Source organism: Melospiza melodia, chromosome 24 (assembly GCF_035770615.1).
Source record: "Melospiza melodia melodia isolate bMelMel2 chromosome 24, bMelMel2.pri, whole genome shotgun sequence".
In the NCBI taxonomy this organism is placed as follows: Eukaryota; Metazoa; Chordata; class Aves; order Passeriformes; family Passerellidae; genus Melospiza; species Melospiza melodia.
In genome coordinates this window covers 1,898,081-2,019,976 of record NC_086217.1, presented here as the reverse complement: position 1 = coordinate 2,019,976, position 121,896 = coordinate 1,898,081, and the positions used below count along the sequence as shown (strand labels likewise).

The 121,896-nt window shown below is 49.1% G+C and overlaps 2 protein-coding genes across 6 annotated transcripts; one reads left to right on the top strand and one right to left on the bottom strand.

Annotated features, from left to right (window-relative positions):
* Window positions 1-707: 707 nt before the first annotated feature.
* On the top strand, window positions 708-26,869 carry NDEL1 (nudE neurodevelopment protein 1 like 1). 4 transcript variants are annotated; one of them, XM_063176030.1, is made up of 9 exons: window positions 708-787; window positions 10,599-10,696; window positions 12,044-12,197; window positions 13,385-13,533; window positions 15,190-15,326; window positions 17,325-17,498; window positions 18,378-18,469; window positions 20,463-20,614; window positions 25,390-26,869. In XM_063176030.1, exons 2-9 carry the CDS (start codon window positions 10,611-10,613, stop codon window positions 25,475-25,477), a joined length of 1,032 nt encoding a protein of 343 aa, XP_063032100.1. In that variant the 5' UTR covers window positions 708-787; window positions 10,599-10,610; the 3' UTR covers window positions 25,478-26,869. The 4 variants fall into 4 exon arrangements, with proteins under 4 accessions (XP_063032100.1, XP_063032101.1, XP_063032098.1 ...); XM_063176031.1 differs by lacking the exon at window positions 708-787 and adding an exon at window positions 5,231-5,830; XM_063176028.1 differs by lacking the exon at window positions 708-787 and adding an exon at window positions 6,290-6,346.
* Window positions 26,870-27,870: 1,001 nt separating this feature from the next.
* MYH10 (myosin heavy chain 10) lies at window positions 27,871-115,021 on the bottom strand. Of its 2 annotated transcripts, XM_063176026.1 has the most exons (43): window positions 114,983-115,021; window positions 112,117-112,494; window positions 101,221-101,377; window positions 86,532-86,559; window positions 77,467-77,569; window positions 73,009-73,038; window positions 69,406-69,498; window positions 66,523-66,586; window positions 64,657-64,755; window positions 63,147-63,290; window positions 62,756-62,851; window positions 58,302-58,420; window positions 57,472-57,624; window positions 56,908-57,081; window positions 55,471-55,644; window positions 54,622-54,736; window positions 53,551-53,613; window positions 50,959-51,152; window positions 48,912-49,033; window positions 48,445-48,514; window positions 48,187-48,347; window positions 47,497-47,605; window positions 47,280-47,411; window positions 46,114-46,320; window positions 45,016-45,153; window positions 44,420-44,543; window positions 42,170-42,341; window positions 41,221-41,433; window positions 40,976-41,120; window positions 39,526-39,732; window positions 38,538-38,642; window positions 37,408-37,560; window positions 36,868-37,116; window positions 36,156-36,368; window positions 34,993-35,205; window positions 33,858-34,019; window positions 33,109-33,237; window positions 32,341-32,429; window positions 31,929-32,052; window positions 31,248-31,456; window positions 30,390-30,498; window positions 29,957-30,129; window positions 27,871-29,436 (listed from the first exon to the last, which is right to left on the bottom strand). In XM_063176026.1, the coding sequence occupies exons 2-43, from the start codon at window positions 112,459-112,461 to the stop codon at window positions 29,292-29,294; spliced, it is 6,024 nt and encodes a 2,007-aa protein (XP_063032096.1). In that variant the 5' UTR covers window positions 112,462-112,494; window positions 114,983-115,021; the 3' UTR covers window positions 27,871-29,291. The 2 variants fall into 2 exon arrangements, with proteins under 2 accessions (XP_063032096.1, XP_063032097.1); XM_063176027.1 differs by lacking the exons at window positions 53,551-53,613; window positions 73,009-73,038; window positions 114,983-115,021 and adding an exon at window positions 112,935-112,953.
* Window positions 115,022-121,896: the final 6,875 nt, after the last annotated feature.

The window sequence follows — 121,896 nt, the reverse complement described above, 5'->3', positions numbered from 1 at the left end:
GATGATGTCCTGAGCCCCGGGGCAGGGACGGTGTCCATGCCCGTGCCTGGCTGAGCCCCTGCCGGGGTCACCGGCACCGAGCGGCGGAGGACGGGCAGGGGGCAGCTCCCGAAGGCCGCAAAGGGGGGAGGGCGGGACCATGTCACCCCGGGAACTGCCGGTGAGACGGGGGCGAGCGGGGCGGAGGGGATCCCCTCGCCAGCGGGACGGGGGCCGGGGGTTAAAGGGGCGAGCGGCTGTACCGGGAAGCGGCACTGGGGAGCGGCACCGGGGAGCGGCACCGGGAGCGGCACTGAGGAGCGGCCCCGGGGTGCGGCCCCGGGAGCGACACCGGGGACTGGCACCGGGAGCGACACCGGGGACTGGCACCGGGGAGCGACACCGGGAACCGGCACCAGGAGTGGCCCTGGGGAGTCGCCCCGGAGACCGACACCGGGGAGCGACACCGGAGACCGGCGCGGGGACTGGAACCGGGGGCCAGCACCGAGAGCGGCACTGGGGACTGGCACCGGACAGCGGCACCGGCACCGGCCCCGCACAGCGGCCCAGGACAGCGGCGCCGATGAGCGGCACCGGAGGCCGGTACCGGGGACCGGCTCCGGGAGCTGGCACCGGGGAGCGGCACCGCCCAGGACCCGGCCCCGCCCCTGGGCCCGCCCCTCATGTGACGACAGCGTCCCCGCCCCCGCCGGCTCTTGCATCACGCGCCGGCCTCGCCCCCCAGTCCCCGGATGAGGCGGCCCCGGCGGGCGCGCGCGGCGGCGGCTGTGACAGGGGATGCGCTCCGGTGAGCGGCGGGGCCGGGCCCGGCTCGGGGCTCCCCGGGTGACCCCAGCGAGCGGGGCCCGGCGCGGCGGGCGGGGGGCGCGGGCCGGGCGGGGAGGGGGCCGGGGGTGCTGCGGGCCCGCTCCGTGCCGCGATTGGCTGGAAATTGACAACGGGGCAAGGCCCTCCCCCGGGCCGCGCCATTGGCTGCGGGCGCGGCGGCGCCATCTCCCATTGGCCGCGGGCGGTGTCAGTCACGGCGCGGCCCCGCTCGGCCGCCCTGGCCGGACCCCGGTCCCTCCGCCGGGAGCGCGGCGGGAGCGCGGCGGGAGCGGGGCCGGGGATCGGGGCTCGGAGCTGCCTCGGGCCTGCCCGCCGGGGCTCGGAGCTCGGAGTTTCCCCGGGCCCTGCCCGCCGGGGCTCGGAGGTGTCCCGGGCCCTGGCGGGGCGTTTTCCCGTCACTGGCAGCGAGCTAGACGTGTGATTTGCGTCTATTCTCGTAAAATCCCTGATCGATCATATGCCCAGGGCGCCGCGTCTTTTTCAGGAACAAATTCCTCCCGGAATTGGTGCTGGGATGCTGGAGGGGAAGGGAGGAGGTGATGGAGTCTTCCCCCGGGGTGCTGAGGACAGGCGGTGGAGCTCTGTGCCCTGCTGGGTGACACGGCTGTTTGCTCCCAGGCTGGACCCACAGGTCATTCTGCGGTCTCGCTGGGTGTTTGTCCGTCATTCCGTCCGTCATTCCGCCAGCGTTCCTCTGCGGGGTTGGTATCCTCCCCGAGAGCCCCGTGTGCTGTGCCTGAACGTGCCCTCCCGGGTGATGAGCGTGACCCGAATTGCAGCAGACGGGCTGGAAGGATGCGCTGGGAGGAGAGCGGCGACATCCCCGAGCCGGCCCCGGGCTCCCACCGGCACAGAGCCCCGGGCTCCCGCTCACATCCCTGTCCTTCCCGGGGAGCAGAGCTGAGCTATCCCCCTGGCACAGCCCTGTGCCCAGAAGGAGCAGAGCTCTGTTCCCACCGGCACATCCCTGTCCCCAGGGGGAGCAGAGCAGAGCTGAGCTCTCCCACCCGCAGCCAGCTCTGCGCTGGGAGTGACTCAGGGCTTCTCTCTTCCCCCTGCCTTGACTTGCTCACAAGTGCAGGGGTTTGGCCGCCTGTGGCATTTGTTGCCTGAGAGGTGGTTAAATACAAGAAACTGCTGTAGGGGATAATACTGGATACTTCAGATACTTTTTTTCTTCCTTTGCATTTTTTTCCAACCCCTCCCAAGAAACAATTCCTTGTTGAGGAAGGAATTGTTCCTGCTGAGAGCTGGTGGCCTTTCCAAGGTCAGTGTTTTGTTGGAGATATCAGTAACTGTAAGAGGAAGAAGCTGTCCCAAGGCAGAAAAGAGTCTGGGAAGCTTTTAGATCTTTTGGAAAGGGCTGCCCAGGAAGGTGGTGGAGTCCCTATCCATCCCTGGAGGTGTTCATGGAGCTCCTGGATGAGGCACTCAGTGCTCTGCTCTGGTTGACAAAGTGGTGATTAGTCAGAGGTTGACTTGATGATCTCAGAGGTCTTTTCCAACCTCAGTGACTCTGTGCTTCTATATTTATTTATTTAAATGGCAGTTTGATGTGTTTGCAGTGTGACTGCACAGACAGGCTGGCTGATGATGCCAGTTAACTGTGGCTGCACAGGATGTGGGTAAAGAGTGTGGATCTGGGATTAATAGTGTTAGATCTGCTCTGTTTCCTGTCTGGGCTGTGCATTTCTGTATTGTTGTATACGTGGAGGCAGAGCCCTGGTGAGAAGGTTTAATAATTTAATTAAACTTGTCACTGAGAGTCCCAGAAGTGAAGGAAGAGGCAGTGTTTGACTCAGTGTTTGTCAGCCTTCCTTCCTCTTCAGGAGAAAACCCTCCCTTTTCTCCCCCTGACTCTTTAGAGTTTCCAGATACATAACATAATTCCTCATTTGGTGGAGAAGGACAGAGAAGGGAAAGGAAAATAAGAAAGTGGAGAGAAAGCACGAGACTGATGATGTCTGTGACCTTGGTGTCACAAGGAATCTTGTCTCTGCTGCTGGCAGCAGGCTGCCAAGAAGTACAGGAACAAAGCACAGTTTATGCCCTCAGCCCATTACATTGGTTTTTTGAGGTGCCAGGAAAGTCAGACTGCAGAAAGGAAATGGTATTTTTGCAGCTCTTGATGTTTGTGACACTGCAAACATCATCAGATAACCCAGGGAGTGTGTTCACAAAGTGCCTGCGCTGCTGTGCTGCCCTGACCCCAGGCAAAGCCAGGCCCATCAGAGCAGATTTTTCATGATGTGCTCATGTCCCTCCAGGGCTCTTCTGTCCCCACAGCTCAGTGGAAGGTTGTGCTGGTTCCTTCTCCTGATCAGCATAGAGTTTGGGGGGATACTTTTATTATTCTGTTTATTATTCTGTTTAATATTTTGTTAATATTCTGTTTATTATTCAGTTTAATATTCTGTTCAGAGACCCTCTCTGCTGGGAGCTGGTCTGGGATCCATTTTGGGGGTTATTTTTCAAATCCATTTTACCTCCTCCCAGCACTGGTAGAACTTCAAAGCTGTAAAAGCAACATGATGCATTTTGGCAGAAATCCTGCTGAGTGCTTTTCCCTTGGAATTCCTTGGTCACTGTGTGGTGTCCAGAGGCATGTCACCCTCTGGGCACTGCCTTCCAAGGAGACGTTGTCATCATGGTTTGGATTCTGGGGTGACAGGCAGGCCCAGGGGACCTGGAGCTGTCCCTGGTGCAGGCTGTGTGTGCCACAGCCTCCCAGATAAGCCATTGCTGCTGCCAGGGATGCCCTGGTGTTCCTCTGGTGTTCCTCAAGGTTGAAACTGAAAGCAGCAGAGCTTGAAGATGGAGGTGGCTAGGTGGTCTCAGAGGGGTTCAGATCCTGGCAGCCCGTGTCAGCTGCCAGCCTGCTGTGGGTGAGTGTCGGGATATCTAGCTTGTCAGAGTGACCCCAAGAAAAGTTGGAAGGTCTCTTTTCCCAGCCCAGTGCTTGAAGAATGAGTCAGGACTCTTCATTTCTTGGTCTCAAGGTTGTTAGTTTTACCTTATCTATAAAATTCTTTCTCCTGCCCTGCCGAGGTCCATCCAGCAGGACAGTTCCAGGCACTCTGCTTCCCCCCAGGGTGGTATTATGTCTTTATACTAAAAACTATGTGTACAATGTTTACAATTACTTCCCAATACCTATCACCTATGTTAGACAGTGAACTTCTACTCTAAACCAATCCAAAAGTGCCACCATCACAGCAGAAGATGGAGGCCAAGAAGAAGAAGAAGGGCTGGACACACCCAGACCTCTCCATCTTGCCCTCCTGAATCCCCATTCTAAAAACCCCAAAATCTACTTTTTAACCCCGTGATAAATTCACTATCATTCTATTTAATTTGTCGTGGCTTGCTGATCTTCATCCAAGGTTGGTAATTTGCCCCGCAGGTCATAATCAAACCCACAGGTGTTTTGGGCTCCGTGCCAGGGTCTCTGAGCCTCCTGGCAGGGGTCTGGGCTGTTCTGGACAGCCAGAGGGATGTTCTGGGTTCCAACAGGTGAGGATCAGAGCTCCTGGTGCCCACCACCCCTCACCTCAGCCTGCCCAGGAGGGGGGAGAGGCTGGGGCAGAGACAAGCAAATCCTTTCCTTTCCAGGCAGAATCTCCTGCTCAGTTTGCTGGATGCTCCTCTCTGTGTGGGTTCATCCCTCTGGAGTTCCTGGGTATGAAGCTGGGAGCAAATTATCCCTGTGCTCAGGCCAGGCTGTTCTGGGACAGGGACATCTTCAGGAGTCTTTCCTTCACCTCTGCAGTTGCTGAGCCTGCAGCAGAAGCACCAACCTCTCCTTTTTTAGTCACTTCTGTGAGGTTACTTGGGAAGAAGAAGAGGTCATATGTCTGAAACTTCCCATGTTTGTGAAAGCAATAAATATTTTTAATAGAAAATTCTGATACTTTTGGTAGTTGTAGGTTGATTTCTGAGAAGAGGCTTTTTGCATCAGTCCCTTTCTTCTGGTTTCAAGGCTTCTAACACAGTGCTGCCTCACTCTTCAAGGGTTTTCTTGTGACTGGATATCAAATATTCACCAGACAGATGAGTCCTGGCCATGTGGTGCAGAGCAGACATGTTATATTTGATTAATGAGGCTTGTTGAGATAACAAGGCTTTGCTGTGTGGTGCTTGGTTTATCTTAAAGGCTTTTCTGAGTTTGGCACCAAGTTCTGCAGGTAGGGTTGGTTATCTCCTGCCTCCTGTGCTGCCCAAATTGGAAATGCAGGATTTATTTATTATTGCAGCAGAGCGAGGAGCGTTGTGCTGATGCTGTGCTTGCTGACTTTCTTCTCTTGCTGACAGCTCCCGTGCTGCTGTTGTAAGAGAGAGGGAGGCATTTGTTGTGGTTCACTCGAGAACATTCAGTTCAGAAATAGAACTGCAGGGGAAGGTTCACTTCCCAGAGGTTCAGTTCCATCCCAGCCGTGGATACAGGCACACATCCAGGCACGGATGGAAATCCGCCGGCTCCTGTTCCAGCAGGGGCAGAACAAGCCCAAATTGATTGGTGACATCTGATCTCTGCCTTCTGTTTGTTTGTTTTCCATCTTCGAATAAGACAGTGCACGTTTGCTCTGAGTTTTGGCTGAAGGGCTCTGGTTGCCTTGCTGTGAGTCTTGGTTGGGTTTGCAGGGGGAAAATCAATATCTTCAGGAGCTGGAGGTTACCTGTTGGTCCTTGTGGTTTGAGAAGGTGAAGAATGATGGAAACAAGATTTCTTCTGCTTTTCTGCCCGTGAATCAGCAAAAAGGAGGAAGAGGAAGGAGAGCTGGCTGTGGACAGTCCTTGCTGCTGTGCTGGCAGCTCTGGGTGGTGCCAGCCCTCCGTGACAGCGTCATTGCCTCCGAGAGGGGGGACTGGCAGCCAGCAGGCACTTGGACACTTTGTGATAGCCAGAGTGGGCTGTTATCTCCAGAGCTGAAGGCCACATGTGAGCTTGGCAGAACTTCTTGGTCAGGTCCTGTTTGAGCTGGTTGCTTGTTTAATTCCAAAGGTCAGTGGGTATTTGTGGTGTCTTGAGGGGAGGGGGGATCAGCCAAGCATGGCTGGGGGAGTTCAGCCCTGTGGTTGGTCCTGTTTGAGTGGCCTTGCTTTGCTTCTGCTTGAATTTTCATGTTGGGTGTCTGAAAATCTTGGGCAAATGGGGTTGCGAGGAACAAAGCAGAAATTCATGAAGATCAAATAATATTAATTCTCTTTATAGGGCAGTATTTATGAGCTGGTTTTAAATGGGAGAGTGTGAGGCAATTAAAATCAGGAGGAATTCTTTCTGCAGCCACTTGAGATGCTGCAGGTACATCTGGGGTGAATTGCAGTGCTCAAAGTCATCCCTGCCATGACGTGTGAGGGACTGGGTGACTTTGAGAGCCGGGAGGAGTGGATTCCCCTCTGTGGGAAGGGGTGGGTCCCAGCTGAGAGCCGTGTTGGATTTCAGGCTGAGTGTTTTGGTCTTAGATTTCACCCCAAGCTTCGCTGCAGTCACATGGAGAGCCTGGGGAGCTTGTTTAAGGTATGTGTTACACTTCAAGCTGTGCTTGTGCTTTCATGGCTTAGCTGAAGGTGGCTCCAGAGAGGTTTGGGGTTGGCTTCGAATGCAAGATTGCTTAAATTACTTTGAAAATCCTGTCTGCATGTTAGTTTGGTTATTTCTGGTGCATTCTTGAGCCTCTGGCTCTCGTGATATCCGCAGGATACTGCTCCTCTCGTTTTAAGGATGCTTTCGAGGTGAGAAAACAGATTTGTCGTGTACAAACCCCTCTGGGTTTAGACAAGTTCTTAACCTCCACACTGTGTTTTTTTAGAGTCATTGCAGCGTGGAGAAGTTCTTTCCTTTTCTCAGTGCAGAGTTGCTGGGTCCTGCTGACTGTGTCGGGGGGGGGTTTGAGAGGAGCCCCGGTGGTTTGAGGGTAGTTCTTGTCTGGGAGCAGCTTTGCAGCTGGAACTGTGCCCACGGAGCCGTGTTTTCCCAGGGCACTGTGTGAATGCTAAGCTGTGTTGGAATGAATTTGAGGGGGCAGCAGCATAAGCCTGCTCTCATTTTCCCTGGAAGACGCTGCTGCATTGTCTTGTCTGCTCCCTGAAAGCCTCAGTGTTGTTTGTCAAAGGCTGGATTCTGCAAGTGCCACGTATGCAAAGAAGCCCTGAATAGGAAGGACTGGCCGTGCTGGTTCTCAGCTCCTGACAGAATTCCCAGGGCCAGGACAGCAGGCAGCAGGCTGAGGCAAAGCACTTTTTGTTAAACTCTTGGTATTCCGTGGGCCTCCGCTCTCCCACACATGAGATCTGCGGGGTTGTCTGGCTGGGCTCTGATAACTCCTGGGATTTGCTCTCTGCTTGCACAATCCATCTTTTTGTGGATCATTCTGAGGGAATGGGCAGAGGCTGGCAGAGTGAAGGATTTTCCCATGGCCACATATGTGCTGGGAGCAGGTCTGGAAGTGTCAGCATGCCCCAGCTCCCAGGTTGATATTTTGGTTTGCAGAGTGGCTGTGTGCTCTGATCCCTTTGTCCTGCCCCTTTGTGAGAATACAAAAAGCAGGATAAAATATAAATATAAACAAAAAAAGAAGAATACAAAAAGCAGGATAAAATAGAAATGAAATAATAAAGAATACAAAAAGCAGGATAAAATAGAAATAAAATAATAAAGAATACGAAAAGCAGGATAAAATAGAAATAAAATAATAAAGAATACGAAAAGCAGGATAAAATAGAAATAAAATAATAAAGAATACAAAAAGCAGGATAAAATAGAAATAAAATAATAAAGAATACAAAAAGCAGGATGTGAGTGCTGGAGCTCAGCAGTGCACACTGGTGTTGGCATCTGCAGCAGGGATTCATGTGCTGATCCCAAATCAGCAAATCCCAAATCCCTGCTGGTGGCATTAGGGATGGTGGGACACAGAGAGCAGGGCAATCATGACCTACCACACCCCTCACCAAGGCTGGGAAGGGAGAATTCCTGCCCAGAATTCCTGAGGCAGCTGAATCTCCTCCCGCAGGTGTGTGGAAGGAGAAGGTGCTGGACAAGGAGTCGGGGGCAAACACACCCCCTGTCCTTGGCAGCCCCAGGCAGCCCCTCCCGGCCTTGAACAAGCTGCTGTGCCCGCAGGGATCCCTCAGATGTTGATCTCCAAGGGTGTGCCCCGTGTGAGCAGACAGGAAGGAGTCTTGTGCCTTATCTCAGCTGCTTCTAGGAAATGATGTAAGACACTTCCTTGCACAAGCTTTTTTCTAGCCACATCCTGAATTTTACTGACAGCCCGCTTGGCTGCTCACCTTTTGAACCCAGCTCCTGAGCTGTGGGAGCTGAGCCTGTGCTGTGCTTTATCTGGTTTATTCTGGGGTGAATGTGCTCCCTGCTGCTCTGAGCCTCTCTGGTTTAGAGCTAGTCAGGGAAAGGTTGGAGGGGTTTGTGGAAGGGTTGGATCAGTGTTGATAAGTTCTGGGGACAGCACCAGCAGTGCCCTGTCCTGTCAGTGGGAATCTCTGCCCAGGAGCTGCTGGGCACACCTGAGCTGTGCCAGGTGTCTGCTCCCCCTGCCCAGGAGCTGCTGGGCACACCTGAGCTGTGCCAGGTGTCTGCTCCCCCTGCCCAGGAGCTGCTGGGCACACCTGAGCTGTGCCAGGTATCTGCTCCCCCTGCCCAGGAGCTGCTGAGCACACCTGAGCTGTGCCAGGTGTCTGCTCCCCCTGCCCAGGAGCTGCTGGGCACACCTGAGCTGTGCCAGGTGTCTCCTCTGTGCTCCCACTGTGGGACTGCTGCAGTCCAGGCAGGAATACTGAGCTCCACATCCACAGTTTCTGCACAGGGCTTGGGACCTGTCCCTGTGGAGTGACTGAGCTGCCTTGGTAACGGCTGATGCAAGTGCTCCCAAAGAAAATCCTGTCTGAAATTTGTCATGGGAATGGCTCCTCAGGTACCTCTCATTTTCTCAGTGCAGGAGAGGAAACCCCATCCCTTCTCCTGAGCCATGACACGTTTGCTTGTGCAGCGAAGCTGTGCCGTTAAATGAACCCAGTGTGAGGTTGGAGGTGGATTTGAGGTGCTTGGCACTCTGTGGATCATTTGCTCTTGGCTTGTGGCAGCTGCAGAGCCAATGTGCCACTTCTGCCTTGCTGTGCTTGGCCTGGCTGCCCTCTGGTGAAAGCAGGGGGTTGTTCTGGCCCACTTTGAGGTGTCAGGAATGTGGGTCACTGAGATACAGAACACATTAGTGTGACAGTTTTAGCCTGAGGGGACAGGCTTGGCTGGGAAGTGATGGCTGTTAGAGTCAGGACTTTTAGGTCAGCTCTCCTGATCGATGGGCTCGGTGCAGGCATTGTTCACAGCCTCTGCCTGGAGCTTGGGTTCACCCCCTTCTTTTTTGGGGTGGTGAGGACAGAATTTGAGGCTTGGCTTTGTAAGGAGAAAAAAATATGCCCTAAAGAGCTGTGGGATTGCCTGGGGAGGGCTCAGCAATGGTGCATCTCCTGGAGGGGTCTGAGCACTCTCTTGGTCCTGCTCTGCATTTTATCTCCTTCATCACCTCTGACACCTGGTGTGTGCTGAGGCCTCTGATGTGTCCTCTAGACCATATAAAACTATAAAACCACACCAGAGGTATGTTGGGTTGTGTTTCCTGTGCTGGCTGATAGCCTGGGCAGTCCAAGAAAGCAGGATCCTCATGGAGAGGGGATCTCCAGTGCCTTGATGTGGGAAGCTTCTCTGAACACTCCTCTTTGATGTGACCATGTCATTTCTGGGACAGGCTGATCTTCCTGTGGCTGGCTGAGGCAGCAGGACCACGTGGATAATTCCTGTAACCTGCATGTGACACAAGTGGGAATTAACCAGGACTTGCTGCAGGAAGAACGAGTTGAGTTTTGATGTGCACACAGAGCTGTTTGTGCTTACCTCACCTGGAGTGCTCATCCTCCTTCCCTGCTCACCTTGCAGCTCTGAAAGCAGCCTCAGTGCAGTTACTGTTTGGTGGCAGGAGGCAAAATCTCTTCAGAACATTTAGTGGGGTAAAGTGGAAACTGATAGCTGTGAATTTGAGTGTGTGACAGCTGTGGGCCTGAGAGGGCTTGTGGTGTGGGAATTCTTCATCACTCAGGGTCACTAATTGTGGTGATGTTCACAGGGGTTTTAGGATGAGAGAAGAGAGGAGGATCTGACTCCATGTTTCAGAAGGCTGATTTATTATTTTATGATATATATACTATTAAAACTATACTGAAATAATAGAAGAAAGGATTTCATCAGAAGGCTAGCTAAGAATAGAAAAAGGAATGATAACAAAGGCTTGTGACTGACTGAGACAGTTTGGACAGCTAGACTGTGATTGGCCATTAATTAGAAACAACCACATGAGACCAATCACAGATCTACTTGTTGTATTTTATAGCAGCAGATAATCATTGTTTAGATTTTGTCTTTGAGGTCTCTCAGCCTCTCAGGAGAAAAAATCCTAAGGAAAGGATTTTTCATAACACATGTCTGTGACATTGTGGCACCACTGGAATTTTGGTGGCAGCTACAAAATACAGCCAGCTCTTCTGCTCTTATTCCAGCTGCTCCAGGAGCCCTTTTAGAGGCTGGGTAAAGACAGCCCTGGGGCTCCTTGGGGCAGCTCTGAGTGCTGGGTGAGCCCTGCAGGCACTCCTGGCATCTGCCTGTGGGTGCCAATCCTGGTGCCTGGAAAGGACTGAGCAGAGATTTTGGAGTGATCTGCCTGGGTTTGTCCTGAGTGTATCCCTGTGTTTGTGTCCTGCAGGTCGTGTTGATCATGGACAGTGAAGAAATTCCTACTTTCTCGAGTCCAAAGGAGGAAACTGCATATTGGAAAGAACTTTCCTTGAAGTACAAGCAAAGGTATTGTGGATTTGCAAGCTGAATGTGGTTCTTAATGACCAGGATTTGGATCTTAATGATGGCTGTTTAATCTGTTCCTCTGCAAGGCCACACCAAGATGGTTATTAGATACTTCAGAGAAAACCTGTGAGAAGAAAATTCTCTGGAAAGGATTTCCACCTTTAAAATTTCCATCTCTGTGGGAGCTGAGTGTTCCTTGCCCAGTATCACCATGCCAAGAACTGCAGGCTATGTTTTGAGCATGTTTGAGCAAGAGCAGAGCCTTTCTATGATCTTGTGTGATTAAAGTGCTGCCTTGAGTGGTATCTTGGTGTTTTATCACAAGAAGGTGCCTTTGGGCTTGCCTTGTATCATTCCTGTTCCCTCAATCTTGTTGTAGTGGAGTTACTGGTATGAAAAGTGCCTGATTTGGTCTCTGCTGCATTTTATCCAAGTGTTCCATGGCTCCTGGTCCTGACTGTGCCCGTGGTTTGCATAATTTACAGAGCTTTGGCACCCAAAGTGCCAGGAGAAACTGCAGCTGCTCTCAGGAGCAGTGCTGTGCATCTGGAGAGACTGGGGCATGGGCTGAGGTTTATTTGGAGTTAAATCCCTCTCAAACCCACAGAGCCCAAGGTCCAAGTGGGGTTTCTTGTTCAGTTTGGGGTTTTTTGGGACTGTGTTGGGAATGTGGAGGGGCCTGTCTGTCTGGAGAACCCTGAGCTGTTCTTGTGGCTCAGGAATTCCATCTGAGGCACCCCTGGATGTGTTGTTGCCCAGAGCCTCGGTGGTTTTCTCTGCTGCTTGCTCAGGGCTCAGCCATTATGTGTGGTAAAGATGCAAATTTAATAAGGAAAGTATGTGGGGTGGCTACTTCTGGTATTCAGTAACTCACAGTGGAATGAGGTAGGCATGTCCTGCCCTCCTGACTCTGCAGGATTTTTACTGACTTTAATTTTCCATCTAGTGCAGAGATGCAGAAAATGTTGTTCTCTCTTCAGCTGCTGACCAAAATCTGGTTAAATGTTTGCTTAATTCATTGTTTGTTCCATAAAGTCTGCCAGCAGTGAGAGCTAGTGGAGCACAAAGTGCTGCTCAGGCTCCCTTGAATGCTGTAAATAGCTTTGATTCCACACAGGCATTCCAGGTGGCTGCTGGGTTTGATGTAAGAGAATTAATTTCCTTCAATAGCTTAGCTTAATGCAATTTCTCTATTTTCCCATTTTTCTTTTCCCCCTTAGAGGCCTATGGCTGACACTTAAGTGCTTTAAAACTCGTGTTTTTCAGCTTTTTCTTTGAGAAGAGCTGCAGTTTTGTTGTAACTTGGGAGATGCTGGCTTTGCCACTGATGCAATCCTCTCCTTGCAGCTTCCAGGAGGCTCGTGAAGAGCTGGCTGAGTTCCAGGAGGGAAGCAGGGAATTAGAGGCTGAGTTGGAGGCACAGCTAGTACAAGCTGAGCAGAGGAACAGAGATTTGCAAGCAGATAACCAAAGACTGAAATATGAAGTGGAAACATTAAAGGTAGGTTTTCTGTGTGGTAGTGCTGCTTTTCCTTTCAGCTCGTCTTGGATCTCTTCTTGGATTGTCTGGGCTGCTCTTGGACACTGAATATCCAAATTAAAAAGGAGATGTCTGGTTAAGATCCACACTGAAGCATGGCATGTACCCAAATAAGGCCAAGGACGTTTCTGGCGGAATTTTTCTCGTTCACGTCATGAAACTTGGTCCTGGAGTTTGTGCTGCTTTGAATTCCCCAGGCTGTGCCAAGGAAGAGCTTTATTTGTTCCACAGGGAACAGCAGCATAGCAACAGGGCACAGCACAGGGGGTTTGCCAGGCCACTGCCTTGTCACCTTTCCTTGCAAACCAGTCTTGGTGCCCTCAGGGTCTCCCTGGTTTCATGAGACCCCAAAGAAAGCAGGAATTGGGTGATTTGTGCGCATTTTCAGGGAGCCTCCAGTCCATTCACAGCTGTATCTGTGGAGCTAGGAATTGCTGAAGGATCCGCAAAAGGTGGCTCTCAATTGATGCCTCTGTGCTAACAGGTTCTTGCCTCTCTTGTAATCTTGAAAAATCATTTTGGGCAGTCTTGGCTTATTTAGTGAAGACAGAGGTTAGAAATTCACTCAGTGGAAGGAGGGTTTATAGGATTGCTTGGTATCTCCAGTCCCAGCTGCACTTGCAGGGTCAGGATGTGTTTTAGGAGCTCAGGAGTTTTTCCATAGGCCCTCAGAGGGTTTTTGGCAGTGAATTCTTCTGTGGGCCTGGAGGTTTTGTGACAATTTCAGTGGCCCATTTTTGCCAATGGACACATCAGAATTTCTGCATTTGGGGTGTGTGCTGCCAGGGCAGGGGCACAGAGGGGAGGCTGTCAGGGCAGGGACACAGAGAGATGGCAGGGTAGAGGCACAGAGGGGAGGCTGGCAGGGCACTTGGATGTCTCCCTGCCCTCCTGGAGCAGCTGTCAGTGCAGGCTGATGGCAGCAGATGCAGGGCTGCATTCCTGACAGGCAGCTGTGCCATTCTGCACTGGGGCCAGCTCTGAGGCTCACAGCCTGTTCCTTCTCCCTCTCCCGTTTCTGCTCTGAATTACCAGCACTCCCAAGCCAGCATGCTGCACACAGAGTGACACTTTTTTTGTCCCCTTTTTGTGCTGATGGCTTGGTCAGTGCCAGTAGCTGATATTTATCTCCCTGTGCTTTGTTTCAGGAGAAACTGGAGCACCAGTATGCCCAGAGTTACAAGCAGGTGTCGTTGTTGGAGGATGACCTGAGCCAGACAAGGGCCATCAAAGACCAGCTGCACAAGTATGTGAGGGAGCTAGAGCAGGCCAACGATGACCTGGAACGTGCCAAGAGGTGAAGGCTGCAAACCCTCTCTTCCCTTTGAATTTTCACCACAAAGGTCTTTTCTTTGCTACTCAGCTCGAGCATTTCATTGTTCCTTAAAGGGAAAATATCAGAAAAACCCCAAACAGTCCCAAGATTTGGGATTCTTTGAGCAGTGCAGTTGCCCCTCATCACCAGCTGGTTCCTGCTGCAGCAGGAGGGGAAGTGTGCTTTGTGCCCAGAGCCAGCCAGGCCCCTGCACTGCCCCCGATATTTGTGACTGGTATTTGTGGTGCTGCTGCCTCAGAGCCCCTTTGAAGTCAGAGTCTCCTGCTTTCCATAGTCCTGTTCAATCAGGCAGGCCAGAGGAGTGTCCTGGTGCCTTGCAGAGCAGCTGGAGGGAGCAGCCCTGCCCTGTCCTAGCGCTGCAATGAGCAGGCTGCAGCTGGCAACACCCACTTTGGGAGGAGGTCATGCTTCCCTTCTGCTCAGTGGGAATGCTGCCATTGATTCAGGGAGAGCAGCAATGAGCCTCTGGCCATCTGGAGAAAAGGTCTGAGAGCTGAGCCCTGTTTGCACAAGGCTCTTAAGCCCGTGACTAACTTTTGGCACTGGTTTTGGGAGGAATTGGGTCTGAGGTAATGTCCCAGTGCTCTGCTGCCCACCTGGCTGGGCTGGGCCTGTGCAGAGCCCTGAGAGCACAGCCCCACCTGAGCTGGGGTGTGCCAATTTTCCTCACTCAGGGTCACCAAATGTAGAGTTTGCAGGCAACCATGACATGGGAAGAGATGAGAATCTCGACTCCATGTTTCAGAAGGCTGATACATTATATTATGTTATGCTATATTGTTAATATAATATAATATAATATAATATAATATAATATAATATAATATAATATAATATAATATAATATAATATAATATAATATAATATAATATAATATAATATAATATAATATAATATAATATAATATAATATAATATAATATAATATTATATTATATTATATTATATTATATTATATTATATTATATTATATTATATTATATTATATTATATTATATTATATTATATTATATTATATTATATTATATTATATTATATATTAAAACTATACTAAAAGAACAGAAGAAAGAACTTCATCAGAAGGCTTGAAAGCAATAGAAAGGAAAAGAATGATAATAAAATCTTGTGACTTCTTAAAGCCTCGACACAGGTGGCTGTCACTGGTCATCAAGTAAAAACAATTCACATGCTGGGTAAACAATTCTCCAAATCACATTTCAAAGCAGCAAAACATGGGGAAGCTGAAGCTTCTCAGCTTCTCAGGACAAAAGATCCTAATGAAAGGATTTTTCAGAAAATATGTCTGTGACACTGGTGCACTGATTAATGCTCAGCTTTGGAACATGGCTGGGGGAAAAGGAGCTCTGGGCTGGGAGAAAGGAGCTCTGGGCTGGCTCTTTCCCACATCCCTGGTACCTCTCTGAGAGCCAGATGCTATCATGTTCTTCTCATCCTTTTCTCCTGTTTCTTTGATTACTCCTTCCTAAGCAGCATTTCCATGGCTTTCAGATGCTTCCCTTGAACATAGCCCTGCTAGCATTTTCCTTCTGTTATGCTTCTGAATAAGCTTTTATGCTGGCTGAGCTGAAGAACCTAATATTCTGGATTTTGTTTCTAGGGCAACAATAGTTTCATTGGAAGACTTTGAACAAAGGCTGAACCAAGCTATTGAGAGAAATGCATTTTTAGAAAGTGAACTGGATGACAAGGAGTCATTGCTGGTTTCTGTACAGAGATTAAAGGATGAAGCAAGAGGTATGGCTGGTTTGGTTGGTTCTGGCTCCTGGTGCAGGGCTGGGTTGCTAAAGGAGATGTGCAACAAGCAGAGCTCATGTTTCTAGAAAGCCTCACATGATGAGACTTGAACTGCATGCTTCAGGTTTTACTGACAGTGTGTTCTTTGTATGTCCAGTGTAGCCAAAAAGAAAAATTTCCTCATTTAGGGCAGAATTAACAATTGATGAATTCAGGATTTTTAACACAAAAATACTCTGTTCCACAGATGTAAGAGAATTGAGGAAGTTGCTTCACAAGTTTCTCTTGCTGTGGGTTTACAGGAAGGGAAAGCACAGGAAATGACAGGGAAATACACGACAAATGATCAAGTAACTCTTAAAAAAATCTCTCCTGTGTTCCTTCTAAGCCCCTTGGAAATTGCCTTGAATGTATTATTTAAGATGTTCTGGTAAAAGCTGTGTTTAAACCAGTGGGAAATATTTGGGATGGTGTCCTGGGATAAGATCAGGAGTTCCCCAGTGGATTTCACACTGAGGATTCTGGGGAAGCATTTTTACTGCTGCTATAAACTGATTTCTCTAACAGTGGAGGTTTCTGCTCATCAGCCTGTGTCAGCCAATAATGGCTTTAGAGATTGGTGGTTTGAAACTTTGTTCCCTAAATGAAGCTTTCTAAAATATTCCTCATTTAAGGCCTGGAGCTCAGTATAAGAACACACCTGACAGCAGGCTGGCATTTTTTGTTGTTTTTCTCCTCTATGAACCTTTTTGAAGCAAATCCGTGCTCCAGAAATTGTATTGGAAGCATAGGGATTTTGAAATAAATGTGAAGAAAGAAATTTTCTGAGGGAGTATATGTATTGTAATGTGATATTAGAGCAATAAAACTGGAAAAACCAGCAAAACCCAGGGGACTGTTTTCTAGAACACTGGAATAATCAGTAAAACAGACATCTTGTTTCTTAGATGAGTCATTTGGACATTTTTAGCATTTGTGAGTTATTCCCCCTGGCAGTAAGCAGGAACAATAGCCTCTAAAAGAACTGGTTCTGTCCAAATCAAATATGACAGTTCCGATTGAATAGCCTCAGATCCTAAAAGAACTGGTACTGTCCAATTCCAATGTGACATTTCTGATTGAACAGTCTCAGATCCTCTTCTGGGAGCCCAGGCAGATTTTCACTTCAGCTCTGCTGTTTTACCTAAAACCAGCTCTAAATATTTGTTACAGCTTTAAAGCTGTTATGTGCAGGTAATTTTGCTTTTGTACCAGATTGAGGCAAGGAATAGGAGTTCTGTGAAAGTGAAGTTACTCTGGCCCAAAAAGGAACAACTCACTTGGAATGTTTGTTTGCATCTTTCTGAGGATTTGAGAGATCCATTGCTGGGCTGGGCTGGGTGTTCCTGGTAGCAAAAAGCTGGGAAAGGGGAAGGGATAAGCTGCAGTCTGGGGAGGAAGTGAGAATAAAGCCAGGCTTTTCTAAGGCCCAGTCCTTTAGACTACCCTCCAGTCTGATCTTTGACTTGTCAGGGCATCAAGAAATAGGCTGCAACCCTTGGACTGCCTTTGGCTTGTGTGCATTATTAACTGGGAGGAGAATGCGGGGAAGGGGAAGCACAGGAACAGATCATTGCTCTGCTCTCCCAGGCTGGGTTTGAGGAGGAGCTGGGCCCAGCTCCTCTTTGTGTCCAGCTGCAGTTTTGGGAATGTGGAGCTCACACTGCAAATGGGGGAAAATCCTGATGTAAATCAGCTGCCCCCATGCCAGGGACAGGAGCTGTGTGGGGCAGGCAGGGATGGGGTGGGATGATGGGGTGGGATGGGATAATGGGGTGGGATAATGGGGCTGCTCTGAGCACTGTCTCCACTCCTGGGGGAAGCAGCAGCAGGCACCAACGCAGGATTGGTGGGAATTTCCTGCTGCTGCCCCTCCCAAATGAACAGAGAGACTGTTTGTGAGTTTGTCAATCACTAGTAAGGGATTTTGTGGGTTTTTTTCCTTCTCTCAACCCTCAGACCTGCGGCAGGAGCTGGCTGTGAGGGAAAGGCAGCAGGAGGTGACACGGAAATCAGCTCCCAGCTCCCCCACTCTGGACTGTGAGAAGATGGACTCAGCTGTCCAGGCCTCTCTCTCCTTGCCAGCCACACCCGTTGGAAAAGGATCAGAAAATAGTTTTCCTTCCCCAAAAGGTACCATCCACAGGAATGGGGTCTGGTTGTGCTCCTTAAGGAACTAGAGGTGGATGGGGTATGGATCTCACACATTTCCAAGTGTGTGTGTGATCCCAGGGTAGCAGCAGTGCATTTCAGGAGTAAATTTACTGATTAATGCTCAGCTTTGGAACATGGCTGGGGGGAAAAGGAGCTCTGGGCTGGGGGAAAAGGAACTCTGGGCTGGCTCTTTCCCACATCCTTGGTACATCTCTGAGAGCCAGATGCTATCGTGTTCTTCTAATCCTTTTCTCCTGTTTCTTTGATTATTCCTTTCAAAGAAGCTTTTCATGGCTTTCAGAGGACAGTGAAGGTTGGGGACTGCCTTTGGGGGCAGGCAGGGTTTGCACCCTGCACTGGGGCCCTGCAGATATTTGGGAGTGCAGGGGAGTGCAGGGACTGATAATTCTGCTCCATGTGCAGCAGCAGTGGTGGGTGAGCCTGGTCAGGAGTTTGGAGTCTCTGTCACCACAGTGACTTCCCAGGGGTCTGTGTGGGGCAGTGGGATCTCAGCCCAGCCCCTTTTCCATCTGGCGGGCTCTGGGCTGTCCCAGGGATTAACGGTGCGTGTTTCAGAGGCAGCTCTGGCTGCTGGGATGGATGGCAGTCAGTAGCCTTGCAGATGGAGAGGGCATGAACTCTGCTGGGGGGGCTGATGGCAGCCAGGGCAGGAATTAAACTTTATCATCCTCACTGCCTAGTGATCCTGCAGTTACTGTGGGTGATTGTATGAAATGTCTGCAGCAAGACTGTAGATGCGTTTGGGGTTTGTTTTTAATGTAGAAGCTGATGTATTTAAATTTTTGAAGAACCTGGGCTGTGGAGGAGTGAAGTAATGAGAGGTGTCTGTGTTTGCAGCTATACCAAATGGGTTTGGAACCAGCCCACTCACTCCTTCAGCTCGAATATCTGCACTCAACATCGTGGGAGATCTGCTACGCAAAGTGGGGGTGAGTGCTGAGCTCTGCCTGTCCCTGGGGCTGCTGTCCCTGTGCTCAGCCACAGCACAGCCTGGGCCCTGCTGGCTGCATTCTGGAGCTGCCAGATCATCCATTCACTGCTTAGTATTTGACAATGCTTTATTTTTAAAATTATTTTGATTTTTAAAGCCTGATCCTATGGTTCTGAATCAAATTTGGGATGACAGAATTCACATTTGGAATAACAGTTTTTCAAGTGCTGGGTTAGACACGGACAGCTTGTCCTTACCTTAGCTGGGCCTGCAGCTTCCTCTGCCTGGGCTGCAGAGCTGGAGCTCAGGCCCTGGGTGAGCAGGAGCTGGGATCTCCCTGCCAGGGTGGGACAGCTCCTCTGCCACTGAGATCTGCCACAGACACTGAAAGAAAAACCAGCCTGAAAACCTTTGGTAAGAAAGTGAGAAAATAAATGAGGAGAAAGCCAAATGCTCCCATCTGTGCCTGGTGGGGAAGTGAAATGCATGAGCCTTTAAAGGGATTACACTGTCAGCAGAGTAGAACTGCTCTCAACATCTGCTGCAGTGCTGCTCAGGACCCAGGCTCTCCCTGTGGAAGCAGAAATGACTTTGGAGCTGCCAGGAGCTGCTCTGAGCTGTGGAGGTTGGAGTGTGAGAGGACCTCAGGGCAGCTGTGCCCCTGGAGCCTGCCAGGAGCTGCACTGCAGACAGCTCACACAGTTGTTTTAGCAGGTTTGGACATGAAAAATGCCCTGGCTGCTCCCCTTGGAGCTCAAGCCTGGTTTGAAAGGGCAGCAGGACAACTGGGGTTAGCAGTGACACGTTTCACAGGGGATCATTGTGAGCAAGAGGCTGCAGGGGATTTGGGGAGCTTAGTGCCAATCCCTGTTATTACTCTGCCAGGACAGGAAATGCCAAATAAGCAAGCTGCTCTCCAGCCTGCCTGCGCCACACTGGCCCTGGGGCAGGGCTCTGGAGCACTTAGGGGCTGCTCAGTTCTTTGGGGTCTGGCTGTGCCCCATCCCAAGCTTTGTCCTCCTCTCTCTGCAGGAGGTTTCCCCTCTGCTCCCCTGCCTGCAGCTGAGACAGGGCTCAGGTGACACTGCCTGTGGCCAGGGGACGATCTGTGACACCCAGAGCTGCCTACAGCTGCCCGCATAGTCCATAACCCCGAAATAAACTTCCAGGGATTCCTATAGGAGTGTGCCCAGGGCTCCCTCACCGGTAGCAGCATGTCAGTGCCCTCTTAATGCAATATTCTGTGCAGAGCAGGAGCAAAGCCCACATTTGGGGAGATGGATTTCAGTCCCCAGTGCAGGCATTTGCAATGTTCTGAGAGCTGTAATGAATGAGGGCTGTCTGGTGCACCATGTGGATCTCCAGGATAAGGTGGATATTCAGCATCTGATGAGGGCAGAAAGGGCAGGTGATGCTCTGCACTAAAGGACAGAATCAGGATGTTGCTCCTCCTTCCAGGAGTCACTGGCACTTTACATGGGGGGAAAGAAACCTCACCAGGCCTCTTTGGAAGGGTGGCAGTGAAACTTTAGAAATTGACTTTATTTTGCAAGCCAAGATTAAGAAAGAAATTCCAGGAGACATTGTCCTGGTGAAAAAAATAACTTTCCACATGCACAGTCCCTCTCAAAGCTTGAGGATTCTGCTTTAGGCTCTCAGTGCTCTGATCAGTTCAGGGCAGCTGCAGAGGGAAGAAGTTTGGGTAACTTCTGCTGGGATTTGGCTTCATTATCTTGGGTAATTATTTCAGAGTTCGTCTGTTCTCGAATCTGAGCCCTCGTGGAGCTGAGTAATGTCTGGCAGTCTGCATCAGCATCTGTGTGTTCCTTTGTGGTGGGGTGATGAGGCAATGACAGCTTTGTTCCCGTTTTTTTGCCAAGGGTGATCACACTGGAGTCCCGATCATGGCAACCTGAGGCTCATGAGCAGCAAAACACTTCCCTCTTCATGGTGTCACTTCTTTAACACTGTCCTTTCCTCCCCTTTCACAGGCCTTAGAATCCAAATTAGCTGCTTGCAGGAACTTTGCAAAGGACCAGGCATCACGGAAATCCTACATTTCAGGGAACGTCAGCAGCGCCGTGCTGAGCAGCAACGGCACCAAGTACCCACACCCAGGGCACACGTCCTTCTTTGACAAGGGGTGAGTCTGGCACTGCTGTGCCCTCTCCTGCTCTGGCAAGGGGTGAGTCTGGCACTGCTGTGCCCTCTCCTGCTCTGGCAAGGGGTGAATCAGGCACTGCTGTGCCCTCTCCTGCCTTGGCCAGGGCTGAGTGAATCAGGCACTGCTGTGCCCTCTCCTGCCTTGGCAAGGGGTATCAGGCACTGCTGTGCCCTCTCCTGCTCTGGCAAGGGGTGAATCAGGCACTGCTGTGCCCTCTCCTGCCTTGGCAAGGGGTATCAGGCACTGCTGTGCCCTCTCCTGCTCTGGCAAAGGGTGAATCAGGCACTGCTGTGCCCTTTCCTGCTCTGGCAAGGGGTATCAGGCACTGCTGTGCCCTCTCCTGCCTTGGCCAGGGGTGAGTCAGGCACTGCTGTGCCCTGGAGTGGCAGTGCCAGTCCTGCCCCATCACCTGGTGGTTGTGCTAACCCCAGGCTGTGAGGAATGAGTGCCATTGAGCCCTCTATGGGCATCTGCCCCATCTCCTGGTGGCTGTACCAAGCCCAGGAAGTGGGGAATGAGCCCTCTAAAGGCATCTGCCTGATCTGGTGGCTGTGCCAACCCCAGGCACTGAGGAATGGGCATCTCAGGGGCAGAGGAGGGGGTGCCCAAGTTGCAGGTGTGCTCTGGGGAGGTGCACAACCACAGCTAGAGATTCCCCCTCAGAGCCAGGGCAGGCAGGAATGTTCCCTGGAGGGAGGGAGGGAGTCCTGGAGCTCACACCCCCTCCAGGAGGGGAGGGTGAACCATTGGTGATGGGGTTTGGCTTCTCCCTGCTGTGGGCCATCCTGGGAACAAGGACTCCGTGTGTGTGTGTGCTCAGAGCTCCCTCTGGGATGCTGGCAGTGCTGCTGCAGGAGGCATTCCCCAGTTCCTCACTGCTCAGGGCCACAGAGGTGGAAAGCACAGGGTTCTCCAGTGGTGCTGAGGGTAAACAGCCTCCATGCTCCCTGCATGTTAAATCTCAGTGCAGTTGAGTGCTCATAGTCAGCACTTCCCCAATCCCGCATTTATTTTAGAGAATATTTCAACCTGGAAGTGCCAGAGCAGCCAGCTGAGCTCCCCATATCCATCCTCAGCAGGGCTGTGAGGGAAACAGGACAAGATGCACCCTAAAAACTGGCCCTGGGAGCTTCTGCAGCTGCTGGTGTTTGGAAAGGAAGGATTGAGAGCCTTGAACTCGCGTGCAGATCAGCCTTTGGGGCTGTGTGAGCTGCAGGGTGGGCTGTCCCTCCCCAGCAGTGCTCCTGCAGCTGCAGGGAGGTGCTGGGCAGGGATTATGGCAGCTCCTGGCAGGCAGCAAGGCTATATTGACGTGTGCTGGGACAATAAGCTGATTGCTCTCAGGGTGGGGGTCACTTTTAATTATGCAGATTGTCATCACACTCCTTATCCAGGGCTGGCTGCCTGGAGGGAGGAGCAGGCTGGGAAGGCCTGGAAGGAAATGCTGCAGCAGAGCTGAGGGTGGCAGGGACAGGAACAGGGCTGAAGTGTTCATGTGCTTATCTGCAAGTGGCCAGAGGTGCTGCATGGCCCCCTGTCCTGTCCTTGTCCCCTCAGCCCCTGGGCTGCTCCCAGGCTGTCCCTGAGACACTCTGTGCCCAGCAGGACTGGCAGTGCCCGTGCTGTGCTCCAGGGCTGCTCTGGAAAGCCTGGCTGGGCCCTGGCAGCTGCACTGGGGGAGCAGCCCTGACCCAGGTGGGAGTGTAACCCTGACCCAGGTGGGAGTGTAACCCTGACCCAGGTGTGAGTGTGACCCTGCTCCAGGTGTGAGTGTGACCCTGACCCAGGTGTGAGTGTAACCTTGACCCAGGTGTGAGTGTGATCCTGACCCAGGTGTGAGTGTGACCCTGCTCCAGGTGTGAGTGTAACCGTGACCCAGGTGTGAGTGTGACCCTGCTCCAGGTATGAGTGTAACCCTGATCCAGGTGTGAGTGTGACCCTGACCCAGGTGTGAGTGTGACCCTGCTCCAGGTGTGAGTGTGACCCTGCTCCATCTGTGAGTGCAGCCCTGCTCCAGGTGTGAGTGTGACCCTGCTCCAGGTGTGAGTGTGACCCTGACCCAGGTGTGAGTGTGCAGCCCTGCTCCAGGTGTGAGTGTGACCCTGCTCCATCTGTGAGTGTAACCCTGCTCCAGGTATGAGTGCAGCCCTACTCCAGGTGTGAGTGTGCAGCCCTGCTCCAGGTGTGAGTGTGACCCTGACCCAGGTGTGAGAGTGACCCTGCTCCATCTGTGAGTGTTTCCCTGACCCAGGTGTGAGTGTGCAGCCCTGCTCCAGGTGTGAGTGTAACCCTGACCCAGGTGTGAGTGCAGCCCTGCTCCAGGTGTGAGTGCAGCCCTGCTCCAGGTGTGAATGTAACCCTGCTCCAGATGTGACTCTGCCCCAGCTGTGAGCACAGCCCTGCTCCACTCTGCAGTCACTGCCCCAGGAGTAGCTGGTGGCTGAGTGCTGGCTTGGGCACAGATAACACAGCCACACCATTACAGCTCTGTTACAGCTCTGTTTGCTCTGCCATTTCATTGAAATCTCTGAGGTGTCTCCAGCTCCTGTCAGCCCCCTCTTTAGGGGAGGCCTGGAGCACAGCAAGGGCTTGCACCAGAGCTTGGCTGCAGACCTGGGGCAGTCAGGGTTTATCTGCTTGTTAAAGACTCAGCAGTGTCAGGTATAAGATCAGTTTCCTGCAGATTTGTCCCTTCAGGAACATGCAGGTTCTGTCCAGATGCCAGAACAGCACCTGAGGATGATCCTCAGGATGGATACTTGTATCTTGATGTTGTAATTATTGTTAATTGGTTGTTAATGTCAGTCCAGTTTTGTGCAGGAAGCAGAACTGCTCTGGGCTCTGCAGGACAGCCAGCCTGAGGTGCTTGTTCCCCTCCTGCATTCCTGACTGTCCTCACAGCTGATGTTTATTCTTGGCTGGTTTTGTGAATCATTGGGCTTTGTTTTAATGAAGGGGCTGAAGTTCAATGTGAGAAGTGCCTGTGCTCACACCCAGCACTCAGAGGTGTCTGCACTGGTACCCCCAGCCCTGACCACAATATCAGGCTGGGAAATCTGGGTTTTTCCAGGCTGGGAGATCTGTATTTTCCCAGTCCCTGACCCATTGGAAGGTTCCCTCGGAGAGGGGAGCTGTGTGTGGTGCAGTGATCTGTGCTGTGCTGCCCCTGCAGAGCAGCCTCACTGGGCAGAGCTCACTCAGCAGAGCTTTGCTTGGCCCCAGCTGCTCTGCGCTCAGGAATGTCATTTTTGTGTGCATAAACTTTCCCTTTCTCTCCACTAGGCGTGAGAAGGTCATATTCCCCACCTTGGTCATGGGTAAATGAATTCATTTGCACTGATTGGCTGCATGTGGTGTAACCTGGGGCTTGGGGCAGGGCTGGGGCTCTGCTAACTGCACGAGCTAGTTGGTAGTGCCACACTAATGGGCCCTGGTCAAAGCCTGAGTGCAATTGCTCTTTCTCCTGACTTGAAATAAACCTCTCTGCTGCTGTGACCTGTTGCAAACATAAGCCTTAGTGCTGCTTGCTTTGTTTAATTCTGTTTAATATTCTGTTTAATACTTCCATAAGTGCATGTTTCTGATGGAACTGGTCACAGCAGGGGTGTAGGGGAAGTGAGGTTTCATGGATGGAGTTCATGTGGAAGGTTTGCCCTCTGCTTGGGATTTTCCTCCAGCATTTTGTGGTCCTTGACCTGCTGATGTGCAGTGGTGTGGTTGTGGCTGGCAGGAAAGCAAACAAGGGCACAGGGAGGGGACAGTGTGGGTGGGGACAGCAGTGTCCCTGCTCTGTGTCACTGTCCCTGCTTGGTGTCACTGTCCCTACCCAGCTGTGGCAGCTGGGAGCACCTGGGGCAGTTCCAGGTCTATTTCTCCTTCAGGCCAGGCTGGTCAGCTCCAGGAAAATCTTCCACCCAGGATTTGTTGGATATTTAGAGCTGAGGGAGTCTTGGGCGTGAGGTGCTAAGTACAAAATACAGCTTGAAACGCAGATTAATGATTAATGAGTCCAAATTAGTAATCAGGGCAGAGAGTGGTTGGACATGGACACAAAGCTTGTGGCACTGCAGGGACAGGCAGCCAGAAACATCCCTGAGGAGCCAGTGCAGGGACATTTCCAGCAGGGAATGCTGCTCCTGGAGATGTGGAAAAGCTGCTGGACCCACAGGCTACTGTGGGAAGGCAGGAGCTGCACAGCCCCAGCAGGGCACTGGGGAGGGGGAGCTGCTGCATCCTGTGGTTCAGCACTGGGAGCCTCCCCTGCAGCCCTGTGGGGACTGTGGGGCACAGAGCCAGCTCTGCTGGGCTGGGACACTGCTGAGTGTGTGTGTGTGTGTGTGTGTGTGTGTGTGTGTGTGTGTCCCCTCCCAGGCACAGGGACACAGGGCTGGGACACTGCTGAGTGTGTGTGTCTGTGTCTGTGTGTCCCTTCCTGGGCATGGGGACACAGGGCTGTGGCTGGGCTCTGACACAGAGCACTCAGTGCCAGGGCAGGGACAGGGGGGATGCCCTGAGGGCTGCCCTGACCCTGCCCAGCCCCTGGTGAGCCCCAGCAGGCTCAGGCTCTGTGGCTGCTCGTCCCCCTGGCACAGTGACCTCAGCCAGGCCGTGCCAGCTCCAGCCCTGGCATGGGCATCCAGCTGGGCCCATCCTGCCCTGCTGGCAGGGATGCAGGAGGGAAGGAGGGAGGAGCAGGGTCACTGCAGTGCCTGTGCTGGCTGCTGCTCCCCTAACGGGCTGTCTCTTGTCCCCAGGGCAGTGAATGGCTTTGACCAAGGCCCCCCTGGCCTGGGGGGCTCCCGCCCGTCCTCGGCACCGGGAATGCTCCCCCTGAGCGTATGAGCCCCCAGGGCTTGGACTTGGATGCTTTTCTCAGCCCACCTCGAGAAGAACTGCTCCTGATTCCTCCCCATTGCCACCCCATTGCTGGAACATGGCCTGAGAGGAGACCCTGAGCCCACGGCCCTCCATGTCCTGTCAATACAGTTTGTTTTCTGCTCTCGCTGTAGTGGACGTTCTCTGCCCCGGCCCCGCCAGCTGCCACCTCTGCTGTGCTTGGGGACAGTGTCCTGCTCTGCCTGGGGGACAGTGAGTCCTGCTGTGCTTGGGGACGCTGAGTCCTGCTCTGTCTGGGGGCCAGGCCCAGCCTTGCCCCCTTGGCTTTCCCTCTCCTCTCACTTAGGTCTGGCAGAGCCTTGTCCCCACCTCTGCCCTGTCCCCTGCCAGGCCCTGCAGCTGCTGCTCTCAGACCTCGTGGAAGTGCCCTGGGGTGGCCACTGGTGGCCCTGGGGCCTTTGGCACTTGGGATCAGCCCCAGGTGCTGTCTCAGGGGCAGCCAGAGCAGGGCTGGGTGAGCAGCTCCAGCCTGGCCAGGCCAGTTCCATCCCTGCTGGACAGCTGGACACACACACAAAGCCAGGCACTGTGCCCATCCCAGCCCCCAGCTGGGCCTGGCATGGCTGAGCTGTTCTCCCTGGAGCAGGTGGGCAGTGCTGTGGCCAGGGGCTGTGCCCTCAGGTGTGCCCAGGGCAGGGCTGTGCCCTCAGGTGTGCCCAGGGCTGCCCCACAGCTCCCTGGCCCTGCTGGCCTCCATCCCTCACCCCACTCACAGCGACCCCATGGGAGCTTTGGCAAGCTGCTGCTCCCCCTGTCCATCACCCCTGTGCTGTAGGACTGGACTGTGCAGCCTCACCTGGAGGCTGCTCTGACACTTTGGGGCGACTGAACCTTGTGGGTCTTTCAGGCAGCACATTTGTGTGGTTTCTCTGTCCATGTGCCTCAGAGTCAGTGGATTTTTTTTCTGATCCAGCAAATGGAGCCAGGGTTGCAGCTGAGGGTTCAGCAGTCATCGGTCAGGGGCTCTGCAGCTCCCAGGTGGTTGAATTAAATGCTGAGAAAAAAACCCCACTGGCCCAGCAGTGGAGGTGGGATTGTCCCTTTGCCATTAGGGTTTGTATGGTCCTTCCTTCCTGTGCATCCTCTGCTGCATTTGACTGTTTACATTTGTTTTATTGTACATAGATTTGTAAACATAATACCTTTGCCTGAGGTCTTTGTACATAACTTGGGCTTTGTAGCTTTATTTATTCAGCCTCTCTCTGGCATGTTTCCATAGGATGTACCGTTCCACCCTGGTGCCACTGACATGATGTGGTTTCAAAAGAATGAAAACAAATGAGAGTAATATTCCAAAAATAAAGTTCTTTCAATGTGGAATCAGTGGATTTTGCAGAACCAGTGGCCGTGGCTCTTACTTTGTCCAGCAGGGTTTTCTGCCAAGCCCTGGGGAGGGGAGGGCAGTGTTCAAGCAGCGCCACATTATCCCACACCCCTTCCCTTGGGAATGTTGCTCAGTTTGGACACAGGGCACCGGGCACTGCTGGGGCCATCCCAGCCTTGCTGCTGGCACTGAGGAGGAGACACGATATTTCACCTGGGGAAGTCTTGGAAGCCTCCAGCTGAGCCTTCCGGGGGATTTTTACTTCCTTAGAGCAGCTGGAAGGAGTTTGCTGTGCACGGGAGCTGGGCTGGGACCCTTCCTGGCCTGCTCCTTCCCCTCCCAGGCTGCTCCATCCCTTCCTTCCCAGGCTGCTCCCTCCCTTCCTGGGTTGCTCCATCACCTCCCAGGCTGTTCCATCCCTTCCCGGGCTGCTCCCGCCTTCCCCTCCTGGGCTGTTCCATCTCTTCCTGGGTTGCTCCATCCTTCCCTTCCCGGCCTGCTCCTTCCCTTCCAGGGCTGCTCCATCCCCTCAGTGCCTGGGGCTGTGCCCGTGTCCTGCCCCTGTCCTGGAGTCCCTGGCCCCACACTAACACCCCTGCAGCCCATCCCATTCCTCTGGAGCTCCTGCCAGAGCCTCACCCCCCAGCCCAGTGGGGTAACCCTCCCCATGGCCACCCCCTCTCCCCATTACTGCCCTCCCCTCCCATCTGTCCCACCCTCATCCCAAACCCAGCCAAAACCTCCCACCCTGGACTCCAGCTCCTGCCCAGCCCCAGGGCAGGTTCTGCACCCCAAGACCCCAAAATATGGGATGTAACTGCTCAGGCAGGAGCCCAGACCCTGTGCCACAGCTCAGAGTTTCTTTGTGCTCCAGCTGGGCCCTGCCAGTGGCATTCAAAGGCGAAGGCTCAGCTCAGACCAAGCCATTGATGCTGTATTTAGGTCAAAATAAAAGAAAAAAAAAAACAAAAAAAAAAAAGCAAGCAAACAAAAGAGGAAGAAGGGAAAATGCAGCTTCCAGTCATATCTCATTTATTAAGGTCTATGCCAGCCTCGGGAGAGTAAGTAAACAGAGCAGGCGGCCGCATCTATAATGAATAAATTTATTGTCTTACAAAAATCATTGTCTAGAAATATGGGTATACAAGAAAACAAGATATTTGCAGTCAGACGCCTGGTGGTCAACAGCCAGTTTGATTAAAAATATCCAAATACACACAACAAAACCTTTGCGACAGATGTTAAAGCTTTTAACCAAAAAGGGAAATCCATGGGTTTTGAGCATGTGGCAGAGGAAGTTTTCTAGTTAACACTGATTCATTGTCACTAATATCAATAATACCACTTGGACTAGAGAGGTACATGATATGAAGCACAGTCAAAATTAATACATTAAATCATTGTTATATAGGCAAATTATATATGTAACGTTGTCTTAGTACTGTAGTGTCTAAGGCACTTTCTGTAATGTCAGTTTTCAGCTATTTAAACAAAAAACGCTAACTACTCACTGTAATACTGCTCAAAATAAAAAAAAAAACAACAACAAAACAACAACAACAAAAAAAAAGGATTCACATCCACTGGCATGTTAACTGTAGGCAGGCAACATCCATCCATCCAGGGCGGGAGCCCCATAGGACCCAGGGCCCCCACGGCCTGGCTCGGCCTCACATTAATAAATTAGTTTTGCCTGTGCTGTGTGTTTATTTCCCACTGGTGTTCACATTCTCCCAGCCCGGGGGGCTCTGAGCTCCACGGGCTGTGCAGGGACGGGACCCACCTCAGTGTGCCTGGACTGCATGGACACGAACGGATGGAGCTGAGAACACTTCAAATGGGATTGCAGGATAAAAACGGACACTACTCACTCATCCCTACACTTCCCTCTAACACTTCCCAAGGCCGTTTTTCACAGTTCACTCAGGGGTCGTGTGCGGATCACAACAATTGGGAGAAAAGAAAGAAACGGGAGCGGTTTGGTCTTCACTGATCCGAGAGGCTGCGGCCAGCCCGGAGCCTGAAGGATGCTGCTGGACACAAGGCATGCACAGCCACGGCAAGGGGTCTGTCCTGGCCCCCCACCCGCTGGGAATGACGCTTCTGGATCGATAAAAAAAAAGTTTCATCCTTCACATGATGCTTTATAAAATGGCTTTACAATGAGTATCTGGAAAAGAGATGCACTGAACAGAGACGATCCCGGTTGTTTACTATATATAAAAAAGCAGTTGTACCTATATCTGAAGCAGGGTACAGTGTGGTGAGGCTGGAGAGCCTTAAGACATGGTTGACCTATGATAAGGAACCTTGTAGCACATGCCGAGGGTCGTAAGGCAGCTTTCCGGCCACAAGGCAGTTCCGAGGGCAGGGCAGGGCGCTCCTGGGGCGCTCCTGCGGGGCTGGAAAGGTCTCTGCATGCAGGCGGGGCCGGGGCTACTCGGCGGGGGCTGGCGGAGCCTCGTTCACGTCGCTGCCTTTACTCTCGGCGTCGTCGTCCGACAGCTCCAGCGAGGCACCCTCGATGTGCAGCTGCCGCCGGCCCGAGCGGCTCGAGGAGAAGGTGATGGGTCCGCCCCTCCTGCGGACGGAGAGCGGCGCTGGGAGAGGCTCCGGCACCGCCCGGGCCCGCCCAGGGGCACGGCACGGGCTGGGCTGGGCTGGGGGGATCTTAGAGCTCAGCCCGTTCCACCCCTGCCATGGCAGAGACACCTCCCACTGTCCCAGGGACACCTCCCACTGTCCCAGGCTGCTCCAAACTCTGTCCAGCCTGGCCTTGGGCACTGCCAGGGATGCAGGGGCAGCCACAGCTGCTCTGGGCACCCTCTGCCAGGGCCTGCCCACCCTCCCTTCCCAATATCCCACCCATCCCTGCAGCTGTCAGGAATATCCCCATGGAATATTCTTGTTCTCATTACCATGGCTCCAGTTTGATGGCTCATGGTAATGAGCCATGGTAATGAGAACAAGGTTATTCTTGTTCTCATTCTCATGGCTCCAGTTTGAGCCATCCCTAACCCCAGCAGCTCCCCAGCTGGATGTTCCCCAGGGGGCTCTGTGGGCTCAGGTCAATCTCAGTCCCAGCGTTCCAGGGCACTGACCTTAGCCTGTTTTTGAGGGTGCTGACCTCCCTGCTCAGCCCCTCATTGGCCTCTGTGGCATCGTCCAGCTCGCGCTGCAGCTTGCGCCGCGAGGCGTTGGCGCGCGTGGCCTCCTCCTCTGCCTCCTCCAGCTGCCGCTTCAGCTGCTTCATCCTGGCGTTGGCCTTCTCCATCTGCAACCAAACCAGCACCCGGGGTCACCCCAGAGCTGCAGCCTGACTGGGGAGGCAGCACAGCCCTGACTGGGGGTGCAGCACAGCTCTCACTGGGGATGGAGCACAAACTCGTTCAGGCTCCAGCCTGGACCCTGGAACACCACAATCCCTGCTGGGCTTTCCCTGCTGTTTTAATCACCCCTCTAATTCCCTTTCCATTACAGTTCCTCTTCACCAGCCCTTCCCACCCCAGGAGGTTTCACTGAGCCCCCACCCACCTGCTCCTTGTACTGGTCCGCGTGGCGCCGTTCATCCTCCACCTGCATGAACACCTCCTTCAGCTTCTTCTCCGTGCGCCTCACCAGCTTGTTGGCAGCTGCTCTTTCCCTGCAACAGCCCAAAAGCAGCATTGGTGCCACTGCCTGAGGGCTAGGAACACCTGATCTGCCCCCTGGTACAGAGCTCTGGGCATGCCAGACACAGCAATGCAACTGGGGCATGTGCTGGGGCTGGCTGGGATGCAGGGATGCAGGGATGCAGAAATACAGGGATGCAGCTCTCAGAGCACAAAGCCTTAGCCCTGGGGCAATGTGACCATGGCACAAAGAGGACTCAGAGGGTTGCCTTCACAAGGAGATTGGACAGAGCAGCTTTAAAGTTGCTGCTTAACCAGTAACACAATCCTGCTGCAGAGCCCAGAGCACAGAAAGGACAGAGGTGGTGGAGGGACAAGCTCCACCTGCAAACCAGCTAAAGAGGTGAATTTTGAGAATAGGATTCAAGGACAGATGGGTAATTCACCAAAGAAAGACTTCTAGAGAGCACAGGATTCATCTCAAGCTGTCCAACATAAGCTGTTCCTCTAACCAAGCACCCAGGGGACATTTCACCTTGTCCCAGGAAACTACTGCAGCACCTTGTGGCTCTGGGACATCAACACCTTGCAGAGTTCATGCAGCTGTTAGGAAGCAAATCCATTCTGGAGCTCCCAGCCCCAGTTACTCTACAGCTGCCTTGTTAAAGTTTATTCCCTGAACAGGAGTCTCCAGACAATACACCCAAGGCCCTTCAGAAACGTCCAGCATGGAACTTCCAGCCATTCAACCCCCACAGGCAACCAGGTCTTGTCCCCTTACTTGGCTTCCTGCTCGAGCTGTTCTTCAAGCTGTGCAATCTTGGCTTCTAGAGTAGAAATTGTTGCCTTGAATTTGGACTTGACAGAGCCCTCCAGCTCCTGCAGCTTGGCCTTGAGCTCCTTGTTCTGCCTCTCCAGCTGCTGCCGCGCGTTCTCACTCTTCTGGGCCGCGCTGCGCTCGCCGGCCAGCTCCGCATTGAGCGTGTCCACCTGCAGGGAGGTGTCACAGGCACATATTATGCAAAATCCTTTCCTTAAGATTTTTTTTCTCCTGAGAAGCTGAGAGGCCTCAGGAACAAAATGTAAACAATGGTTATCTGCTGCTGTGGGATGCAACAGGTGATCTGTGATTGGTCTTGTGTGGTTGTTTCTACTTAATGGCCAATCACAGTCAGCTAGCTCGGACTCTGTCCAAGACACAAGCTTTTGTTTTCTTTCTTTCCTTTTTCTATTCTTAGCTGGCCTTCTGATGAAATCCTTTCTTCTATTCTTTTAGTATAGTTTTAATATAATATATATCATAAAATAATAAACCAAGCCTTCTGAAACACGGAGTCAGATCCTCATCTCTTCCCTCATCCTAAAACCCCAGTGAACACTGTCACAGGGAGGGACAGGGGTCACTCAGTGCCACCAGGGCCTCAGTGCATGTCAGAGCCAGCAGCAGCTGCCCCGGGCTCACCTGCAGTGTGGTCTTTCGGAAGCGCTCATTGAGCAGCTCCATGTTGCTCTGCTCCTCCTCCAGCTCCTCCTCCAGCTGGGCAATCCGAGCCTCCAGCCGGCGCTTCTCGTCCAGCAGGGCTGACCTGCACAGGGGAAGGGGTCAGGGGTGTCCAGAACCAACAGAGCTCCTTGGGAGGTCACTTAGCATCAGGGAGACTCCTGAGCTGAAAGGGACCCACAAGGATCCAGCTCCTGTCCCTGCACAGACACCCCAACACTCCCACCCTGGCATCTCCTGGAGCTCTGGCTGCCTCGGAGCTGTTCCCTGGGGAGCCTGGGCAGTGCCAGCACCCTCTGGGGGAAGGACCTTTCCCTGAGCTCCATCCTGGCCCAGCCCAGGCCGTTCCCTGCCCCAGCCCAGCCTGACTCACTTCCCAGAGGCGCTGTTGGCGATCTCGTCTGCCAGCTCGTCGCGCTCCTGCTCCGCGTGCCGCCGCGCGCGCTCCGACGCCGCAAACTCCTGCCAGGGTGGGGGAAAGAGTCAGGGCAGACCCAAGCACCCCCAGCCTCTGGGACACAGCCTCAACAGCCCCTGGGAGAGGCTGTGAACTGGGATATCCCTGGGGTTTGATGGATAAGGCAGCAGGACACTCAGCTGGATGTTCCCTCACTGCCCTGGGACTGCAGGGCAGTTACTTCTCCCTGCACTGAAATGTTCCCCACCCAAGGCAAAGGGAAAAAAAATCTGTGGAGATCAGTAACTCTCAAGCCCTCAGCAGCAGAAGAAACCACTGTGCTCCACGCTCTGATAGACACAGTCACTGTAAAGTAGGAGCTAAATTAAGCAAATGTTTTAGGCTCTCACAGAGTTCTCAGCATGAAGACAAGGAGCATAATAGTTAAAAAGCTTCAGCACAACAGCACACACTGCACTGAACCACAGATTATATATCTGCATTAAGTGGCAGAAACACTCAAGCATTTCCTAAGGACAATGAAATGCTCCACAAGTGCCACACTTAGGTCTGAAGGCCACTCAAGTCCACCTGGAGAAGCTCCAGGCAGTGCCAGGTTATCTGTGAAGGATCCAAGGGAAGTGTGGTGGGTCTGGGCAACTGCTGCAAGCCTTGCCCTGCAGCTAAAGCAGACAGGAGAGGCACAGGGACAAGAAAAACCAGTCTCTTGGATTTCCATCTCACCTCTTGGAGTTGGAGTATTTCTGCTTCGAGACTTTTGAGCTTCTTCTCACTCTCTTTGGACTGGGCAAAGATCTCATCCCTGGATGCTCGGGCCTCTTCCAGCTCCCGCTGGTAGTCCTTCATCTGAGCCTGCAGGTGGAGAGCAGGGTGAGGCACAGCCAGACTGCATCAAGACAATCAGCCCATTCCAGCTCTGAGGCATTTCAGCCCCTAAGAGATAAGGCTGTTCTCCCAAAGTGGCTACATCTCACTTAAAGGCATTTCCAGTTATTCTGTATTCTTAAATTTCATTTTCTCATCTTTCCACCCCTCAAAGCCTGGTCAGAAATGTCACATTCCAAGACTTCAAGCGTTCCACAGAATTAGAGTGGAATCTTAGAATTACCTGAGCTGGAAGCACCCTTAATTATCATCAGTGCCACCCCTGCCATAGCATGGACACCTTCCACTGTCCCAGGCTGCTCCAAGCCCTGTCCAGCCAGGCCTTGGGCACTGCCAGAGATGTGGAAAGTAGTTTTGTGGCAGGAGAGTTTGGAACAAGATTAGCTTCAGGGTCCCTTCCAACCCAAACCATCCTGTGATTCTGTATAAGGATGAGTTTTGCCCAGATGATAAATCCAGGCTGGACACTCTCAGACCCATCAGTGGAGTCTGGTTCTCCTCCTGCCCTCAATTGCAGCTGTACTGAATAGAAGCAGCCCCTGGGCACCCCCCAGGACAGCCCCCAGCCCCCTGACCAGTTGTGCTACCTGGAGCTTCCTGAGCTGTTTGATGGCCTCATCCCGAGCCTTGTTTGCAGCCTCAATCTGCCCCTCCAGGTCCTTCAGGTCCATCTCCAGTTTCTTCTTGGCTGCCACGGCCAGAGCGCGCTGCTTGCGCTCGTCCTCCAGCTCTGCCTCCAGCTCCCGCACCTGGCGTGGGGACAGCACCAGCATCAGCCCCTGCCAGGCTGGCACCCAGGGACCCTCCCCATGGCACAGCCCAAGGGAAGGCAGCCAAGGCCAGGTCCCACATGGATGAGAGATCTGTGCACTGAGCACAAGGGAAACCCCAGGAAGGGACTCAGCTTCTGGAGCATTTCCATCTCAGCCCTCGTGCCCACACTGCCATCCACCCCAGGGGATGGCTCCAGGGCAGATGGAGCTAACTCTGATGGAAAATAAGAAGTAGAATCACCTCATTGTCTCAAGACAACAATGAAGGCATTCCCTTTGAACACCCTGTTACTGGCACTTATACACCAGCAACTTCTCTTCCCAAAATGAAACAAAACAAGAGTGTGTGAACAGCCAGGCAACATGGGCTGGGCCAAACCGATGCAAAAACAAACTGAACCAGAAATGCCACAGGTTACCAACATGAAAGAATATTTTGAAGCAAATCTCCCTCCCAGTGCAAGGTCAGGAGCTCTTGTCCAGTTCAGATAACAGCAACTTTGTCTCCTAAAGGCATTTCTTGAGGCTTTTCTGATTTCTGTGTTCCCAGAATTCTCAAGTCTGGAAACTTGGAAGCTCTGCCATGACTTGCATTTAGGAAACTGTTAAAAATCTATCTCAGCATCCATGGATTTGTTCCTGGACATCAAATAGGATGGGCTTAAAAATGCACCTGAGGTATCCCTGTCCTGGGAATACACCCAGGCAGCAACAGCCAAACTCCTGGAGTGGCTTTGGAGGCCACCAGCACCACCTGACCCTGCCTGGGGACAGTGGCCACCCCTCAGCCAGAACTATTTATGGTTTGTAAAAATGCTGTGGTTTGGGGTTTCCACTGAATGGAGTCTTTAAGCAAAGGGGTTTATTTTTCTGGTAGCACAGAGGCCCAGAATTGTGCTCAAAGCCCTTCCTCCCCTCCTGCCTACAACACAGAGTAAAGCACACGTACTTGTTTCACCAACATCCTCTTCTTCTCCTCGTTCTGCTCATCTCTGGCTTGCAGGTCTCTGTCAAACTGGGCCTTCATGGCCTGCATGTTCACCTCCAGACGGAGCTTGGCATCTTCTGTGGCCTGCAGCTCATCCTCCAGCTCCTCCAGCTGAGTCCTCATCTCCTCCACCTGCTGCTCCAGGGTTCTCTTCGACTTCTCCAGCTCATGGACCTGCAGCACAAACTCTGCTCAGAGCCGTCCTTGGGGCTCTCCCAGCAGCAGCTCTGAGAGCAGGAAGGGCAGTGGCTCCCCTGGTCCATTTGCCTCAGCTGGGTGCAGCAGGGAGGACACGAAGGGGTCACAGTTCTGCTCTGCCTTTGGTCCAACCATGTCCTGCAACTCAGCTTGACCAAAGGTAACAGAAATCCTCATGATCCCTCATTTACACACAATAAATATACCCAGCAACACACAAATCAGGAGTGGCTGATCTGTCACAGCTGCAACACAAAACCAGCTCTGTCTGACTGCAGTCCCACCTCCACTGACCCAAAAGTACAAAACTGATATGTGGGATCCCCGTGAGGGTGAGAACACAGCTCTTGAAGATGTTAACAATTATGCTGGGCATTAATTCCTCCAGCATTTTGGGTGAGCTTCAGAAAGTTCTGCTCTAGTGCACAGACATGTAGCCATGATATTTTATGTAAAATCCTTTTGCCAGGATTTTTCTCCTGAGAAACTGAGAGGCCTCAGGAACAAAACGTAAACAGTGATTATCTGCTGCTGTGGAATGCAACAGGTGCATCTGTGATTGGTCTCATGTGGTTGTTTCTAATTAATGGGCAATCACAGTCAGCTGGCTCAGACTCTCTGGTCAGTCACAAGGTTTTATTATCATTCTTTTCCTTTCCTTTCAAGCCTTCTGATGAAATCCTTTCTTCTATTCTTTTAGTATAGTTTTAAAATAATGTATATATCATAAAATAATAAATCAGCCTTCTGAACATGGAGTCAAGATTCTCATCTCTTCCCTGGTCCTGGGGCCCCTGTGAACACCACCACACAGCCCCTTCTCCAGGCAGGGAGATTTCCCTGCTATCCCCAGGCTGGAACAAACAGCCTGTGGAACCATACTCACATTTTTGGAATTATACTCACATTTTTGGAACCATACTCACATTTTTGCCCACATCATCTTTGGAGCTCATCAGGTCTTCCATATCTGCCCGCAGCTGCTTGTTCTGCCTCTCAAATTCCTCCTTGGCTTCCAGAGCCTCCTCCAGGGCCCTGGCCAGGGACAGGGCTTTGGTTTCCTTCTCCCTGGCCTCTGCCTCAGCACGGTCCCGCTCCTCTGCATACCGAGCAGAAATGTTCTTTTCTTCTGCCAGCATCTGGACAGGAGAAACAATGAATCCATCTCCTAAGCTCCACAGCCAGGTCCTCCCTGCCTCAGGTGTTTTACTCAGGAAGAGGTTCATGTTCAGCGCTTAACTGGCCTTCAGGAGCTGTCTGATCAAAGTGCAAGTGAGGGAACAGCTACAGCTGCTCTGGGGTGAGAGGAGGAGAGCAAGCCACTCATCAATACTGGAGTTTCATGAGTCTCATCTTTCAGATCCTTTTTAGTCTACCTTGAGGGACTACAATAAAACTCTAAAGTTTCTGTTCCAGCATAATTCTCTTTTTCTACATGATCACTTGTTCTAACAAGCCTCAGAGATGGCACCTGGCTCACAGAACTGGGAGTGACAGCCTGCTCCTAGCAAAGGCCAGCTGCTCACAGAGTTACCAATAACCACAGCAAGACCCTCCTTCCCACCAGGCTCAGCAGCAATAACCAGGTGCCATTTAAAAATCCCAAAAAGCCAGGCAGGTGGCAGGAGACTGCAGTACCTGATCAAACTTCTTCTGCTTCTTCTCCAGGTTGGAGACGATCTGGCGCTGGTGGTCCAGATCCACCATCAGGTCATCCAGCTCCTGCTGCAGGCGGTTCTTGGTCTTCTCCAGCTTGTCGTAGGCCAGGGCCTTCTCCTCCAGGCGCTGGCTGAGGGACTCCATGTCCTTCAGCAGCTTCTTCTTGGTCTCCTCCAGCCCTTCAATGGTTCCCAAGTCATCATCCACCTTCTTCTTGGCCTCGGCCAACTGAAATTCAACAAGAGCAAGTGGAGCCCCTTAGAGCATCACCAGGGGGAGCAAAGGCACAGGGGCACAGTGCAGCAGCAGGAGCAGTTCCTGCAGGCTAAGGGAACACAAACCTGGCACTTCTCAGGCTCCCAGAGGCCCCAGCCCTGCCCATCACAGTTCAGGAGACACAGAATTTTCAATGGGAACTTGGCTCCAAAATCTGCCCCAGCACTGTGGAAGTGCCATGATGTGTCCCCCAAAGCTCTGGGACAGCTCCTCACACAAGGGCTGCCCCTCCCAGCAGCCTACCTGGGCCTGCAGGGCCAGCATCTGCTTCTCCAGGTTCTTCCTGGCCTCCTCCTCCTCCTCCTGCTGCTCCTGCAGGTTGTTCTTCTCCTCCTCCAGCTGCCTTATCCTGCTGCTGAGGTTGAGCTTCTGGCGGGTCTCCTCCTGGAGCAGCTCCTGGGACACAGCATGGGCAGGGCTGAGTGGGCTCCCAAACCCCCACAGCTCCTCACGGGGACTCCCAGGTTTATTTTCCCTCAGATTTGGGGACAAGGACATGCTTTATGAAGATATATGTTATTTGGGGTCTCAAGAAGCCACTGACCATTCATTTTGGGCACATTTAAACCTTCATAAAGCAGATTTCTGCTCAGGGAACCCCTGCCAGAGTCTGCTCTAGAAATTCAGGGATGATACTTTCCCATCTTTCAAGGGACTGGCACAGAAGTCACCTGCAAAATGGATTTTTTCTTTTTTCAGACAAACAGAGAGCACCTATTAAAAACCACCTGAGAAGAACATGGAGCAGCAAATCCTGCAATGGCAGCATGCTTCCAGGTTTTCTGCATTGGTTCAATATAAAGGTCACTTTAAAGGTGGAAACTTCTGTCATAACAAAGTAATGGAAGGTGCAACCTCCATCCTGCTCCCTACAAACCCCTCCAGTTGTGATTAACATTATTCACAGTTAAGTGGTCACCATTAGAACTTTAATACAGGCATGATAAAATATATTGAAGTGGTGAATATCTGCACAAAGCTGCATTTTCTTAATTAAGAACCAAAATCTGACAGTTTGAACTTGAGCTGTAAGAATTTGAAGCTGTCAGTAGAAGACTCCTGTTCCTCACATATCCCAAGGATATTGACATTAAATTCTGCCTGGAAAGGGTTTTTTATTTGATTCTTATCTCCCTCAGAGACAAAGACATAAACCAGAACTCCCAACTCTCAGGAAGTGAAGCTCAGATAATGAAAACTTGGTTCCCCACGTGGCTGAGCCATCCCAACCCATCCCATCTCACTGGGCTGAGCAGGAAATTCAGCTGCTGCCCAAAGGGACTTTCCAAAGCATGAAATGAAAATGTGTTTTCTGTCAGCAGCTCCCTGAGGAGCAGAGCTCCACGGCCAGCCCAGCTCTGCTGCACACACACCTGTGTATCCTGGAGCTGGGATTCCAGACTGGCTGCATCCTTGGCAAACTTGATCCCTTTCTTCTCTGCCTCCTCCAGCAGACTGGAGACATTATCCAGCTCATTCTGCAAGGCAAGCAGCCCAAAGGTGAGAGCTCAGCCCAAATCCCACTGGGGCTGGAGCTGCACAGCACAGAACCTCAGCAGACTCCAGGCACAGAGCCCAACAGAGGGAGACAGCAAGCTAAAACCACTGAGGTTTGGCCACAAAAAAGGAAACTGAGTGTCAGTCCTGAAGTGCAGTAACAAAACCAGAGCCAGGCTATTGAGCTCTAAAATTCAGCACTTTGCTCTGATCCTGCATTCACACTTTAATGCCATTTTTAATTCCAGCACCATCTATTTCATGCAAGCATTAATTCAGGGATCAGCAGGGTGGCAGCTGGGTCTAAAGCAACACTGAGAGAGGAAAGGTCACTGCCAGGTGCCAGCTCATTATTTTGGGTTACACTGCTTTTATACACACTGAGAGACAGCCTGAAAGCTTCCCCAGAGAGCAGGGCCATTCCCTGCTGGAAGTGCTTCACCTGGATTCACCTGAAGTCCTCACTGCTGGGGCTCAGAGTCAGCCATGGCTGCATTTTGCTATGAAAATGGGGCTGTGCTTGCACCCCCTCCCTGCCAGGCTCCAGCCTGGAGCACCAAACCAAATCTGAGGCCACCACCAAATTTTGTTCATCCCTGTGGAAAAGCTCAGCCCAGTCTGCTCAGGCCCCAGCCAAGGAAAACCCTTCAAAGCCACTGGAACCCTCACATAGCCCAGGACTGATGTCACACAGCTCAGAAATGATGTTACACAGCCCAGAAATCATGTCACACAGTTCAGGACTGATGTCACAGCACCACTTTGAGGCCTCCCAGGTCCATGAGAGCCCTTGCTGAGTCACCTCCCACACCAGGCCATTTCTGCACACGGTTTTCCAGGATTTTAGGATTCCCAGAGCCTTACCTGCAGCTTGTTTGCCTTCTCAGCCAGCTCCACCCTGAGCCTCTCCCCTTCTGACACCTTTGCAGTCAGCTCCTGCACCTGGGCATCGAGTTTCTTCCTCTTGTGCTCAGACTCTGCCTTGACCTGCTGCAGCACCTTCACCTCACAGGCCAGCTCCTTGTTGTCAGACTCCAAGCCCTGCTTGTTCTTTTCAAGGTTTGCTTTGAACTGGGGGAGACAAAAGGGGAGAAGTTCAGCTCTGTAGTGCAGGTGGATGTTTCCTGCTACAGATGATTGTGCAGATCAGGTTCCATGCTCAGAGGTGCTCAGCAGTGTGTGAAATGCTGCTGTGGAACATTCTGGGTGCCAGCAAAGGCTGAGGAAGCCAGGCTGCTCTGCCCCAGGTGAGGGTGAGGAGCAGCAGGGCAGGATCTGGGCTGGCAGCCCTGGAAATGACTGTTATGGTAGCACTGCAAGGAGGAAGGAATGTGCCCATTAAGAGCTCAGCATGGCTCATCTCACAGAAATAAAGGGAAGATGTGAACCAAGGCTGCCCTGATTTGAGTGGGCAGAGCAGCCTGGAAGTGCAGAACAAAGTAATTCTCAGCACTGACATTTGTCAGAAGCCTTTCACACAGCAATCACTGGCACCAGGGATGTTTAAGTGTCATTTCTGCTACATCACACCAGCTTGTCACAGGAGCTTTGTTCAGATTGCAGGGTATTTTTCCATCTTTTCATGCTCTTATTGAGAATATTTATTGAATAAGGAGCAGAAGACATGCACAAGATTTTCAGATGAATAAAGGTGGTGAAAATCATAGTTTAACTACTACATTTCTCACCTCATTTAGAATGCTAAGGAAGATTGTGCAGTATTCACAATACGTAAAAACATCACCACAGGACAGGAACTGTCCACACACACATTTGTGAATGACCCCAGGTGTAATTTCAAAAACCAGACACTTCTTTTTTATGGAATAATTCTCCTTCTGAACAAGACCAGGAGCTGGGATCCACCTGTGCCTCTGCTGCTGGTCACCAGAGGACACAGCACAGATGTGCTGCTGAATATCTGCAGCATTGTCAAACCAACATGAGAAATCTCAAGAGCTGGGATGGATTTTTAGAGGCCAGCTTAGCTCTGTGATGATGGAAAGCCTCAGCTCAGGTCTCCTGGAAGGAACCATGTTGCCTATGGTATTTAGAATATAATATATAATATACATAATATAATATAATATAATATAATATAATATAATATAATATAATATAATATAATATAATATAATATAATATAATATAATATAATATAATATAATATAATATAATATAATATAATATAATATAATATAATATAATATAATATAATATATGTTATATGTTACATGTTTTATATGTTATATATTCTATCTATTCTGTTCTACATATAATAACCCCTGAAGCAGAAAGTTCCTTTTCCTCTCACCCTTTTGGCCTGTTCAAGCTGCTCAGAGAGCTCCTCCAGGGCCGTGGCATGCCTCTGCCTGATCTCCTGGATCTGGGCTTCGTGGTTTTTGGTTTCCTCCTCAATTGCTTTCTTCAGCTCAGCCACCTCCTGCTCTCGCTTTGTCCTGGAGGAAGCACAAAGGGTTACCCAAAAATCAGCATTTAAGTTTTTATAAATCACAGCTGAATTTCAGTGGTGCTTTCTTACACAGACCATGACCCTACCTCAGCTCTTGCTGTGCTGCAGTGGTGTCCAAGGTATCTTCCAGTTCAGTTTTCAAAGCCTCCAGCTCTTCACTCAGATCCCTTTTCTGCTTTTCTGCCTTGTTCCTCGATGCCTTCTCAGACTCCAGATCCTCCTGGAGCTCTGCAATCTGAGCCTGCAGCTCCCTGATCACCTTCAGGGCATTGTTCTTCTGTACTGCCTCCTCATCCCCCCTGTCAAACAGGCACCACAGTTACTGGGGCTGCCCCTCCCCAGAACCTCCTGCTTAAATTAGCTAGAGACACAGCTCAGCTCTGCCACTGGAATAAAATAAATATCAACATTTATAGAATGGGTGGGTTGGAGCCTTAAACATCATCAAATTCCCACCCTTCATGGGCTGGGACACCTTCCTCCATCCCAGGTTGCTCCAAGCCCTGTCCAGCCTGGACAGCTCCAGGGATGGATGAAAAGTACCACAGATAAAACCAAGGTGCACCATCAGGATTATCAAGCTTTAGTTCACAGTCAGGTATTCCAATTTTGTAGACCTCAACATTGCCCCAGAAATGTTCCATTTCTGGAGTTTTCTCTTCCTACAAAATTATACTTAAAGAATCCAGGTGGTGTTCAGCACAAGGTGGGACTGCAGGAGTATCACACAAACCCAGATAAAGTCTCTCCTGCCCAGCAGTTTGTTTAGATCCACTGAGAAATGCACATTTTCCCTCCCGAGGCCGAATTTGGGAGATTAAAAAGCTTCCAGAGCCGAAACACTGTTATACCACATAAAACTTCTCCTTTGTGCAGGTCTGCAGAGCCAGGATGCTGAGGGATCCCTGAATTTCTGTAAATTTGCCATTTCTGTGCTCAGCACAGGGCTCCAGAGCTGGCTGCTGTTGGATTATCCCAGCCCTGACTGCAGGCAGGGGAAATTCCCTTTGGGGAGCAGCTTTGCCCCACTCTGACCTGGCCACAGCAGCCTGCAGCTCCTCCTCCTTCTTGGCCAGCTGGATCTTCAGCTCCTCAATCTGGGCTTGCAGCTCAGCTATTTGGTCCTGCAGGTCTGTGGTTTCCCCATCCAGTTTTCTTTTAGCTTTTTCCAACTCCTGGCGGGTCTTCTCCTCCTTTTTCAGGCGTTCTAAAGGAAGCACAGAATTAAATTCCTGTGGGATTGTCCCTCTCGTCACCCTCAGGGACTCTGGGGTGGCAGGAAGGGTGGGAAGTTTAATTTATGCTGCTTAATTCTTTCTCCAGTCTGCAGAAAAATGAAATAGCAAAGGAGAACTGCATGACTTAGTCAGAAAGTCAGGGAAAGTCTCTGACAACTGTGAATAGTTCGAGATGAGGAAACAGAAACATCTTGGTAGAAAATAAGGAGTGGGATCTGACAGAGCAGCTTGAGCTGTTAGGCCAGATAATCCCAGCCATCAACACCCAAAAAAGAAGATAAACCGTGGGCTGGAACAATTGCATGGCTTTGGAAGGGCTAGGCCAGACTCCAAAAATCTGCTGGAAAATGGCATAGCTTAAAGTAAACTTGAATAAACCATTTTACAAGAGTCTGTGCTGTTTAATCACGTCCCATCAATATTTAGCAAAACTCTGCAGCCCTGAGAGCTCCCTCCCAGGGATTTATTGTGCAGCTGGGATATCCAGCCCCAAGGAGCTCTTTGGGACAGGCACACCCCAGCAGGGCACAGCAACCTCAGCTGTCACTGGGATATTCTCTGAAAAATCCCTTTGCAGGATTTCTTCTCCTGGGAAGCTGAGAAGCCTCAGAAAAAAATGTAAATAATAATTATCTGATTGCTTCTCCTGTGCTTGGCTGCTTTGGAATGTGGCTGGACATTGTTTACCAACAGGTGCATGTTTGATTGGTTTCCTGTGAATTGTTTTTTATTAATGACCAATCACCATCAGCTGTGTCAGATTCTGAAGAGTCAGTCGTGAGTTTTTATTATTCATTCTTGTTCAGCCTTCTGATGTATCTTTCTCTTTCTCTAGTATAGTTTTAGTGTAGCATGAATAGAATAGAATAGAATATGATATAATGTAATGTAATGTAATGTAATATGATGTGATGTAAAGTTCACAGCCTCAGCCCAGTTCTAAGGGCATAAATGGCACAAATGTACAATTCTGAGTGACAGCAGGAGTTCATTCCCTTGTTCAATCCCTTGTGGCTCCTCAGTGCAGGGATTTCCCTCACACCCTTTCCAAAGCTCCTGGACAGGATGGAAAGGGAGCCAAGGTCAGGAACCACCTCAGGGCCACCCTGGGCTGTTTGGGGTTTCCAGACAACCTAAGGTAACTCTGCTTTTCTCCAAGCAGTTTCACATTCCCAAAGATTCGTACTTTTCCCTCTGTTTTTACATGAAGTTCCTGATGAGTGACACTGAGAGCAGTGTCACAAGACCCAATTTTGTAATTGAGGGAGTTCCCAGCAAACTGAATTAATTTTTTCCCCAAATATCAGTGCCTAGCAGTGACAAGACTCTAGCAGAGAGACCTTAATGGCTTCTTGAGTCATCTCCAAGAGTAAATATCATTTTACTCTGCTTTCCTAGCCAAGAAATTGCATGCCTTAAATATAAGCTTTAATTTCCACTTCTAAGGCCATCAGTCTTGGACTAGCTCTGTAACCAAACACATCTGTCAAATTCCTAGTCCTGATTTAAGCACAAAGCTACTCCAGCATTATTTTCCAGTGAGTAAAGCTTGCTTAGACCCACCTTAAAGAGTCTGAATGAACAGTTAAAGATAAGGCTCATCAATCACTGCTACCCCTGTTAGCTCAGCACCTGCCTGCACAGATAAGGTAAAACTCTGACATCCTTCCAGAAGCACATCAGCCTCAAAATATGCACCAAGACAGGCCCCAACACACCAAGTGCAGGAAGCATTCCCTAATTAGGGCTCAGAGAACAACTTTCTCTTTTATTTTGCAACTTTCACTTGGCAGCTCGTTAATGTTGTGCAGTATCTATAGTAATTAAAATAAAACAACACCAAATCAAGAAGGGTTGCATATGGGTCAGGTTTAACTTGTGACAACACTGGCAAAACAACCAGAAATAAATGGCTAAAGGAATGGAACCATTTTAGGTGGAATCATGGAATGGTTTGGGTTGGAAGAGACCTTAAAGCTCAGCTCATTCCTTGGGCAGGACACCTTTCACCAGAGCAGGCTGCTCAATAAAATAAAGCACTACAAACCTTCCAAATCAGTGATCATCATCTCCTGCTTGTTCTTCAGCTTGGCCAAGTTCTTGGCTTTTTCTTCTTCTTCAGCCAGCTGAGAAGAGCACTCAGCAATCCTATCCTCCATCAGCTTCTTTTCCTGGGGAGGAGAGAGGAGAGGGAAAATAACTTCAACACAGCTTCCAGAGTCCCTGAGCAGTGCAAATAAAGGAATATACAGAACCCACAGGGGCTGTCAGACAGCACAAGGTTCTATTACATATTTTGTTTCTGATACAGATATTATTTCAAGTGATTGTCAATATCAAGGATCAACTGGAACTGTTTGGAACCATGAACATTTATTTTCCAAGAGAGACCTGCAATTCAGCACACAGCAGGCCTGCCTTTAGGACAGCACTGTTTGCAGGGAACAATGGCAGCTACAAACCATTTTCCCAGCTCTAAGATTTGGGAGAGTCATGAAACTGGGAAGAGTGCATGACAAACTCCCTCTGGAATGTCAGCCCCAACTTCTCTCCAGTGTCTCACACCCCAAAGGCGCCTCAGACCCTGTGACAGCAGCTCTGGGAGCTGTCCCTTGGCACCTCCACCATGCACACAGCTCCCACCTTCAGAAATTTGGAATTTTGGTCCTCCAACAGCAGGATCTCCTCCTCCATCTTCTTGATCTTTGCTTCAGCTGTCACTTTCTCAAGCTGCAGCTTCTGCCGAGCTCCCTCCTCCTCATCAAGCTGTTCCTCCAGGTCCTGGGAACAGAGACAACTGCATCTGAGCATTTCCCAGGTTATCCAGGTGGTAACTTGGGTTTTTTTAACTCAGTGACAAAGATGTGTTATTTTGAAAAGCCTTTTGCCCTAACACACAGCAAACCCACATTTGCTTTGTTAGATTCATTGACAGGATGAATGATCTGGTGAGGAATGAAGGGCCATGGGATGCACATGGAATTTTTGATGCTCTGGATTGCAGCTTCAGGTGAAATGTGCTCTCTAGGAAACACAAACTCACTGCCACAGGCTTCACCCTCCTAATTCCAACTATAAAATAAAAAATCTGTAATTAATGACAGCCAATCAGATCAGGCTGATTGGTCAGAGGCTTCCCAGCACACTGCACCTGAATGGGGCACCTGGTGGAAAAACAGCAGGATCTGGGAAGAGATTCCACAGGAAACAACCCTCCTTATTTCAGTATCACAGCTGAGCCAGTTCAGTTATTGACACAAGAGTTAAAAAGCAATAATGCCCTGTGCTTTTGAGGGTTTAAACATGATTCATTTAAATATGATTAATAGACATTTTTTTATTGCATCAAAAGCTGTGAGAAGTGGAGTTTATTCCCTCTTCAACTTCTTTTAATATTTTTCAAGACAAGTAAGTTCTCAGCTGCTCCCTTTTTCAGGGCCACCATTATTTAAAAGGAAGCATCTAAATAATCTGATTTTCAAAAACACCTCAACCAAGTAACCTGGAGGAAATGACATTGTCTTAGTGAAGTCAAAGGAGTCATTTCCTCATGATGTTCCCTGGATTTCAGTCCAAAAGGAACATTTCTCTCACAAGTGACATGAGGGCAGGGCAGGGCAGGGCAGGAGAGGAGAGGAGAATCATTTTATTCCACTCAGGAGCCAAATTCCTCTGTCCTGTAGAGAAGCTGAGGGAGCTTTCCCATCCCACTTCCCCACCTCCAGTCACTGATAACCATACCTGGATATGGCCCTGCATCTTCTTCTTCTCATTCTGCAATATTTGGTTTCTTTCCTCCTCCTCCTCAACCCTGGACTCCAAATCATGGAGAATTTCTTCCAGCTCTTGCTTTTTGGCAGCCAAGCGAGCCCTCATCTCCTCAGCCTCTGCAAAGAGCTCTGTCTCAGCCTGGAGCTGCTCTGCAAGGATGTTCTTCTCCTCCAGCACCTGCAAATACAAAAGGCAGTGAAGCTTTAAAAATGATACTTCAGAGACTCTGGTGAGAGATTACACCTGTGACAGCCACAGAGGAACTTCAAGACCACATTGTGCTCCAGTTCCTGCCTCCCATGTCCACATCCCACACCAAGGGCTTCCAGAAGAGGCTTTTGCTACTTTTATAGAGAGACATCTCTGACTGCCTCCTAACAATCTGCTGAGATGCTGAGATTAATTTAAATTTGAGGAAACAATGGCCAAACATCTACCAAATTGCTAACATGATTTCTTGCAGCACCCAGAATTTCCCTTGTAGCTATCAACCTTAGTACATATCTTGTTCATAGAATTCCTCTCACAAGGAAAACAAAAAGATAAAAGTTACAAAAAGACATAAAGCTACAATATAAAAAAATAATTATAATTTAGCAGCAGTTCAGAGGACACCAGCTCTGGCTCCAGCAGCATTTCCTGCAGGGTGGCTGGGCAGTGCCATGGGCTGATCTTGGCACTTCTGTCCAGTCCCAGTCCCCATCCTTGTCACTGGAATGAAGGCACTGCCTGCCAGCCCTGGAGTGCCCCCACCCACTGAGGGTCCATCCATCAGCTCCTTGTCTCTCCAGGTGACACTGGAACTGCTCTTCCTTTATTCACCAAGTTTTTGCCAGCACAGAAAGCTACCAAAGATCTGCACAGCTGCCCCAAGTGTTTGCCCACAGCCTGCCCAGCCCAGGCACAGAATGACGCTGCCACTGAATTTCTCCTGTAAACCAGGGAAGGCCACAAAATCAGGTTTTGTTTTGGTAACATGTTCCTGCATCCCTATTCCACATTTCAGTGCTGTATCTTCCCATTCCACACTCCAGCAGAGTGGGAATCAGCTCACCTGACCCTCCTTGGCTCCCTCACATGGGACACAGCACAATAATCCATGTCCTGCATATCAAAAGCTGATCTTGGACACAAACCTGTTGATGCTTCCTTTCCATTTCCTCCAGCTCTGCCTCCACTTTTGTCTGTTTTTCTTTCACCTTCATCAGCTCCTCATCCTTGGCTTGAAGCTCTTCTTCCTGACGAGTGACCTGCAGAAGAGGCTTCACCTGCACAGGTGGGAAATGAAGATGTGAGAGCCTGCCCTCAGCTATTTATAGGTGAATGAAAGAGAAAAGACAGAACAGGAGGAACCTTGGTGAAGACTCTCCACCACTGCCAGTGCCTCAGCTTCAAATATGCAGCACAATTCCTCTGCAGGATTTTCAGTGCACTCAGCTGCTGCTGCTTCTTTGCAAAGGCCCTGAAGACAGCAAGAAGTTAAATAAATAGATGTGTTAAATACAGCTGACCATCATTTAATTTTTAGGTTACACAACCCTACAACACTTATAGACAGTAAATAGCCTTATTTATAAGTTTCAGTAACTACAGTGAATTTATGAGTTCTTGTTCCTACAGAGTCAGAGCAAGAGCTGCATTCATCATTTCCAATAAAAAGTCTGTTTGCTCTTACTCTCAACAGATTTTTTTTTCTTAAAAAGACAAAATCAGGATGGATTAGCTACTTTAATTTTTAAAAAGCAGCTTTCCAAAGAACTTCCAGGAACCTCCAGTGGGACAGGAGGAGAGACAAAGGAATTTGCAGCCACTGTTTAGGGCTGTGTGTGCCACAAAGGCAAGAGCAGGGAAAGGAGATATTCTTAAGGAATGAAGGTGCAAATTCTCCCCAGGCAAAAATCCTCTTAATACCCAGGATACAATTACAGTTCCTCAGGCAGCACACTCAGAAAATCTCTCCTAAAATTCAAGTTTTAAAGCACAGCTCGCCATCAGAGGGCCTTGAGAGAGCCAAGGGAAGATCCAGTCCCAGAGCACACTCACTTCCTGGCCAGGTATCCCCTGCACACCGCCTGGAAGAAGATGATGATGTCTGTGATCTTCAGGTCCCTCTCTTCCTCCAGGTGTGCCAGGACTCCAGCTCGGAAGAAGATCTTGCTCTGTCCAATTCTGTACAAGTTGGGGTCCAGCTCCAAGGCCCTGATCTGAACACACAGGCAAGGGCGTTGTTGTTACACCAAGAAAAGGACAATTTAGGCAAATTTTCCAATGTTTAGACAATATTTAGCTATGGACACTTACCATACGCTCACAGGCCTGCTTACCATCCATGAAACCTTTGGGAATTGCATTGGGAGTGAGGATCTCATACCTGAAAGGCAAATGATAAAACACTTTTACATTCAGCAATAAACAATATGATTTTTATTATAAACTTATAAATGCAAAAACACCTTTACACTCAGCAATGGGCAATGTGATTTATAGTATAAACTTAGTGATTTGTAGCATGAACTACAGTGACCAAGTGCACAGTTAGGGAATTCCTCCAGGAATCTTTTCCAGCAGCCAACTTTGGATTGTTCCCCTTGCCTACTGCCTTCAGAATAAACTGCAGTAGTTAAACACATGAAATTCAAGGCCTCACAATCAGGTTTTGATTTTCTTTGAGCTGTGCTGGGGGAGAAGGGAGGAATGTGGGGTCTTCAATTATTTAAAAAGGAACTTTAGCTCCTAGGAACTGAAAAGGGTGTTGCTGCTGCTATTACCTCTGCCTGAATTCCTGGAACACAATCCTGTTTGGGAATCCCTGCCGACAAATCCTTATTCCTTCCAAAACCCCATTGCAGCGGAGCTGATCCAGAACCAGGTGTGGGTCCAGTTTTCCAGCCTGGACAAAACAAAACACGGATTCTTTTAATTGGTATTAAATTAATTATTAAATTAATTATAAAAATAATTTGTATTATTGAATTAGAAATCAAATAAATTAAATTATAGATTAAATAAATTAAATTATAGGTTAAATAAATAAAAAATTAAATTATATTATTAAATTAATTATTACAGTGGCAAACTGTACTTTCAGCTTTCCGGCCTGGACAAAACAAACCACAGATTCTTTTAATTGGTATTAAATTAATTATTAAATTAATTAATAAATTAATTTATATTACTAAATTATAAATTAAATTATAGATTAAATAAATTATAAATTAAAAATTAAATTATATTATTAAATTAATTACTACAGTGGCAAAGTGTACTTTCAGTTTTCTGGCCTGGACAAAACAAACCACAGATTCTTTTAATTGGTATTAAATTAATTATTAAATTAATTATTAAATTAATTTATATTACTAAATTATAAAGTAAATTATAGATTAAATAAATTATAAATTAAAAATTAAATTATATTATTAAATTAATTACTACAGTGGCAAACTGTACTTTCAGCTTTCCGGCCTGGACAAAACAAACCACAGATTCTTTTAATTGGTATTAAATTAATTATTAAATTAATTAATAAATTAATTCATATTACTAAATTATAAATTAAATTATAGATTAAATAAATTATAAATTAAAAATTAAATTATATTATTAAATTAATTACTACAGTGGCAAAGTGTACTTTCAGTTTTCTGGCCTGGACAAAACAAACCACAGATTCTTTTAATTGGTATTAAATTAATTATTAAATTAATTAATAAATTAATTCATATTACTAAATTATAAATTAAATTATAGATTAAATAAACTATAAATTAAAAATTAAATTATATTATTAAATTAATTACTACAGTGGCAAAGTGTACTTTCAGTTTTCTGGCCTGGACAAAACAAACCACAGATTCTTTTAATTGGTATTAAATTAATTATTAAATTAATTATTAAATTAATTTATATTACTAAATTATAAATTAAATTATAGATTAAATAAATTATAAATTAAAAATTAAATTATATTATTAAATTAATTACTACAGTGGCAAAGTGTACTTTCAGTTTTCCAGCCTGGACAAAACAAACCACAGATTCTTTTAATTGGTATTAAATTAATTATTAAATTAATTATTAAATTAATTTATATTACTAAATTATAAATTAAATTATAGATTAAATAAATTATAAATTAAAAATTAAATTATATTATTAAATTAATTACTACAGTGGCAAAGTGTACTTTCAGTTTTCCAGCCTGGACAAAATAAAACACAGATTCATTTAATTGGTATTAAATTAATTATTAAAATAGTTATAAAATGAATTTATATTATTAAATTATAAATAAATTAAATGATAAATTAAATTAATTAAATTATAAATTCAATTAATTAAATTATAAATTCAATAAATAAATTGTAAATTAAATTATATTGTTAAATTAACTATAAAATAAATTTATAATATTAAATTATAAATTAAATTATTAAATTATAAAATTATAAATTATAAAATTATAAATTATAAAAATTATTAAATTTATACAAATTATTACATTCATAAAAATAAAAATTATTAAATTAATTATTATTATAATTTATTGTAATAATTATTATAATAATTATTATGAATTATTAATTAATAAATTATAAATTCAATTAAATTCTATTATTAAATCAATTATTACAGTGGCAAAGTGTACTTTCAGTTGTTCAGGCCAGAAGCCATCTGGGTGAGTCAGGGCACGTGCAGGGAACTCTCAGTAGCCAGTGCCCAGTGTGACAGCCCTGAGTGGAGAGGGAAGGCCCGGGGCTCAGGGTAGGTGAGACCAAGGAGAAGCAGGCACCAGGAGTGGCCTGCAACCCCTACCCTCTTCTCGTGGTTGGGGATGATGCAGCGCACGAAGTTGGGGTTGGTGTTGCGCAGCGTGGCCATCAGCTTGGTCAGGGACTCCTTGTAGAGCTGGCCCACGGTGCGGAACATGCCCTTCTTGGTCTTGTAGGCTGAGCCAAAGGCCGTCTCCGTGATGCCCGTCACCTGGTCCAGCCCCACGATGCGATCCACTGCAGGGGACAAGAGGCAAGGGCTGAGCGGCCGCCCCGAGGGGCTGCCAGGGTGGCCCTGGTGGCCCTGGTGGCACGGGAGCAGCAGCAGAAGCCGGGGGCAGCGCTGGCGGGCGAGGCGGCGCAGCAGGACCGCGACACAAGCTCGGGGACCAACAGCCACAGACTCATCCAGCACACGAGTGCAGCTTCAGGAGGTACAGGCTGAGATATCCAGCTCTTTACCTGCAGTTCTACATGACCAGGAAAGCTGTTTTGTGTTTAAATCACTTTGTACAGAGATAAATGCCAGTTCACAGGCAGCTCTCTGTCTGAGTCCTTACAGTGCACAGTGTTCATGGGCTGAACATTTGCAATTACACATCTGTGCGTGAAAAGTCACTTATGACAATAGAACAGGTTAAATAGAATAGCTTAAACCTGACTTCACTTCATAGAAATAGTTTTAATAGAAATTTCCAGAAGAGTTGGAAATAGTGTTATTTCAATGACAAGAGGGGAAAAAGTGTCTGCCAGATTTGTGCTCAGCTCCTATTTGGGAGAGTTCTTCCCACTTTTAAATACACCTGGAAAAATCTCCCTGCCCAAAAGACAAGTTTCCAACCAGGAAAACTCCACACCAAAGCACTTCCAAGCTGCCTTTAATAAAGCATCAGAATAGAGACTTGTCTTTGATTTTTTGGAACATTTTGGGCAAGAATCTCAAGGGTTTGTTTTTCAGAAGCACAATTAGAAATGTGAGTGCCATTATTAAAACCTTGAAGGTGATTCCATGTGCAAGTCAAGAATGGTTACATAGTTCAGTAAAAGATACACAGGTGGTTTAACACCTCCGTAATTACAGCTGGTGCTTCTCAGGACTGAGCAGATCCCAACATTTGGGGGTTCTCCATGAAATCCAAGCTGGGCAGCCAGAAACAAGAATCTATTTGTAGGCTACATCTTCACTTTTGTCACATTATTTTCAAATTCATTTAAACCAAAGCAGAGGGAATTATGCTTTGCTACTAGAATTATCTGACAAGTAAGGGACAATTTCTATTTAATTTCTATTTAATTTTCTATTTAAGGGACAATATTCTATTTAATTTCTTCCTAATATTTAACTGGTCAAAGGTCTATTAAAAAAAAAAGAAAATTAAAAGCAGAGAAATACAGGGCAGCAAATCTGAATGATCAGTTTTAAGTCTTGTGTGTAGAGCAGAGCCTGGATCCTCCACAGGGTTTTGAACACAAGAATTAAACTTATTAAATTTGGAGAAGTAGGTGGTAAGGTGTTTATAAGGTCAAATCCCAAATATTTGTTTTGAAGCAGAATTTAGTCCCAAATCAGACATGAGACAGAGACTACAGGAGTCAGTTTTCTAGAGAATTAAATGATTGCCAATATTAGAAACCTGCAGCCACAAGGCCCCGCTAAGGACTGCAACCACTCAGCTTTATTTCACCTTGTACTTCCTACAATTTGGCACACAGATCTGATCCTGCAGTTCTGTGCTCCTCCCCTCTGTGCTCCAGCTCTAGGAGGGTGATTTATGTTCGAAACAGGATGATTGGAGTTAAAGGTGAGCTCTGCCTATAGGTTAAAGCATGAACTGCATGGCTGGGCCACCACCCCTGGCTGGAGCTCCTGGGTCAAAGCTCTGCAGGAATTCCTTTAGGAATATCCCTGGTTTCCTCAAGGATGGGATCTATCAGGAGTGGTGAGAGATAAACCCAAAATCTGAGGGCACAACCTTCACATCCTTGTGCTTCTAAACTTGGGGAGAGGAATCCAAGAAGGATGACGAAGTTGAATTAAATATCTAAAGTGTCTTCAAAGATATTCCAAGTGCACTTCTTGATTTCTCAATACCCCAAAAAACATCTGCAGCTTATATAAATATTAAAATTAATAGGCTTTTAAATAAAAGAACAATTCCAACAAGGCTGGAAGAAGTTTATTTCACTTTCTACCCCCACTAAAACTGCAGCACTCATCCTGATACTTCAAAACATTCTTGAGTTCTCCTCCAAAAAGGACACAGCCACGTCCTAAAGATCCCAGAGTTTTGTCAATGTTGGACTGCAGAAAGAAGCTTGATAGTGTTCCAAAGCTTTTGCATTCTCTCAAATGCTTGCAGCTACCAGAATTGTCACTTTTAGAGGCAATTCTACATCTCCTCATGGAACCAGGAAGCAACAAACCTTTTCATCGGCAATGCAAAACTGGAGATGCTTTGTGTGTGTGCAGCAGCAGCTGGACAGGAATGCACTGGGGGCCCCAGGGGGGGCTGGGGGGGGTTTACCTAAATTCAGCATGAAATGAGAAGTTCATGCAAGTCTACGAGCAAAAATGGTTCTCCTGGAGGTACAACAGCCCTGCCTTTAGTAGGCCTAGTGTTTTATATCCATTCACCTGGTGGCTCATGAAGACCAGAAATATTGTCATAGAAACAGGCTCTCTGAATATTCTGAATCTCTAAGGCAGAGAAACAGCAGAAACACAAAGACAGAAGAGCAGATACACAAGACACTTGAGTTAGTAAAAACAACAGGTTCACCAATTGCAAACACACTTCACTGTGCCACAACATATCCCATGCACATCTCAATGGTCTGTGGGAAGAGGGTGTGAGGATTTGGAGCAAAACACAATTGCTCTGTGGGAAAGGGGCAGATCCCCAACCAAAAAGTTCTTTACAGATTCATTAAAGCTGCTCTCTGTGGCTGCCCAAAGAGGGAAACTCAGCATTAACCTCCAGCACCACCTAAATCACAAGCTGCATTTCCTCCTCAAGTAACAAACTGCAGGGTGTATATCCTGTGACATGTAAATATACACTGTGATGTTAAAAAGCAGAATAGAAAAGTCCCTGCTAAGTATTTATGTGGTTATTTCCGCTTTTTGGAGTCATTTGGTGCAAGTACTGATAAATATTTGCAGGTGATGGGCAGGTAACCTGGCTGAGCAGCAGTGTGCAGCTAAAACAGGATTTGATTTTAATCTCAGCACTGCTACAGCTGCTATTGCAATGAATTTTAGGAGATGTGGATTTCCAGAGCACCACCCACCACTGCACAGGAAATAACTGTGCTGGTGCTCACAGACACAGTGTTTACAGTGCTTTACCAACAGCAAGAACCACCCCAGCTGTTCACACTCAGGACTCCACTGCAGCAAGTCCCAACCAAGAGTTCTGGACAAGATTCCACATGAAATTGGACACAGAGAAACAAGAAATAAGTGAGTATCAGTTCCAGTAATGAACATGAGAAGCAGCTACTCAGAAATGGTACATGTGCAAGGGACCAGAGGTGCAACTCAGCTTCCTTGGTGGACTTTGGGCACTAAGTAAGAGAGAAAATGCTGTAGGGATTTACAATGGAGAAGTGGAGGGTGAGGAAGGAACAGGCATTAAAAAACCACCCCAAACAACTCATCCAGCAAGGTGAAATCACCAACAATCTGTGCTCAGAGCTCTCTTACCATCCTTCCAGAGTTCAGCCACAAATTTATCCGAGGACTGGTGCAGGAGTGTGGCCACGTTGTCGTTCAGGGGGTCCATGTTCTTCATCAGCCACTCATCTGCCTTGTAGTCCACCTGCAGGGCAGCCAAGGGCTCAGGCTCAGAGCAAAACCAGCTCCAGGTTTCCATTTCTCAGCATCAAACATCAGAGGTGCTTTCCTCTCACTGCCCAAGCTCAGAACCACCAAGGCTGGCTCCAAGCTCAGATCCAGCCCTGCCTGGTGCTCACATTTGCTGGCTGAGCCTCCTTACGACAGCTCAAAGTACCACAAGTTTGCTTTTGGAAGAGTAAATGGGCTTTTCTTCAAAATTGAGCAATCTGACTGCTTTCTTACTGACAGCTTGGTATTTATTTGCTGCCCACTTTATTGCCAAAGTAAGTTTCATTGTGAAGATGTAAAACCAGCTCTAGGATAGACACCAATTACTTTATCTAAATTACTGGAGAGTAAACTAAGGATGTGCTGCAGCATGATTTTTTAGAATTTCTCTACAGTATTTACATTTAAACACTTGGTTCTATACAGAAAACAAATTTTTATCTTTAAAGGGCCAAACCTATGATTTCCAAATAAACCCCAGCTCAGCAGCTAAAAAATCACTGACACTAACCTGGGTTTCATCCCAACCCAGAGAGCCCTAAAATTCCCTAATTCCCTACAGAGATTCTCTGAAATCTCTGTAGACCAGCATGGTTCTGCTCCAACCAAGGCAGAAGCTGTCTATTTTTGCATCCAGGCTTTAGCAGGAAAGCAGAGAACTTGCCCCAAACCAACCTTTCCAAATAGAATTTAATGATGAGCCCTTACCTTCCCTGCATAGTGAATAATGCAGAAGTCTGCTTTGTCCTTTAGCTGTCTTGGCTTTTGGAACTTGGAATGAGTTCCTTGCTCTTGGACCAATTTCTCCACAAATGTCTTGTCAGTAGCTTTAGGGAACCAGCATTCTTCATCCAGCAATGCCAACACACCAGGAGGATTTGCCTGAAAAGCAGGTAAGGAATGTGTTCATGTTTTATAGATGTATATACATATATATTAATTTATTTTAAGTTTAATATTTCCAGTGCACCACTGAACATCACAATAAGGGTAGTCCAAAATACTCCAAGGCTTATTTCAGTTAAAACAAGGTGTGGGGGAGTCCAGGTCAAGAAGGATGCTATGGCTGACTCAAACAAACTCATTCCAATATCCATGGGCACACCACTGAGCTGGTCATTGCTGACCAGAGCCTTGCTTTGCAAAGGTTTATACTTAAAAGGTTCTGAGGGAATGCTAAGTTCACCCATTTGGTGAGAGATGTTTCCATGTACCTGGCATCACACTTACAGAACAACTGGGAGGGTACAGAGGTTTGCTTTGAAGTTAATAAATAACTTGAGGTGTTTTAGGATATTCACCTAAACATGTGCACACTGAGGGCAGCCACACTCGTCCTCCTTTGGAGGAGGTTTTACCTTCCAAGGAGGCAGAACTTTCTCAGTTCCACACACAAAGTGCAGACCTTTGATAAGTGAAACCAAATTTCCCTTTTCCCCCAGGGAAACAGGAATGCAGCTTTTCTGCTGGTCAGGATGCACAGCAGCACTGGGAGCTCCCCTGCACCCCAGGATACACAGAAACAGGCAGGAGAGTACCTGCACTGGCCCAGGTTTCATTTAAAAGGTTCTGAGATGGACAGAACAAACTTTCAGGAGTCTCTGTTCTCCCCATCTGCTCCTCAGCTTCCATGGATTCAGCAGCCAGAGGAGGATGTTAAAAACCACAGTGACTAAAACCACTTTTAAGATCCTGTTTTCCTATTTACAAGGCAATTTTCTGAGGGGAAACTCTACTCTACACAAAGTTTCAGGAATTTTGCTATTGATTTCCAATGAAGGAAGTCTACCACAAGTCTTGGGAAAACTTTCTACACCACAAAAAGCTCCTACACCACAATGGCACAGTTTAATGACACTGACAGGATTAATGACTTCATTAGTACTAGGGGAAAAGGTATAAAAATAGCAGCTTCATATCTTGAGCTCAGTGTTTTACACTGACATGAGGGCAAAATCCCCTCTGGATAAATCCTTTTATTAACAATACACGGTATTTTAGATTTGAGCATCAGCATTCCAGTTAATTCCCTTTTAATGACAGCCCTACAAAGAAATGTCTTATTTGCAGGCAGCAAAAGACACAGTCAGCACTCCAAGCACTCCAAGCTCTCCTCCTCAGAGCACTATTCATGTGCAAACTTACAGGTCTTTCAATTAAGTCAATGCAAGGCTGCAGATCCAGGCCAAAATCAATGAAGTTCCACTCGATGCCCTCTCGCTGATATTCCTCTTGCTCCAGGATAAACATGGTGTGGTTGAACAACTGCTGCAGCTTCTCGTTGGTGTAGTTAATGCAGAGCTGCTCAAAGGAGTTCAGCTACAAAACAACATCAGTGTTCAAGAATGAGTTAGTGACAAGGTACCGCAGATCTGGGAGGCAAAAATTTGACTTTATAAGGAAATTCTCCAAAACTTTGTGAAGTTCGAATGTAACACAAAGAAAACTGGAATGCAATTCTACCAATCTCCCTGACATAAATTATAGTAGGAATTATTAAATTATGGTAGGAACAACTACCACACATAAAGAAGGATTAGAGATTAAATTATGATTTTCTGGCACTGTAACTTTGGGCTGTCAAAGCCTTTACACCCCAAACCAACCCCTTGTGTAACCTCAGACCACGCTGCTTTCGGTGCCTCTGCAGCTGCCCTGACCCCACAGAAACAGGAAAACGAAAACCTGAGCAGCGACATCTCCCTGTACCTCGAAGATCTCGAAGCCAGCAATGTCCAGGATGCCAATGAAGGAGGCTCCCTGGCGCTTGGTCCTGTCCAGGGCTTTGTTGATGCGGTGCACGAGCCAGCGGAACAGGCGCTCGTAGGTGGCCTTTGCCAAGGCTTCCACTGCAAAGTCCGCCTGCAAACCCAAACAGGAACATTTATTTACCCTGGAAAAGCCATCAAAAGGACACAGACATGGATGTTATCACAACTCAGTAAAGGAAGAAGCTGGATGGAGTTAACACCAGTGAGGAATGAAAACAAGCAGTAGGAATGGTTTGGAGTTTGATCAATGTTAAGAAAAATTTCTTTCTAAACTGCTCCATAAAAACAAAAGGTCTCCAAGTATTTGATAATGTCACAACATGAAAGGACGAAACCAGGAGAAAGTCAAGGAAATGGAAATGTTTCTTCTACTCTACAGATGATTTTTACCATATAAGAACATTTCACAAAGACAGTGAAGCCTTAAGCGAGCAGCAAACACTCAAAGCCAATTGTCTTTGTTAGGAGCTAATGAGGATGAGGCAGCTTCCCTTGGTCTTTAAAGCACCTTTTAAAGCTCACCTGTTTTTTGGTCTGAGCTCTCTGGACCTTTTAGAGCTCACCTGTTCTTTGGTCTGGGCTTTGTGGCCCTTTCAGAGCTCACCTGTTCTTTGGTCTGGGCTTTGTGGTCCTTTCAGAGCTCACCTGTTTTTTGGTCTGAGCTCTCTGGACCTTTTAGAGCTCACCTGTTCTTTGGTCTGGGCTTTGTGGCCCTTTCAGAGCTCACCTGTTCTTTGATCTGGGCTTTGTGGCCCTTTCAGAGCTCACCTGTTCTTTGGTCTGGGCTTTCTGCACGTAGTCCCGGCCCACCTTGATGCGGGGGGTGAGGATGGCACGGGTGAACTCCATGACGTTCATTCCCAGCAGGTGGCAGAGCTTCTGTGCGACTGTGAGGGACACAGGGACACAGGAGCATGGGGACAGAGGGGCACAGGGACATGGGGATATGGGGACACAGGGCCAGATGGACATGGGGACAGAGGGACAGAGGGACACAGGGAGAGAGGGACAGAGGGACAAAGGGAGCACTGAGACCCTGCCCTGACACCTGGAGCAGCTCCTCACCAGGAGGTGGCATCTCAGGAGCCAGCACAGGTGCCCAGGTCGGTGCCCAGGTCAGTGCCAGCCTCGGGGGCTGTGTCCCCAAGGCTGGCAGAGCTCTCCACAGGAACACAGCTGGATGTGCCTGGGGAGCAGGGAAAGGCTGGAATTCATCAGGGGTCAGCTCATTAACAGCTCATTTAGATCCCTTTTCTGATGCCCAGGAAAAAAGGACAGGATTGGGACATCACACATCAAATCCACCATCCTAAAGGTGCCTTAAAACCTGGCTCAGGGCAGGCAGCTGTGCCAGCCCAAAGCAGGGCTGTGCCACCTTGTCAGGGAGCTGAGCACTCCCCAGGCCAGCCTGGCACACTGGGAGGTGTCCCTGCCATGGCAGGCGGTTGGAATGGGATAATCTTTAACCCAAACCAGCCTGGGATTCCAATATTTCACACAGAACAACACCACAGGCAGCAGGGCACTTCAACAGCAGGAGCCTCCGGATGTAATTTCATTATTTAAATGTGCATTACCCACCCCAGCCCTCCAGGCTCCTGCTGCATCAGTCCCTCCCCTGAACACGAGGCCCAGGAGCTTGGGTGTTTGTGACTCCACACTTCTAAAAATGACAGTGACACTGAAGGTATTTTTAGGTCCAGGGAAGTGTTGCCCTTTAGCCGGTAGCTCTCCACACCACCCAGTAAGAACTTGGCCCCTTATCTTTATCATCTGATAGCTTCTTTTACTGTCAAAATGAAAATAAAAAGTTGTTTTTTCAAACCAGCATTGGAAAACAGATGTTCATACTAACATAAGTGAGGTTTTGCTGCATTATTTTTTCTTTAGTATTAAGAAAACTATTATTGCTCTTTAATGTTGAGATTCTCTGTCTGGCCATATGCTCACTAGAAGGGTTCATGACCTGACACACAAGCAGTGAGATCAGGGGAGTGTCACAAACTGAGCACTCCTTCACTTGAGCCACAAACAGGAGCATTTCTGGGCTCTGAGCACACAAATCTGCACCAGCACATCAGATAAAATTCACAGCCTCAGGGGCCAAGCAGGAAGTGCTCTCAGGATCTTTAAAACAAACAAATAAAACAAGAACTTGAAAATACTAAGTAGCCAGGGGATGCTGTAAAGGATATTGCAGTGCAAAGAAGGAGGGTCCCAGGGCACCCCAAATACCACACTCAGCTCCCTGCATAACCCAGGGGCTTGGAATTTATTGTTCCAGCCTTTCCAGTCAGTCATAACTGTGCTTCAAGCGAGAATGATCCCAATAGACCACAGCAGGTGAGATCCCAGTCAGTGATCCCAATAAACCACAGCAGGAGCAGGTGAGATCCCAGCAATGATCCCAATAAACCACAGCAGGAATGATCCCAGCCAATAATCCCAATAAACCACAGCAGGTGAGATCCCAATAAACCACAGCAGGTGAGATCCCAGCCAATGATCCCAATAAACCACAGCAGGAATGATCCCAGCCAATAATCCAAATAAACCACAGCAGGTGAGATCCCAATAAACCACAGCAGGTGAGATCCCAGCCAATAATCCCAATAAACCACAGCAGGTGAGATCACAGCCAATAATCCCAATAGACCACAGCAGGTGAGATCCCAGTCAGTGATCCCAATAAACCACAGCAGGAGCAGGTGAGATCCCAGCCAATGATCCCAATAAACCACAGCAGGAATGATCCCAGCCAATAATCCCAATAAACCACAGCAGGTGAGATCCCAATAAACCACAGCAGGTGAGATCACAGCCAATAATCCCAATAGACCACAGCAGGTGAGATCCCAGTCAGTGATCCCAATAAACCACAGCAGGAGCAGGTGAGATCCCAGCCAATGATCCCAATAAACCACAGCAGGAATGATCCCAGCCAATAATCCCAATAAACCACAGCAGGTGAGATCCCAATAAACCACAGCAGGTGAGATCCCAGCCAATGATCCCAATAAACCACAGCAGGAATGATCCCAGCCAATAATCCCAATAAACCACAGCAGGTGAGATCCCAGCCAATAATCCCAATAAACCACAGCAGGTGAGAATGATCCCAATAAACCACAGCAGGTGAGATCCCAGCCAATAATCCCAATAAACCACAGCAGGAATGATCCCAGCCAATAATCCCAATAAACCACAGCAGGTGAGATCCCAATAAACCACAGCAGGTGAGATCCCAGCCAATGATCCCAATAAACCACAGCAGGTGAGATCCCAGCCAATAATCCCAATAAACCACAGCAGGTGAGATCCCAGCCAATAATCCCAATAAACCACAGCAGGTGAGAATGATCCCAATAAACCACAGCAGGTGAGATCCCAGCCAATAATCCCAATAAACCACAGCAGGTGAGATCACAGCCAATAATCCAGAGCAGGTGGTAAAGACACCTCAAATATCACCCAGTTCACCCCCTGCCACAGGCAGGGCACCTCCTTGTTTGTTTGTAATGAGAAAGGACAATTTAAAAAATGGGACTGGAGAAAACCCTGATGTCCTGACCCATGTTTTATTACTGCTGGGGTTTGGACAGAAAGTTCTGAATTAATTACAAAGCCAAGATACTGAGGAGCTCCTGTCACAGGTGAACATGAACTTTATGAGGTTTCTTTGAACTTTTGCCCTCCCCGCTGCAAGGTCCCTTCCCAACCTGGTGATCATGAACTGACTCTCCAAGCACAGCTTCTCCATCCTCCTGAGCCACAAAGGCTCTGTGGCTACTCTGACAGCTGTACTTGAGCCCAGGATTTATCTCCATTTCCCATCTCCAGGGGAGAATGTGCTTGCCATGTTCTTTGAATGGGTTCCCATCTCAGGCCCACACAAACTACTCCCACCCACAGAGGCAGTGCCTGACTGTGTCACACCCAGGCTCTGAGCAAGGGCAGTCCCTGCAGGAGCACCCTGATTTCTGCAGAGAATGCAGGGAAACCCTCACAATGGGATGTGACAAGAAAAGAGAGATCAGTTACCCTCAATTCCTTCAGAAAGATGCAATAACTTAAACCATATCACCAAATTCTTAAACACAAGAGGGCAAAAATATGCTTTAATTGTGATCTGAGCCTTTCATCCTTTTGGCTTTAGAAGTCAGAATTTTGGATCCAGTACTATAAATATCCAAGAATATCAATGTATTTATAGTCAGTGTTGTAATTCAGAATTGATGTCTAAAAACCAATGATAATGCAACTAAAGACAGCCAGGAAGCATCTGTGTCTTTCCACATCACACCTTCCACATGGACATGACCTGGATCAATTCTCTAAACCAGCAGGAAAAGCCAAAAAAATTAACCCCTCACCCACCTTTTCTCCCCATTGCAACACAGAAAGTGCCACAAGCCAGGTCAGTAACTACTGACCTTTAACCTGGGCAGCACCACTGCCCTCAGAAATGACAATTTTGGGCTTTGCAAGTGACACAGGTGCTCAGGAATTTGGGGCAGCCACAGAATGAGACCAGACAAGAAGGTGAGCTGTCCATGTCAGCAGCTCCTGGGAATAGGGGTTCCCCTGCCTCTCCACTGATGCCAGCTCTCCAAACTGCCTCTCATGAGAACATTTCAAGGGCTGGCACTGCAGCCTGCAATAAAAACCTCAAATGTGCCTCTCAGCATCTTTTTTTTTTTGGGTGGGGGAAGAAATGTATCCTTCCAAATGCTGATTGCATTGCAGGCACTGATAAATTCAGTGTCAGCCACACTGCCAGGACACTCCAGCAATGAGCCTGCTCTAAATGCAGCATTCCTGTCCTCAGCCACTGCATCAGGGAAGTTGTGCTTGGCTCCAGGGCTCTTATCATTGGCAACAAAACTGCTCTCAGCAACCAAAGCAAACAAACTGATTTAAGCATGAACTTCTTGCTAGGGCTTAAATCTTTGGAGAGAGCAATAAACAAGATTACAACCAAAATACTTGTTCCAAGCTTAGCAGCAATACAAACAGCATCAATTCCCCTGATGGACATTGCATTTGTCTGCAGCAGGAGATGGAAGGGAGAGGTTTAGGAATTGTTTGCTGGTGCCATCAGCCCAGAGCCCTCCCAAGGATGCTCAGCACTGCTCTGTGCTTGCCAAGATTGCCCTGGACAGGGCAGGGTAGGCAGAGAGCTCAGCACAAGCCCAAGGACTCCCCCAGACATGGGAACTCACCAGTGTTCTCTGGCATGGAGGCCTGGTCTGTGTTCCTCTCCTTCTTAAAGGAAATGTTTCCAAACTGCAGCACTGAGGACACCACTTTCAGCATGGCTGTGATAACAAGAGACATTGCATCAGTTCCATGGCACAGGGCTCAGCTGAACACATTTTCCTCCTGTTTCTTGTGTCACTCTCCTTCCAGATTGCAAGGAGAAAGAAATACAGGGAGGAAATACAGTTTGTACTGTGCTTTTTGGGCAAATGGCTTGAATTTAACTCCAGTTGGAGTTAAGCAAACATTTTCTTCAGGCTGTCAGAGACACTGAAGCAACATTAAATTTGGTGACACTAAATTAGCAGAGTGTGTGCATGTGAGAGAGAGGGAAAAGGACCTGGAATAACTTACACAAGATCTCATCGTGTGAAAAGCCCATGATATGCATGGCTTCCATTGTCTCCTGGAAGTTGTCCTTGTCCTGTTGCCCAGGGATGGGGATGTAGCCATTAGATAAAAATCTGTAATTGTTAAATCCCTCGAGCAGCAGGTCAGCTGTGTTGGAGGAAGGGGAAGAGACAGAAAAATAACTCAGCAATGCTGTTCACACCCACCCGTGCTCTGTTCTCACTCAATTCCCCAGCTCTGCTTTGGGAAACCAGTCCCTCAGAAATGGCTACAAGCCAGGAGAGCAGCTTCTGAAACCCTAAAAATACAAGTGCACCTCCCAAGCTGAGGCCAGACTCAGACTCTCCCTGCAGCAACCTCCACGAGCTCCTTAATGCATTAAACCAGCCCCAGAACAGTGCCCAGATCCATCTCAAATCTTCATCTGCAGTATCTTAAAAGGAAATCTCTACTGAAAGGTACAAGACCCAGGCAGAAATGGAGCTGGGGATTGATGACCCTATCAAGGATGCTGAGCACAGCTTATCTCCTACAGGAGGAGTGGACCAGTTCTCTGAAGTCTGTATCTTTATGAGCTTCACTTATCACAACCCACCAGGAACTCCCAAGGAGGGGAAAAAGCCCCAAACAGAGCTGAGATAACCATCCCAGCACTGCCATGGCTTGAAGAAAGCCCAGGGTTTCATTGGGTTTGGGTTGAATTTCTCTGTAGGCTGGAGGAGATGGGGCTGGTTGTTTCCAGCTGGGAACTTTGCACTCCAATCCAGGGATTCCCAAACTGGGCTTTGGCAGGGAGGAGACACTGCCTTGGAATGGCAGAGTGGCTCCCCAGCACATCTGATAAAACTCAGTGTCACAGACACAGTTTCTGAAAAATCCTTTCATTAGGATCTTTTCTCCTGAGAAGCTGGGAAGCTTCAGCTTCTCCATGTTTTGCTACTTTGGAATGTGATTTGGAGAACTGTTTACCCAGCATGTGAATTGTTTTTACTTGATGACCAACGACAGCCAGATGTGTCGAGGCTGTGAGCAGTCATAAGATTTTCCTTTCCTTTCCTTTCCTTTCCTTTCCTTTCCTTTCCTTTCCTTTCCTTTCCTTTCCTTTCCTTTCCTTTCCTTTCCTTTCCTTTCCTTTCCTTTCCTTTCCTTTCCTTTCCTTTCCTTTCCTTTCCTTTCCTTTCCTTTCCTTTCCTTTCCTTTCCCACCTTCTGATGAAATCCTTTCTTCTGTTCTTTTAGTATAGTTTTAATATATCATTTCCTTTTAATATAATATCTATCACAAAATAATGAATCAGCCTTCTGGAACATGGAGTCAAGATTCTCATCTCTTCCTTCGTCCTGGGACCCCTGCGAACACCAGCACAACCCAGCAGTGATTTCAGGACAAACCTACCCAGCCTCTCCTTTTAGAGCTCACCACTCACAACCACAGAATAACCCAAACCCACCCTGTACCCTTGAAACAACAAACTCAGCACCCAAGAGGTGTCAAAGGGACATTCCCAGCTTACACTTGAGGTGCTCTCCTGCTCCAGCCAGCAACTGGTAGAAGATGTGGAACGTGCGCTCGTCCTTGGCCTGACGCACGGCTCGGGACTTCTCCAGCAGGTCTGGGGTCACCTGGAGTCAAGGGCCACCTGCAATCCCTGCTTCAAAATCTACTGAGAGCTCCAAAGCAGGCCAGGGAATCAGTCTGAGACCAAAGAGAATTGTAGGAGTAATGTCCAGAGCTGCTGGGGCTGCCCCTGGATCTCTGGGTGTGCCCAGGGCCAGGCTGGACACTGGGACTGGGAGCACCTGGAGCAGGGGAAGGTGTCCCTGGGGCAGTGGAGGTGTCCCTAGGGCAGGAGGAGGTCCCTGGGGCAGGGGGAGGTGTCCCTAGGACAGTGAGAGGTGTCCCTGCCATGGCAGGATGGACACTGAGGTCCCTTCTACCCCAAACCAGGCTGGCATTCTGTGACTGGACTTGGTCCAACATGGACTTTAGTGACTAAATAAGAGATTTCCAGCTGGTAGAAACCCACTGTTCATCTCAGCCAATTCCTGACATTTCCATCCCTACATTTCCCTGCATCCCCTGCTCCTTGTAGCCACCACTGCCTGGACTAGCTGCTGGTCTGCCATGGACCAGCTGCACTTTTGCTGAGGGGGAGCTCCATCCTTCTCCATCATCACTTCTATTGAGGTCCCAGCTGAACTCCTAATCCCAAAAAGCAGCAGCTGCTGAACTCAGAAGTCCTTTATTATCCAAAGTGCATTTGCCATTCCTTCCAAGCATTGCCTTTCTCCATAACAATCCACACTGCCTTTCAACAGCTCCCAGATTCCATTTCTGCAGCAGGTAGTGCCTGATTAGCTGCCACGAGCTGTAATCTTATTTCATTTTTTTATTTCTTGATATCCTATATTGTAAAGCAAATGCAGGACAGGGATATGAATTGACAATGCCAAGGATGGGTTCCTGTGACGAAGAAGAAATTCCCCAAGAGTTAAACCCTCCTGTTTTCACAAAGCTCTGGGCAAAACAATTCATCTGAACTTTCCTAAAGGCTGCCTTCATTCCTGTGCTGTGGTGAATGAAAAAAAAAAAACAAACCACTTATTGCAGCATATTTTGAATAACTATAGATCTTTCCCAGCCTTATTGGGAAATCACATTTTCTGACAATTCCAAACACTTAATGTTCAGATCAAGCAGTTTCAAAACACAGGAACCAAATGGAAACTTAACTACAGCATTGTTTATGATCAATATTCACTTCATGTTGTTTAGCAAGACTCCCAACTCCATCCTTTTATGACCACTCCACTGCTATTCTCCCAGAAAACTTAAAATTACACAATACATTTTCAGCACAGAGAAAACAACTTCAGGGAAGGGCTTTCAGTGCCACTATTTTGACTTGGTTTTACACTCATAAACAAGAACAACTCTTAGAGCTAAAACTGAATTTGCTTTGGTATTAATTACAATTAATAGAAGGCCCTGTGTTACTGAACCTTCATGGTAGCCAGAAGAGCTCCTGGCACACATAGAGGCTCAGCTCCTCCTCAGGAAGGCGTTGGGGATTTTCAGAAATGTTCCCAGAACAAGCACATTTCACATGCTTTCCCTTTCTAGCCTGTCTTTAAGGCCAGCCTGAAAACCCTGCAGGTTCCAGGGGGTGGGATTTGGGAGTTTAGGATTTCTGAGCACACAGAAGCTGCTGAGTCTGTGATATTTGAGCAGTTATTTTGAAACAAAGGGAGAGATGGATGCTGTCAAAGGAATGTCCAAGTGTGGCAACCTCTCACTGCATTCCAGTGAATTCTAGGGTTAAAAGCAAAACAAAGCAGGGCAGCTGCATTTTGCAAGGATGTGGCAGGAAAAAGGATACAGGTCTCAATGTTGGCCCCAACAATGTAACCAGTGACATCAAAGTTAATCCTGATGAATTTGCCCTGCAAAGGAAAGAAGATTTTTTCATAAGTACTTTGTTGTTTTTTTTTTTTTTTTAATTAAAACAATGCTGTCCATACCAGAGATAACCCAAATACACTCATGGCTCAAGGATTTCCCAGGTTCAGAGGAAACATTTTCCCTTCCATGGGCTCACTCCAAGGGAGCACACTGCACACAAACACCCTCCAGGACTGGGGAACTCCTAGGGCAGATTTATTTGGTGAGGCTGAAGGTGAGGCTGCATTTTCCCTGAGCAAACACTGTGATGTGGGGAGCAAGGCTGGGATTCCAGGTGTGCACATCTCTGGGGCATTTTCTGGTGCTGCCTGGCCCAAAGGATTTCTCCCTCCTTTTCCAAAAGGCCTCCATGGTCTCTCTCCAGCTCATCTAAGGGCTCAATTCTGTTGACACCATCACAGCACTGAGCCCAGGGCTTTGGAAAAGCCATATCATAGGGAAGCAATCAGGGCTGCCACATCAATCCAGCAAGGCCACTCTCCTGGCCAATACAAACCAGAGACTGATGATCCCCTGGAACACAAGAGAACTGCCTTTGGTAGAATAAAAAAGGGGAAAAAATCAAATACATTGGCCACTGGGCTTCTCTGAGTCCTGCCTGGGATCCCAGGAGCAGGGCAAGGCTGAACCACCTCTCACCTTGTGGGAGGACAGAGATTTCGAAATCAGGTTTGGAAATGGCTGTTAAAGATGATTTTTTTCTGCATGAGATGAAACCATCTGGAATGAATTATACTGGTCCCTTTATGAAAACAGAGCTGGAGCCATCAGAGTGATTATGTTCATGATGGAAATGCAGAGCTCAAAATAACACAAAACAGATGCTGACATCTTTTAGGGAAAGAAGTATTCTCATTAAGTTAGTACAGCCTCTGATGGATTCAAGACAGGTAACAAAGGGGAATCACTGTGCAGTGAAACCTGTTGATGTTATAAATCCTGTACCCAGCTTCTATAAGCATCAGGAAACATTATAAATAACAGGGCTGTAAAATTAAAAAAGCTGAATTTCCACAGAACTGTGCTCTCCCTCCTCAGCTGAAGGGGCTGATGGATTTAGTCATACAGTTTTCCAGAGTTCTTATCATGGAGTTGAGTTCATGCATTATAAATCCAAGCAACTGTTGAAATGTCAAAGGCAGACAAGAAATCTTTCATTTGTTCTGTAAATTTTAGTGCTGTTCTCACAAGCAAAATGATTTAATACCTCCTGAACACTTTTGAAGTTGTACTAAAAACATCTTCCCCCTGAAATAAGAGATGACTCTTTTTTTCCTTCAAAGGAGAGGAAGTTCTAAGAAGTGGTAAAAAGCTATTTATTCACCCTGAGCTCCACCACAATTTTTAAAACAATAGAACCCATCAGAAGTGGTTATCAGCCACCAAAACACTGTGAACAGCAAGCAGGGACCCAACAAAAACATGGAGCAGCTACAGCAGTGCCTGCCACCTGGGCCAGGTCACACAGTGGCCTTCAGACTTTCCTGCAGTAAATCAGGACATTGAGATGGGTTTTATGTGTGCTTTTGCAGAAATTCAGGATGTCCTCTCCAACCCAAGCACTGGATAAAGCCACGGCTCTGCACAGGAAGGCTTTGCCAGCCCCATGGGTGCCCCAGTCCTGGGCACCTGACAGCAAGCCAGCAGCATCTGTGCACACAAGCCCAGCACAGCTCTATTTGACAGATTGTGAGCTGCTGTCAGCTCAGGGATGGCTAGAGTCAGAATAAAATCCCTCTGCCAGGAGCCAGTGAGAAGGTACCTTCAGTGAGCCCAGAAAGCAGAAGGCATTGGAAGGAAACCTCGATTCATGGGGGATGAGGAGAGAGAAATGTCCTGATACAATCAGAGAACACCTGGCACAGGGCATTTCTGCAGCAGCAGCTCTGGGATCAGGGGCACAGGCTGTGGGATCAGGGCAGAGCTCTGGGATCAGGGGCACAGCTCTGGGATCAGGGACCAGCTCTGGGATCAGGGGCACAGCTCTGGGATCAGGGGCACAGCTCTGGGATCAGGGGCACAGCTCTGGGATCAGGGGCACAGCTCTGGGATCAGGGGCACAGGCTCTGGGATCAGGGGCACGGCTCTGGGATCAGGGCACGGCTCTGGGATCAGGGCACGGCTCTGGGATCAGGGCACAGCTCTGGGATCAGGGACCAGCTCTGGGATCAGGGGCACAGCTCTGGGATCAGGGGCACAGCTCTGGGATCAGGGCACGGCTCTGGGATCAGGGGCACAGCTCTGGGATCAGGGCACAGCTCTGGGATCAGGGACCAGCTCTGGGATCAGGGACCAGGCTCTGGGATCAGGGCACAGGCTCTGGGATCAGGGGCACAGCTCTGGGATCAGGGACCAGGCTCTGGGATCAGGGACCAGGCTCTGGGATCAGGGACCAGCTCTGGGATCAGGGGCACAGGCTCTGGGATCAGGGACCAGCTCTGGGATCAGGGACCAGGCTCTGGGATCAGGGACCAGCTCTGGGATCAGGACACAGCTCTGGGATCAGGGACCAGCTCTGGGATCAGGGACCAGCTCTGGGATCAGGACACAGGCTGTGGGATCAGGGACCAGCTCTGGGATCAGGGCACAGCTCAGGGATCAGGGCACAGGCTCTGCAGGGATGAGGTGCCCAGGCTCTGCAGGTGCCCAGGCTCTGGGATCAGGAGGCTCTGCAGGATGAGGTGCCCAGGCTCTGGGGTCAGGGCTCCGGGATCAGGAGGCTCTGCAGATGTCCAGGTTCTGGGATCAGGGGGTTCTGCAGGGGTGGGGGCACAGGCTCTGCAGGGATCAGGGCACTCACAAAGCGGGAGGAGTTGTCGTTCTTCACGGTCTTGGCATTGCCAAAGGACTCCAGGATCGGGTTGGCCTGCAGCAGCTGCCTCTCCAGCTCCCCCTGCAAACCACAGAGACACAAACACAACACATTTACCCAGAGCACAGGGCCCAGGTGCTCTGCCTGTCCTGCAGTCACCTCCCCGGGTGTGACAGTGCCACCACCTCCAAGGGGATTCTCATCCTGCCCTCACTCCCAAACCTGCAGCTGCCTCCATCCAGGGGTGAACGTGGCTGGATTTGGGTGGTGTTTGTTTATCAAACCACACAGAGACACACACAGACAGAGCAGGGACCAGACAGGACTTGATGGATGTTGAAAGTCACTGAATATGGGAAAGAAAATTCACATTTAGGGCTAATGAAATCAGGCACAGACATTTGAGTGCTTAGGGAAGAAAGCAATTTAACTAATTTAAGGTTTTAGGTTTAAACTTTGTGCTGGCAACACAGCTATCTCAGAACAGCTATTTCCAATCTCAGAAATACCTATTTTCAAGCTTACTTTCAGGTGAGTGAAACTCCCCTTCAGTCAGCCAGACTGAAACTCATCTCATTGCATCACCTCTGACCTGGCCACACCAGCACTGAGCAACCCCAATTACAAACACTGCTTTCAAATTGCTCAATCCAGCCAGCACTGCTCAGGGTGCTTAATGCATTTGTTAAATGCTTCTGTCAGCTCTGGCCAATGAGTTTAGAATTTGAAGTACTTATCTCAAGGAAATTGCACAACAGCTTTTGCAAGTTCTGTCCATGAGGAGGTCTGGTAACAAAAAAAGTCTGTGCTGCTTCCAAGAGCCCAGGAGGCACAAATGTACACAGGAAAATATATAAATATATTGTCTTCTTGCTCTGAAGGATGGTGTGGGGAAAAAAAAATTAAGTGAACCTGTCTGGAATGTAGTCTCCAATCTGACATTTGTGTTCATGAACCTGCTTTTTCCAATTATTTATAGTCCTGGTGAATAAAGGCCCAGATCAAGCATCAAAGAACAGGAAGCATTAAGTCTCTTAAGGCTTCCACATGGGGTCAATTCTTAGACAGGAATTTTTAAAATTCACTACTTAACACCTAAAAGAGTTTGATTTGTATATTGGAATATATTTCAAGCTCTCCTGGAAATAAATGGCTGCACCTTCGTTAATGTGACCTCAAGTTATCTGCTCAGAAGTTGCTTAGTTCCAAATGTTCTCCCTTTGGGACAAGACATTCCCTAAATGCTGGGGTGGGTAAGAAGGAATAAATGCAGAAGGAATAAATGTGAGTCCCAGCCCAGAGCAGAGCCAGCAGTGCCATGGCAGGGCTGCCAAGGTGACAGCTTAAAAGCATTTTTAAACTCACAAAAAACTGCAACTGGAGAGAAACTGGATGCCTGTTATAGCCACTCTGTGCTGTTATATTCTCCAAATTTCCCAAGTAAAAGCCTCAGAGAGCCTGGAATGCTCCCACCTCCCCTCCCCTCTCTCAGCTCCTGTAGGCACACCAAGATCCAGGGCAGCATTCCCTCATCAGCACTGCTCCTGGGATAAACCCACAGTGCCCAACCAGGGCAGGGAGTGTGGCACAGCTGGCATGTCCCATTTATGTTATTTCAGAAAAGAAATGCCCTGAGTGCCCAGTGAGTGCTGCATGGCATGGCTGTGTGCCACCAGCACTGCCTGGGCTGGGAGGGCACAGCAGGGCTGGATAAACCTGGGATAAACCTGCAATAAACCTGGGATAAACCTGGAATAAAGCAGCAGAGGATGTGGATAAACACATTTACCCATGAAATGCTCTGGCTGCTCCTTGCTGCCATCACCCTGAGGGGCTGAGGGAGCAGGGGATGCTCAGCTGAGGGTGAACACCACTGGAACCAGCAGAGCTCAGTGCTGCACACACAGACCTGTCCCAGCCCTCACTCTGCAAAAGGCTCCTGATTTGGGGGGTTCCTCTCTCCAGGCACTGCTTTCAGCCAAACCCAACCCTCTTTGGGGAGGGCTCAGGGTTCTACACAGACACTGAACTCCAGCTCGGCCTCTGGGCACAGCCCCTGCACAGCATCTCCCCAGAACTTTTGGAAAAAGCAGAATGGGAACTGTGGGAGAAGTGAGGGCATGCAATGGCTCATGCAGCACCACGAACACAGGGCCAGGGACTGTCTCAGTTCCAGAAAAGCAGCAGCCCAGGGGATGGCTCTGGGGAGGCCTGGGGCAGGCAGGGATGCTCCATGCTACTCACATACAGCAGGGATCCACTCTGCACTTCCAAGTGACATTGAAACACAGATGTTAATGATTCCATGCCTTATGCAGCATCAACAGCCTGGGATTAGCATTTTCCACAGCCACAGTCAAAATGTTCACCAGCAAATGTTTCATGTCCACCCTGGCACCCAGCTCCAAGCAAGAGGAGGGTCCAACCAAACACCACTCTGTCTATTCTTGGACTTGACAAATATTTGAGTAAAAACCCTCAGAAGTGACTGATGTGTGCAAGGAGGGAGGATTCAGTGTCTCACTGGGAATGTCTGCAGCTTCTGAACAGGACAGCACAGCCCCACAGCTGGGTCTGACTGCACCACACACTCCCAGGGCATCACAGCTGCCCAGGCACTGCCTTTTGCTCCCAACAGATCACACCTGAAGGTCCCTTTATTATTTCCCTTTGCACTCATCAGCTCCAGAGAAATGCAAGGGGGCAATTCACCCAGCTGAATTAACCCTTCAGTTTCCATGGCTGGTCACACCCATGGGAGCTGGGACAAAGCTTTGCTTTATTTAAAAGCTCAAAGGAATCCCTTACCAGCTCGGGTTAGACTGGGGCATTTCCCCTGTGGCTGCAATTGTTTGTTTATCCCTCCCCACAGTCCTGCCCTCAACCTCCACCTAAGCCTCCTCCAGGTGAGCTCCACCTGGAGCCCTGCAATCCCTTCTGTGCCCCAGAAATTGGGATCAGACAGAGCAGGGAATGAGGAGTGTGCCATGGGCAGGGGATGTGCCCAGCCCTCTGCGAGCCCGGGCACTGACAGCAGCTGGAGCTCACATCAGCACACTTCACTCACACCCCACTCTGCTTACACCACCTGTCCTACAAAGGCTGGGGAAATCCTTCACTTCTCAAGGCTTTTGGTTATGCCAGGCCTTTCACACTTGAGATCAAAGTCTTCACTGGTGATTTGCCAAGCTATAAAAGTATTCAGACAAAGCACTTAATCAAAAGAATTTTGTAGCTTCCATTAATCGAATCTTTTATTTAGTGCTTTGTTTAATATTTACAAAGTGTTCTGCACTCTCTCAGCAGCACATTACCCAATATACACAAAGTAATGGCTGGAGAGAGGGCAAACCTTTCATTTCAGGGCTCAAAAGTGTTTAAATCCTTTGCAATAAAAGTGGTTAAAATCCTTTGCAATGCTGAGAAACTCACGAGCTGCTCACTATTCCCTCTCTCAAAGTCAGTTAAATATTTCCAAAATTCTCTACTAGCTATGTGTTCCTTCAAGGTTTCCCACATTATCAGCACAAAGAGCAGAATACACATCAGTTCTCCTACATAACTTGAAAAGCATTAAGAAAAACCACTTGCCTGGTGTTTGACGGGTTTGGGAGATTCGGGCTGTTCATTGCAAACAAACAGATGATAAGTTAGCAAGCAGGCATTCCAGCTGCATGTCACATCCCACATTAGCACTGTCAGCACCTTTAACACACTCACTTCAAGGAAAGTCACACAGAGAGTTCCACAGACACTGCCCAGATTTCAGAACAGGGTTATTGGCATGTGGCACACGCTGCACCCTGTGTTTATGCAAGGGTTAATGAAGCCCAGGGTGGCACAGGGCCCTTGAGAACCAGGGAGAGGCAGGAGCTGCATTATTTGGGCACTGCTTCCAAAATTAACCCAGCCTGAGTCCCCTTGTGGCCAGCCCTGGGCACTGTGGGGCTGGGGTGAGCAGGGATCACTTGTCACCGCGATATTCTCTGAAAAATTCCCTTGGCCCAGGATTTTCCCCTGGGAAGCTGAGAAGCCTCACAAAAGAACAAAAACAATAATTATCTATAATTATCTGATTGTTTGGGAATGGGGTCTGGAGATCATTTACCAACAGGTGCATCTTTGATTGGTTCCATGTGAATTGTTTTTAATTAATGGCCAATCACCATCAGCTGTGTCAGACTGAGGAGTCAGTCACGAACTTTCATCATTCTTGTTCAGCCTTCTGATGTCTCCTTTCTCTTTCTTTAGTATAGTTTAGTACAGCATTATTTAATATAATACAATATCATAGAATAGCAAATCAGCCTTCTGAGCACATGGAGTCAGATTCTCATCTCTCACCTTGTCCTGGGGACCCTCAAACACCACAATCACTGTTCTGAGCACTCCCATAGGGGTGGAACAGCCCAAGGGGAGCCACTCAAAGCAGTCAGGGGGGCTGGATTTGCACCCTACTGCAAATATGTAAAAATGCAAACCCACACTCGAGACAGAACCTTTGCTTCTTTCGTTCAAGCAGCAGCACAACCTTGCACTGGACACTTTGCCAGCAAGAAGGACAGAGGAACATGAAGGTAACAAAGTAAAATAAAACCCCTTCAAAATTCAAATCTGCACAGCTTCAGCAGAAATTTTCAATTCCATACTCTTTTCCTTGGCTCAGTCTGAGAGTTTAATAATCTTAAGGTTCATATGTGAGAGCCTGAGGCAAAATATTGTGGAGAAACACACACAACAAAAGGTTTTTACAGCAGCCAAATGTGCTCCCTCTGTCTGTGACTCTTATTTTATTAGGGCAGGATGGCAGATTTGGACAGAGGTCTGTCAGGCAGCTGGCAGTGGCCTGGCTTGCTCAGGTGAGCAAAGTGAATTTTCAAATTGCCAAGGAGAGAACCAGCTGTCCTGGAACCATGGGGCAGGACAGGAGCACCTCAGGATTCAGAGGAGTTTTGTTTGTTTATATTTACAAATGATGAATTGCACTCCTGGGTGTCCATTCCTGCCCTACCAGAGACAGAACTGAGCACCAGCAGGCACAGCTTGAACTTCTTTGTGTTAAATGAGGGCAGTTAAACCCACTTGGGAAACCCAGGGGATCTTTAGCCTGAGTGAGCCTGCCTGAGATCCTGTCCTTCAAAAACTAATTCTGTTCCTTTAGAAATTAATAAAAGAAATTAAGCAACTTAGCATTTCAGCTACCAAGGCAAGGCAGCCACTGAAAGCAATCATTAATCTAAAGTACCAGTAATGAGTTATGAAGTCTAAAATAGCAACATGAGAGCTGGGTTTAGTGAAAACAGAGGCAGTTTGGGCAAGAACACTTTGGGGAAAGCTTAAAGCCCCTTCCAGAGCCTAAAATGGGGCTGGGAGGGGCTGAGGACAAGGCATGGAGGCACAGGACACAGGGAATGGCTCCAGTGCCAGAGGGCAGGGCTGTATGGGATATTGGGAATAAGGAATTGTGCCCTGTGAAGGTTGAAGGTTGCCCGGAGCAGCTGTGGCTGCCCCTGGATCCCTGGCAGTGCCCAAGGCCAGGCTGGACAGTGGAAGGTGTCCCTGGGACATGGAAAGTGTCCCTGCCATGGCAGGGGTGGCAATGGATAATCTTTAGCATCCCCTCCAACCCAACCCATTCTGGGATTCTGTGATCTACACTTGATGTAAAGGTTTCTGCTGATGGAGACTGCGCACCCTGCCTTATTTCAGCCCTCAGAGCAGCTCCTGTTCCAGCCCTGCCCAGCAGCCCTCCCTCCCCAGCCTCTATTCCCTCTTTTAGGGCTGCCGCAGCCTCAGCTGGCTCTGCCAAACCCCACAGGTGCTGAGGTTCCTCTGCCACCTCTCCTCCTGCCCACACTTGGAGTGCAGTGCCCAGGACACCACCTTGGGATCACCCAGGAAATGAGATTCCCACACTCCCAACCCAGGAATCCTCACTGAAATTCAGGCTGGAACTCCAGCCCTGTGTCACTGACTCCATTTGCAAGGCCCACGTGCTCAGGGCTGTGCAGGACTCTGTCAGCTCTAAGGAAAGAGGGATTTGGGGACAGAAAAGCCTCCTGGACAAGCAGCTGGATGCCAGCCATTGAGCAGAGCTCTCACAAAAGCTGAACATCTCCCCTCCACCCCAGCTGGAGGAGGCACCTGCTGAGCCCCAGTGTGCTCTGAGGTGTCACTCTGGGGCTCCTCTGCTTTGTTCTGCTTTTACAGCATTAGGTCAGGCAAATCACAGTTAACCCTTGGCTTAGCATACAAATTGCTTTGTTTAAAAAAATAATCAATGAGGCATTCAAAGAGGCTCAGAAACACACATGTCACTGATAGCTACCTGTAACAGGATGGCTACAGACAGACTGCAAGCCATGGATTAATTTAACAAGTCTATTTAGCATCTCCTTGTGCACAGGGCAATGCACAGGTTGCACACACTGTGGATCACCACCAGCCCTCTGCAGCTTTCTAATGAATATGCTAACAGGGTAAATTAGGGCTGCTTCTGTAACCCCCATTCTGACCCTTCCTACCTTCCCAGTGGCACTGTGAGGGTTGGACATTCTTTGTTCCCAATACATAAACACAAACTAATGGTTGCACAACAAGGGAGACTAATTTGTATTTTCAAAATGAGTTTGGTGACAAACACTCTGCATTTTTCATGGAGACATGGCAAATCCAGTGTCCACTATGGTACTGCATTGAATAAAGAGCACAATCCAAGACTTTTATCCAGGACACTCCCTGTTCCTTTTGTTCACATCCCAGCTTTCCCCTTTCTTTCTGTGCCTTCACAGGCTCCCTGAGAAGTTGCATCATCCCCAAAATCCCTCAAGATTTTGAAAACTCAGCTTTTGTGGGGATTGGGCAATGCAATCTCACTTTGAAGGGAGGCACATTTTGAAAGGTGTCGGGGCAAGAGGCTTCCACAAGTGTCTGAGGTATTCCAAGTTGTCAGCAGTGTATTTAGAAATATTTGGTGCAAACCCTGCACAATTCCCTTCTCTCCTAAAGCCTACTGGCAATTTTGCTTCTGTAGAAATGGAAAAAACACTGGGTTTGTCCAGGGCTGCACAGTGGAACAGCCAAGAACATGCACAACTGCAAACCTCACAGAAAATCACCTGTGCTGGGTGATGTCCCAGTGTCACCAGAGTCACAACATGAGTGGAGGTGACACTCCAAGGGATGCTTCAGTGGGAATGGGGTGTGGGCAAAGGCTGGGCTGATCTCAGAGCTCTTTGCTGTAATTCTGTACGCCTCTAACTCTATAATTCCATAAGATAATGCAGTTTGAAGGTTCCAGCCACCACAGATACCAGGATTGCTACTGGAAAACCATTTGTGATTACAACAAGACACTGTTTGGAGCAAAGCTGAATTAAAACTTCACTGCAAACATATCCAAATGACCCTAACAATGAATATTCAAACACATTCCTGGATTTTAAAAGCAAAGAACCACTCCAAATTCAGTGAAAATGTTGAAGCCTGGCAGGAAATCTGAAAAAAAATCTATATAAATCAGAGTTGGTTTCAAGCTACCAAAAAAGCCAATATTCTCTGATATAAAAGTATATACTCACTTGTTTATAGTGTAATAAAATCTGAGCTTTTAATTAGATGCTGGCTCCTAGATATAGCAACTCTACAGCAGTTTTTAAGCTGGATGATTTTCCCATCTACAAGTTAATTTGTGAAAGCACAGAAAGCTTGTTCACAAATATAATACCAAAAACTGCACCTAGTGGGAACTAAATTCAGCTAGAATTGCCTGGGTTTATTGAATCTTTTTGGAAAATGGGGTTTATTGCATCAGAAAGCTTTGCTTTTATTTGTATAAAGCCTTTAATTTCACAACAGAAATTAGGCAGCTGACATGGACTAGAAATTTTGATGTAACTGCTCATTTCAGCCACTGCTAAAGAGAAAATAATGGTTGAGACAAAATTGCACAGATTATATTACAGTTCAATAAAAAAGTCATTTTTTCAAATGCAAAGATGGTAATTTGCAAAACGAGCAATGAAGAAATGAGAAAATACCCCAACTTACAGGAATATTATGGTCCTTTCTTCCTTTATGGGAGGAAGCAACATGAGCAAGGTACTGAATAACCTTCTTGGTGTTCTCAGTCTTCCCAGCACCAGATTCACCTCTGCAAAACAAGGCACACATTTCCTTCAAAATTCACCTTCCACAACAGAATCCTTTGTTTACAATCCCTCACCCATCCCATTGATGGCTCTGGCTGTGCACAGACCAAAACCCAAAAGCAGGGATGCTGCAGGGAGCCACAAGGTGTTTGTTTAAAATCCCTCCTCCATCCCAAAGATCTCCTGAGCTTTAAGGTGTTGATACAAGGTGTGACATCAGTTTGATTAAGAGCTTCTGGCTTTGTGCCTGAAGCCCTTTGCTAGCCAAGGTGACATGAAACACTTGTGCCCTGCCTGGATCACTGCAGACAGAATTTTTCAGGGTGCAGAAACATTTTTATTTTTAAATCATGAGATATACACACACACTTTTACACTTAGCACCATTTTAATACTCCAGGGTTTGGTTATGGGAATTGCCATGTTAAGGGAAACACTCAGCACCTTTAGGAGCCAGAAACAGAGTGCAGTAAAACACACCTTAAACAAGAGATTCTTCTCTTTCCAGACTCACTTCAGAGTCTTTGCTAGGTTAAAAATATTATGAAGGCCACGGGCCTACATGAAACCATAAAGAAATGAATTTATCATTGCAGAGTTCACAGATCAATAAAGATAGCAAATGAACATTTCAGTTTTAAGCCAGAGGTGGATTTAAAGCAGACCATGTTTAGATAGAATTTATGGAGAGGTTTACAGGAGATATTCAAGGCAGGAAATGTGACCAGGTTCACGTCCCTGCAATCACAAATGTGGTTACTGCAGCTCTAAAAATGACAGTTTGGGGTTTTTTCCCTAACCTAGGTCTGATCTTCAGACAAACCCAGCCCCAGAGAGATTCAGGGGTGCCTTAGGCAGGGCTCAAGCAGTGCAAGGCAGATTTCCAGGGAGACAGAGACTGCCGTGAGCAGCTCTGAAGTGTGGGAAGCTAAAAAGGGTTTTATGATGGGGATTTGCATGGAAAGAGTGGAAGCACTCCTGCCATTCAACAGTTGTTCAAAAAATTAACAGTTTGGAAGCCAGCTCCTTTGTGAGAATGACAAGCACACATTTTCCCTGCCCGCTTATTTCTCCTCTAAGCTACTTAGAATGGAAATGTTCATTTAGCAGGGGAATTCAGGCACATTCTTGTGCAGCCTTTTTCATCATACACCCCAGTTTTTAGCTAATCTGCATTTGCTTAGGGATTCAGCACCTCCAGAGCTGCACTTGTGGATCAGATAAGAGCTGAGGACCATCCCTGTCCTCACCCTGCACTCAGCAGCTGCAGGGGGAGTTGAGAGAGCCCCTGGAACTACAGGAGGGATATTGACACTGGCCCAGATTTTCAAGATTCAAACACTCTCATTGCTCCTCACCGTCCAAAACTCTAAAATCCCAGAAACACTACAGGGAATGGCCCTAAGAGAGGGGAACCTCTGCTGAAGCGTGGTGGGATGGGCATTTCTGCACCCAGGAGCAAGAACCTGCATTCACTGCAACTCATGGGACTCCTCACAGGAATTCCAGGTGACACAGATGAAAACCCCAGGCAAAAAGGTCCTGCAGATGTGCTGTAGGCCAGTGACCCAGCTGTGGCCTCAGCTCCAGAGGTGGAACCCAACCAAGGGTCCCTGGATTACTGATGGCATCTGCTCCTGGCTAAAACCCAACCAAGGGTCCCTGGATTACTGATGGCATCTGCTCCTGGCTAAAACCCAACCAAGGGTCCCTGGATTACTGATGGCATCTGCTCCTGGCTAAAACCCAACCAAGGGTCCCTGGATTCCTGATGGCATCTGCTCCTTGGAAACAGCTCCATCAGTCTGGCTAAAACCATTTGGGTTCCATCCTCCTCACAACCAGAAAAACAGCAGAGAATATGAAGATAAGAAAGCTCTGCCCTCCATTCCCCAAAGCTCCAGGGAGACAGGGGAGTTCCCTGCAGACTTGTTGGCTGGGCTGGCTTTGCTCAGTGCCTGGAAAAACCTGGAAGGTGCTACCTGAAAAGCTGGTTGCAAAGGAGATTACTCTGAGAATTGGCTAATGGATAACTGGGTTTCCTTTTTGCCAAGATAGCATCACTGTGAAACCCAGAACCTGGGTGCACTTTGGGACAAATGGACAAGTGGAACAACACCCTCTGACTTAATGAAAAATCCCATTTCCACCCAGCCCAGAGTCCCCACAAACGAGGCAAATGTGAATGCTGATAAGCAGAAAAAAAAGCCCCAAACCATCAGGTGCCAATTCTTGCTTCTCAAGTCTTTATTTCTCATTTCCCTTTCACTGCAGTGTTTACATTAACATAATTCATGACCATGAGCAATAATAAAAGCAGCTTTGCCTGTTTCTGGATGTGTATTAAAAAATGCTAATGCTAAAACCATTCCAGCAGGTAAGAGAAGTAAGAAGCACAGCAAAATATACATTTACATTTTAAAACAATACAATTTGTTCTTATTGTCAGCAGAGCTTGGGAATGCACTATTAGCTGTGCCTGTAAAGCTGGAGAAATAATCTTTTCTGTCAAATCACAAGAAGAAAGTTTATTACATTTTAAAGGAGGAAAATCTCCTGTAACACATGCAGTGCAGAGAAGCTGCTACAATAAATACAGCTCAGATGTCAGCTCTGGAAAAGGGCAGCACAGGGCTGGAGGAGTCAGACAGCACAAGCACAGGAAAGACAGCAGCTTGAAACACATTCCTTGTGTTAAAAACCCTCTAAATCTATCAGAGGGGTATTTTAGAGAGAGTCTTTGTGCAAGAGCTCATTGAAAAGCAGCACCAGAGGATGTTATCATCCCAGTCCTGCTCTCCCTGGAGCTTACAGGAATGCCAAATATTTCCTGCAGCATCATGGCAAATAGCTCTGCTGCCACATACTATGAAAGAATTAGAAGATTTAGGATAAAGTCCTTTGCATTTACAGGAATAATGACATCTGCATACTTTTGGTTCTTTCCCAGGAGTGCAAACACATGGATTACAAAAATAAATTAAAATCTTCTACCTCTATCAACCTGCCCAAAAAAGGTAAACTCTGAGTAACACCGTGTACAGTATTTACAGAATGGGGATGGAATCACAAAGCTAAAGCTTAACTTTTTCTAAACCTTGTTTTAATATGACTCAATCTGTGGCCATAAATTAAACAACTAAAGCCCTGGGCTGAGAAGCAGCCTCACCTCAGCCAGTGGCAGCTCTGCTAAATGATTTCATCTCCTTCATTCCAGGCTGGCAGAATCCCAAACTCAGCTCCAGCCATAGGTCATGCCAAACTGCGCTCCCAAGGAAGCAAACCCTGCTTGGCTCCAGCTGGCAGCACAAGGTTATTCCATCCTCTAACTGAGGGATCTCTCCCTTGGAAGCCACCTTCAGGGACAGGTCAAACCAAGCCTACCAGTGGCTGGTGAATTCATGCAGGATCCCATGTCCAAGAGCTCTTTCCTGGAGCAGCAAAGCTCCTGCTTTGAAGCAGCTTCATGCACATTTAAAAGAGGAAAAGTTTAGCCAGCATGAGCACTTGAAAGTTGAACATGGTTTTGAATTCACTGCATGTAAAACTGGAGTGTCATTTTGAGCAAAGCCCAGAACTCTGCAGGCAAATTCATCCCAGCTCCAATTTGCTTAGGAAAATGCAGGCACTGACTCAACCAGCTGCAGCTCTTTCCCTGAGCAGCCTGAGCCCAAACCTTGTACAAGAAGCACTTCCACACTGGATGGGCTCTCCCTGGAGAACAGGCAGCTCACAGAGGGGAGGGCTCACAGCAAAGAGCAGGGATGGAGCTGCTCTCCCCCACAGCACCACTCCCAGGGCAGGCATTATCCCAAAAACAGGTCAGTGCCCTTCCTAGGGGTCCGTTCCAGGAGGAAACACCATTTCTGAAGGAAAGAGAAGTGGAACAGCTGCTTTCCTTATGCCAGGCAGGTCTGAAGCACTCACACACCTTGTGACAGTGACAGCACCCAGCATGGCAGGGCCACCACCCCTCCCTGACCTGGGAAATGCCTTGTGGGCTGCAGGGAAATGAGATGAGGTTCAAGCTGCTTGCTGAAGGCCACTGGCCCCTCTCCAGCCACCTTCCCAGAGAGCCATGAACTCCATCCCACAAGGTGCCACAAGCAGCAGGACACAGGGACACAAAGCCACACACCCAAAGAAAGCCTTGCAGCTCCAAGTGCCATGAGCAGCACAGGACACAGGGACACAAACCCAAAGAAAGCCTTGCAGTCCCAAGGCAGGCTATGCTTTATCTCCCTGCCTGGGCACAGTCTCCATTCTAACAATTATTCCTGAAGATGTGGAATGTATTAGCATGGCCAGATTGCAGTTGGAGATCATCTCTGTGATTTAAATTCCTGGAAAACTAACCCAAACAAAATCAGGATTTTATATTTTGGATGGCTGGGTCTCTCAAACTCTTCCTCTGGCCCAGGGATTTCAGTCAAGACAAGCCCTGGGATGAGAAGCTGATGTGGCAGCACTGGGTCCTCCTGTGCAGAAGTGGCACCTGGGCAAGGTCCCAGCACACAAGAGCCCACCCTGCTGCTCACAGCTCCCCTGCCATCAACACCTCCTGCCATGGAAGCAGCCACTCACAGAAGGCCCCAAACCACGGAAATATGGAAATATGCACTTAAATTGTTTGGAGGAGAAAGTAACTGCCTCTGTAAGAGCCCCAACAATGGCCTTTTGTCCTGTGACAACAGCAGTTGCAAAGAACAGAGGAGACACTTATTCTCAGGCACAACTGAGCACATCATCTGCCAGTTACAAATTAACAGATATTTACAGACAAGACCTGTAATTAAAGGGTGCCTTAATCACCTGCCTTATTTTCTGCAAGAGGTATAACTGATAGTTTGGAAAAGTGTCATTAATTGGCTTTACAGTTTAGGTGGCTGCTCTGGAGCTGCTTCCCTTCCCTCCTGGTGCTCCCCATCATCTCCCCAGCACTTGCCATGGGAATGTTCCCAGCTGGAGCCCTGCCAGGGGTTGTATACAGCAATGTTTGGTATTTGCTGCTGCTGGCCTTTAATAAGCAGCCTCTATTCCCTGCACAGCCCATCACTCCCACGGAAGGCAGCTCAGATTAGATAACCTTGTAGGGCTGCAGGCATCTGCTGGACACCTCTTTATCAGGCCAGGCCCAGCCCGGGGAATGCCAGAGCTCTGTGCTAAGAGTCTCCAGAACACACTGGTGTGTTTCAAAGTGCAGTGCAGCACATTTCCAGAGCTCACTTTCTTCAGTGTTTCCCAAATTCCTAATTACCACAACAAAATTTCTTCATCTTGGTCATGAGCCTGGCATGCTCAGTGAGCAGAGAAACACCAAAACTTCACAAAATAGCAGCTGCAGCTTCTCCAAGAGAAAAATAAAATATATAAAAAAAATCCAACACTCTGAAAAGCTCTTCAGCCCAGCTTCACATCCCACAGAAAGAGGAAAATGTGCAGGAAGGTCTGGGAATGCTACAGTGCTGGCATCACAGCTCTGCACAAACCACTGATGAATGCTGAGTCAACACAGACTGAAAGCCACTGCTTCTAGACACAAATATATCACTTATATTATATATTTGTTACTTATAAGCTAGGAGGAACATGAAATTTCTGGAATTACACATATTTTCCTTTCTTTTCAGCAAACTAAGAATTTACAGAGAGAAGGTCCAAAATAAACTCTCATTTGCAGTCCCACCAAGGGGGAATGATGAGATGGAAGCCAGTTGAGTCCAGCTCCCCAGAAAAGTGCTGGTGGTGAGGGCTGCTCCTTTGCTTTTCATTGCAAAGCTGGATGAACCAAACTCCAGAGCAGAGGAGAGCTCCAGCAGCCTTCCTCACCATCTGTTAGTGGTTAGCAGCCCAAGATTAAACCATCCAACTTCAAAGCTAAAAAGAAATTCTCACCATTGCTGTTTGTTCAGCTCCTCCCATCTCCTCTCCAGCCAGGCAATAATCTGGCTTTCACCCATGGATTGTCCAATGGATTTGGGCGCTGAAGCTGTTCCTGTCTCTAAAAAACCATATTTGGGTTTCTCAGTTGGTGAAAGGCCAAAGGGCACAGCAGAAATCCCATCCCTGCTCCTGAGGAAATCAGGGGGATGCCTTGGAGCAGCAGAGGCTGCTGGATATGGTTCACTGTGAGAAAAGCCCATCCATAATAAGAATTCCATCAAGAAGTTCCTTCTACAGCTTTCATCCCTGGCCTCAGCAGTCCCAGCTCACACAAACAGATGGGGAATGGGAGAAGAACAGAACTGAAGACCAGAGTGTGCAAAGGTTCCCAAGGTAAGTACAAAGGGGTCAGACACTCACTGGGCCAGAACCCAAGGAAGGCACCTGGAAAACTGCAGAGACAAACTGTGAAGAACAAGATCCCAAGAGCTTGTCACAGCCCTAAACCCAGGAATCCCCCCAAAAGCAGCACTCGTGGCTGTCAAGAAGAAAAGGGGATGGATCCAGAGACCTGCTAAAGTGTCCTTCAAATAGCATTGCTGGAGAAGTGACTGCCCCTCCTCTGAAGGCCATGGAAGGTAAAAAACCAGGAAACTTCACCACTAAAGGCAGGGGGTAAAGGGGAAGGTAAAAACCCAGGAAACTTCACCAACAGAGGCAGGGGAGGGTGCAAAGCAGGCAGACCCTCAGCAAGCAGAGGCACAGCTCTGTCCCAGACAATTCCTGCTAGGCAGCTGGAGACAGGGAAATGACAGGCACACCAAACTGTCCACTCAGCTCAGGGCACCACTGACGAGGTGGTTTTTTCCCCATTAGCTACCCTGAACCACTCCTACTGGAGAAATGAGAAATTATTCTGAGGGCTCCCAGCCTCAGTAAACATCAGGGTCAATCAGGTGATGCAGGTCCTGAGACAGCAAGTTTGGGATGAGAAGATGACTCTTTATGAAGTGCCACAGGAGTTTCTGAAAGCACCTCCGGGCTGGTTAGCACTCTGCTTGCACTTTATTTACTGCTGCCTTAGTCCAGGACCTGCAAAACCAGTGCCATGAAGGGGAACACAATTTAAATTTACTTCATCACCAGAAACAGCAATGAAGGGCAGTCCTGGACCCTTTCCCCCTCCTGATCAAACCATGGGATCTCTTCCCGACCAAGGGAGCTCCCCATGGCCCTGTCCCACTCCCAAGGAGGATTTAATCCCCAAAATCCTAGTTTATAATGCAGACCTACAAAAGAACAAGGCTCTCTCAAGAGGTGTGGTGGCATTCTCCATGTGAGGATATGTGTCCCTCCTCACCCTCATCACCTGAGCTCCAACTGCTCTGCACAGCAGAGCCAAGCCCAGATAGAGGGAACCAACTCTGCACGGCAGAGCCAAGCCCAGCCAAGGGGGAACCCAGCACGAGATGCACAAACTCCACACTCTGTACCAGACACAAACAGGGATCAATTGTCCACTCAGTGCAGGTGGATCAAGAGCTCACAGGAACCTTAGAGGGGAGGTAATGACAAAGTTGAAGGCAGGAGAGCTTTGAGGCTTTCCAGTTCATAAATGATCAGATTGGACATTCACCAAATCCTGCAGCGCTGCCATTCCAGCCCTGTGGGCTTGGCTGACCATGCAAAGGAGAGGAAAGTTCATGGGCAGACACAGAACATGAAGCTACTTCCAAACATTCACCTGGGGCAAGCACACACTGCCAAGGCATCCACAATCACAGGGGAACAAAGCCTTTCTCCTCACCCTGGGATCCCACCCTGCTTTGAGGGCTGCTTTGTGCACAGCACACGGAACAGGCAGCACACAAAACAGGAGTCCTGCTAGGAGCAGGAGCCACAGACCCAGCCAAGCCAGAGTTAACCAGATCAACTTTTATATGAAGCACAGAACTCTTTCTGCTTCTGTGTCCTTAGGCCCTGGGAATCCTGCATCCATGGTATCCATGGCTTGCAAGGATCCGGCCTCAGTCTTGTACAGACTCTGGGAGTTGAGGCACCTCTGTGGGGAGCACAAGATGGAGATTTGAATCCCCTGTGCCAGGAAGGAACTGAGCCCAGGCCTGCTGGCAGCAATCAGTGTCCCAGTGCGCTGCTCCAGGCAGCAGGGTCCCCCCCAAGCACATCCCCAACACCAGGGCCCCAAGCACTGGAGCTGCCCTGTGCCTCAGACCCTGCATTTGCTGTGTCCACCCTGCACACAGAGCCACAGTGAGGTTTCCAGCCCAGATGAGCCCCCCTAACCCCCAGGCTGCTCCCAGCAGGGACAATGTCCCCCTGCAGCCCAGGCTGGCACAGGGAGTGCTGGCCCAGGGCAGCGCTCTGAGCTGAGCTGTTTCTGTCCAGTGCAGCTGGGGCTGGGCCAGCCTGGCTCCCCGAGCCCAGGGAATCCTTATCTGCCTGCTGACACTCCCTGCAGCAGCACAGGAAGCTGCAGGAACACACAGTCCATGGGGGAGAGGGCAGGAAGCTGGCTCACCCCTGCCAGCTGCACTCTGAGCACTGAGAGCCTCAAACCCCCCTTGTGCTCTGCCTTCCCAAGCAGGGAAACCTCTGCTACAGGCACAGCTTTGCTCAGGTGAAAGGCAGCCCTGGTGTCCCCCTCCTCAGAGATCCCTTGGAGGCACACCCAGAGCTGAGCTGCTGCTCAGGGTCCCCAGACCCACTTTTGGGTCTTGTCTTCCCCAGGCCTTTCCCCCTGAGCAGTTACTGCACAGCAGTGCAGAGATGAACTCCTTAAAGCTTCTGGGTTGGATGCAGAGCTCCTCACTGACATTTTAAAGTCACATTTCTTAAGCAGAACATGCCTAGGAAACTCAATAATGTGAATTACAGTACTAAAAGGCTATATCCCCATATTAAACATCACTGACTATATCCCCACATTAAATATCACTACATGCTACATCTTTTCCCACTGCCTGTCAAGACTGAGGACCAAGCTTTGCCTCCCACAGCTGCATCAAAGCCCCTCTCACAACACAGATTCCCCAAAGTGCCAAATGAAAAATGATCACTCACGTGCAGAGAATGGATTGGTCCTCACGGTCTGCAAAACAAGAACAAACATGGTTATAGGGCTTTGCTTACGCTGCTCTGTGATCTGCAAAACAGCTCCTTTTAATTGAGTATTTCTAACATTCATCTTTTCAATTTAACAATTCGAAGGACACTCTGAAGCAATGTTAATAATGTCCCCCATTTCCCATGCACACACCCCTCAAACAACAGCTTGGAAGTTCCTCAAAGTCCTGACATTTCAGATAATGAAATCAAAATTCTGGTTAAATTTAATAATCTTCCACAGCAAGGCTTTCAACTATATTTTCAGATAAAGTGGCCCTAACACTTCTCATTCTGAATGCAGTAAGAATATAAACCCTTACACGAGCAGAAAAGCAGTTTCAAGCACACAACACTGACAAGCACACACTTGGAAAGAGCACTGCCATCTCCAGCAAACAAGTGCTTTCCTCCCCAGCATTTTGTTCTCTTTTTTAAATAAACATGCAGGCCCGAAGAGCTCCCACAATTCAGCTTATTCATGAAAGCTTTGTCTAAAGGACACCCAGGGAAAGCAAAATGCTGCAGCACTTGCTCAGCACTTCGTGCTGCACTCACAACCTTTGGGAAGAACTCCTGAAGGTCAGGTGCAGCCTGCAAGGGCTATTTCACCATGCCAAGAGCTTCACAGAGTGTATTTCAGTACCATATTAAAAATTCTATCATCAGAACACGGGAATATACCTGCAGCAAGAGAACATTTCAGCTGAAGCCTTTCAGAGCAGGCAGGTGCCAGCACAGGCTGAGCCACAGATGCCACCCCTGGCAAGTTCCAGACTACATTAACACCAAGGATGACAAAAAATGGAGATGCTCTCTGGCTGAAAAATGTTAAAAACATGCAGTCAGCTGTACTTGGGGCCTCCTGTTCAAATGTACCAAGGATCAGGAGTGCTGGGCTGGGCTCTGTGCAGAGCAGCTGCACTGGCTGTGCCTCACCAGGCAAACCCTGCAGCCCATGGCTGTGTCCTGTAGGCAGATTGACCTCCAAAAATCCCTCCTAAGGGTAACACACAGCAGAATTAGTGCAGGAGAACTGGAGAATATTAGTTCAGATCGTTAAAAGTGGGGGAGAAAAATTCCAAGTGTTGGAGACCCTCCTGACAAGGCTGCCGGGATGCTCCTGGATCATTCCCTACAGCTGCAAGACCAAAACAAGGAACGGGAAGCCTGGTACTGCAGGAAATGCAAGATGAGAGGGGGCAAAAGCAGTGGGAGTACGACAAGAGAAACATTAGTAAAACATTTATTTATGTTCTTTTAGGTTTGATATCAGGCAGCAGGTCCTGCAAGACGTGTCCAAAGTAAGATTTTGGTGGGAGAAGCAGGGCCAGGGCAGGGCTCAGGTGCAGCTGAGGGTCCTGCAGAGCCAGGGGTGCAGCTCTGAGCCTGGGCTGCTCCCAGGGCAGTGGCTCTGCAGCAGCTCTGGCCAGCACAGGCTCGAGGTGACCAGGATAGCACAGAACATTTGTTCTTGCAGGAGAAACAGCTGAATGAAAGCCAGGCTGGGACTGTGAGTAGAGCTGAAAGTTAGAACTTCTTAGCTTTAGTATTTACTGAGGCATTTCTGTAAAGTGACAAGTTGATTTTACCTTTTCTTACTTCCCAGAAATAAGTTCACGCTAATTTTGGCACTGTAGCTGGGCCATTACCTCAAAAAGCACAGCCTCCTCTAAACCAGACCTCTTCAGTTTAGCACTTCAAAAAACACAGCTTTGCCTTGAAGTTTAATTTATTTAAAGACAGTGTGAGTTTGTCAATGCTTTGTATTGTGACTTTTGTTATCTGTGCATTTGCCATGCAGTCCTACTGTGCCACAATACACACTATAAGTGACTTTTCTTACCTATTTAAATTTAAAGAAAATCTACAAGTCCAGAAAGTTGTATTTATTTGCCACTGCCAGAAGCCCCAGCAAGTGCAGCCATGCTCTTCAACTTTCTCTGTCCAGGAGCCTAAACTGCCACAACCCTTACAAAGTCAATTATCTGCATTTCCTGGGTTCCAACAAGGTGCTCTCTGACAAATGACCAAGGTGGAAGGGTTATGTATGGTTTCTTTAGCTCCTTCTCCCCCAGATAACACAGATAACAGCGTGTGCCTGCAGCCCTGATTTCAGAGCAGGTGCTGCCTCTCCCCAGCCTGTCTGCAGGGCAGCACAGGAGCTCTGTCCCAGAACAGTTCCCAGGCACACAGACACCCAGCCTCTCTCTGCCTGGCTGTGCTCCAGTCACCCTGCACTACACTGATATTTAAAGTATTGCAGATGCCCAGATCCTCCTCACCAACTGACTGGGGATGAATGGAAGAAGGCATTTAGAGCTTCCCTGGGTGAAGTGCCCAGCCAGAAAAGCATTTTTGGAATTATCACTCATTCACAGACCTGGGAAAACAATTCCACAGGTGCCTTACCTGCTTTGGGCTTGAACCTGTCTCGGATTGCAATTTTTATCAAACAGTGACTTTTATACAGACACTGACTGTCGCACAATCCCTTCTTTAATGAAACAAGCGTGCCCCGTGAAAACAGTTAAATCTGCTTTCCCAGCTCAGGCTGGAGGGAAAGCAATAGGCTAGCACACAGCATGCAGAGGAAAATGGTTCCTATTTGCAGGTCGTTATTGTCCTTCCTCAAACCCAAGCACAAAATTCCTGTGGATCATTCACTCTGGCACAGCCTTTCCTTTCCCTGTCCAGAGCAGTGATCAAATGCCACCCCCATTGCTGGAGCTGACATTTAAAAATTCCTGCTTTTTTGGGAGGTGGAGGAGGCAAGTTCTTTGGCATTTCTCAAACAGGAGAAATCAAAATCCTTGGCTTTCTAAAAGGAGCCCTGTGAAGGGAGCAGACGGCTCCTGTTTATTTGTTTATTTGTAGGTGGTGTTTCATGCTCAGGTGCCACGCAGCCCAGCCCAGGAGAAGCTCCTGGCTCCTGTTTGTTGTGGAAGCAGCTCCAAGGAGCTGCTGTGTGTGTGCCCTGTGCTCTAGGTGAACAGGCTCAGATATCAATCTAGCCAAGGTTATTTAAAAATTGCATTCCTGACAAGTTCTGTGAAAACAGGGCAGTGCCTGGGGGACAGGGACCTTCCCAGCAGCACAGATTTGCTGCTGCCAGAGCTCTCCCAGCACTGCTCCATGAATGCCACATGACAAGGAGAGCACACAGGTGTCCCCAACCTGCCACTCCTCAAGTCCAATTATTTTATTTTTCCAACTTTCCTGCTGGGTTCATAAACATGGGAAGAGATCTGGTTACAGAGATGCAGCATGCCTTTATAATTTGTGTTTGCCTTTAAAATGTTGCCTGGTTACTGCCTAAACTATCATCAAACACTTAGCACTGTGACAGTGACTCCCAACAAACACCTATGCTCAGAGCCAGCAGCAAGAGTGACAGGCACAAGTTGGTGTGCTGGACACCCACCAGGCCAAATGTGCCCTGGCACACTCCTGGGCACCACGAGAGTTATTCTGCATTGTTATCTCTGGTTATTCTGCATTTCAGCTCCATGGGTAGCTCACCCTCCTCAGTGCAGCTCTGCAGCTTCCCAAAGCCAGGGCAGGAATAAATGAGCAGGAATAAATAAATAAAGCCAGTTTGCAGGAATGAGCACTGTGCCCCCAGTGACCCATCCAGCACTCCAGGGAGCTCTGCAGGCAGCAGGACACTTGCTAATAACACAAAATTGATATTTTGAGTTTTAACACCAAAATTCCAGCAAGTTACAAGTGTTTAAAGTTTTAAAGAAGCTGAAGCCAAGGCACCTGACGTGACACACTCAGCAGTGTCACTGTCACCCTCCCTGGCAGGGCTCAGGTGACTGAAGGATGGAAACACCACAGGTATCTCCTAGAAAGGTGAGCAAGATCACTGCACTATCCTTCCAGCAGCTGAAAGGAACTCTGGAACGGAGAAATTCTCAAGGACACTCCAGGAGAAGCCATCTCTCTTGGTGCACCTTCAGACTACATTTATTTTCTTTCTTCTTGCCTTGTCATCACCAGCTCATTCATATATTGGTTTTACATCCAACCCTTATTGCTTTGAAACTGTGAAGCGATGAACTCCCAGAAATTATTATTATTTCTCCTAAAAGGTGTAACATTAATTTATACCAAATTCAGATGCAGCCTACTCCTCCTGGGTATCCAGTGGTTTAAAGTCCTAGAAAAATAATATTTATCAAATAATATTTATCAGCTTTGCTCCATCAGTGCTCAGACACTTTTCTCTCAGAGCACTGAAACTGCTCAGCCATCACTCCATGGGCAATTCCATCAACCCTGTCCCAAAGGCCACTCCACAGGGCTGCCCTCAGTCACCCAGCAGTTCCAGCCCTGTGCTCACCTGGTGTCCCCACACAGCCTGACACAGCACAGGCACAGCCAGAGCCTCCTGCACTTCCCCTGCTGCCACACACCCTTAACAACCAGCATCTCCCTCGTGCCCCTGCTGCAGGGCATCTCCAGGGCTGGGTCAGTCAGACGCCTCCTCACTGTGGGGTGGAGCACTGATGGAAACACTCCAGGTGTCTCTGCTATTTGGGAAGGTAAAATAACAACAGCTTTTATTCAAAAGGGGGGGAAAAAAGGCTTTTCCTGGGGTGGGCTGAGTGGCACCTGAGCATGAAACACCACCTAAAATAAATAAACAGAGCCCTCTGCTCCCTTCACGGAGCTCCTTTTAGAAAGCCAAGGATTTTGATTTCTCCTGTTTGAGAAATGCCAAAGAACTTGCCTCCTCCACCTCCCAAAAAAGCAGGAATTTTTAAATGTCAGCTCCAGCAATGGGGGTGGCATTTGATCACTGCTCTGGACAGGGAAAGGAAAGGCTGTGCCAGAGTGAATGATCTACCAGAATTTGTGCTTGGGTTTGAGGAAGGACCAATAACAACCTGCAAATAGGAACCATTTTCCTCTGCATGCTGTCTGTCCTGCTGGCTGGATGTGGTTCTGTCCCTTCCTGAGATAAATCACAGAGCCACGCTCCAGGTCTGGGCTGGCTGAGCACATGGGGTTAATAATTAGCAGGATACATAGCAGAGGTCACCCAAAGCCCAGTCCTGGCTCACCCTGCCCTTGTTCCAGTGACCCACACACAGGGATTGTGTGCCTGTCCCAGCACACGAGGTGGCCACACTGGTTCTTCCCTCACCCAGCACTGCCCCAACCTGGGGGGACTGGCCCAGCTGGGAACTGAGACTGGTTTAGAAATCACAAATCACGAGAGAGGTATTTGCAACATTAGCCCGAAATTCCCCAAATTCCTGAGCAGAAAAGTGTGCCGGGCTCAGCCTGGCAGCCAGGGCTGAGTCAGCAGAGAGGACAAAGCAAACAGGACTCTGTCCTGCCCAATGCAGCATTCCCCACCACAGCAGCCACAACTGGCACTTGGTTTGACTTTTTAGCCCTAATTAAGTTGGAAGAACCTCAAATACAGTTTAGTTTTCACTGTCAGTCTCTCCCTCCCTTTATTAAGGACCATTAATGAATCTTTAGCAGAATTAATTCAGAAATTGCAGCAGAGCTGCTGTGTTTGTGAACAGCAGTTCATGGGTAACGTGCTGCTCACCCAACAAATCCCAGCAGCTCTGGGGAGAGTGATCTGCTGTGATTCAGGAGATGAGCAGAGCACACTGGGCAGCTGCAGTCTGGAGAGAACCAGGGGAGCTCCATGGGCTGGGTGAGGGCTCCTGATGCCCACAGTGCCCAGCTCAGTGCCCTGGGGCTCACAGGGGTTTCAGCAGCTCAGCTGAAGGGCAGAGACAATCCAGAGGGGAAAAGTGCCCTGGCCAGAGCTGCCAGGACTTGCTCTGACACCCACAGAGCCATGGGCACACAGGGGAGCAGATCCCTGCCTTCCTCCAACCCTTCATTCACACAAGGAGCCCTCCCAGGAGAAATGAAAACCACACAGGCCATCCCCACACTTACATTTCAGCCCTTATTTGCATTCTGTTTAGCACTAACCCAAGATTAGTAGGAGCTGGCAAGCCACAGGCTGGACAGGGTTTATTTGGACTGCAGAGCCTCAGCACAGCAGTGGTTTCCATTCTCCATCAGCCCTGCTTAAGTTGTTCTACTTCCCATGTGGAATAATTCTGTTTAGACAAAGATTACACTGTCCACTGAGAGAATGACTCAAGGAGGCCCTTTAGCTTTAAGATGTGCCATGTAAGCTCACTCGTTTAACTTCTGCTCTTCTCCTTTCCAAACAAACAACCAAGCACCGACCACTCAACAAAGGGGACTGGCAACTCTCACTGCAGTGACCTCCTTCCCAGGCTGCTTCATCCTACCTCAACTGCACTGAAGAGACAGCAGTGTGACAGCAGGGCCATGCCTTGGTCTGTGCCCTGAGTGTCCAGCCACAGCCTGGGGAGACAGCAATGTGACAGCAGGGCCACTGCAGGGCATGGTTTAGTGCTATGTCCAGCCACACACAGGGCACAGATCACCCCCCAGGGCAAGGCCAGGCACAGACACTCATGGCAGCCACCAAATCCTCCTGCCATGGACACTCATGGCAGCCACCAAATCCTCCTCCAGTTTCCTGATCCATGTGTTCCTGTTCACGTGCTCCTGATCCATGCACTCCTGTCCATGTGTTCCTGCAGTTTCCTCATCCATGCACTCCTGTCCATGTGTTCCTGCAGTTTCCTCATCCATGCACTCCTGTCCATGTGTTCCTCACCCAGGCTTTAAGCCCCCACTACATCCTGAGGCACAGAGTTTAGCTCTGCTGTTAAAAAAATTGCTTCTTTTTGCTGTTTTGGACACATTATCTGCAAATTTCAAGTAATGATTGTTCCTGCATAGGAAGAGAAGGATGGAGAGGCTCCCCATTCCCTCTGCCTGTGCCACTTCAGAGTCAGACTCCTGTTACATCTGACCTGAGTGGTCATTTCCTTACTGGAGTTTTGTTCATTCTGGTTGTTCTTTCAATGTCTCCTGTTCCATCTCCTCTCTGCTCAAAGCAGGGCTGTAGAAAGTGCACATTTAAAAGGAACTTTAGAGATCCTCCAGCTCCACCCCTGCCATGGCAGGGACACCTTCCACTGTCCCAGGCTGCTCCCATGCCCTGTCCAGCCTGGCCTTGGGCACTGCCAGCCCCAGCTGCTCTGGGCACCCTGTGCCAGGGCCTCCCCACCCTCCCAGGGAACAATTCATTCCTAATCTCTAATTTAAACTTCTGCTTTGGCAGTTTACACCCATTCCCCTATGTGCTGTCACGCCATCCCTGGTTCCTCTCCAGCTCTCCTGGAGCCCCTTGAGGCACTGGAAGGGGCTCTGAGGACTCCCCAGGGATTTTTCTTCTCCAGGCTGAATAACTCCAGTCCTCAGAGCATCAACCTGGAGCCTCCCCTGGCCTGGCTCCAGCAGCTCCAGGTCCTGTCTGAGCTGGAGGCAGCTCTGCATGTGGGCTCTCACCTGTGTTTGTGCTTGGCATTCTAAGTCTATGTATTCTAAAAGTATTACGTTATTATAGATTGATTGTATGTATTATGAAAAGATTGTATGTATTAGAAAGAAAATGTGTCCAGTCTATGGCAAAAATGTTTCTTAGATGGATCCCTTTCCCACTCTCTACCTGATTTACAGCCACTGCTGCTTTTAGATGTCCCCAGACCCCCTCATCCCTTCAGCTCCTGCTCAAGCAGCAGCAGCCCCAGCATTACCAAGGGAATTCATCTTTCCCAAGATGCTCATGCACAAAAAGCACAAACAGAGGAATGCAGGTTCCAGGGTCTGCAGCAGCAACTCCCAAACCATAAAAAGCACAAAACAATGGGAAGGATTGACCAATCTTTAACCACTTCTCTGCTCATATGAAGGCCTTTCCTCACACTGCTTACAGCCGTTTTATCAAACTGCTTTTGCAAAGCTCATCATGAGCACAGGGGTCTCCAGATTCTGAGCAGGACCCTCAGAGATGGCTCCAGCAGCTCTCATCTGGCTGCTCTGCTGCCAAATGTTTTTGTGCAGCACAGTCCATCAGCTATTCCATCTCTGAGATCAAGGATTTAGTTCTTGCAAATTTTCTATTTTCAGTATTTTCCATTTACTAACCCTTCAGAGAATGATTTCCTGCTATTTTCCCCCAATTTGCTGCAAGAACTTCCCTGAGCAAATTCACAGCAGATACACATAAAGAGGTAGACATCTATTTTTTTCCTGCTTTTAATTCTGCATTTTCGTTCTCCACACCATCTGATGGCTTTGAAAAAGCCCTAGAACAGGATGAATTTGAATGGCCACGGGTGACCAGAAAGCCATGAGCTTTTATTCCCCTTCTTCTCTAAAACAGATGCACAACACCTTTCAACCCTGAGTCCTTGAGGAAGGCTCCAAAGCCTGCCAGGAACACCTGAGAGCATCAATCCTGGACAAGTGAGAGGAGGCTGGAGATGCACCAAGACAGAAATTGGCAATTGTGCTGCTGGGATCCAGGACAAGGAGCAGGACAGAGCAGCCCTCACCTCTCCCCACTGGCCAAGGGATAAACCCTGCTCTGCTGCTCCCTTGCCAAAAGCCAACAAATTTAAGAGGAAGGGGAGGAAAAAGGAGCTGCAGCAAGTGCTGGCAGTGGCAGTACAGCTGCACTCCCAGTTCAGCAGCCCAGGAATGCAGCAGTTCTGACAAACCCCAGCTTTGTGCCCAGCACAGCTCTCATGCTGCTGCTGCCGAGATTAGAGCACATTGGAGGTTTTGTTACATCAAGGCATTGCTGCTTGTGCCTGTCATCCCAGGCTTGGGCCAAGCAGGAGCAAATTAGCCATTTCACAACTACCTAGAAATAAAAGGAGTTTAATTTAAAGGAAAGCTTTGGTGCAGGAGCAGGTGCTGACTGAGTGATCGCACAAAATGATTCATCTCATGAATGATTTCCCAAGTTGGGAGCACTTAGCCTTGAATTCCTGTCTGTAGGCACAGTCACAATTCAATTATAAGGCCAGCTTGCATAGCAAGTTTTAAAATTAAAGTAATCTCTGCTTGCTCAGAATATCAACCAAAAAAGCCCATGGAAGTGGCTCATCTACTGCAGCACTGCACCTCAGGAGGGGGAAGAAAACCCAGGCACCAAGGAAACTAAAAATTCCTTATGTAACAATTGTCACCCTTGTGACATTTGTAAATACAACAAAGTTACTGAAATTACATAAAAAAGATGTCAACTTCCAAGCAATTAAGCCTTCAGAGAGAGCTGTGCACTTAAAGTGTCATCATTGCTAATTAAGTGCCCAACCTTGAGCTGAACAATAAACAGGGACCCAGTCACATTTTGACACAGAGAAGGACAAAGGTCAGCAGAGCACTAAAACTTTTCCAACAATAACAAAAAAAGTTTAAAATGCAGTTTCTAGAACTAGATTGTGTAAGCTCAGTAGGTACCTGCTGCCATTCACAGCTGGCCAAGCAAGGTGCAGTAATTTCAATCCTGACAACTCCCAGCCCCTGAATCCCACAGGTTTAATACCAACAGCCAGAACACAAAGGTGAGGGGAAGGAGATGAAATATTGCAAAACAAGTTCAGCTGACAGAAGTATTTATCATTCTACTTCAAATTCAAAAATAATGAGGCAGGAGACTTCCAGCATGATGGATTTCAGTTTTTTCTACTGTGTTTCCTGCTTCAGGAATCCCCCTGCACTCAGCCATGCACACACTGCATGTGACACTCCTGGAGGTGTACAAGCAATCTGGATGTTAATGGTGTCGTCACCTGAGCATTTATATTCCACACCTGCCTGAGTGGACCAAGTGAAAGCCCAGAATTCTCAATGTAACCATAAAGGGACCTATAAATCCTTCACATGACATTTACCAAGCAGCCAGTTCTGCTGGGATCATCATCCTGCACTCTGTAACTCCTTAAAAGGCCTTGGGGACCCTTTTGGGAAGTCAAGATGTAATGAAAACACCAAGAACATTAATGGCACATTTATCAGGTTCCATCTGCTCCTCACAACAGAGAACACCAACCATCACTTCCAACTTTTCCAGTCTCAGAGCAATTTTTCCCCCTTTCATTTTTATTTAATAGATTTAATAGACCTTTAAAAGAAAAAAATTGTCTTATTTTACTTTCAATTCTTGTCTTCCATAGCTGGGGGTGGCTATGCCCCCAAGGGAGGACTTAAATCAAGATTCACTACAAATATAGCTCAAGAAGATGTTTTCAAGGCAGAAGCATTGCACCTGTAGGCAGTTCTGGCTCCTCCAACACCAAGTGTTCCCTTCCCCTCTGAGGCTGTTTCCGATAAACCTTCTCTGCAACAGGATTAAAGGCAGGCCTAAAATATCAGTGCTAATTTGGTGCTCATCAAGATGTCCTCAGGGAAACAGGATAAAAAGGAGACTAAGCATAATTATACAAGAGTAATATTGACAGCCAAGCTGGGCTTTAGCAGCAAAAAGTCAACAAGTTTTCCTCAGTATTTCCTCTGAAGCACTTGTATGTCACTGAATAAACGGGCACAATAAAACAAAGCCACACTTCCTCCTGAAATCCAGTGGGAAAACTGGAAGGGAAGAGGGAAAAGAGAAAGTCAGCTGTGGAAAAAGCACTAGAGGAAAATTTGTGAGTGCTGCTTTTGCACAATCAAATCACCCTTGCAGGTAAAGTATTGTCACAGCCCTATCAGCCCTAGAAAATTCATTTTTTCTCAAAGAAAATCCTGCTCTGTGGCAAATTTTCATGGCCCATAATTTTGGGCAGGACTGAAGAACACTAGCAAGGCTTGCAAATTGTATAACCAAGCAGAATTAAGGTCAACATTGTCCCAGGGATTAGGACAGCAATTCCTTATGATCATGTCAGCAATGCTGTGTGGGGCCAGCCCAGCCCATCACCCCTGGCCATGGGTACTCCCTGCTTCACCTCCTCCCCCTCAGGGAAATGAAGGGAAGGTGCAGCAGAAATCCACTAAACCACCTGTGAAGTAACACCCTACCACCACAGCACTTTGAAAAATAATTACTGGGGGAAAGAGAGGGGAAATCCAGTCTGGAAAGCTGAACTGGAGGTTACTATCTGCTGCGGTCAGGCACTGGGTAATGAGGCTTTTCCTGAAGAGAAACCCTGACTGGCACAACTAGAATGCAGCCCAGGCCCTGCCTGTCTCCAACAAGAGCTCCTTCAACTCAATCTTTAATGCAATTGCTGCTGCAAGGGCAGCACTCAGCACACCCTGCACTGCCCGAGTTTGCTTTTCCCTGCAGAACCTGCCCCAAATCCCTGCTCATCTGCAACACTCAGCCATGGAGAGCAACCCTGCACCTCCCAGAAATCCTTTTGTGTGCCTGGGGAGTCCATCCCCTCCAAAGTGGGCTCTCAGATCTATTCTGTGTGTCAGACTCTTCCCCCAGCCCCTGCCCTCTGTCTTTGGCAAGCACTGCCCCTCATTTCCAGCCATTCCTCCCTCCCTAGAGGGCACAGGCAGGGCTGGCCGGGGCAGCCAGGGGGGCAGGAGGTGCCCCCAAATAGGAAATTATTCAGGGGGCGAAGGACAGAGCAGGGGTTGATGGCTGGCAGGCAGCAATGCTTCCACACACACTCTTCCACCACAGCACACATGGAGAACTGCAGGGATTCCTTTGTATTCCCAGCTCAGGAAAAATCAGAGTGTTCCAGCAATGTTCAACACAAGGAATAACTATGGAGATGCACACACACCAGTTCTGCTGACCAGAAAACCCTTTGCTTTCATAATCTAAATGAAAATCTCCATTTTCTTATTTAAACACACAAAACCTCAGCAAAGCAGAAGCTGGAAACTGAGCTGTGAGTCTCCATGCTCTGAATTAGAGGCATGAAAGCACTGAGAGCCTGAGTAACACTTTACTCACTGTGCCCAACTCTCAGCACAGTAAAATTGTGGTTTCAGGAATCAGCTTGCTCAGAGTCACAGCTCAGGTCCAGGTATCCTGTTAATCACAGTAAACAGCTCACAAACACCTGGAAATGAGTAGTTTGTGATTAGCTGCAAGGAAAATAAACATGATTATACTGCACAAAATACCACTGAACAGGCCAGGAAAATCCAGCCAACCACTTTCATTAATCTAGATTAGTGGCCAGGATATTTCTATTAGGGGAAGGTCATATTCTCCAAAGAAATTGCATTCCTACGGTTTCAATTTCAGGTCTGAATCCTAATAATTAAACTTCAGACGTCAAACACTGAAACACAGCAGCCATTCCTATCAAAAGGAACCTGTGGATATGCTGCAGCAGCAGAAGCAGGACTTCAATAATCCTGGAAAAACTCCTCTATCTGTATGTACCACCCCAGCTATGTGCACAGAACACACAGGAACTGCACTGCAACACTTTTACAAGCATGTGTCAGTAACTTGTCAGCAACAGCACCCCGGCCAAGGATTCTGCTGCACATAAATGCTTGCAGACACCTCTGATGACTAATCTGAAGAGTTTTGATTAACCCAGCTAATGGTTACAGACACATTTCTACCAGGCAAAACTTCCTGACACAGATTCTCTGTTGCATCGAAGACTGAGTGCTGACTGAAACACAGGGCAGAGTTAGGAGTAATGAGAGACATTTTGCACACTGTGTTAAATACTTGATAGGGAAAACCCATCCTCACCAAGCCCTGGGCACACTCAGTAGCTGACCTTGTGTTGCCACTGATAACCAGAAACAAACTGAATAACGTGTTACTGTTTAGACAAATATTATTTGGTGCTCTAACGACTACAAAACCTTGGTTGTTGTAGCTGCAAGTTTTATTTACATGGAGACAAAGTTCCCTGAAGGGTCTCTGCAGCAGGGGCCCTGGAGGCACAGAAGCAGCAGGGTCAGTGGCAGAGCCCCCCACTCCACCTGGCACAAACACTCACTGCTCCCCCTCACCAGCACTCACGCCTGGGATGGAGTTTTTATTTATCCCTGCAATGCAGCTGTGCAGACAAATCATCAATGGGAGATTCACCAACTCCTGCAAATGCTGCCTAAAACAAACAGGGAGTGGCTCCATACGGGTGAAGGGCACTGGAAACACAGATTTTGTTACCCTTAAACAAGTTATTCCCTAAATAATGGATTCCATTCCATGGGTTTCATCCACTCTTATTCCAAGCTACGCCTTAGTTCAGATGAGAACTCAGGCTATCAAAACCAAAAAGCAAGCACAGAGAGATTCAATACAAAATATAAACCTCCATGCATCAGAAGGAAAGAAAAGAGGACTGTAACCAAACATACATCACTATGTGCATTTATTTTAATTCCACCTTCCAAAAATAGTAACATTTCTGCATGTAGCAGGATCTCCAGAGATACAAATGAATTCCAGCAGGGTATGTGAGCAAATATATGGAGCAACCCGGAGTGTGGTGATTGCTGACATTGACTTACTTTATTAGAGGACATTTGGCTCAAGGACATTTCAGTGCATTCTTGAGACCATTTCAAGAGGTGCTTTCAGACTGGGAAGCACTTAATCACAATTCACTTGAGACTGCTACAATAAACTCCTTAAAATAAATCTTAAGGTTTGCCCTGCTATTATTCCCCATGCACTTATTAGGGGTGCTCTGATCTGAGCTGTTAGAGGTTGTTGTTCTGGTCAAGAAGTCAGAGTTTCTTTGACAAAAACACATGAAAACAGAGCCCCAGGTATCCATGGGAAGCAGAACAACTCCTGGTGGCCCCAATTTGCTGCTCCCCTGCCTGTCCCTGCATCACCTCTCTGCTGGCACAGCTCTGCTGAGGTGAAAGGACACTCAGCAACCTGCAGTTGATTATTAAGCAGCTCTAAAGACAAAGTCACAAATCAAGAAACAAAGACTTGCCTGATGTATTTAAAGTGTCTAAAAAACCAAAAGTTAACAATTAAATGGTTTAACCTGCCAGCAGAAACAGCTTTCCCTCAGTTTGTGTGAAGTAGGTCAAACAGCTCTTCCCCTCCTTCCAGCCCAAACTCAGCTACAGCACAACACACAGCAAGGTGTGCAGATCAAGCTGGTTACACACACAACATGCTGCTGTCCCCACACCTCCACCAGCCCCCTAAACAGGAATCAGTGCTGGAATGAGCTGTGCTTCCAAAATCCTGTGTCAGAAAAGCAAGTGTGTGAGTTCAACAGCACGTGCTCGTTTCTGTCACGTCAGATTCAGTTTTCATGTTTGTCCAGCACAGCCTTAAAGCCAAAATTCAAACCATGAGCCCTCCACGAACTCACTCTATTCTGCTACAGACACACATCAGTCAGGAGAAAAAGACAGAAATTCCTCCAGGTTAACTATTTCCCTGACCCCTTTTTGAACTCAAGCCCCCATTGTTGCATTGTCACCTCGGATTATCTGGCAGCTGCCAAACACCAGCACTTTTATAGCACTGCCTTTTCTGCCTTTTCAACCCCACTCTTTCACTCCTCCTTCATCCAGAGCCAGTGCACAACATCTTTGGGCATGCAATTAGCTCTTTTCTTTGAGGAACAAAGTATTTCTGCCACAAGTCCCAGAGCAGCAATGGCCCAGCCCGGCTGTGCTGGTGCATCTCAGTGAGTTACAAACCTGGTTCTCTCCCCTCTTTAAAACCCCAATTGCACATGGCAAACCCCAGCTGCAGGGACACTGAGGGGTGGCCAGGCAGTGTCCAAGCCCAGATGCTCCTTACCTTGCAGCATGCACCTGTAGGCAGACTCGGAGATGGCGTAAATGTGCGGTGGCATTTCGTGGCGCTTCTTCCCTCTGTACATCTCAATAATGTTCTCTGAATAAATTGGGAGGTTCTTGTAAGGATTTATGACTACACAAAACAGCCCTGAATAGGTCTGGGAAAAGAAAAAAATAACAAACATTTCTGTTAGTAAACAGTATTGAAATAAAGTCGTAAAGAACAGAAAGCCTTTTCAGAGGTTCTAGAATATTTATCTTAAAACAAAATTGAGGTGCTTTTTGTAGAGCAACTCAAAGAACATGCTATATTCAAATTATTGGTTTCTAGTTCTCTTAAAAGGCTCTTTAATTACCTGCATAAAAAGTAATTTAAAGATAATAAGGCTAGGTAAATTTGAAGAGGAGTATCTGATCTCTTTCCCACAGACATTTAAATCTCTCTTCCGTTTGCCAAGCTCCAGCTCTATGGACACCTTTTGATGTTCACCTCCTTCAGTAAAATGTGCATTCCAAGTTAGTTTCATTTTGAAGGAACTGATAATATCCATTGCTCTGGTAAATAATCTAGATGAGGGAAGAGCTTATGTCAAACCACCATAATTTCTGCTGTCCTGTCTCATACTTGTCCATCCTTCCTGCCATCAGCCCTTTTCATCCCACAGAGGGCTCATTCCCTCCCTTGCCAGCCCAGCTGAAGGACAGATCTGCCCTACAGATGTTTCACACCCTCCCTGCAGAGCTGACACTGCACACAAGTGGACAAGCAGAGCGTCAAGGAACACAAATTGGACACTGGTGATTTCACTGAGACATTTCTGATCAGCCAAAATGCCTCGAGTGCCACAGGACTGAGCCCAGCAGTGCCCGCAGGGTGCATTTCCCTGTGACCCAAGCAGTCTCCTGCAGCAAACTCCATCCCTGCTCCTGCAGTTATTCCTGAGGAACCATGACAGAACAGCCCTGGCAGGAGGAGGAGCACAGGCAGCCACAGACACTGGGTTAGGAGGAGGACAGAGGAGCCTGGACTAGCCCAGGATCAGGGGCTCTGACACCACTCCCTGCACACAGCACAGCTCCTGGGTGCTCCCTGTCCAAGGAATCTGCTTGGCCACAGCCCCTCCAGCAGCAACCACACCTGACTGCTCCGAGGAAAGCAGAATATCCAATCTCTCCATTCCCTGACTGCTCTGAAGAAAGCAGAATATCCAATCTCTCCATTCCCTGACTGCTCTGAGGAAAGCAGAATATCCAATCTCTCCATTCCCTGACTGCTCTGAAGAAAGCAGAATCTCTCCATTCACTGCTGTCTCCTCAAATGCTCAGTTCCTTTTGATCACTGCTGAAATTCCCATCTTTACCAGCTCAAGAAGGGAGCAACAGAGATCAGGTTTGGCAAAAATAGGAAATACCCTTCTGAATGTCAGGAAAACCAAATTTCTTACCTCTGCATGTTGAGAGGAGAAAAAGGATGGGGAGAATAAACAGAAAGCTTTAACAGCTGTTGAGAGGCCAGAGTACACAGCAGGTTACCCAGGATATAACATTTGTCCATTTTAAAAAGTATTTCTGCTGCAGTCTGCCTCCTTTTTCCCTTGTAAGTATAAAAGATTTTATTTGGAGGAAAAGGCGCCCCCCTGTCCTTTCTACAGCTCCACCAGCCTCTGGCAAGACAGGCAGAAGGTGTTCTCTGAACTGAGTCCAGCAGCACCATCAGCAAAGAAAAAGAACTTGGTTTTCAGCCAGGTGTCCTGACATGGGGACATCTTATGTCCTTGCAGGAAAATACTCCCTCTGCTTTGGTGAGATCTGCTGGATGATAACTGCAGGGCCTTGCCACCCCAACAAGGTATTTATTTCTCAAAAGAAAGGAAACACATCTTATCAGGGCAACCGAGCCAAGCATAAAGAACAACTTATCAGTCATTAACTCAACATAACATGGGGCTCTTGGCAGGTGGGCAGCTCCTCCCCAGCCTCTTTCCTACCACTGTCCCTCCTGCCAGCATCAGTGCTCCTGCCCCTCCTGACTGACCTGGATAGTGCTGCAGACAAATGTCACCCAGAGCTGGCTGCAAACTGCAGCACTTCCCTGCCCAAATCCATTCCTGCTCCCTGGGGAAGGGAGGGAAGGCAGGACAGTGATGTTAACAGCTTGCTACAGCCATGCAAGGAGTCAATTAGCTGCTCAACAGAGGCACCCCTTCCCAGCAGCCTCCCTGTGCCCAGCTGAGGTCACCCACATCCCTCTGCCACCACCAGCAGTGACACAGAGGCTCTGAGAATGCCACAAGCCTGGTTCCAGCCCAGCCTTCCAGACAGGGCAACCAGAAGAAGGAAGAGGTTTGCCAAGCCCAGCACAGAATCACAGCTCAGAGCCAGGGAGCAGCACCTCCCCTGTGCTCCTCCAGTGCAGGCACAGCTCAGGAGGGAGCTGGGAGAGGAATTCCCAGGGCCAGAGTCCATCCCAGAGCTGTCCCAGCACAGCCCTGAGCAGTGCAAAGCACCACAAGGAGCTGGGGCCAGCAGGGCTCTGTCCTCCAGGAGGGGTCTGGATGCTCACTCTGCTCTGCTCCTTACCCACTGAGCCTCACAGACTGGCAATTCCCCTGCTGGGCTGCTGCTCCTCATCCTCACAGATTGGCCATGTCCCTCCTGGGCTGCTGCTCCTCATCCTCACAGATTGGCCATGTCCCTCCTGGGCTGCTGCTCCTCATCCTCACAGATTGGCCATGTCCCTCCTGGGCTGCTGCTCCTCATCCTCACAGATTGGCCATTTCCCTGCTGAGCTGCTGCTCCTCACTCATTGAGCCTTAGAGTTTGGCCATTTCCCTGCTGGGCTGCTGCTCCTCATCCTCAGAGTTTGGCCATTTCCCTGCTGGGCTGCTGCTGCTCACCTGAGCAAGGACAGAACTCCCAAAGCTCTCAGGGAATTATTGCAAACTCACCTGCATTGGTGACCCCCTCCCAACACAACCTTGACTGCTCTGCAGGTTCATCCAGAACTCTGACTTTGTTTTGGCATTTAATGTTCCCAAAGGAAAGCTGTTGTTCTTTCCCCAGAATCACTGCCCTTGCCTAGACATAAATAAATTGATCTGGTAAAAAATTTAAAAAAAAATTAAGTGATGGGATAAAGCAATTCTTTGAAGATGATCCTTCTCTCCTCCCCCCAGTTGCTTTGGCATCTTTAGTTTATTTCCCCAGCACAAACATGGAGTAAATGTTACTATTTTAGCTACATAAAGAATTAATAACCTAGAAACATAAACTTAACAAACCTCTATTGATAACACCTAACCTGGAAGCCTGTCCAGCTATCTCCTGCAGCAGCAGCTGATGGACCTGTGAACCTGGAAGGAATGGAATAAGCAAAGCCCAACATAACCAAACCAGAGAAGGCCAACAAATACCTGGGCAACTGGAAAGGGTTAATTGAAGAAGCTCTGTATTGAACAGGGCTGAATTAGAAGTTATGAAGCACAAAATTCTACATTTTGTTAGTGCTGGGGTTCATTTATTTGAAACTAAATCTAAAGGAGATGCTTGGATCCCAGACTATCCCTCTGCGCCATGGCAGCTCTTTGCATGCAGCACCCTGATCTCCTGAATGTGTTACCAGTTCCCTCTCCTGCTGTTTCCCTGCAGAATTTCAAAATGAGACCTTGCCCAAACCAGCACCACCCCGCACTGCCTTCATTTATTCACAGGAAGATGGAATTGAATTTTCCCAATTTCCTGACTGTCATCTATTGCAGCAAGCAATACATGAACATATTGGTGGGCTGGCTTCATGGCTTGGCAGGCACAGAAGCACAGAAAGGATGCTTCTAATGAGCCAAATTTAATTGGGAGGGAGCAAATGGTACCAAAATCTTCCACAGCTGTTTTATAACTGCAAGTCTCACAGTGAATCACCGTGCCTAAAAAAGCAGGAAAGGGCTTTGTGCGTGGAAACCAAACACATGAACAGTAGGGACTGTTTAAAACCCCTCAAAAAAGCTTCTTGATGAGCAGCCCCAGGAGAAATTATCAGCAATACACACACATCTGTTTAACAAATGGACACCCATTGAATGAACTCTATCCTGTGCACTCTGATGGAATAGTCAGGTGGGAATGAGAGCTGGCATCAGCTGGGTGAGCTCCAGTAACAGCCCAGGCTGGAGGGAGAACCAGCCCTCATTCATTTTTCAGCTGACAGAGGTGGATGAGCACATTAAGAATTGAAAGGCAAGCAAAGATGCTGATTCACCTTGAGCTGATGGATCAGCTGTTGGAACACATTCCTGCCTCAGGAACAGCCAGCACCAGCCCAGCACAGGACAGGACAGCTGGAATGCACTCTGCAGGCAGGGCTCCAGACACCAGCAGTAAAGGACACTCTGACTGAGGGCTGGGTTATACAAGCTCCCCTCCAGGACACTAAATGTGCAGCTTGAAGGTTTCCAGATGCTTCCAGCCTGTATCCAGTAGTTTATCATGCAGTAATTTGGGTTCTGGTAAGCTGTCCAAACCTGCAGAGCTCAGGATGCTGGCACTGGCCTGTTTCACACCCCACTCCATCCCTGCAGCCTGGCAGGGAGTGAACAACTGGCAAACAGGGGGAGTTACTCCAAGGTGAAACCACCTCTGCTCTGCCAAGCCATGCAGAGGCCTCCTCAAAGCAGCACTGAGACACCAGCACCATGCAGGTACAGCTGGGCACTGAAACAACCAGTGTGGTGATCTAACCCCAAAATACAGGTTTAATATTTATCTGCAATTCTTCACATATGAAAAGTGACAGATCCACTCTATTACTACATAAATAATTAAGCTGAAGTAAGCATCTAGCCAGCTCTCATTATTAGCTGAAACAGAAACCAGCCATGCCTAGCCCAGCACTGCTTTAAGCCTTATCCCATAACTAAGGGAGTGGAGCTCACTCTCCAGTTGATAAATTGCCCCAACAGAGCATTTTCTTTGTCTGGTTTTCACTTCCTGAGGTTACAGACTCACCTTTCACACTCCAAGCTGAGTTGCCTGACCTAGACATGGTTTTCTCACACCTTCTCACCTTTTCTCCCTGGAATTACCTAAGCCAAGCCATAAAGAAGGGCAGGGACTCCTCTTCCCCAGAGGGGATGAAGGTGAGGCTGTGTCCTGGGGTGGGCACAGCACTGGAATCAAAGGGTGCTCAGCAAGGGCAAGGAGCAGCTTGGGAAGCTCAGGTCAGCCACAGATCCACTCAGGGCAGTCCAGCAGGAGAGTGAGAAAGAGAAGGAACCCAACACACCCAGCAGGCAGGAATGGAAAAGCCGAGCCCACACTATAGATGATGTGTCTGTGGATGTTCTGCAGAGCTGGGGCTGAGCAGAGGCTCAGCAGGGCTGAGTTTCCACACTCACAGCCCTCAGGTGATGTGCTCAGAGAGAACCCCCAGCCCAACAGTGCCCTGCCCTGCCAGCTCCTCCTCTCACACAGACACACTCAGGGTCACAGCCTGGGCTCAAACTGCCTCAGCACTGCTCAGAGCTAACACACGAGCTGAGCTTGCAGCAGGGCCACAAGAGAATTAAAATCCACCCACCAGGCTCCTGGAGAGCTGCATGTCAGAGCCTGACTGCCCCACACACAGCCCTGCAGCAGCTCTGACCCGGGCACAGGGCTGGAAGGGTGTCCTGAGCACAATGCAGCCCCCCGAGCACCTGCACAGGACAGAACAGAGCAAACTGCTGCTCCTTTTTACCCACCCTTTTTTACAGAAACACACTTTGACAAGAACAAGCCCTTACTCATACCTCTGCTTGCCTAATTCACTTCCTTGCAGTCCCCCCAGACACTTCTAACCCTGCACACAGCTCCCTCAACTTGAGCACATTTATGAGTCTTCCAAAAATCAGAGTCAACATAAATAAAAGTTCTTGTGCCAAAGCAGTTCCACCAGTGAACCCCAGCACTTCTTCTGCCACATGCTGGGTATCAGATCCAGTGACTGGCTTGTGGTAGGAAAGAGAATTAAGTAACAAACTCCATTTCTTGCAGGTTTCCTTGAATACCAATCTTTGACACTCAGTAACGTGAAACATTCCCAACTGGACCAGCAGGAAAATTAAAGCAATTAGAACACAGATGCTTATATAATAGCAGAGATTGTTCTAGGTTACACTCAGGCCTCACAGGAGGCAGCAGCTTAGCAGAAGGAACAGCTTAAAGACAGCTCCTCCAGTGCAGGGCTGTAAGAGCTGCCACCCACAGCAGGCTCTGGAGCTGGGGACTGTGCCACGGCTCCATTCCTTCCCTCTCCTACTACAATAAAATAGAAAGTACATTCAGAAGTGAAATAACAGGGCTACAGACTCATTACAGAGGTAACAGTTGCAATTACCAACAAATACCTGCTGCAGTGCTTTACTTGCACAACACTGAGCACGTTTTCTACTTCACTGGTGCACAGAAAGCACAGCAGCCCTGTGCCAGGAGAGCAGAACCAGCAGGAGGCTTCCAGGAACTCAAAGCCTCACACAAACAGCTTCCAACGCTTTTTCAAAACTCTTGGCTTAAAAAAAAAACCATGGGGGAGTGAGAAGGGAAGATAATGCACAGTTCACTGGAGCTTGGGGGACTCTGAAGCTGTATCTAAACCTTTCCCCAAGCTTCACCAGCTTGTTGTCCTTCCTCAAGAACTCTTCACTCCAACCTGACTCACCCCACAGCACACACACCGTGGGTACCTGTCCCCACCTGAGCCCCCCAGGGCTCCCCACAGCCCCCTCCAGTCACAAGGGACCATCTGGACACTGGCACAGTCACCATGTGAGAAATTCTCTGTTCATTTCAGTCCTTCTGGCTCAATGGGGCAGGAAGCAGTTAAGGAGAAGCTGCAATGATCTCTGGGGCTATCACAAAGCCACACAAGCACCTGGGGGCAAGGGCTTATCCAGGAAAGCTGGGCCTACCACAGATGTGGCAACTGCAATGGTTTTAAAATAAATCACTATAAAGTACATGGAATTTGGGATACCTTGGTTAATACCTAAGCTTAATTATACCCTGTGTGTGAGCAATTCCTTCATCCCATCTCACTGCACTGGGAACTTCTGAGTGCACAGGGTAGACTTGTGCCCTGCCAGAGCATCAGGCTTCAAATTTACAGACCCAGGGAGTGGGAAATGTGCATTTACCCCAGAAGTGCTCCATGTTCACCTGCACTCACCAGTCAGACCATTAACAGCAGCCAGCTGCAGCTCACGTCCTGGAGTCCCTGCAGAATCAGAACTTTGTGCCAAACCTGCACAGCCATGAGAGACCCATTGGCTTTGACTGGAAATTTTTCTCCACAGGAGTATATAAGGTGATGTTTCTAAATTTAAAATACATTTTTAAAAGCAGGACTGAAGAGTCTTTCTGGCCATCAAAAGAGCTTTAAATTGCTGGGTAAAGTGTCACCTAATGCCTGTCACAGCTTGTGACAAAGAACTAAGTGTGATCCTGAAAGAGCAGCATGCTGGGCTGAGGGACCCTCACCTCTTCCCAGTGGATTTCACTTCTCCATCTCATTCTGTGACCCAAAGGCTTCTTCCCCATGAAATCATGTTCTGCAGACACAACCTGAGCACAAACCAAGCTCTAGGGCTGATATCTAAAAACCTCCACAGTGGCATTTGACATGCAGGCCTTACAAGAATAAAAATGTTTCCTCAGCCAGGGTACAGACTCCAGTGAGCGAAAACCTCTACTAGAACTGCTCCTTTCTTAAAGCAACACCCCCAGAAAGTCACCTGGAACTCAGTTCATGGGATAAGGATATTCAGGAAGCACCATAAAACCAGTCTGAGCAAAATCATGTTTATTCCAAATCTTCAAATGGCCTCCTAAGCCTGTGGGTATTCCTCCTGGGTGCCCTCCCAGTGAACCACCTCCAGCTCCTGATTTGCAGCTGAGGGATGTCACTAATGCAGCCTGAAGCCAGGATTAAAGGTGGCCACTCCAAAGCAGGGCAGCCGCAGCAGCTCAGTTTTGAACTGGAGAATCAACACTCACAAGCATTCACAGGAAGTAAAACCCACTCCAGCAGGATGTGAAGATCAATTCAGAGCATTAGTGACTGAAATGATAGGTAAGAAACATTGATATCCCTAGAAAAAGCACAGGACTTGGGGAAGTTCAGCCATGAAACACAAGGGAGAGTGAAAATCCCAAGCAAAGGCAGAAACAATAAAAAAGCAACCAAACTACCTGCTGTAGGTGGCTCTACCTTCACAGAAACAGCACTAACACTCCAAATAAACCTTGTGACAACCAATGCAATAGATGATGTTGAAGTGGAGCAAGCAAGTTATTTCATCTCCAAATCAAACTGGGATTACCATAACTGACATTCCAACCACCTTTCCCAGCATTCTTGTACAATCCTGCTCCTTTCCATGCTCTGTGCTGCCATGAGCAGACCCCAGAGGGACTGGACCAAGCAGTCACACCATGCCTTCACAATCCCTGACCTTCCATGTTCTCCACTCTGCTCACCTCCCCCAGCTCAGCAGTGGTGCTCAGAGCCTGAGATCACCACGCTTGGCAGGCAGCAGAGATGCTGCAAGTTCCAGAAACTGCTGGCCACCCCTACTTGGATGTTACATGAAACTCTTGGAGGAAGCATCAGTGCCCAGGGCACCGTGGGCCTTAGTCAGCCTCCTGTTCCTGGACACAGATCACAGCCAGATGACTGCAGCCACCCAAAGCTCGCTCCTTTCCTTTCTAGGGACAGACAGGAAACACGTGGCCAGTCTGCTTCACTCGGCATTCTTGCATCTTTCACTTCCTAGAAAGGCAACACTCCGGGCTGCCTGTTGGGAAATTCCAGGAGACCTGATCAGATTCACCACCTGCACCTCAGTTGCTTGAGACCAACACCAAAATACACAATTTTCATTTGGTTATTATGGGAGTACAACCTGGAAATCCAAGCAGAGCTTTAACCAGCTCCTGTCAGCACGGCCAAACCACCAGAACTCACTTGAGCTCAGCTCACCTGGGCTCTTTTCCTTACATTAGGCAAACAGGAATGTGGGCAATGGCTCTGGCTTGTGCCAGCAGCAGCAGTGCCACATCCATGAAGTTCAGGGATGCCACAGAGAGCCCCCAGCAGCTCAAGCTCCTGCAGAGTCCCTCTGGCCTGTGAATCCCTGCAGCATCCAGTCCCCCCCACACCCCACACCGCCCTGCTGCACACCCTCACCGAGCAAGCCAGGTTACACCTCAGCCCAGGAGCCAAGTGTTACAGCTGCACTGAACCAGGGCTCTTGGGAAGAGCAGCATCCTCCAGCAACATCCCTGTAACTCAGTAAAGCCCAACAAATGCTGGAGCTTCTCAGCCCAACCAGGCTCTCCCAGCTTGGGCAGGGAGGCCACAAACCCCACATGCAGTGACCCCCCTGTGGCAGAGCATCACACAAGGAACAAGCTCCAGTGTGCCCCAGCAGAGCAGGACGAACCCTTTGGGAAGGGAATAAGGTCAGGCACCTGCAGGACCTCACAAACCCCACATGCAGGAGCAGCCAGGCAGCCAGGGGAACTGTCAGACCCAAAGTGACATCTCGTGCCCTGTGTGCCAGCACCCCGACAAACACCTGGGCCTGTGTTTGCAGGCCCTGCGCTAGAGCTTGCTGTGACATTCAAGGCCTGCAGGTTTTTAACTTCCATCATGAAATAGGGCTATAATAATTGTAATGAATTTCCTAACAGCCATAATTAGGATTGATACATAGACTGGAAACTTTTGACCTATCAACATGTTTACTTTTGATTTTCAATCCATTAATTATGCCATTAGTTTCCTTATGCAGGAATCATTCCAGAAGTATTTTTCACCCAGCTCTGCTATGAGCACCTTGATGTAAGGCCTTGGAGGAGGAAGCTGACAACAACACACAAATACAGAAAAAACACTTTGTAGTTGAACATAATTTTAATAAGTCCAAATACTATCAAGGGTCAAGCTAAAAATGTACCCCCTAATCCCCAGATGGAGGGGAATATGAGCCAACTATCAGGACTAAATAAAATGAAGTGTTTATAAAAAGTGAAGCAAGCATTTAAGCAGATGTTCCAGTGTCTTTTGAGACAGAAAGTCTCCTTGTAGCTGTTCCTGACTCCCTGACCCAACAGTCACTGTGCAGCCAGGCTGACAAGAGAGCAGGAGCTGCCTCTGATGCAGGCACAGACCTGGGACAGAGCCCAGGGGAGGAGCAGGGTCAGACACAGCACCAAGGCCACTGCGATTCCCAACTCCAGAGCAAGATGCTGATAAGCCAGATGCTCAATCAGTGCTTCAAAACCACTGGAAAAAAACAAGCTTTATCTTATTGGTTTATTTTAAGCCCTTGAACACATCCCTTCCTGGCCACTAGGCTGATATTCAGTTCCAAAAAGACATTTTGCACTCGCAGTACTCCCAAACTTCATATTTTAAATACCAGCAGAGCCTCTTATTGCCATTTTTAACACACAGCAAGTTAAAACAAGAGATGTGCTCATTCACATGAGCAGTTAACCTCAGCAATCCAGCAAAGCGAGGGTTTGTCACCTCCCTCAGCTCAAGGAAGCCACTCGCCACTGCTCAGTGGATCAGTTCAGCAGGAGGCATGTGCTCCAAGGAGCAGCACAGCAGACCCTCCCCCAGCTGCCATGGCACACTCTGTGGCTGGAAGATGCTCACAGAAATGTATTATTTGTTTTATGACAGAACTCTTGACCTGTACACAGCACGGAAAAAGACTTTGGACTCATGCAAATGCTGGGGATACAAAGTATTTAGGCTGCCAAAATCAAAGCCAGGACCTACTCTGACAGCAGGGATGGCAATCAGGCAAGGTCAGCTGAATTAGCACCCAGAATGGATCCCATAATTACTACTTACATAGATGAGCCCAGAGTAATAGCGATCCTTTAAATTATGCAATACAGAGGCTTCATTTAAACAGGTTAATTCTGCCATGTCTTCCACTTTGGAGAACTTGGGAGGGTTCATCTTCTGAACATCATCTTTATTGACGAGCGCCTTCTTCCCGTTCTCCGCCAGTTCAACCAACACCTCGTCCCCCTTCTCCTCCTTGATGCTGGCTGCCTCGAAGCCATGGCGCTCCGAGGGGATCCACACCAGCTTCTTGGCAGTCCAGTCAGCCTGGGTGGCAGGGTTGTAGATGACAGCCCTGTCCACGAAGAGGTAGCGCTCCGGATCCTCCTGGCCCAACCTCTGCGCCATCCCGGCAAGAGAAGGGCTCTGCTCCCAGTCACCCTGCCAGAGAGAGGGGAAAGCAAGGAGCACGTTACACACAGCATCACAAGCCAGTGATCCAGCACCAGCTCCTGCTCCAGCACCAGCTCCTGCTCTGGGAGAAGCAGCACCAGGCATCGCTCCCAGCCTGGAGGAGCTGCTGCACAACCAAGGCTCTGCTCACACACCTGTGCCACACAACAGCTCAGTTACCTGTCAAGTGCCACCCAAACCCAGCGCAGACAAAGCTCAGTTACCTGTCAAGTGCCACCCAAACCCAGTGCAAGACAGCCAGCAGGGTTCCAGCTGTGCAGCAGCAAGGCAGAGACAGCACAGCAAGAAAAGCACACACTTGTGTGCTGGGCTTAGATAAGGAACGAGAGCAAACAGAGCAGGAGCTTGGCAGTAAACTCAGCTGTGATGGAACAGTGAAAAACAAAAATACAGAGATAGATACAAACCCATAAATCTGCTCAGTGGATTCTGCTGCAAAAACCAGAAGGCAGCAAGGAGGAGTTTTAAAAATGGATTTTCAGCTACAGACAAGAACTTGGGACACTTTGGGTTTCTGCAAGCCATGCAGGCAGCTAAACCTTGCTCATATTCTCCCTGAAAAGCTTTGCATTTCTACAGCCTGCTCCCGTTCTCAGTCCTGAGTGCTGACATCACCATATTCCAAAAAATGTCTCCAGATCTCAAGCTTACCTCCAGGCTCAAAGCACTGCAAGGAATGATGCTGGATTTTCCAACAGCTCCATGGGTAATTTGAAGCAGAGAGAAAAACCACTGACTGACAAGAGCCCCTGCACACTCATTTTACCTAGCTGCCTCTACCCAGAGAGGTTCCTGCCATCACAGCCACGATTCCTGGGGCTGCCAGATCCAGCTGCAGCTGCCCACAGAGCACCAAGGTAAAGCCTGACCCCTGGACCTCAGGATTTTAAACGTCTTGGTTTGTAACACACACCACCTTCCCTGCTGAAGAACTCCACACTGGCTACGGAATCCTTTCCCAGCAGGTAACCCAAAGGCCAGTTTGGGAACAAAGCCAGGGAGGTTCCCAAACTGCATTTGTCACCTTTCCTACTATGGCACGCGCCCCGATGGAAGTTCTGCAACCCAACCCTCCCGAGAAGAACGTGTAATTAAACAGGATAATTTTGTCTCCAGCTAAAGCAGAGATATTTGTTACATTGTCCAACTTTAGTGCAAAGCAAGCCTTGAAGTCACTGAACCCTTTAGAGGTGTGAGGAGCAGATCCCTTAGCACAGATGGCTAAATTCAAATCAAGAGATGATGACTCAACATTTAAAGTATTTTAGAAGAGCCTCTCAGAGAAAATTTCCATGAACAAAGATGGAATCGTCGAGGGCACACCTCTAAGCGATAGCTGGGCTCCTCCGCCAGGAAACTGACGGTTTAGTCAATGAATGCCACATTTGGCTGGAGAAACCGACAGATGAAACAGACGAGCTCTGAAACCCACGTGAGAAAGGTGACTGTCCCCACCGTGCCAGGCTCCAGCCCAAGGTCTAACAAAGCCCTGGAACGGCAATGCCACCCTGGCGAGCCAATGGCCCTCGGTGTGAGCTCCTGAGCGGTGCCAGGCAGGTGAGACACAGCCCGGGGCAGCCAGCACTCCGCTTTTACACACCAAGGGGCCTGGAACCTGAAGGTCACATACAGCTCATACAGCGAAATGAACCATCATTGCACCCAAGGGAATTAAAGGGTGCAGACGGAGATGAACGCATTCATAGAAGAGTGCACGCACCAGTCACACACCAACGGTGTGAGTGACTGAGAGCAGTTCTGAGCTAAACCCAAACCTCGGGCAGCACTAACACCTTCAGGGTCATTCCCCCAGCCGGGCTCCCAGCCCCACAAAGCCCAGCACAAAAGACCCTCTGCAGAAGCAAGGCAAGCTGCAGCTCTCCCTAGCCAGGGCTGCTCCGCTAACAATGGCATTCAAATGAAACACACAAATGAGCACATTTATCATGCAGGAATCCAGCACTCCCAACAGACGACGTGCGAATAAAGGCAAAAAAAAAAAAAAAAAAAACCAAAACCAAGAAAAACCATCGGACACGTTGTGAACAAAAGGGGGGCGGGGGGCGCGGCGGGGCAGGGCAGGGCCGGCGGGCAGCCCCGGGCCCGAGCAGCGCCCCGGGGCCGCCCCGCGCTGCCGCTCGCCGGGCCCGAAGGACAAAGAGGCGGCCGCGGCTCGGGCCGGCTGCGCCCGCAGCGGCCGCGGCCCCGCGCCCCCCGCCCGGGGCCCGCGGGGAAGGCAGAAAATGGCCGAAAACGGCCGGGAACGGCCCCCTCCTCTCGCGGCCGGGGCCGGCACCGGCAGCGGGGGGAAGGGCGGCACGGGCGGGCGGCCCAACAAGGGGGTCTTTGTGTGCCGGGCCCGCCGCCCCCGCCACATCCCCGCCACGGGCGGGCCCCGCCGAGCCACCGCCCCCCTCCCGGTGCCGCGGCCCCGCCGCCGGCCCCGCCGGCTCACCTGTGCAGCGCCGGCCGCCGCCCGCCCGCCGCCCGCCGGCTCCGCCGCGCCCGCTCCGCCCCGCGCCCGCCGCGCTCCTTTAGCGCCGCGCCGGCCCCGCCGCCCCCCGCCGCACCGCCCGCCCCCGCCGCCGAGCGCCGCACGACCATTGGTCCGCAGCTGCGTCCGTCAGCGGCTCTGAGCGCTCCCATTGGTCCGCGCCGCGGCCGCTCTCCGGCCACAGCCATAGCAACCTCCGCACGCCGTGGGCCGGCCCGCCCCCGCGTCGCGCCCCGCCCCCTCAGCGCCCATTGGCTCTCGTCACCCCGCAGCGCCGCTCTGATTCGGCGATCGCCACGCCCGTCACAGCGGGCCCCGCCCCGCGCTGCAGCACGGCCGGCGGGGGCGCGTCCCCGGTGCTGCGGCGAGCGGCGGGAGCGCGCTTCCCCCGCACTCGCCCGCGCGCCCCCGCAGCCCGTACCCATCCTCGTCCCCGTCCCAGGCACCGCCAGCGCGGCCGGCATCGGAGCCGGCCTGCGCAGAGCCCCGGGCTCGCTCCCCACGCGGCCCGTCCTGCGGAGCCGGCCGCAGCCCTCGGTGACCGCCCCCGGGTCACTCCCGCACGGTCGCAGACACGCCGTGTCGCGGCCGAGTCTTCCCGGGCCGCCTCTGCAGCGCTTGGGCCCCGTGTCCGGCTCGACTCCCGTTCTCCGCTCCTGAGCCGTGTCCCCGGGGCTCCGATCGCGGCTCGGCAGGGATGCGGGACCGCCGGCGGGAGCGGCGCCTCCGAGCGCCCGGGGCTCGCTGCGCTCTGCCAGGGACGGATCCCTCGGGGGACCCGCGCTCCCGGTCTAGCACGGACAGCTTCCCCGCTCCCGATCCAGCACGGACAGCTTCCCCGGCCTTTCCAGAGCCTTCCTCCCTGGCCGAGCCTCCCGGGGCCCGCCCGGTGCCTGCAGCCCGTGGTGGGCACGGCCCCTGCCCGAGGCCCGGCTACGGAGCCCCGGGGCTGCTGCCCTGAGCGAGAGCCTCGGCGTTAAAGGCTTTGTGTGGAAGGAGTTTGAGTTGGATCCTCCCGGGGCGAGGAGCGGGGAGATGCGGCAGGAGGGAGCATCGGAGCTGGAATCTGGGGGATCCCGGGCAGGGCTGGGGACAGCTCCAGGGATGTGTCCCCTTGTCCCCGTGCAGGGATGTGTCCCCTTGTCCCCGTGCTTGGGATGTGTCCCCTTGTCCCCTGCAGGGATGTGTCCCATTGTCCCCGAGCAGGGATGTGTCCCATTGTCCCCGAGCAGGGATGTGTCCCCTTGTCCCCGTGCTTGGCAAGCAGGACTGTCTGTGATCTGGAGCAGAAGTGTTTCAAATCACACCTGCCTTTACAGCCCAACTTTAAATTTTTGGGCGGGTTGCATGGTTGAAAAGGAGGCAATCAGACAAACGTGGGGTGCCAGGCTCCTGGTAGGGAGCAGGGGATCACTGGCTCACTCAAAGGAGGCAGTCAGGTGAAGGAGGGGTGCCAGGCTCACCCCAGCCCATCACTGCACACAGATCAGCCCTGCACAGCCCCTGGCGCCCGGGTTTCTCTGACAGCCTTCCTGGTAATTACCATGGCAGTGGGAGGTCTTGCACGTCCTGTTTCTCCGAAAATTCAGGGTGTTGACTCGCAGGCAGATGAAAGCCCAAAGGCTCAACTGGTTCCTCCCCTGGTTAGGCTGTGCAAGGGCTGTGCCACTCCCGCTCCAGCTCCAGCTCGTGGCCCCTGCCCCAAGCAGCCCCAGGCACTGAGTGAGACAACCCCACGTGGATTTGGGTTGCCTAAATACGGGCATGTCCCAGGATCTCCACGTTTCCCTTGCTCAGCCATCAGTCTCTGTGAGATGAGGCACTCAGCAGTGCTCACAGAGCAACAGCAGCTCCCTGCCACTGCCTGAACTTTCCGATGGAGAAGCCTGATGAGGTTTTTGCTCCCTTTGGAAAGATCACAGGCACCAGGAGCAGCCCCTGGAGCAGCACCATCACCTGTGGTCACCCCCCCAAGGCAGCCAAGGGCTGGGGATGGAGCAGCATCCAAACCTTGACACCCTCACACCCCAGGGCAGCACCTCCACATCTCCCTGCTTCCAGAAAACTTCCATTTTTACACATTCAGCACTATTTAAAAGAGAAATGGAAACACCACCCAAAAAACATTAATCTAGGCACAAGCGATTTGAGGGGTTTAGTTTCTTCTAGGAAATTATTTCCATGGAAAATCTTTGAGGATCCTGTAGATGCCATGTGGAGCGTGTCAGGGTATAGCATTGGGTTATTATTTTTATCACACAATTATTTTTATCCAAGCTCCTGTTGGGAAGGAAATCTCCAAATCCACTCAATGCCTTTAACCCATGGAGAGAAAGATAATATTTGTGTCCAGCCCAGGAGAATGGAAAGAGGAGAGGCTGGAGAAAGCAGAGAGAAACATCTTTATACAGGATTTTTGTTTCAATAGAAACTCAGCTGGTCATTAATCCTAAAATTGGCCCTGTATCTTTACACAGAAGTCTCTTGATACCAAGCTGGAGGCCAAGCCTGTCCCAGGGGCTCTCCAAAGCTGGGACCAGGCAGGTCAATAAGAACCACATGAGCCTGAAGCAGCACTTGATATGTTTGAAACAACACAGAGAATTTAAGCAAACAATGCTCCAATTGTTTCTAATGTGGAGGTCTTGCTGCTGGTGGCATGTCCTGTGCAGCTCCTTTCCACACTGGGTGATGCTCCCCTCCCTCCCAAGGGACAGCACCAGGCAGGACAAACTTCTGCAAGGGACAGACACCCCTGGCACCCCAGTGCTGTCTGTCCTCTCCCATGTCCCTGCAGCATCCACAAATAAGCCAAAACCCCTCGTTCCTTGGCTATTCGGCACTTTTGGTGCCTCCCTTTCTGTCTGTGGGAGATTTTGGGTGCATCTCCAAGAGTTACAGACCTGGGTCTGGCCCCAAGGAACCCCTGCAGAGCAGAACTCCTCAGGATTTCTGGGTCAGGTTTGTCCCCCATAGCAATTTTGAGCCAGGGTTTAGATTCAGTATTTAATGCAAGGGTCTCATATGCACAGAATGAGGTTTGAGCTTAGTGGTGACAAGGGGACACCTAAATAAAATCTATTTGAAATAATTTCCCAGTTCAGATCCTGAGCTGCTGTGACTTTGGGTGGCCACAGGGAAGAGATGTCACCATACCCATGGCACAGGTGAGGTCACATCTGAGGCACAGGGTGCTGTGACTCCTTCAAAGGAAGGGGGAGGAAAAGGCAGAACTGCTCCTGTGCAAACTGCCTGCTTTGTTGTGTGGGATCAAAACAGAGAGGTGTAGGGATAAAAGATAAATTATTCCACGAGAAAATTGCTTTATAATAAACATTTATATGTGAGAGGCATGAAAGGAATGGGAAATTCAAGCCTCATGCTTGATGCTTGAGTTTCAAAGCTTTCTGAGCTGTACTAAATGGCAGTCGGATGAGGTTAACATTTATTTCTTGCAGCAGACTGTCCTCCACGGCCACACCACTTATTTCACCTCGTGTGTCAATAGGAAACGTTCCCAAACAGGAGGGATCAGCACCAAACACCAGCTCCATTGTCTCACCCAGCATATATTTCAGTCCTGGAGAGTTTTAAAAGTTCTCTAAATCAGGAATGGAAAGTGTGCTCCTTCCTGTCCAGAGGGGATTGCACAAGGGCTGGCCAGGCTGCAGTGCCCCTGATGTCACAGCAGCAGAAATAGCCCCTGTGCAGGGCTGAGCACCCTGCCAGGCTGAGAGGGGTGGATCTGGGGTCTGCATTGCTCCCAGCACACCTGGCAGCCAAGGTGTTCCATGGAGCACCCCCAGCCTCCTGGAGCAGGAGGGGCTGGAGCTGAGGACAGGCTGAGATCCACCCCACACACACAATCACAGAATCACAGAATCACACAGAATCACACAATTCACAGAATCACAGAATCCACAGAATTCACAGAATCACAGAATTCCCAGAGTCACAGAATTCACGGAGTCACTGGGTTGGGAGAGACCTTCAAGATCATCAAGTCCAACCCATCCCCAGCACCTCAACTGAACCCTGGCACCCAGTGCCACATCCAGGCTTGTGATTCCAGCACCTCCCTGGGCAGCCATTCCAGAACTTTATCACCCTTTCTGTAAAACACTTTTTCCTGATATCCAACCTGCATTTCCCTTGGTGCAGCTCGAGGCTGTGTGCTCTGGCTGTGTCAGTGCTGCTGGAGACAGAGCCCAGCCCCAGCTGAGCACAGGCACCTTTCAGGAGCTGTGAGAGTGATGGGGGCACCCCTGAGTCTCCTTTTCTCCAGGCTGAGCACCCCCAGCTCCCTCAGGGGTTCCTCACAGGGTTTGTGTTCCCAGCCTTGTTCCCCTCCTCTGAATGTGCTCCAGCCCCTCCAGCCCAAACTGAGGGCCCAGAACTGGGCACAGCACTCGGGGTGTGCCCTCACCAGAGCTGGGCACAGGGGAGGAATCCATGCCCTGCTCCTGCTGCCACACCAGCCCTGAGCCAGGCCAGCAGCACCAGGATCCCAGATGATGCTGGATGAACCCCTGGGTGTGCAGGGGAACCTGTGCTCAGCTGCTCCTGGCTTCCTTCGAGTGGAAGCTGGGAAGGCAGAGCAGCATTTTCACAGTTTCTTTCCACTCTCACCACGAGGGTTTGGTGTGCAGGGCTCGTCCCTCAAGGAAAAGGAGGGATCGTTCACAAATCTCAACTTAAACCCTTCCAGAAATCTGAACCTCCCTTCTCCCCCCGAAGCAGGGATTTGTCTGTCAGATCTGCCCTCCCTGCCCTGCTCACCACACCCTGGGATTGGAAATGTCGTGGGAAAACCACATGTGCAGGTTTGGGAAGCTGCCCTGGTACCTGTGTCTGACTGAGGGCTTTCAATTCTCACTCCAAGTACACCAGCCTGCACTGCTGAAGCACTCTTCCCTTGCAATATTGTTTTTAAGGGAAATTATTTACCTATTACACAGTGGAAAGGCCAGAAGGAAGCTTCATTGGGCACCTTAGAATCAGAGGGTGGATCAAGCTGGAATGAGCATCATAAGATCACCTAGTTCAAGCTAGCTAGGTTTTGCAGACTTAGAAAAATGAAAGGGTGGAAGTGTCCCATGGGTCCACTTGCAAAGGGCACATTTCCCCAGGGATCCCAGCCTTGCCCAGAGCTGGCCTTTACTCAGCACAACTGCAGGATTAGGTGTGTGGATGCCAGCAGCATGAGCCTGTCATGCAGAGCTCTCTGGATGGGAAAGATTCCCCTCCTCACATTGTGGCTGTGGGGTTTGTTAGTATGTTCATTTCCCACTGACAGGGCTCAGTCCTGGTCCAGCACCCCCCACCCTGGCTGGGAACCCCATCTATCCCCTGTCCCTCTACCCACACTGCTGGGGGAACTAAATGCCCCAGAAAATGGGGAAATAATGCCCCATCAGATGGGAAAATAATGCCCCAGAAAATGGGGGAATAATGACCCAGAAAATGGAGAAGGAAGCGCCCCGTTTGTACCCAGGCAATTCCAGTAGGATTATCTGACATTTGTCACATAAAAACATGTGCCAAAAAGGAGAAAAAGTCTTCAGAGCCCCCTCTGAGGAGCAAACAGCCAAGAGATTATGAGGACAGCAACCAACAGACCCCAGAGGAGAATCTTCCAGCAGGAGTGGAGATCTGATGGCTGCTGGGGTGCCTTGGGAGCCTGGGCCCCATTTTTAAAGACAAATAATGCATTTGGGATGTCTCTCAAATGACAAATAATGACAAATAATGCATTTGGAATGTCTCCCTGCCTTGTGAGAAGGTGTGAGCTCCTCAGAGCCCCCCTGAGAAGGCAAGGACATTGCCCAGAGCACCAGCAGCTCCCACACCACCAGCAGTGTCCAGGGCCAGCAGCAACCTCGGCTCCTTGAGACCTGACCACAGGAGCTTGTGTCTGCCTAAAAACCCCAGAGGAGCATTCCCAAGGCCTGCCTCGTGTTTGGGCAGGGGCACAGGTGCTGCCAGCTGCCCTGACCCTGCACAACCCTCTCACACTTCAAAGTGAGTGTTTGCCCAGCCAGGCTCCAGCCCTGCACCCCTGGCCAGCTCCAGTGCCCTGCATGAAGCAAGTGATGGCATGCAGGGTCTGCCCAGGCAATCCCAGTGTGCTGGGGGTTTTCCCAGCTCCACTTGGAGCCTCCTGTTAGGCTCTGTACACTTTAAATGGAGCTGATTTATGGCATTTTTATTGCTGCAGACAGCCAGCAGTTGGCACAGCAGGCAGCTTTAATATTACTTTTGCATTTTGTTATGGAACCACCAGCTTAGAAGGCAATAGTGGGGCTTTTTATAGCTGCAGCCTGGCAGCACAGCTCCTCCCTGGGCTCTGGAGAGCTCAGGGTGCCCCTGGGGGCCAGAGGGAGCATGGCCAGCTGACCACAGCACAGCGGGGCACCAGTTTGTGTGAGCAGCTCAGGGCACAGCCCTGCTCCTGCTCCACAGCACTGCTCAGCCCCTCCCTGGGCTCATGGTGCCTTTACTGGCCTGCAGGGCTGGCCCTGGGCTTCTTACCTGGAGATTTGCAGCCTCCCAGAGTGAAAAACACAGCTTGTGCTGTGGAACAGGAGATACAGTCCAGGAGAGCTCAGGGCAGCTCACAGGAGGCAGAGCAGCATGTGCCAGCTGCTGCCACCCTCCTGTGTCCAGCAGAGACTGTGACAGGCACAGTGGACTTGGGATGTGCCTTTTGCTGCAGCTCACACTCTCCATCCAGGGTATCACTGCCTTTCAGCCTCCCAGGTGTGCAGGATCCGTGTCCTGGTCCAGCTCCCCTCTGTGAGGAGTGTGATAAAGTGTGCCTGGAAGGGATCAAGGTGGTCTCTGTTATCAATCTATTACACACAGCTTGTTTTAGC

Bases quoted from the DNA above. Each gene is read 5' to 3' on its own strand.
- NDEL1 (XM_063176028.1), top strand. From the start codon at position 6,320: ATGGAGAGCCTGGGGAGCTTGTTTAAG. The intron at 6,347-10,598 runs GTATGTGTTACA...TGTGTCCTGCAG, and splicing joins GCCTGGGGAGCTTGTTTAAG to GTCGTGTTGATCATGGACAG. The intron at 17,499-18,377 runs GTACCATCCACA...CTGTGTTTGCAG, and splicing joins TAGTTTTCCTTCCCCAAAAG to CTATACCAAATGGGTTTGGA.
- MYH10 (XM_063176026.1), bottom strand. From the start codon at position 112,461: ATGGCGCAGAGGTTGGGCCAGGAGGATCCGGAGCGCTACCTCTTCGTG. The intron at 69,499-73,008 runs GCAAGTGGTTTT...TGTGGTTTGCAG, and splicing joins CCAAACCCGTCAAACACCAG to GGGGAGCTGGAGAGGCAGCT. The intron at 49,034-50,958 runs GTAGGGGTTGCA...TGTTTTGTCCAG, and splicing joins TCCCCAACCACGAGAAGAGG to GCTGGAAAACTGGACCCACA.